General features: G+C 39.0%; 1 protein-coding gene across 2 annotated transcripts; it reads right to left on the bottom strand.

Moving 5' to 3' along the window:
* Positions 1-25,314: 25,314 nt before the first annotated feature.
* On the bottom strand, positions 25,315-91,175 carry LOC137502393 (gastrula zinc finger protein XlCGF7.1-like). 2 transcript variants are annotated; one of them, XM_068229454.1, is made up of 5 exons: positions 90,790-91,175; positions 82,283-82,408; positions 59,664-59,744; positions 41,207-41,289; positions 25,315-27,051 (listed from the first exon to the last, which is right to left on the bottom strand). In XM_068229454.1, exons 2-5 carry the CDS (start codon positions 82,346-82,348, stop codon positions 26,394-26,396), a joined length of 888 nt encoding a protein of 295 aa, XP_068085555.1. In that variant the 5' UTR covers positions 82,349-82,408; positions 90,790-91,175; the 3' UTR covers positions 25,315-26,393. The 2 variants fall into 2 exon arrangements, with proteins under 2 accessions (XP_068085555.1, XP_068085554.1); XM_068229453.1 differs by lacking the exon at positions 90,790-91,175 and adding an exon at positions 87,191-87,563.
* Positions 91,176-131,253: the final 40,078 nt, after the last annotated feature.

Below are 131,253 nucleotides of genomic sequence, written 5' to 3'. Positions count from 1 at the left end.
ATAACATGATGGCAAGTATAATTGACAGCCATATGAGTTTTAGTGAGTAATGGACGAGTTTGTGTAGGTACTTTAAGGCAGACACAAGTTCCAGGATGGACATTCCAGGGAAAATTAATGAACTAGGAGAGTGTATATGTGAGGACTTCCAGAAAGCATATGAATTCAGCTAGCAATATGCAAAGAGAGTTGGATGTAAGATTAATTTTCAGGGTGAGGAGGTGACTAATACAGGCAAAGTAGTGGAATTTACCTATGATAATAAAGACATTTGCAAAAAACATACAAAAGCTGAAAGCTAAAAGAAGCAGCTGGCTTTATTAAGAATTCAGGGTAATCAGTAGAAATATGCTGCCATATCTAAAATATTTGTTTACTGTTTGTAAGAAGGAGCTCTAGCCCCACTGTATAACGGAAAGTGTGATAAACATAAAGCAGATCATTACAGGCCAGTGTGCTTAACATGTGTTGCATATAAGCTCTGGTTTGATAGAAGGCTGTTCACAGGATTCCAACATGATATAGCAGATAATTTAGATTCAGGTCGAATGGACTATATGTATCCATCCATGGTGGTGGTGGTGATTATTGTTTTAAGAGGAACTGGGCAACCATCCTCTATTAACACTAATCAGAGGGAAGAGATTCGACACTTCAAAATAAGAAGATAGTGGCCAAAGAAAGGTGAGGGCCATGAAGACTGGTAAAGTGAAAGTCTTTCTAGACCTCAAAAGCCTAATACCACTGGGGTCAGATAAGAAAAAGAAATGACCAAGGGAGATCAGATAAGATAAATGAAAGTGAAGAACTTGGTGTGCAAGTAAAAGGAAGCAATGCCAGAACTCAGCCAAAGTCCCCACAGTCATCAATCCATGATTGCATGTTTAGAGTTCCTGGGCTCCTTTTAGTTTCATCTTATGGCAGGCAGGGGATGCCATGGGTGTATTCTATTGCCCCCACTCACAGGAGGTATCGATTCAAGGATTTTGAAAGGGTAGTTCCTGTCTTCAAGGGTGAGGATGGGAGGAATCCTAGTAACTATACGCCTATCTGTATTCTCTCCATGATCTCCAAAATATTAGAAACTATTGTTAAAAAGAGACTTCTCACTTTTTAAACAAAAATAATTTATTTTACAGTGCACAATACAGTTTTCGTGAGAACTCCAACATTAAAATAGCAACCGTAAATCTCATAAATCTGCTGCAAGAGTCAATAGATTTTAATAATTTTGCTGGTGGGTTGTTTACAGATCTAACGAAGGCCTTTGATACAGTGGACCATGAAAGACTGTTAGCTAAATTAGAGAGAGCAGGAGTTCGTGGTGTTGCTTTGAAGTGGTTTGATAATTATCTTTCTGACAGAAAACAGTATGTAATGTTGAGTAACTGTAGGAGCTCAGAAATTAGGGTAACCCATGGCTTTCCACAGGGGTTGGTATTAGGGTCGATACTCTTTCTAGTCTACATCAACGACATTGCAACTTGCCGTTTGAAAGAACGTATCACACTATGTGTCGACGACACAAACATGTTCTATACTGGTTGCAATATAGACTCAATTGTTATAAAGATATGCAGGAAGACCTCAATACTCTGTGCTTTTGGTTTCAAGCAAATAAATTAACAATTAATGTGCAAAAGACTAATTATGTGATAATGACAAAACAAGGTCATAATGAAATCCCATACAGTAAAATACAATGCAGAATACTGAAATAAAACTAGTTAGTACTGTCAAATATCTTGCGTTGGTGATTGATAGGAACTTGAACTGGGCAGACCATGTTGAATACATTACTAAAAAGATCACACCTGTTGCAGGAATTTTAAAGAAACATAGTTATCTTATCCCACAACATCTTCTAAAACAGATCTACTACTCTTTAGTTCATAGTCACCTACAATATTTGAATGTAATCTGGATGCGCTGTAAGAAGTCTGACTTGAATGAGCTAATGGTAGTACAAAATAGAGCTGTTAGAAATATACTTAATGTACCCTACTTAACGTCAATAAAATATCTATATCTAAGTGCTAAGCATGAGTACAGAATTCAATGCAGCTGTACTCATGTATAAAATAAAACATAAATATATACACTACATATACCGTACTCTGAATTCTGACAACCATCCATATAGTACTAGGCATCTAAATGACTTTGCCTTTTACAGTGTTCGTTCTTATAAATATGGTATAAACAGCTTGAAGTTCTCTGCGATCCAGTTATTTACTAACATCCCTGTGGAGGTAAAATCAGCACCAACTTTGGCAAAATTCAAACAAAGAGTCAAGCGTTATTTTTGGGAAATTTACAGTGCTGTTTAAATCAAAATATCGGTTGTCATTTAAGTCATTCTCCCAAACAATCTTGCAAACTGTCCGGAACTATTCTTGTACCTCTGCAGCTTTTGTTACGTAAATGTAAATACTCTGTAATCTGTTCTTGTACCTCTGCAACTCTTGTGTTATGTATGTGTACTGTAAATACTCTGTAATCAATTCTTGTATCTCTGCAACTCTTATGTTATGTAATTGTAAATACTCTGAAATCTATTATTGTACTTCTGCAACCCTTATGTAAATGAAAATACTCTGTAATATATTCTTGTAGGTACCTCTGCAAATATTATATTATGCAAATGTAAATGTGGTCAGAAATAATTCTCTGTAATCCTCATATTGATGATGTACATATTTTATATATTTTATGTGTCTATATGCTCAACCGTTTACTAATAATCTTATATACACAAACTATATTTTGATATGTAAGTGCCCGCCAGTATGTAACGTCCTGTACAATTCCTATGTATGAGCCTGCAGGCTCGTTGGAATTACCGGTAGGCCTAACTGAAATAAATGAATGAATGAATGAATGAATGAATGAATGAATGAATGAATGAATGAATGACATTTTTGCTGATGATTTTACACTGTATATATTTAAATAAGCTACAGGTTTGTAAGTGACTATAAAAAGAGATCAACAATGTTGTGAGACGGAGAGGAGACAAGGGCAAGTTGGTAAATGGGATGAAAAGTCTGGTCGTAATTTTCACAAAGAGGTGAAGTCCTCTCAGATTCAATTACTCCATTGATCGGGTGTCAGTACCTCATGGGGACCACGGTCTAGGTCTTAATATAAGGAAAGATCTTCATTCATGAATGAGATGGTACATAAAGTTACACATCACTTCATATGGTTATGAGGGTGTTCAGGGGTTGTAGTAAGGAGGTAAACCAAAGGGTGAGGCCCCTAATCAGAGGATGTTTCAGTGTGTGAGACTCCCACCAGAATTACTTGATACAAGAACTGGAGACGATCCAAAGGAAAGCAGTATAATTTCTTCTGGTGGTTTCCGACAAAGGAGAAGTTTTTTGAATATGTTGCAAAGAAAAGACCTGGGAGTAAGGAGACGAGGTGCTCGACTAAGCGGGATGCTCTGTGCTCTCAGCGGAGAGATGGCGTGTAACGGGCGTAGCCGGGGGAGAGGGCTACTGGGGGTGAGAAACCCCCATGGAAATTTTAAAAAAGAATATAAACAGAAACTGACAATAAACAATGGGTTGGCTCTTTTGAACATTTACAGAGACATGATTGTAAAACCGAGAGATCTCTTGAATCTATCTTCTAAGAAGTCTTGAAAGTTGGATTCTAGATTAAAAACTGAACATACCATTCGCTGTAAAACTGCCGAGCTTGATCATATTGTTTTTCTGTATTTTAATGTAAGATTCTGTAGTGTACTGCAATCTGAATATCAAAGTAATTCATTTATATTAATGTCTTTATGATGGCACTCAAGCATGCCTGCGCTGCACACGCACCTTCATTATGTTCTATCATAATTCTGAAATTTTAAGCCCCTCCCGTAAGTTGATCCGCAACTGGCCTGTAATGGCATTAGTGGACAAATAAGCTTAGAGTGTAGCTTTTAAAGGTAGGATAGATCACAATATGAGGATAATGTTGGAATTCAAGAGGACAAATTAGGGCAAATATTTATTTATAAGAGGACGAGTTAGGGATTGGATCAATGTATCGTGGGAAATGTTTGATAGGTTTCCGAGTTCTTTGAAATCATTGAGGAAAAGAGTAGGTAAAATGATAGGGAAAATGCCAACTGGACGACAGCACAAAATGCAGATTAACGATCACTCACTTGATAGAATCCTTCATAATTCATCATTGAAATTAAGACACGTAAAGAAAACACCCCGAATCCTCATTATTTCTCCTAACCAAGCTTGAAAAGTCTAACAAATTGTACAAAACTACAGGTTATGCAATTGTAAATGTGAATAATGAAAGCACCGACACGAATTCCTCGAAGTATAGACAGTCCTAAATGCAGATCAATTGTTAGGTAAATTCAATCACTATAGTATACTTTGTCTTGTAGGTTGGCAGCTGTATAAAATGTGTACATTATTAAAAATACAAGATGTCGGAAAGCTTAGTTCACATTTATTTTCATGGTCCTCACAGCCCGGATGAACTCGCCTCAAGCTCCTACAATCCACTGTCCTATGTAAGGTAATTAACGCAACCATTGGATTACAGTCACTGAGTATAAAATTTCATGATTCTGATCGAATTCAAACGAATATTAGATGCTTGACCAAGTTAACCTAGCACAAACTTCGCCCAAAGTCACAACTTATCAAGGAACTTGCAGCTAGGTTATGGTACAACTAGCGCTACCTTTCGCCCAAAGTCATAACTTCTTGCAAGGTCCACAACCGTCCACTGCTACAACCAAGGTCTGTCTAGGGAGGTCTGGTCACGCTACCACAATCCTTTGCGGTGGCGGCCATACTGGGTCTCAAATATCGTTGTTATGTGGGCGTGCACGATGTAATGATGTGAGTTATTACTTGTATTTTGAAATAAAATGGGATACTGTGCCGCTCCAAATTGTCAAAATAAGACAACTAACGGAATTAGAGTGTTTCGCTTCCCGAAAGTTAAGCAAAGGAGAGCTCAGTGGGTACAAAACCGTAGGCATGACAAATGGTAATCTACAGATAATTCCGTCTTGTGCGCGGTTTTGTGAACTTATACACTCGTATTATTCCTGAATAATACAGTAATATGTTTGTATGAACGATGTTTTATATTAATAGGTCTTATTATGTATTTTCTTCTAGCAAAATTTTGAAGAATGTTTGTATGAACGATGTTTTATATTAATAGGTCTTATTATGTATTTTCTTCTAGCAAAATTTTGAAGAATCGCTATTTGAACTAAAGAGGGCAGATGCACGGAAACTACTCAAGTGGAATTCCATCCCAACAATTTTCAACGTCCCTAATCCACCCAAGTCTTTGACATGTGATAGGAAACCTCCCAAAGAAAGGGAACTGTCTTTCAAAACAAGCAAGGAAAGTAACAGGAAATGTGTAATAGTAGTATTGTTGTTTATGAAAATTTCATTTTCATGCGTTCGGCTCCATGGCTAAATTATTAGCGTGCTTGCCTTTTGGTCATAGCGGTCCCGGGTTCGATTCCCGGCAAGGTCAGGAATTTTAACCGTAATTGGTTAATTTCGCTGGCCTATCTCTTCAAACCAACAATTTGTGTCCAGCTTGTCACCATTACAACAATAATTGTTAATAGCAGTTTTTTACGGTACTGTAGTTATTATTTACAGCTATACTTCATTCACCGTAAATGCTCTATGGAGTACATTATCTGGCTGGACAAATACTTAAAGATCACAACACTCGCACTAACCAACTACTGTAATTTAACGTACCGTAGCCTAACATAATATCCTAATGTAATCCCTAAAATAGCCTAACCTAGGTTAACTCAACTTAATAGTGACTGAATTTCTATTTATTATTATTATTATTATTATTATTATTATTATTATTATTATTATTATTATTATATGCATGAACGTTAGGACTCAGTTGAGAGCCCCGTGGTCGCCAACCCACGCTCCCTAGTTAGGAGCTCCTGACGCCCCTTTCAGTCACCTCTTATGACGGGCAGGGGATACCGTGGGTGTTATTCTATTGCCCCCGCCCACAGGGGGAAATCAATCTGGGTTGTGACTACGAGGGCCTTAGCTGAGTCGTGACATTGCTTTCACTTGTGTTTGGCTCTCACCTATTCTATCCTATCCGACTTCCCCTGGTCAACACTTGTTCTTTTCCGACCGCGACGGCATTAGCGCATTCGAGGCCTAGGAAGTTTTTCATTTCCATGCACTTCGTGGCCTCCATCTTACTTTTGCCGATACCTTCATTTTTCGAAGTGTTGGACCCCTTCCATTTGTTTTCTTCTGATTAGTGTTTATAGATAACAACAGTTACCATACATCATTTAATGCACTCAACTCAAGAGGCATTCAGTGTTCGTCAACACACTGGGGTAACCCCTTAGAAACGCAGTATTGGTAATTACTTTCTTAATAAAGAAAACGCTGAAGGTAATTTATTACAACTGTCTCTTAGTACTTTAAGTATAGTACTTCAAGTTCAGTATTTCATGTACCGTTAATAATAATATGACACATGTACTGTACAGATTTCTATGTTTCTGTCAATAAGATTACGTATTTGAAAGATTATATTAATAGGAAACACAGTAAGACCAAGTTGTAAGGAAGTAAAAGAATAGGACATGAGCTTTCCTGTTGATTCTTGTTTCAAAAAAAAAAAATCAGGCTCTGCTAATTATCTTCCTATTCAAATAGCTGTGAATGTATTCATATCATTTAAGTGTTATACAGTTATGTATACATGAACAGTACATGCCCAGTTAAATTCTTTACGAAAAATAGCTGATGTTCTGTTATTATTTCAATGTACGGCACCGAAATCCTCTAAATTGCCTTTGGTTACGCTCGCTTAAAGACCCAATATGGCGGCTCCATAAGAAGCATTCGTGACTTGACCTCCCTAGACAGACCTTGGCTACAACTACCCTGGCCAGTACCATCTACTGACAAATTCACGAACTTTATAAAATCTAGTTATTAGTTCTCACTTACTCTTCCGTTCATCCAGAAAGTTACGTGTTACCTCAGAATAATTATTATCCAAATCTTACTCTTTTTATAGCACCACTATATTCTATAAATATGGAAGAGTTCAACAAACGAACATTAACCAAAAGGAGAACAACCTTGAAGGCTTGTGTATCTCGCATTCAACACTTCGTTGAGTCGGAAATAAATTCTGCCGATATCAACCTCATTCAGGTTAAATTAAACAGATTGCTCTCCACAAACGAAGAATTCAAGCAAATTCAAAGCCAACTAGAGCCGTATGATGAAGAAAATGAGGAATCTAACACGATCTACCGAGAAGAATTCGAAGACACAATCGACTTGCTGGAGGCTAAATTAAGGAAGGCCATCAATCTACAAAACATGTCAGGTAATGTTGAAGTGCTCACTCAGTCATCACATGATATGCCTAGAAATATCAAATTACTGAAAATAAATCTCCCTATCATTCGTGGGTCTCTAATTACCTGGCTGCATTTCAAAGACACGTTTGAAGGCCTGGTGGTCAACAATAATGACCTATTAAACATAGAGAAGTTCCACTATTTGCTCTCCTCTCTGAAAGGCGAAGCCAAGGACACCATAAGAAATATTAGCATTTCTGACGCCAACTTTCAAGTAGCCTACAACATTCTGGTCAATCGTTATCATTCACCCAAATTAATTGCAGCTGAACACATTAGGCAAATTACGGAAACTTCACATAAAATAGGTTCAACGGAGAGTGAAATACGCAAGCTGATCAATATATTCAAGGCTAGTATAGATACTCTTAATGCCCTAAACGCCCAACCAAGTATCCTAGATTTACTTCTTAATGAACTCCTACTCTCTCGACTAGACAAAAAAACTAAGGTTCTGCGGCCTCCTCCTCCCGCGGGAAATTTGAATTTTGGCGGGAAATTTGAATTTTGGCGAGAGATTTGAATTTTGGCGAGAGATTTGAATTTGTAAACAAAGCCACGTGCTTTTTGACAGCTGTCATCGACAACAACGCATCGCTAACCTCAGTACTGCCATCTTGACGGGCCTAAACCTCAGTGGTACCAACTTAACCTAACTAGCGCGAGGTAAACAAATCCACGTGTTTTTTGACAGCCACGTGCTTTTTGACAGACAACAACGCATCGATAACCTCACTGCTGCCATCTTGACGGGCCTAAACCTCAGTAGTACCAACTTAACCTCACAAGCGCGAGATAAACAAAGCCACGTGCTTTTTGACAGCCACGTGCTTTTTTGACAGCTGTCATCCGCCATCTTTAAACTACAGAGCACCGTGCTGCCCTCTTTATCGCAGTAGCTGCAAATTCGACACATGTCATCGGCAGTGCTGCCATCTTGGCGGGCCTAAACCTTAGTGCTACCAACTTAACCTCACTAGCGCGAGATAAACAAATCCACGTGTAGTTGTCATCCACCATCTTTAATCTATAGAACACAGTGCTGCCCTCTTTAGCTAGATACCTGTGGTGGCAGGCAATTCTACGTGACAACAGCCATCTTTGAGCACCGTGCTGCCATCTATGCGGTGGCGGCAAATTCTACATGCTCTTGTTTGGAAACAAAGCCACGCGCCTTTTTTACAGCCATCATCCGCCATCTTTAAGCAACAGAGTACAGGGCTGCCCTCTTTGTGGTGGCGGCAAATTCCACGTGCTCTTGTTTGGAAACAAAGCCACATGCTTTTTTGACAGCTGTCACCCGCCATCTTTAACCAACAGAGCACTATGCTACTATCATGCGGGCAATTTCGTTAGCTGTCATCCGCCATCTTTAATGAACAGAGCACCGTGCTGCCCTCATGCGGGGCAATTTCGTTAGCTATCATCCGCCATCTTTAATGAACAGAGCACCGTGCTGCCCTCATGCGGGGCAATTTCGTTAGCTGTCATCCGCTCGCATACCCGCAGTGATGCATGTTTAGACTTGAACACACATACTACTGTTCAAAACTTATTACAACTTGAACTGCATACTAGTGTTCGATGTTGTTGAACACTGCATTGTATGACTAGAATCGAGCATTGTTTAGAAATAAAAAATTATCTTCTCAACATACTTACTAAGCTTCTCTTCTTCCTCTGTCAAGGTACATCTCTATCGAACATGCATTGCAGAAGCAAGAGTATGCAAGTTTAGACTTGAACACATACTACCGTTTATAGTTCGATGTTGTTGAACACTGCATTGCAATCAAACACTGTTTAGAAAAAAGAAAAAAATTCTCTTCTCAACATGAGCTAGGCAATAACATATTTACGAATCTGCTCATCACCTTCTTTCTTGCTTTTCTTCTTTGAGTAATAAACGAAACTGTATCTTGCAAATAAGGAGCGAGAGGAAGGTAATACCTAACCTAAAATAAAAGAATATGCAAATTCTACATTATTTATTTACATCTAGTATGTACAAATTTTATCTCGAATCATTTTACCCTAGTGATGTTTGCGTACTTCTCCCATTCTCGACGCAATTCTTGTATGTACAAGTTTAAACTTGCCGTACTACGCTCTCAGCGTACCTCTCCCTATCTTTATACAATATGTACAGTAAATTGTGATGTAAGACAGCGTAACGTATATATTTTACAAAGTACACACCTCTAGCATAATGTTTACACACATCTGCTTTATGTAAAGTAGTACCGATCAATACTACTATGCCCCCAGGCTAGAGTGTTGGTAGAATTTGGAATGACAAACCGTTTGCAATCATCACTATTAAGGGCTACCTTACTAATTAAATGAGTGTACAACTGGTGCTTCTTGCTTCTAATGACAGACATTTGCTTATGCAAAACAGGTGGATTACTTTTAATGCAATTGTTATAGTTTTCAAAACTTAGCTGATTCTGAACGACATTCTTTTTAACCCCCTTCAATCTCTTTATTTGTAGTTCATTTAAGAGTTTTATGCAATATGACTTGGATTTAGTACCTACAAATGAATCGATAATATTCCCAGCACATTCATCTTTCATTTTACCTAGAACCTTTTTGTTCACTAGCGGTAGATGATAGTGATTATTTGCAGGATAGTTACTTGTATCAAACCTACCCAGGTCTGGCTTTATATCATTGTAATAATCATCAGTTTTGATTTGATAAATAAACGAATCGGTATCTGTGTAGAGCAATTGCGCATTATGCGCGTACTTCTTCATCATATAATCGTAATGGAATTCATACATGAATGTTTTAGCCAATTCAAGTACTGCAAAGCCGACATAGGTAGGTTTGTCATACTTAACCTTAACACGATTTATCTGTATAATAACTAAATTCTCATGTATGATGGTGCAGCTGTGGAAATTTGGTTTACTTATTAAATAGTTAGCACCATACCTTTTCTTAATATTATCCCAGTTTGTAATCAATTTTACATCAACGCATTTGTCAACATTCTCCATAGTCTTACCAAACACACTGTTATTCATGTGCTTGTAGAAATCTTTTTCAAACTCGTTAACCGCATTCGTTCTTAAACTATTGTTCAGATCGATATATGGCTTTAGCCACGGTGACTGATTAAATTCTAGTACGCGATGAATTTTGGATAACTTCAAACCATGCTGCAAACACTGTTTTAAATTTCGGTAATGAATGATATACTTAGATTTATCGCACAAATTAGCAATGAGCATTTTCGTCGTTGATGCAATGTACGGGGGCTTCATATTTTCAGGGCAGAACGGTAGGTCATTATGAGAAGTGTGTAACTCTTTAGGATACTGTAAGTCAACTTCGAGGAAATAGCCTTTATCAGCTTCATCACCTAGGGCGTGTAGCTGTAAAGCATCAATTTCGCACTGCGTTAGCCAGCGGAAACCACTCACCGGTAGATGCTGACTCATCGCCCACCCATACTGATTATTAGCATCGAGGTAAACGATATACCGAGATTCCTGACTAGAATCGAAACTCGGCATGTACTTATTATTCGCCTTCGAATACCGCCCGCTGCACTGACTTAGACCGCCTCGAATAGATGATTTTATAAAGTGCACCATACCAATATCAGTCAGCAGTTCCAAATTCACCTGTGTGTGTTTTAACATAGCATCCCAACTTAACCCAGGTGCTGTAAAATACTGACATGGGTCAAGGCTGTAGGTGTTCATGCAAACACAGCGAAAATTTTCAAAAACATCAGCTAACAAAAGTACATCTGTCTTTAAATATAAATCGGAGTATTCACCCAGCGTTTGAATGTGGAACTGCTCCCAGATATGTTGTGTATGTAAATAGTCATCATCACTAATATCTGCTGAATTCAGCGAGCTGTAAAAGGATTGTTTCGATGGTAAGGCGCGTTCTTCGAGGCGGTCTAAGCAGTCGAGATATTCATAACAAAAGACACCCTTACGCCGAAGTAAATTAAACTGCGCTTCTTCGGGAAAAACGCGTCGAATTTCCGTAAATTGTTCAGGCTGTAAATGACTAGAAAGTTCATCGAGGCTACTCGCCATAAAGCGAAACGAGTCAAGGAATCTCAGTTTTATAGAATGCTCAGCATCTACTTTTACAGACTTTGCAAACGCAATGTACCGCTCTTTATTCTGAGGGATTATATCTACTTTTTCATCTGAAGCTCCAAATTGTGAAATGATGAAATGAGAGTCGTAACCAGATAAGTTATGAAAAATTACAGGGATAAATTTAGGAACTCTATACTTAAGATTACAGCTATAATGAGCGGCACATCTGTAGAAACCAGTTAAATGATCATGATCAAAAACTTTAGGGTCATTTTCGGAAAATTCCCCATCACAAATGCTACACTTTGTAGCACGTTCATGATCATTTAACTGAATTTCGGTGAGTGGCTTCATAGGAATATTACTATTTAGAATACGACCAAGACGAACTGCATCACTTTCAAGTCTTTCTAAAAATACTTTAGCAGCACCATGTCCTCGATACAGCTCTAACTTGTTAAGCGTACTATCGTAACTACACTTGATGTAATACGCGAAGCTATACGGGACATGCATGTGCGTAGTATTAGTGAAAGAGTTGTCAGGATTAGGTGAGCATGTGTTGCATGGCGTGAGGATGGCTTCAAAGTCTGCATAAATCACGAACGGTACCCACATCTGCTTGTGAAAATTTGTAAATTTTAAAACATTATTGCCTGTAGTAGGTATCTCTGTACGTACATGATTGCAGTCATTCTTGGAATGCTTCGTTAACTGATCTTCAGTTCTAAAATACTGCAAGCATCCACCACATAGCCACTTTTTACACTTATCTTTTGACAACTGACTGCTAACAAGTCTACTCAGATTTTTAATCCAGCAAAAGTGGCTATTTTCACTGTTTTCAATATAGAGTAAATTAGCATGAGTACTCTTCTTATAACATGTATAATACAGAGGACCTACTACAGACTTTTTCTCTACACCATACACATTAATGCTAATGTTATTTAGTTCCTCAAAGCGCTTAATATCTTTTAACTGCACAGGAAATTCTATACTATCGAAATTTAGCTGCGTTGAATAGTGTGGATAAGATGATGTTCTCTTAGCTGCGTCTGATTTCGCAGGATTTAAAGCTGACATCACCGCCCATGCAAAACATGCTTCGTCATTGTTTTGGATGTTTACAACAGCTTTTCTTTGCTGAATCCATGTCGGCAGCTCGATGTACGATGAACCTCGCATGGGATTGTACTTATTGATGTTAACTTCTAGATACATTATCTCAACTAAAGCCCACCCTGATTCCTTTTCCTGAAATTCCTCGCTCTTAGTTGAAATAATGTTAGAGACATCCCTAAGTACATCACCAAAATTAGTCGACTGACTTATGACAAAATTCTTCGTATTAAATGATTTAATGTCCGTTATTTCGGATTCATCCGTGCTTTTAATGTACAAGGCGAAAAGTTCAAAATTAACTTTAAATAAATTATGATTGGACAAAGATTTAGCAAGAAGCTGTTGTACATCCGGTTGAACGCAATTTAAAAAGTTTGAAGTGCTCTGAAACTTTTGACTGGTGCGAATTCTGTAACTAGCAATCCTACTTTTAAATGCTGTATTAATTTCCTCGATGTTTGCGTTACTACCACTTCTACATGCATTATTTTTATGTGCATTACTCCGTAAGTGTCTCTGAAAATGCGAAGATGGTACATCAGTGTTACAGTGCTCGCAGTGAATAGTTTGAAGTTCATGATTTTTTCTAGGTTTTTTACTACTAGTACTTTCTACAGCTACATCAGTAGCTGCACGCTTTTTACCTACTACTACCTGAGGGCAAGTAGATATTTGATGTACCTCTGTTAAGTGAGCCTCGTATCGCACTACGTTAGCGAAATACACACTACAAACTTTACATAAAGCAGATGTTATGCTAGGGTGTTTTGATTTCATATGGCGCATGAAGTTATCACGCCTTGCAAACGTTACATTACATTCCTCGCAGCAGGGGAACATCTGAAAAGAGAACGACCGATAGAGATTAGGTGAAAGTTACGGAAGAAACCAAGTTTCAAGGTATAGAGGTTGAACATGGCTGTGAGTTTGAAATTATAAAATTAACTAGGCCTATAGCATGAGGATTGAAGAGAACGACTATTTATCAATAGACTAAAGTTACGATGTTCGGAAGAAACCAAGTTTCAGCCTGTTGAGGTCAGACATGGCTATGTGTGCGTGTTTGAAATTATACCACGTCTATAGTATGAGGATTAAAGAGAACAACTATTTATCAATAGACTAAAGTTACGATGTTTTAGAAGAAACCAAGTTTCAGCCTGTTGAGGATAGACATAGCTACGTGTGCGTGTTTGAAATTATACCACGTCTATAGTATGCGGGTTGAAGAGAACAACTATTTATGATTAGCTTAAAGTTACGATGTTTTAGAAGAAACCAAGTTTCAGCCCGTTGAGGACAGACATAGCTATGTGTGCGTGTTTGATATTAACCACGTCTATAGTATGAGGATTGAAGAGAACAACTATTTATGATTAGCTTCAAGTTACGATGTTTTAGAAGAAACCAAGTTTCAGCCCGTTGAGGGCAGACATAGCTATGTGCGCGTGTTTGAAATTATACCTCGTCTATAGCGTGAGGATTAAAGAGAACAACTATTTATCAATAGACTAAAGTTACGATGTTTTAGAAGAAACCAATTTTCAGCCTGTTGAGGACAGACAGAGCTATGTGCGCGTGTTTGAAATTATACCTCGTCTATAGTATGCGGGTTGAAGAGAACAACTATTTATCAATAGACTAAAGTTACGATGTTTTAGAAGACACCAAGTTTCAGCCCGTTGAGGACAGACATAGCTATGTGCGCGTGTTTGAAATTATACCTCGTCTATAGTATGCGGGTTGAAGAGAACAACTATTTATGATTAGCTTAAAGCTACGATGTTTTTAGAAGAAACCAAGTTTCAGCCCGTTGAGGGCAGACATAGCTATGTGCGCGTGTTTGAAATTATACCTCGTCTATAGCGTGAGGATTAAAGAGAACAACTATTTATCAATAGCTTAAAGTTACGATGTTTTAGAAGAAACCAAGTTTCAGCCCGTTGAGGATAGACATAGCTATGTGTGTGTGTTTGAAATTATACCACGTCTATAGTATGAGGATTAAAGAGAACAACTATTTATCAATAGACTAAAGTTACGATGTTTTAGAAGAAACCAAGTTTCAGCCTGTTGAGGATAGACATAGCTATGTGTGCGTGTCTGAAATTATACCACGTCTATAGTATGCGGGTTGAAGAGAACAACTATTTATGATTATCTTAAAGTTACGATGTTTTAGAAGAAACCAAGTTTCAGCCCGTTGAGGATAGACATAGCTATGTGTGCGTGTTTGAAATTATACCTCGTCTATAGCGTGAGGATTAAAGAGAACAACTATTTATCAATAGACTAAAGTTACGATGTTTTAGAAGAAACCAAGTTTCAACGAATAGAGGTCATACATACCTTAAAATCTTCGCGCTGCAAACTGTTACTCGGATGAATAAAATGCGTGCGTTCAAGCCTGAAACTCGAATGATAATATTCTGGTCGTACCTAAAAAGAAGAAACATCAATGAATGTAGTGTAGGGTACATCATCTAACCTAGTTATCTTTACAACTCAAAGTTCGAAAATATACCTTTAAAAAAATGCACGTGCTGCAGACTGTTACTCGGATGAATAAAATGCGTACTTTCAAGTCTGTAACTCGAACGGTACCTAAAAAAGAACAAACATGTATGAATGTAGATGTCTAGCGTAGAAGTTGCTTTGCAAAAAAAAAGTAACTAACAGTTCTACCTTACCTTAAGATAAAGGCTGAAGAATAATATTCACAGCAGACGGGAGATGTGTGTACGTAATAAACGCATACAGAGAACTGTGAGCACTTCGCGCAGACTGCAGCGAGTAAATATACTGCTTGTTACCAAGCGGATGTGAAAAATCGCTGACAACTGTAGTACAGTCGGAACGAAGTGTTTATGCAACAAGAGCTTTCCTGTAGTCCCGCAGGCTGACGTATTTAGGCCGGAATCGAACCTCCTGTTGATGCCGAGGTGTCAGAATTTAAGAGTTCTGCAGCGGATCGAGCCTTGGAAAGTTAGCGCGTGATCCTCGACTTCTCGAGGGTACTAAGCTACATACGCGGTATTCCTTACCTGTAGGCACTTAAAGGTATTGAGCTAAAGCTAGATCATGTAATGACGATCGCGCAGGCCCCTCGCCTAGCATTTGCTATTTTTTACGGCTTCTAGTTCGAACCCGCTATCTTCCGAAGTAGCGAGAATGATTGAAGAGTGTTGAGGGTGATTCATTTGTCGGATGGAGGCGTTAAGCTATGTGCAGGCTTCTTCGGTAGGAGTAGGCTGTCGGGACATCTAGTTATCGATTTAAAATCCTAGTCAGGAAGGGCAACCGGTCGTATAAAACTATGGTGTATGATCTAAGAGGCGGGGTGTGCAAAAAAGCCAGCAATAAGTAAGGGCTGTTGATAGGGGGTGTTAAACCTTGTGTAGACTCCTTCGAAAATGATTTTTGAGTACAAGACGTTGATGGTGATTCATTTGTCGGATGGAGGCAATAAGCCTTGTGCTGGCTTCTTCAGTAGGAGTAGGCTATGTCGGGATATCTAGTTATCGATTTAAAATCCTAGTCAGGAAGGGCAACCGGTCGTAAAACTATGGTATATGATCTAAGAGGGGTGTGTGCAAAAAAGCGAGCATTAAGTAAGGGTTGTTGAGGGGGGCGTTAAACTTTGTGCAGGCTCCTTCGAAAATGATTTTTGAGTACAAGAGTGTTGATGGTGATTCATCTGTCGGATGGAGGTAATAAGCCTTATGCAGGCTTCTTCGGTAGGAGTAGGCTATGTCGGGATATCTAGTTATCGATTTAAAATCCTAGTCAGGAAGGGTAACCGGTCGTAAAACTATGGTGTATGATCTAAGAGGCGGGGTGTGCAAAAAAAGCCAGCAATAAGTAAGGGCTGTTGATAGGGGGCGTTAAACATTGTGCAGACTCCTTCGAAAATGATTTTTGAGTACAAGACGTTGAGGGTGATTCATCTGTCGGATGGAGGCATTAAGCCTTGTGCAGGCCTCCTCGGTAGGAGTAGGCTATGTGCCAGTACCGGGATATCTAGTTATAAAACCCGCTATAACAAATTTATCGCGTATACTGTGATTTAAAATCCTAGTCAGGAAGGGCAACCGGTCGTATAAAACTATGGTGTATGATCTAAGAGGCGGGGTGTGCAAAAAAAAAGCCAGTATTAAGTAAGGGCTGTTGATGGGGACGTTAAACCTTGTGCAGACTCCTTCGAAAATGATTTTTGAGTACAAGACGTTGAGGGCGATTCATTTGTCGGATGGAGGCAATAAGCCTTGTGCAGGCTTCTTCGGTAGGAGTAGGCTATGTCGGGATATCTAGTTATCGATTTAAAATCCTAGACAGGAAGGGCAACCGGTCGTAAACCTATGGTATATGATCTAAGAGGCGGGGTGTGCAAAAAGCCAGCATTAAGTAAGGGCTGTTGATAGGAGGCGTTAAACTTTGTGCAGGCTCCTTCATCAGGAGAAGCCTACATGCCGGTACCGTGCAGGTTCTTTCGATAGGAGTAGGCACTGTGTGTGTTTTAACCTCAACGTACAATCATGATATTTTACGTTAGGAACTTACATAGGCTAAATGCTACACATTCCGTAGCAGAGCCGGGAATCGAACTCGGACCTCCGGGGGTAGCAGCTAACTATTACACCACAGAGGAGGTCTATTTCAGAATATTTTACAACCTTAATTAGTACTGTGTTTTAACCTCTCCGTACAGAGCTTACATGGCTGAATGCTACTCAGCTAAGAAGACGTTCGTGAGTTACAAGTCGCTTATCAGCACACCGTGTCTTCGTTCAAGGTTACTACTACAGCCGGAAGATACGTGTACAATTTCAGCTAACACATTCATTCCACAACTCGCTCAGAATGACTACGTTGATACAACTTCAAAGACTGTAGAACAAACCCATAGCCTACAGTTTAGTATGCCTCTCACCTGGTAGTCTCGGGTTCGATTCTCTTGGGAATAAAAATGTGTTTTACAGAGTTTAAATCGCAAGAATTTGTTGAGTTGTCCTTCCTGACGCAAAACTAGCAGTATCTAACCTCTTACACTATAGTTTTCAACCGGTTGCCCTTCCTGACATCAAAGAACTCGGATTAAGAATCTGTTTTGTTTTAAGGCTAGTTGTCCTTCCTGACGCAAAACTGGTAGTATCTAAGCTCTTACATCATACACTATTGTTTTTGACCGGTTGCCCTTCTTGACGTCAAAGAACTCGGATTAAGAATCTGTCGAGAATCGGGGGTTTTACAGCTAGATGCTCTTCTTGGATTTTAAATCACGAACTATTGTTTTAGAGCCGGATGCCCTTCCTGACTAAGGTTTTAAATCGCAAGAATTTGTTGAGTTGTCCTTCCTGACGCAAAACTCGCAGTATCTAGCCTCTTACATCATACACTATTGTTTTCGACCGGTTGCCCTTCCTGACGTCAAAGAACACGGATTAAGAATCTGTCGAGAATCGGGGATTTACAGCTAGATGCTCTTCTTAGATTTTAAATCGCTGTAACACGAACTATTGTTTTACAGCCGGATGCCCTTCCTGACGCAGAACTTGACGTCAAAGAACTCGGATTAAGAATCTGTTTTACAACTTCTAACACGAGAATCGGGGATTTACAGCTAGATGCTCTTCTTAAATTTTAAATCATGAACTATTGTTTTACAGCCGGATGCCCTTCCTGACTAAGATTTTAAATCGCAAGAATTTGTTGAGTTGCCCTTCCTGACGCAAAACTAGCAGTATCTAGCCTCTTACATCATACACTATAGTTTTCGACCGGTTGCCCTTCCTGACGTCAAAGAACTCGGATTAAGAATCTGTCGAGAATCGGGGGTTTACAGCTAGATGCTCTTCTTAGATTTTAAATCGCTGTATCACTACAGCCGGATGCCCTTCCTGACTAAGACTTTAAATCGCAAGAATTTGTTGAGTTGCCCTTCCTGACGCAAAACTGGTAGTATCTAGCCTCTTACATCATACACTATTGTTTTCGACCGGTTGCCCTTCCTGACGTCAAAGAACTGGGATTAAGAATCTGTCGAGAATCAGGGTTTTACAGCTAGATGATCAAAGCAGTATCTAGCCTCTTACATCATTCACTGTTTCACGGTATGGCTGGTTGCCCTTCCTGACGCTGAAAGACCGGGATTTAGCCTGTTACCCTTCCTGATACAACAAGACTAGGATTTATTTTTTTAGACTGCACTTGGCTAGAAATAGTCACACGGAATTATTATATAGAAAGAGAATTGCTGGGCAGATCACAGCTGACGCAAGAGTGCGGCACGGTGATTAAAGATGGCGGATGACAGCTGTCAAAAAAAAAGCATGTTGATTTGTAAAGCACGTGGAATTTGCCGCCACCGGGCAGCACTGTGATTAAAGATGGCGGATGACAGCTGTCAGAAAAGCATATAGGTTTGTAAAGCACGTGGAATTTGCCGCCACCGGGCGGCACGGTGCTCAAAGATGGCTGCTATCAAAAAGCATTTTTCAAATTATCCGCCACCACAAAGAGGGCAGCACTGTGATTGAAGATGGCGGATGACAGCTGCACGTGGATTTGCTTATCTCGCGCTAGTAAGGTTAAGTTGGTAGCACTAAGGTTTAGGCCCGTTAAGATGGCAGCACTGCGGATGACAGCTGTGACGTACCACATTTCAAAGGTAAGTAGCTAAAGAGGGCAGCACTGTGCTCTGTTGATTAAAGATGGCGGATGACAGGTGTCAAAAAAAAGCACATGGCCTTGTTTCCAAACAAGCACTGTGCTCTGTGGTTTAAAGATGGCGGATGACAGCTGCACGTGGCTTTGTTTACCACGCGCTAGTTAGGTTAATTTGGTACCACTAAGGTTTAGGCCCGTCAAGATGGCAGTACTGAGGTTAGCGATGCGTTGTTGTCTGTCAAAAAGCACGTGGCTGTCAAAAAACACGTGGCTTTGTTTCCCTCACACTAGTTAGGTTAAGTGACAGCTGTCAAAAGAGCACGTGGCTGTCAAAAAACACGTGGCTTTGTTTATCTCGCGCTAGTTAGGTTAAGTTGGTACTACTGAGGTTTAGGCCCGTCAAGATGGCAGTACTGAGGTTAGCGATGCATTGTTGTCTGTCAAAAAGCACGTGGCTTTGTTTACCTCACGCTAGTTAGGTTAAGTTGGCACTACTGAGGTTTAGGCCCGTCAAGATGGCAGCAGTGAGGTTAGCGATGCGTTGTTGTCGATGACAGCTGTCAAAAAGCACGTGGCTTTGTTTACAAATTCAAATCTCCCGCCAAAATTCAAATTTTCCGCGCCGCGGGCGGAGGAGGAGGCCGCCGAATCCCCCTATTATACTACTAAGTATGTGTGGTCGTTGGGCCTGTTGGCAACTTATTGTTTTTAGAAAAATAATTTGGATATTCAAATACTTAGTAAGTTGTGTAACTAAGTACTAATTTGTTAATTAGATAATTAATATAGTGACGGCCTTACCTAGGAATTGTGCACATTTTTATAAATTTTGAGACTACTCATTTTTCTAAATTTTCTTTTAATACCGAGCTCGGAAGGTAACATAATAGGCATGTTGGTTTTTAAATTACAACCTTGTTTGAATTTTATAAATTCTTTAAGCCCTGTTTATTTCCAGTGTGTTGGGGACATTTAAGTTAATGGTCATGCATTTGAGCAGGTTCTTGGAAAACTACTTCGTAGAAAGGTATTTAATTCCTTCTCAATTGTGAATTCAGCTGTAAATGTTAGTCCACCCACCCTCTTCCTTCTTCTTAATTTATATTAAAATTGGTCCTTAAAAGTGTGATCGTAAATTGATATTGTAATTGTATTGCTCTATCCTTTGTTTTCTTGATCCATCCTCTGTTATGGTCGTAGGCACTTGGTTTTTCCCAGATTACATCGCTTCCCGGACCTGTGTCTTCTTTTTTATCGAGACCTTCCCTAAGTAGTCGGCGTTATTTTGCGTTGTGTTGGCCTCTTGTCTCTTTGGTGGTTGGGCTAGCACTCGAAGACCTGGGCTGCGGTGTTGTGTCGCCAGTCGTTTGATTGCCCTTTTCTTCGGTTGTTAGTACGCCACACTAAATAGCCCAATGTTTTATGTAGCAGTGACGCATTTTCCAACCCATCAAGAATAAAGCCTCACTATTATGGTAGTCGATATCACAAGCGGACCCATAAACTTCCCTGAGATCAATATTCTCGCCATGAAGCACTAATCACCAATGAAGGACATTACGAAGCCCTTGTTCATCACAAAATGGAGACCAGGAAAGTACTAATAATTATTATTTTATTTGAGAGTGTATTAACAGCACACGGTCATCTACATAGATTTGTAAATATCGATGACTGATGATTCATTGTGCCGATTTTAAGTTTCCTAATTACCAAACATATACTTGGTTTAATGCATGTCCTCTTTTGGTTGATGGATTGCCTGAGTGAATATTAGTTAATACGGCGTAAATGATAGTAATCATGAGTGTACAGATGTATTAGCTTAATGTTCAGTCAACACGAAATGAATTTAGTTTAGAAAATATTATAAGTAATGAAGAAACATTTATTTATATGTTGTCCTAGACAATTCACTGCCTGATCATAAATGTCTCAGGCTTCAAGTATCACGGGAAAACTGTCATCAAGGTAACATTAACCATTTCAAACATTCCATGATGATCAGGCAGAAAAATATAATCTCAGTGGAAGAAGGAAACTCAGAAACACACTCATATTTTAAGACAAATATTTTAACTTCATTTAAGCTCTTCCCCAAAGGAAAACTACCCAGAAAATCTAAGGTATTACAAAAACCCATAGCACTACAATTAGAAAGCCTACCATTAAAAGCTGCATTCCTCATCCTGCAAGTAATCAGAGAAGAAACTGTTTTATTGCATTCCTAAGCAGGGTATTTCTGAACCAAAAAGGGCGGTGGAAATCTGACAAAATATTATATGGAATGGTAATATAAAAATAATTGTCAACGACAAAATTATTCGAGATTCTAAAATTAATGTAACACTGCTTGGGAAATAATAAATTATGAAACTGGTAGGAGGTAATAAAAGGGTCAACAGCCATTGCACCACATATCCTGATTTACTTCTTTATAAACAAGTACAAACCAGAACATAAGTTTGATATCCTTGAGGAGAATTACAATTTACCTCCTGATATTCTCAGTTACCACCAATTACAGATGTAATGATGAAAATTTTTAGACATGACATTACATTTGAAAGGTCTGTCCGCGGTAACTGGTAGTATACATGCATTGTGTACATCTAGTAGCAAGTAAATAATAATATCCTTTTGTATAATTTCTATTGCTCATGTATCTCTAGTTGCCATCGCATTTGTGTTGCTTTCCTGCACATGAATTCCAATTCTCTAATATATCATATTCTCGTTTACTGCAGTACGAGGGCATTTACTACTCGTATGTTGTTTCTTAAAATAACATTTTAAACCAGAATTAACTTATTGTGCCCCTGTGCCGCCCCTCATGTTATTTTTATATCACAATTACAAACAATGCAGGTGACTACACATTTAATAGATTTCAGACAACTTAACATTTTGTAGACTACAGAACGGAGCACCATTACAGAGTAAATACACATGCATAATAGTATTTTTGAGTGTCATCTAGCTCGAAGTGTGGAACTATAGGTTGCTGAACGGCAACAATATTATTCTATTCATACAAGAAAACAAAGATCTATTTCCACTGTTGTTTTCACACAATTACACTTTTCAAGATATTTCCACAAATCAAACATCTAATCAGCCATACTCCAAGGTAAGTAGATAGTAGGGCATTAAGGGGAACTTATTGGACAAACAAACATTCAGGCACAGCAAAACTCCACGACACTTCTCCAGAGAGAGGTAAGAATGTTATGTAATAATAATAATAATAAATAATAATAAAAATAATAATGTTACTGAGCCACACATCCCGGCTGTTGTTTAAGGAAATACCTGTTAGAAAAACGTAGCACTGTACACTTGAGAGAAGTGCGGACAGAATCGTGTGTTAGTGGACTGGTAACGTCGACTATTTTGCCACTGAGAAAATTTACTATTGTATACATTGCTATGGATGGGCGTTAGCCCAAACCATGTTAACCCTAGAACAATAGCGTGAAAATCGTAACATGAACGGTCGGGCTAGGTATGATAGACACATTATCAAAACAATTAGGTAAACCATTTCAGTGATTAATATTGCCCCGAAAATATTTTACATTAAAATGGCATGTCAATACCCAGAAAACATACTTAGATTAGTCGACTCATTAAATTATGTAAAATGTTCACTGACAAATCAGCATAACATTTAGGGTTCAAAATACACACGGATATGAAAATTTGTGGCAAGCAATACGCACTTAATACATCTATCTGTTAAGAATATTGTCAAAAAATGAACACAATGATTCTCAATATGGCAAGCAAAATGTAACATGTATATGACACTTAGAGAAGTTCCAACTGGATCACATTCGTTGGTTTCTTCTGCCTTTATCAACAAAATAATGAGGAGAGCCATTTGCGTTCAGATTCTTTATATTCACCGTAAAACTGGAATTAGCTATAGTTGCATTTCCAATGTCTTCATCTTCTTCTCCTTGAATAAATTAGCTGCTGGATTCAATATTACTTGTTACCACAAAATCTGGGTCAGGATTTGAATCATCATTCTAGTGTTAAACAGTCATCAACCAAGATGAGACTTCAGACATACACATATCTGCACGTTGAATTAAGGGTGTAGCCGTTCTATAAAACTATTCTCAGATTAAGAATTCCAGAAAATAACGTTGAAACGTACCATATACCTACGTGGGCGTTACTGATAGGGTCTAAATGTGTGTTCCGTGCGAATGTACTTGCAAAAAGAACGAACGACCAATGATACATAACACCAGTGTATATGTTCACTAAGGTGAGCTACCAGGTCAGTCCGAAAATGAGTCTTGTGGGAAAACGTTTTTAATTCATTCTTCAAATGGCTTGATCTTTGTGCAGTGTTAGCGGGCGAGTTCATCTTAAGATAAAACTTCTACATCTGTCCGAAAATGAGTCTTGTGGGGAAACATTTTTAATTCATTAGTTAAAATGGCTTCATCGTTCTGCAGTATACGCGGGTGAGTTCTTCTTAAGATAAAACTTCTATGAAACCTACTACCGAACTTATAACTTAGAAGCATCTATTCTGGAGGCTGAGTGAGCAGGTGTTTACAAAAATTACCACACTCGTTACTAGAGTGAGAGAGATTCCACCAAATTCTTCAGAAGAACTTCTCCATTCCAAACCACAAATCAGCATATGTAGTGTTACTGCACGCTTGAAAAAAATTACCATCACACTGACATCAACAGTGTGACCGTAGCTTGGGATTTGATTTATCAATTTTGTTTATCATTATTTCATATGTATATTTATTCCTAATATTTCAAACTGAAAGGTATGCATAAGTGATATGTGTAATTTATTTTGTACAAACAGATGGGAAACTGCGCTAATTACAACTCGGAAATCTGTATGAGTCTTGCGGACATCCCAGAGTCCAATGAGGTGACCTTGTTGATGTACCGAGATCCGGAAGAGGTTCGGGGTGTGGTCTTGACAAGATCTTCTACACGTGATTAGATGGCCAGGATCAATCTAGACGTATCATGTAAGAGGTCTATATAGGCATGTGATGAAATGGCGAGAAGCATACTAGACGTGACTTCATACTGGACTGGACTACAAACTTTGGTGGAGAAAACTTGCCTTCAAACAGCGGGAGAGAGGAGACGTAACTTGTAGGAACCTGGGTTTGTTGTGTTTGTGAAGTGTGGTAATAACCTATAACTGTGGAGTGCTTAGGCAATTGGTATTGTACCACTTAAGGCAGCTTTGTGTTATATGTTGGTGAGAGGTAAGGGTTGCTGTATTTCAGACTTTCCACAATTTATGTTCCGGAACAACAAGCGTAGGTTGCTCGAGTGATGTATCTTTAAACCAAGTGTTAAAGTCAGTGAACACAGAATTATAAAGGTACAGTATCTGTGTGATATAACAATTGCCAATAATGAGAATATGCAAGTTGTGCCGATACACAATGACAGGGAATGGTACTTATCTGCATATGTGCTTTGTTCAGTGAGTTGACTGCAAGTGATGACTTGGTCCTCCATTTTGTTTTCCACTGTTTTTGTTGTCGATTACTGTGTAAACATGGAGTTTTCCAGCGATACATTCTGAGTGTATTTTATGTATATTTTGGCATATCGAAGAGGTGTTCATAACAGACATTTTTCAAAATTTAGTTAGTTATTTTAGAATCAGTGGAGTTATTGATGAAGATAGCTGAAGTCCATACCTATTAAGTCGCTTTCAGAAGCCCAGGTAAGGCCTGAAGGAGATTCACTAGTACACAGCCTTAAGTTGTACAACCCCTGGGAGAGAAAGGATTATAATCCTCTATTAAAATTCGAGGGATCCATTCTGGTGAACTCTGGCACCTATTCTACGGACATTTCGAAATATTATTTTATTAATTTATTTTAATTGTGTTATTCAGATAAATTTCATTTGACGGCCAAGTGTGGGTCAATTAAGTATTTTATTATCATCTGATTTCATTTTCATCATATTGCAAAGGTTAATTATTAACATTAGGCTATATTACAAATGGCGCCCAGCATGAGGCGCTTAAGAATTTTATTTGATTAGTTTAGTCATATGGCAATGATTATTCATTATTTTTAATTGTTATTCACATATACAACACTGTGTGTGTAAGATACTGTATATCCAGTTGGCACTCTTCGAGAAACGTCTTACCACATCCATTACGATAATGCGGGCGCATTCCATTATTCGTAAAAAAGTGTTGTCGAATATTAGATTAGGTTGAAATATTACCACTTTGAACACAATGATCTGGACGTGTCTTATAACCGCTGTCTTTTTTCACGCAACTAAGATGTATATAAGCAAGTGAATATTCAACTCAGACCTTTGACCAGAAATGTTACACCAATTGATCAAAACAAAATGGAGAACTGCACTATATCTTTTGTTTTCGAAGGCTGGACTTGGTAATAAAACTAATTTTCGCACTGATTTCAGGAATGTCGACGCTCCCCAGTATGGGTGGCGTATGTTGTCGATGAACTTCCTTTTCAGAAATCTTCGTCACAGTCATGACCATAACGTGGGCTGACATTAGGAGACATAAGTAGGTGTCGCTGAATACTTGTCATGTCTGGACGCTAACCAGTATGCGCACGTAAATGTACCCGAAGTACTAACATTTTAGAAAACTTATTACCACATTCAAGACAACAATTGGATGCTCCTCAGCACTCGTAACCAGGTGTTGCCGATGACCTGCCTTAGGAGTAAACATAGATCAACGCTGATCACCGGAACATGGACGCTAACCAGTATGTTGCCGAAGTCAATACTTCCGAGAAAACTTCTACCCACATTGTCCACAAGTATAAGATGCACAACAGTATGTGTGCCTAAATGTTGCGGAAGACTTGATTTTTGAGTAAATTTAGAACCACACTGAGCACAGGTATTTGGCCGCACACTGGTGTGCGTTAGTAGGTGACGCTGAAGATGACCATTCTGGTAAAATTTCTTACCACATCTTTTACAGGAATGTGGAATCGCTCCAGTAACTGTAACCAGATGCTGGTGAAGATGACACTTCCGAGATAAGCTTACACCGAATTCATCACATCAATGTGGACGCTTATCAGTATGTGTAACGAAGAGCTGACTTCCTACACACGTTCTTACCATACTGCTTACAGTTATTCCAACGCTCCCCGGAATGTATAAGTTTGTGTTGCTGAAGACTTGACTTTTGAGTAAATTTAGAACCACAATAATCGCAAGAATGGGGCCGACAACCAGTATGTCCAACCAGGTGTTCCCGTCGATGAGACTTGTGAGAAAACTTTTTACCACATTGCTCACAGGAATTCTGACGCTCGCCAGTATGTAATAATAGGTGTTGCCGAAGATGAGACTTCTGAGAAAACGTCCGACCACATAGCGCACACGAATAGGGACGCTCACCGGTATGCGTAAGCAGGTGACGCCGAAGATTACCATTTTGAGAAAAATTCTTACCACATTGTTTACAAGAATGTGGTCTCTCACCAGTATGTGTAACCATGTGTTGCCGAAGATGCGACTTCCGAGAAAACTTAGAACCACATTCATTACACCAAAGTGCCCACTGGCTAATGGGATGGATTGACCCTTGATCAGAATCACAGAACATGTCTAGGTTAAATTCATTACGAGTGTGCGAAATGCACATTACTTCACTTCCTTCTTTCAATATCTTGCACCTACTGTTGCATGTACTCACTGGACCTCCAGTCAATAATGCAACGTTCTCGAATCTAGAAAACATAAAACAAGAAGTTATTACATTTTACGATTAAGATAAAATAAAATTCAATATCCAGATGCATACACAATATATGTACAAAGACTGCTTCTTTTCCCATTACATAGCACTCCAACTCTCAATAATCTCAGATAAAGGATCTAATAGGTAAGCCCATATAATTTCCAATTCCCAAATAGAATATATGATAAATTTGTATTTAACCACAGGACATCCTAACAACTGAAGACGGTCCAATATGGTAGCAATTATTGAGAGAATGTTTCCCTTAATGATTTCGTTACGTGCATTCTTCAACTTTATTTTAACTGAAACTCATCACATTTAGGATGCCAAATAATAACTAATGTATTAATAGCTGTATCCATAGTGAGGTTACATGTTGACAAGATTTCTCTATCATCTACAGGGATATTGGCAAGGACTTCTGGCCAATTTCACATCCAATTTCTGAGATACACATTTGTACTACAAAGCCAGGAAGAATTTGTAACAGTAGTAAGGTGGTAGTCCTTGATCTCTTCATCAGAGGATTCATGCCACATAATATTCTGAAGACTCCTGTGGTCGGGATGTGTAAACACACATTTGTATCTCTTAGGAATATCAGCTGAATGAGTAACAAAATCAGTTATGAACCATAAAATAATAGACAAGAAGTCAGGCGGAATTTCAGGGTCAACCATTTACAAAGAGTTCGAAGCTATCCCATTTCAAGTTTCACAACATCTGTCAAACTCAACTCTTGGCTTCGTTGTTGTGCTAGAATCTTTGAGCACACAATGATGAGGCATATGAAAGCTTAATGAGTTACAAATCACAAGGGGTACATTTTCCATGTGTCCCGTTTCACTGTTTTCACGGAGGAAAATTACATACAGCTGTTTCAAATCTGGAAATGTGGCAAACTTATTTTCAAGGTGTTTGAGCATTTTAACAGCATTATGCTTAGACAGAGCTACAGGTGATACTTCAGGACAAACAGGAAATTTGCCATTAAACCTGCCAGAATCATCCATTTGATCATTATTCATGAAAATTTTCTTCACATGCCCTTTCTTCAGGAGTAAGGAATGGCTGATGGAGTTCTTCAAGTTTCCAAAACCTTTGCAATTTTTATGTAAAGACCATCAAGATTTATAAGCCTGGCACACCGAACCTTAGCATTATTCTTAACACAAAACTCAGGGATGGTGCCTGACAATCCCCAACCAAATTTGGTCATCTAACAAGGTGAGATAACCTTTCTAATGCAAGGTATTAGAAGATAAAATATCATAATAGACTTCAGTTATAAATAGAAGAACGCTGCTTAAATATACTAACACTTAAAATGACATCACGAGCAATATACCAACTGGAACAATCAATTAGCTGTGCAGGAAGTTGGCTTGTGGTTGTATTCACAACTCCACAGTTCAACTTCAATGTATAATCTCGCACATTACAGAACAAAACAAAGTTGCATGTGGATAATCCAGGCGATACACCAGTATTGCCTATCCCAAATATAGGTAGCCAACAAATCTTAGTACAAATGCCGAGCTTCGCGACAAGACAACAAGACGCTAAGGATAAATGACTCCCCAAGCCCAAAAATATATTTAACTAGTACAACCTCTCCTGAACTGTTCTTCACTGCTACATGCGTAACTAAATATTTGAGTGAGTAGCACAATTGCAGAACTTCTAACATTTATATCTTTATTGGGAATTATTTGTTCTTTACCAACCAATAAGGTGTGGGGTCCATTGTGCCGGGGCACTTGTGTCGCTTACACTGTTTAGATACATGAGAAGCAAAAAATATGGATACCAAAGGTTATTTTCTGTCACAAATTTGCTGCGATAATCAATGTTTGTTTGAACTTCTACGGTGAGAATTGCTTACAATTGCTTACATTTAACACGCGAGAGGTCGCGCGCGTCTTAGAATGCGAGAGGTAAACCTCAGATTTATCTTTCAGACTTCTAAACAGACAATCAAACTTTCAACTTTATCGAATAGACCTAAATGAATTGCTGTTAAAATTGATACTTCGTGCATTCAGATTAAAATAAATGCCTTCCTCATCACGACCATTAAGAAAAAATGCTGAATCTCTGAGTTCAAGATAGAGATTTGAACTCCAAAAACAACACGCATATTCACTTAGCAAACTGGTATTGATATAATCTTTTCACAGAGAATCGGTTCATCATCAGATTCAACTATTGAGTAGTATCACTATTATAATTAAGCTTATTCTTTAATGGTCCACCTTTTCAATCCCACATATGCAATGTGAATAGACTATACAGTATTGGAAAGGTGAGTAGTTTGGCAAAGCAACAATGAGCTGCGACATTACAACTTCAACAGAAACAAATAGAGAGAGCAACATCAGTAAGAAATATACTACCTGCGGTAAAAGCGTCTGCCGGTCCCGTGGTGTAGGGGTAGTGTGCATGCCTCTCGCCCCGAGGCCCGGAGTTCGATTGCCGGCCAGTTCGGGGATTTTTCTCTCGACCTGAGAGCTGGTTCGAGGTCCACTCAGCCTACGTGATTAGAATTGAGGAGATATCTGATGGTGAGATGGCGGCCCCGGTCTCGAAAACCGAGAAGATGAGTCGTGCTGACAACACGATCCGTCATAATCTGCAGGCCTTCGGGCTGAGCAGCGGTCGCTTGGCAGTCCAAGGCCCTTTCAGGGGCGTTGAATGCCGTGGGGGAAAGCTTCTTCCATGGTGTCTGAAAATTCTAACCATCATCACCACCGTAAGGACAACAAATTGCGATGGAGGAGAATGCAGGGAAGCAGGCTAGGAGCCTGGAAGACAGTGATTCTCCAAGCCTAAATAGCTGCACATTGCTTGCTATTGCTCCAGAGGAATATATCCCAATTGCATTGATGGGCAGGACACACACTCCACTCTCAATCAGGCGGCACATCACATCTCAACATCAGAGTGATATTCTAGCACAGTTCCATTTACCAGCTGCGAACCGCTAATTGGTATTTATGCCATTAAATATCAGGAGCTAAGCAGAGGCAGGAAAATAGACAGCACTGCTCACACAAAGTACAACGCAGTGGCACAACAACAAACACTGGTCTTCCTGTCCCATTCTGCATAGTGAAGATGAGAAATCTGAACCCGGATATCAACCACTTGTTCCAAATCTACAATATAATCACCAAGCTTCTGCCCAATGCCACACGAGATTAACTCCTAGAAATTCAGCACACCAAAAATGGCCACCCTATCAAAACTCCTAGAAATTTTTACGCAGTCCTAGTCAACAAAATAGGACTGGCACATTTAGGACACATGCTGCAGCACAGAACCTGGCTGAACAATGCGGCGAAACTAACCGCCTTTGCGTCCAGCCTCCACCTGGTCAGTGGTGGCACATGGGGATGATAGCAGCTACACGAAGGACGTTATCACTGGCCATCTTCAGAAACAGGAACTTCAAACATTCAGGGCCATTCGGACCCGGAATTCTAACGGACACACCTTGCTGATGCGTATCCTGTTCCAGATTATGGCAACAATGAACCCGCTTCTGAGGGATGGTTTGCATATTTACGTGAAGCGACATCATGTGGAGGCCTCTTGGTCATCTTGGCCATAGCACAGACACTGCGACCGCTGCCAATTCTATGATCATCCTACTATTGCTTCCTTCAAAAATGCATGTGCGATTTGTAGGGGTTAACGCACCTCAAGTGCTTGCACGAGAAAGGGATCACTCAAACGCAACATTTGCAGTGAGGATCATCCACCTTTCTCGGTTAAACGTAAGGGTAAACGTCAACATTCTCCCACTCAGCCAGAAAGTGTTACCTATCACACCAACTGACATCACTGCATGACCCTCCCCTTCCACAATTCCCCTCCATCCACTGAGGCTATTCTGAAAATCATCACTATGGAATTCCAGAATATTGTCCCATTACAACGTCCTGATGTTCTGTATCAGATACAGCTAGCGGCGCAATTGATCTTCCAGACTCACATTGACTGAACTTTCTCTGGGACGTGAATGCACTGTGCATTATTTCTCCTTGATCCTAGTCCACTGTTGTAGTAAATGAATGTTTATTACATTAATGTGTGTTCTTTAAGGGTCAAGTGACTGCTGCCCCAAGAAATGTCACGGAGGGGTAGCAATTAGTATTCATAAATCCATCTCTTCAGAACAACATTATCATTCTTTAAATGAATATCTATCTGAAAACTTAAGAATAGAAATCATAATTGGAAATCAAATAATAGCTTTAGCTACAATTTATATATCTCTTGGATATTCCCCAACTCGTAAATTTGTAGAAAATACTGTTCGTTAATCCAGTACTTACATCACGATCAAAGATTTTAAAATTACTTCATATACACAAAAACAACAAGCTATTTACGACTAACTATTACATGATATCCAGAGTGTGGACTTACCCTCCCCTTCCCCCAACACGCCCTACATCAAAAACGAGACATGAATTTCTGATCCTCAGCCCTAACCTAGCAATGAACTGTGACATCACATTGCCCCTGCCTTACTAACCATAAAAATGTACTAACAAACCCATAGCAACATAACCAACGTCCCCAAACAGTCATACGTTATACACGAACCTTCTGGGTAGCACAGAGACAAACAATATCAGACATAATATGCAATACTGAACAACCTACTTCACAGGATGAATTACAAGATAATGTTAATGACTATTGTCAACTGACTCCACATTCTTCACCACACATCCCATCTATACAAACCTCCCCTCAAGCACTCCAAATATTACAATATTCCCATGAACATTACAAGGCATACCTTCGAACCTGTGACCCAAATATTCAGGAAGAGTTCGAACCTTTTTCTACCCTTCCTTCTGCGTTTGTAATTCCAACATGACTAATATGGCTTTCATAATTTTTCATATTTTCATCAGGTTTCCATGGTCCCGTATCGAACTGGGAAACAAGCATGGTTTCAAAATAAGATCTTCATATGACCATACTATTTTTTCTGGAACCACCTGAGTTAAGACCATCGAATGCCCAAAGCTTATACAAACAAAAGTCATTCTTCACATGAATGAAATTTTTTTCCAATTTTCTTTTAACAAGACAAAGATATAAACATTTTATGACTTATATGCTTCAGGTTGGGTCATTTCTCATGTGTGTATGGACTTAACAACCGAGTTTCTCCCGTTAGATATTAAGAAATTTTACTTCATGGTCTGACGCACCATAATCTCATTCCATATTTTTGTACCATAATTTTCACTTTTTGAAATCACTATTGTGTGTGTGCAATGTGTTTTACACTGTTTTTTGGATGTTTGTAATTTTTTAATTGTATCACTGGCTGATGATGACATGTAATTAGTGCTGTAACTAGTACCAACCTTTTATGAATGGCATGTGATACAATTCACATCAATAAATTAGTATTAACAAGGTGGACCAAGAATACCTTTAATTCACTGACAAATATAAAGCAATCCTACCCCTAGTATCTAATAATGCATAACAAATCTGCACTCAGTGATAATAAAACAATGACTGACATTTTTGCAGGCCATTATGAAGTTATTTTCTTACCATCTTCCGGTCCCAATATCCACCACTCTAACCACGATGCAATATCGGAATATTCAGGTATCACACAAAATCCTCTTTGCCTTATCTTTGAATCCCCTCCAGCTCTCGACTCCCAACATCCCCTAAATGCTTCTATTACAGTCTAAGATATAAAAGGTGCACTCAGGAATAAAAAGAACACTGCCCCTGGACTAGATCATATTACTTACCGACAGATAAATGAAGCTCCACATCCCCTCATATAACTCCCAAATGAAGTATACACCATAATTCCCCATACGGGAATCTTCCCAACCACTCCCCCAAATTGGGTACATGCCAAAATTTTGTCATTTTGAAAACTCCAAAAATTACAATCCCAATTAACTTCATATTGTCCCATAAATCTTGTAACAGAGTGTTCTAAAATCTTAGAAATCATCTTAGCTCACTGTATATACACCTATCTAACTACCTCATCTCATACCTCAGTAATAGCTGCCTCTGTGGATCAGTGGTAGAGTGTCGGCCTCCGGATCCCAAGATAGCGGGTTCAAACCCGGCAGAGGTAGTCGGATTTTTGAAGGGCGGAAAAAAGTCCATTCGACACTCCATGTCGTACGATGTCGGCATGTAAAAGATCTCTGGTAACACATTTGGTGTTCACCCGACAAAATTAATTAAATCTCAGCCATAGACGCCCAAGAGAGTTTCGGTTTACTCGGTCTGCCATCTAGTGGGCCTAGAGTAAGACGGAACGTCGAAATTGACGACCAGACAGCCAGATGGCGTCAACTTGAAATGTCTGCACACGGTAGCTGAGGCCATACGATTATTATTATTATTATACCTCAGTAACACGCCAGTTTCTGTCCTTAGCACTCCATACATAACCACGTCTTTCATATCTCTGTATCCATCAGAAAATTTTTACCTACAAAAATATGTGCAGCCCTTACCAGTTTTGATGTTGAGAATGCCTTTCAATGGACTGATATATAAATTCCATCATCTTCCAGTTCCAATGACAATCACCAATTTCCTAGCCAAAATCAGTATCCATTACACATTTACCTAAACCTCTCCAATTATAGCAGGAGTACCACAAGGTATTCCACTGTCACCACTTTTGTATGTCCTGTTTTGTATCAATATTACCCAAGCTATACCCCCACTTTCATTTTGCCAGTTTGCTCAAAACACAGCAATACTAGCTGTGGAATCCAAAAACTGATCTTTACAATCCCATCACCAAAGCAATTTAAATGAACTCAAAGGCTCAAACTCTGACAAATTGTCAGCAAAAAAAATGTATAAATTTTTCCTAATCATAAATGTAGATGCCGCCCCACTATCAAACCCTTTCTAACCTTAAATAATCAATCCCTTGCTGTAACGACCACACTTACCTACCAAGGCATAACATTTCAAAATATTTTTCTATGGAATGTACATATGGACCAAATTTATAAAAAGGCATCCCACGGGATTCACCTCCTCCCCTGGCTGTTAGGACAAACCTGGGGATTACGATGATGCTTGTTGTTTTAAGGGGCCTAACATCAACGGTCATTGGCCCAAACAAACCAGGGGATTATAAGCCGCACAAATCACACCTCCTACCAAACACCACTTCCAACTTCTGAGTCAGACCATAGATAAATTTAAACTCAAAATGGAATTATGGACAAATACAGATTGCACATCACTGGGCGAGGTTCTCCCTGTTATTTTTTTCCTCAGAAATTATGACAACTTGGCTTATTCACATAGAGAAGAATTAGTAACTAATTTTATGTCATAGACTGTATACTGAAATTTAAAATACATATAAATGTAACTAAGTCAAAATGTAAAATTAATATATTTAACATTGTTTCACATCAAGAAAAACAATGTCTTCCGTTCTGTTATTATATTTGTAGTATTCAATACTTTAACAAGAAAATTATTTTTATTTCTGACAACGTGTTTAACAAAATCAGAAGATTTTTTTAAAATTTACTTCCACAAAACATGTGAAATTAGCATGCAACCATAACTGAAACAAATATCTGTAAATGTAATTAGCCAAAGAGTCCATTTGTTAGACTGACAGTTCGCTCCCGTAGTGCGGAGAATTAAATAACTATTAAACTAAAAAGATAGGTTCATTTCTCTTTGCCTCTCTCTGTCTTTACGAAAATATCTACAATGAAACAACCTACCCCGGGTTATATTTGCAAAGATTGTGGAAGAACCTTCCTCTGGAGGTACAATAAGAGTGCCATAAGATGGCATGAAAGACGCTCTGACGACAGCCGTTCAGCTAAAGTGGAAATGGGGAGGACACGTAGCGAGACTGGAGCAAAATCGATGGACCTACAAAATGACAATGTGGGATCCCAGACAAGGAAGATGGAACGTGGGAAGGCAAAGAACTAGATGGGCAGACTGGTTTGTGAAATGGGGAGGAAAACAATGGACAAGAACAGCAAAGATAAGGCAAGAGTGGAAAGAGCTGGGAAAAACTGTGTGCAGAGATCACCGACCTAACGGTATACACCTTTGCTCAAGCCCTGTGATAACATAGGTCGATCAAGACACATATTATAGATATTGTGTAGCAGTGAAATATGCAACAGTGCGTTTCCGCAAAGAGACCTGGAGATCACCTCTCTGATCACTACGGCATAATACAGTATGAACCATGCTTATCGCATGTTCCACGATTTGACATTTAATTATGTGAATGGCTTCCTTCAGTTTTGTCTTTCAATGTTTACATGGGTCAGTCTAATGACGTCCAGTAGGGAGCAGCACACGCTATGTTTTTATCTGTGAGGTCGTTCGTTTTGCTGAGCGATAATTTTTACTCTGTGGAGTTCTTTTGCTGTTCTGCTGTTCTGCTGTTCTGTACTAACAATGGCTGCCGCTATGTTCGGTGTGGCATTTTTATGCCTCAAATATTCATTTAATGTGTTCAAGCCTGGACCTTTCACGCTAACTGCTATTCGATTTTACCATTGATAATCACAGGTACGTGATAGTTGGTTTATATTTAAATTTGGTGACGTTTTATTCCCGTATGTTACGGTCGATGGCATACATCTTTCCGCTCCGTCATACGATGTGTTTTGAATGAATGTATTTGTGGTCTTGTTGTTATGATTGAAAAAGGGTCTCTGTGGTTATGATTTGGTGCGCTGCGTGCTTTAATACTGCGTGATCCTCATGATGTGCCCCTTGTCTCGACCGCAGGAGAGACCAATCCAGGTTGTACAAGGCGCAACATGCCAGTGATGTGAATAAAGTAATGTCCAATTCTGACCTTATGTGTAATTGCACGCCGCACGCAAACATTTGAGTACGTGAGACCCACTGATAATGACCGTGGAGTCACAATATATGGTTTGTATTTGACCACGAAATCTGAACGGCCGTTCGTGTTTTATTTTCCCGATACCCTCATTGTGTGTGCGTGAATGTGGTATGCATGTGAGTTCGAATGTGTGGGAGAGGAAAGGTTGATATGCCGGTTGACCTGTTGTATTTGTCTTTCAAATTCTGCGCCTTGTTTGGTTTTCAGCGCAGAGCTATAGGTATTTATTATTCATGGCTGATGCTCAGCTTGAGTAACCGCCACGTTGGTTTCATATTTGCGCATGGGCGTACCTATTGTATTCTTTGGGTCTTGTCTTGGCTTTGATTGGTCCATGGAGGCTGTGCCCAGTCTCATCTGTCGTTATTCTTATCTGCCTTTTGTTCTCCGGCACGGCTTATTGTTATGCGAACTTTTCGCATTGTTAGTTGCCTAATGAATACATGATGCAGTGCCTTGGATATTTGAATCTTGGTAAAACGGGCGACCTAGTTGAATAGTTTATGATGAAAGGAAGCTGCTGGTATTGTAATAGCGATGTGTCGAGGAGCAGTGAGCATTTTAAATTACGTATCATTTTTTTTTTTTTGAAGAGTATTAGTGAGTTTTCACGCCATGTTTCAACTATGTGAGAAAGAACAAGGTATGTCCATCAGTATTACGATGAATTTCCCTATTTATTTTGTGTGATTTTCTTTTCTTGCTTTAATTTTTCTCTCATATTTATTTAATAAATCCCCTGGTTTAAACCATTTCTTCTTTTATTTCAATTAGATGTAGTCTTGCCCTTGTTGCCTGATTACAAGGGGGGGTTTTCAGCTCAGGGTTATGTATGCGCCTTGCCCAGTCGACACGATCCGGGCCTCAAATATTGTTCCCCGTGAATATTTCACTAAGTTATTGCTTGAATCGCTGATTTATGTAGTGATAGATGGGGAGGGTGTGGCTCAAGTAAAATTGATAAAAAGAGGTTTTTATTAAGTGGTGAATATAAATTATCATCCTCGCGTTCACTGCGGAAAGAAGCCGAGCAAGTGTAAAATATGTTGAAGTACGCTCTCAGGACAGAGGCGAAGAAAACATCATACAACTGTACGCTTCGACGAAGAGGATACAGTGATGGTCATCTTCTGTGCACTCGGGAGAATAGCAACACGAATGTCACACAGACAGACGTTTGCATGCAGTAGTGATTTGATAACACATCACGTAAAACATAGTAGAAGGAGGATATGCACCTGCAATGTCTGTTAGGAGAATTTCAGCGGAGAATAAGGTCAAGAAATTGCAATAAACGTCTACTACATTCGGAGAAGAAGCTATGCAAGAACGAAGAGTGCAAGTTTACGCTTTTATCTAGAAACAACCTGAACCCTCCCTGGGATGAAAGGGTACACGTGTCATTAATGCAACAGTGCGTTTTCGCGAATTGTTGTTCCAGAAAAACACGGTAAACATCTTGAAGAAGCTTGTAGTGTAGCTTCATCGAGAAAAAAGTTTCAAGAGCTCAAACTATTCTACCAGGTAATTATTTATTTATGAATAGTTAACCTTTACAAATTATTTCAAACTCTGCTTCATTGTCTAGATTTACAACAAGTTATGTTCCTATGCTCACATCTCAAGAGGAAGAGGAGCAAGATAAACAAGAGGAAGAAAAAGGTGATCTCAATGGTATTTACCATCAGAGTTTTTAATTTTATTTCCTTGCCTAAGCCTACTACATGTACATCGCAGTGCAAACATCTAAAAGAGAGCAGCAGGATGAGGTAGAAAATGAAGAAGGCTATGAAAGAGAAGATGACCAAGAAGGTCTCAACGCGTTTTTACCAACAAAGCAAGTTAAATTCAGTTTTCTACATATCAACTGTCTGCACGTAATCTGAAAAGTTTACAACAAGCCTCTGTTACCGTATGTAGATGTAAGATCCCAACCTACTCGTAGAATGCTTGTAACAGATAAGAGCCGATCAAGATTGTCAGTACACAAAATATGAAACAGAGATTCTAGAAATAGGGCAAGAATTACATTGTGTGGGTATTACAGAGTAACAGATTTTACAGTAGAGTCAGAACAGTACTTTTCTTTTTTTCTGTACCATACAGTACACTATAATGTTGCAGACTCATCAATAACCTACATCTCTTAGGGTGTTATCTCCAACTCTATCTGTAGAGCAGGTCTCAATCCTGGATAAAGCAGGAGTGACACCCAAATAGTAGGGTATCTAAAATGGCAGTTTAGGGGAAGTATAAAATGTAATTCTTGTATAACAGCATTAGAAGGCATTCTATCAAAAACCAGGCGAGTTGGCCGTGCGGTCAGGGGCACGCGGCTGTGAGCCTGCATCCGGGAGATAGTGAGTTAGAATCCCATTGTCGGAAGCCCTGAAGATGGTTTTCCGTGGTTTCCCATTTTCACACCAGGAAGCCACGGCCGCTTCCTTCCAAATCCTAGGCCTTTCCTATCCCATCGTCGCCATAATACCTATCTGTGTTGGTGCGACATAAAACAACTAGCAAAAACATTATATCAAAAAACATAACATTTCTAATCACTTTTGGCCGAACTTGTGCTTTCAAGTTTTTGTACAGGCTATATTAACACAGATATTAATGAATATAAACTTAACTGAGTTGTAAGGAGACAGTTGCATAAAATGTAAAAAAAACTTGTAATGCACACCTCATTAATCCGCACTTTTTAGTCACTGCTCATAAGCCGCACTCGTTGGTAATTGTAAATACGCTCTTGCTAATTGAACAATTTAACATTGTGGGGTATACAAGGTACAACCTCCTACTTATATGTCATAGATTAACAAATTCAGCCAGGATTTACTAACGCACACAATTGGTGGGTCTAAAGCAGCAAGAGTGGCCAGAACTGCCTGTCTACACTTCACATATTTCAAGCTGTAGAACACAGTAACTGTCCTGTTATGTGCAGTCCAATATTCTGAGCTGATAACATCATTTATTTGCACTGCTTGATATCATGTTAAAAAAAGATTCTGAGACTGAGGAGAACTACATATCAAACATGACCATGTCTGCACCACTAAGTTAATCTTCTACAGTAGAAAAGTCGAAGGCCGAAGACCTAGAGGACGTGCGCCGTTACGATGGATGGACCAGATCAAGAACTTAACCAGGATGAGCTTACAGCAAGCAAGTCACCATGCCCAAAGCAGAGACTCCTGGAGGAAGATCACCAAAAGGATTGTTGCGTGATGCCACTACACCCTTACGAAGGGTTGGACTAAGAGAGAGATGTTCTCTGGACTGGTGAGTAAAAAAATGTACACGTTACAAATAGCTGATTCACACTATGTTTAGAATTACACATGTTACAGAGGCATATGAATGAGATTTCTGAGTATGGTCCTGGGTTCAATTCCACATCTCCACTAAGAGCAATTGAACACATCATAAGGTGGGGAAATGACACGGGCGGTTTGGCAACTTTGAACCCTCCGGCAACCCTCCAAACCCCGCAGACGTCCGATACCCATTCCTATAGTGGACTGTAGACCTTCATGTCTACAAAATGCCCAAGAATTAATCCCACATTTAGATACTACCAATAAGTGCTTATTAATTTCTAAATCTGTATATAATTCTCTGTTTTTCAAGGAGTACTTTGATACTACTTTTGCAGATGTTATTACAATTTATCCCATTAAAATCACGACACAAACTCGGAGAACTCGTATCATTACCGAGCCGCATGCCACCATCTTGAACTATTTTCTGGTAATTTTCTTGTGATGAGCTGCAGATTTAAATATTCAAGAATAGCATTCTTGCAAAACTAAACATTTGAATCCTTCACTTTCATCCAATACAGCCAGAGAAGAGGCAGTGTTGCCAACATTCCTATCACAGAATATACTACTTTCAACCTGCCTGAACACTGAGGATAACAAAGCCAACCTCTCGCTCTGAATCAACCCCACTTTTGCTTTTGTTTACTCACTTAATTTAACCGTACCAGGATGCATTTCTCAAATAGGTTGCTTACCTGTTACCCATGACCATATTTCAGTTTCATTGATTTGATAGTTCTTGGAAAATTGTGACGAGTGGGCGAGTGGTGTTTCGCATTTCTACCACGCATTGCCCATAATTCTGCAGAAATAAGCTACTACTTACACTGTCAGATGTAAGAATAAAGACTGTGAAAGAGCAACAGTAGGCCAAGTTAAATGTTGGAGAGCAATAAAGACTTGACATTTAGACACTTAAATATCTCCAAACGGCATGGAGCAGTGTTTACAATGAGGTGATAGAGGTGAAGAAGAGTAAACAAAATACAGATGATGGAATATAACACACCAGCCATTGTGGATCATTGCTGAATTTTCAGCCACTGGATCCCAAGATCAAATTTTCTAAGGGCAGAATAAATTCTGAGCATGGAAAGCAAATTGAGTACATCAGAACATGCTCATCCAACTTCAAATAATCAGGCCCTGAAATATGAGAAAGATTCCAGGCAAGTTGTTGATGTTATTCTTCCACCTGAAACAACATTAAAAAATATGTACCTAAGATAAAAATCTACTATGCCATCATACGAGCCATTATATTTAAAGGCTTTGAAACTTAACAAGCCACAGAAGGCGACGGTAAATATATCGATATCACAGTAAGAAGGTATTTGCGTAGTGTCACTACTGAAAGAAATAGGGGTTTTGAAAGGAGAATCATAAAGATGTACAGAGGTGTGAAAGGAGGCAGAATCAAGGGCAGAATATACAGCAGGTTGATTCTCTGGACTGGTCATGTTGCAAGAACGGCCAACAGCAAAGTCATGATCAACCAGACACCCCAAGTACACCTATTACAATATGGAGAAAAGAACTGGGATGGTAATATTAATAATCATTGTACTGGCTCAGATACCGAGTGGTGCCAACTAGGCAGCCTGAAGATCACTAGATACTACAGGCTGACTTACTTTAATTTTGCGGAATTTTCTCCCGAGCCATGATCAAACCAACAAGTTCGAACCATGAGTGAAGTGCAGGAGACAGAATTCGAGAATGATCTGGATAGACCTGTGCTTGCCTTGAACCCAAGATATTGGGAAATGGAGGACTTCACACCACCTTCTGTTAGCAGAGGGAGCTACTCAACATATAAATAGCAAATTCCATAATGTCAAGGGTTAGGGGTGTAAAATGTAATTAAGCCAATCAGTACTTACTTGTCTTCTTCTTTGACACAAGCGACCAACTGATTTACTGTGTGTTCATCTACAGTTATTTCATTCTTAATATCGCTGGAAGGCTGTAAGGAACAAATATGCAAAACAAAGTAAAAATGTACAGTAAAGAGACAACTAGAGTAAAGTTTATAAATAGACTTGGCATAGCTGAAAAAATAAACCGTATAGTTGCACAATAAAAATATCAATTTATTCTCCCAATGACAACTGTCAAGTCAAAATCATAGAAGAACAGGAACAAGAAAAGGAACTGATAATAAGACAAAGAGGACAGCACTGGAAGAGGGAGAAAAAAAAGAACTTGAAGGACAACAATAACCTCTGCAAATTTTTCTTCTCTTCCTACAACTTCCTGCCATCATGTTCATCCTATTATGTGTTCTTAGATGACTGGTCACTTATTTGTTTCTCATGTTCCCACAGATGACTCTGATTGTCAGAGAGACATGCATTGGATCTTAACCACGTTCAAGTTCGTACAACAAATAGTCAGTTGTTGGACATTTCATTGACTCTAGACAATCTGAAGGCTTCAGTAATTTAGACTTACAAAATTTATATTCAGATTTTAAAGGACAGTGCTCGGCAAGTCAGAGATTTTCACAGGAATCTGATGGTTAGTTGCTGGTCCAGTCAGGCTATATGAGAACAAAGAAGTTGTTAACTGATAGAGAGGTAGAATCCTTAGTCTATAAAGCCAAGAATAATGGCCATGAGAATTTGTTTTGCTCACCACACACCGACTTATAAACTGCAGGCCCGCAGGCTGAGCAGGGGTCGCACGACAGGGTAACGCTCATCAGGGCTGTAGAGCCACAAGTTTTGGCTTGGACTTAAAGGACTCTGTTCAGAGAGTTTAAAACTACCTAGTATGATTCCTAGACATGACCAGAACAGCCTAAACTTTTCAAAATTATAATTCTTCTGAAGTAGTCTACACTTGACTTTGTATGCAATATTAGATTAATGTTATCTCTCGGGTTTTTTGAAAGAGAGATACCTGACAATTTTCTTCCTCACAACTGAACCATCCACTGTTCTAACAAAGGTGAAAGGATTCAATTTAGTTAAACGTCATTGATTATTTCATAAATAGAGCAATATTCAAATGAATTCATCAATCTAAACCTTACTAACAACAGTTGAAGGATCATAACTAATGTTGTATGTTTTCAAACAAACAACCAGCAAAAGAGAAGAACATCCCATTTTTCTGTGTAGCTGCAAAAAAATCAAAGATCCAAAGCACATGGATAATAGATCCCTGGAAAATCTCAAGGCTCAATTCTTCACAGATGAGTCTCTTCAGGATCGGCTGCATCTATGCATATGCCATGAAGCACATATAGAATTATATTGACTTTAATGTAAAATTTTATACTTGATAGGCAACCCCATTTGTTCAAAACAAAGCTTTAAACAACAATCTATATTAACTTCATGAGAAGAAACATGCTTGAAACAGGCGTTTCTCCAGATATATCTATAAAATATTTCCAATGGACTGGTCATATGAAGGTTAAGTAGGCCACGGGTGGATGAAAACAGAAATTATGCTTATTTAGCTCTAGAAAATGAAGGCGAAGTACGGGAGATAAGATGGTTGGAACTTTAAGAGTGACAAGACTGATGATGAGACGCCATGCAATGGAACCTAATAATATCACTGACAGCACACGTTAGTTGTATACCTACCTTACCTCAGAGCATACCTTCTCACGTTACACGCATGCAAACTGGCATAATGAATACAGCCTCGGGTTAGCTGGCAATCTAAGTCAGTGTTGTCACGATGTTTTTGAAAGAGGAACAATGGAAATGGATCAAGATTGATTCTGCCAGAGGTCGTAGAGAACGAGAGTGTCCTCAAGGTCTTCAAGAAGCTTTTAGCGAAACTGCATAGCATTACAGGACAGTGCACGGTGGGTAAAAGCCTTTAACGAGGGACGCCAATAAGTGGCAGACGTGTGTGGGCCAGGTCATCCTAGTGTCAGTGAAGGAGAAGTGCATGTTCTTGCCGTGTTAATGGACACTAGTTGATGTCATGTGATATGTGAGCTGGCCCGAGACACGAGTTTAGCGAATACGACTGTGCTTCATATTAGAAGGAACACCTGGGCATGAGAAAACTTTCATCAAAATGGGTTCATCATGATTCAATGGAAATGCAGAAATGATTACGATACAATGCTGCTCGTAACCATTTGGAGTACTGTAAGTACAAAGAAGAGGCGTTCTTATGCAATATCGTTACGCTGGATGAGACATGGGCTAAACTGTATGAGCCACAGCTGAAATGCTAATCAAAATAATGGCATCATTATGGAAAATCTCAAATTTTGAGAGTTCGTGAGAACCGCAGCCATGTGAAAGTTACTGTTATATTCATGTACTAGCTGATATACATGTGCTTCGCCACGGGATTCTCATAAAGGCTAACTTTGTGGTTTTCCTAACTGTAGTCAACATAGGTCATAACAAAAACGTCAGTAAGAATGTAGCAATTAAAAGCAATGTTATCATATAAAATACTCGATCAAATGAAAATCCGCACATTTTCTCACTTTTAACGAACAGTACTATGATTCCGATCCAACAGCCCAAAGTTCTAGATACGGAATGACCAGCCCATAGACAGCCGTGAACACTCCTCTGCCCTTATTGCGTTAAATATGCACACTGCTCATTCCAATCAGTACCTCAGAGTACAAAATGAATAGCTCGAATACTATGATGAACCAATGTGTTACGTACCAGTAGTATCAGAACATTTCTGAACCTAAGGAATGGCATGCTAAAGGAGAAAGTTATGTAACTCCCCAGCTACTTCCACCAATATTCAGGCAGGCTGTTACACTCGGTACGACCAGGTGAGTTGGCCATGTGGTTACGGGCACACAGCTGTGAGCTTGCATCCGGGAGATAGAGGATTCGAACCCCACTATCGGCAGCCCTGAAGATGGTATTCCATGGTTTCCCATTTTCACACCAGGAAAATTCTGGGGCTGTACCTTCACACTCCTGAAACTTTCCTATCCCATAGTCGCCATAAGACCTATTTGTGTCGGTGCGACGTAAAGCAAATTTTTTTAAAAATACTCGGTACGCAGCAGTAGTCTTTCTCAGAGATGAGTGGCAACAGAAGACATAAAGCATATCACAACAAACAATGGTCAATGTAATGTTATTGTTGATCAATTTTATGAGTTTTCTATATTGTAGGCCTTCACATTTAGTTTTCATTCGACTCTTCAATACGTCTTATAAAATTATTTATAGCGTAGACTGTAGTTCCTTATTCTCTGACTTTACATAACGATTTTCATTCAAATCTGTTTACTCATTTTCTCGTGACTCGGCGCTGATATGGACTTAGTAACAAACATCCAAATTCATGAATATCTCTGTGATCATAGCCGGTACGGTAAAAATTTATAAGACATACATGATCGGAAATTTAATACTATATAACTTTCATCGATACGACCACTAATACATATTTGAGAATTAAATTTTAGTCCTTCCCCTAAACTACCATTTCACTCAGCGTGAATAAAATTATTTATGGCCTAGATTATAGCGACTTATTTCGTGACTTCTCATGCCGATTTTCATTAAGAAAAGGCCACTAATAACATAGATATTTGAGAATTAAATTTTAAGCCTCCCCTAAAGTACCATTATATTTAGCGTGAATTTATAGGCTCGATTGTGGCGACTTATTCCCTGACTTTGGCTACCGTTTTGCATTAACATACGGCCACTAATAACAAATATTTGAGAATTAAATTTTAGGCCTTCCCCTAAACTACCATTTCACTCAGCGTGAATAAAATTATTTCTTTTGCTACGGGCACCGACAGAGATAGGTCTCATGGCGACGATGGGATAGGAAAGGCCTAGGAGTTGGAAGGAAGCAGCTGCGGCCTTAATTAAGGTACAGCCCAGCATTTGCCTGGTGTGAAAATGGGAAACCACGGAAAACCATCTTCAGGGCTGCCGATAGTGGGATTCGAACCTACTATCTCCCGGATGCAAGCTCACAGCCGCGCGCCTCTACGCGCACGGCCAACTCGCCCGGTAATAAAATTATTTGTATCCTAGATTGTAGCGACTTATTTCCCGACATTGCACACCAATTTTTATTTAGATAGGACCACTAATAACATGAATATTTGAAAATTAAAATTTAGGCCTTCCCCTAAACTACCATTTCCATCAGCCTGAATAAAATTATTTATGGCCTAGATTGTTGCGACTTATTCCCCGACTTTGTACACCGATTTTCATTAAATTCTCTTTAGCCGTATTCTAGTGATGCGTGTACATACATACATACAGACAGAGAGACAGACAGAAATTACGGAAAAGTAAAAAGTGCATTTTCTGGTTACTGTGGACATGACCGATACAGAAATAACATTCTTTTCGAATTCTGAGCAATGTACAGACAAAACTCTTATTTTATATATATGGATTGTTATTCAAGACCAGTGCATACTACTACTACTACTACTACTACTACTACTTCTCTACTAAGTGAGCCTCTGCCTTAAGAAGCTATGCCCACTGCTCATTCAAAACAGCGCGTCAGAGTAGGGATCGAACAGCTGGAATACTATGATGAATCAGTATGCTACCTACCAGCTGTATCAGAAAATGTATGAACCAAAGGAACAGCATGCTAAAGAAGAAAGTTTTCTAACTCCCTGGCTATTTCCCGCCAATATTCAGTCAGGCTACTATACTCGCTACGCAGCAGTAATCCCATCTATCGGAGTTGAGAGGCCGCATAAGAGACAAAGAACATCACAACAAACAATGGTCAATGTAAAGTTATTGTTGATCAATGTTATGAACTTTCGATATTGGAGCCCTTCACATTTAGTTTTCTTTCGATTCTGAAATACCACTCTTATCATAGTCAGTACGTTAAAACTAACTAAAACATAAATGATAGGAAATTGTATTCTCTATAACCTTTGTTATGTAGTACTTTTCGATAGAACCAATAACATAGGTATTTAACAATTACATTTTAAGCGCCTCCCCCTAAACTACAGTTTCATCTAGGGTGAATAAAATTCTTTATAGCTTAGACTGTAGTTTCTTATTCCCTGACTCTATATACCGATTTACATTAAACTATGTTAACCCATTTTCCCTTGACTCGGCGTTGATATGGACTTCGCAACAAAAATACATATTCATGAATATCTGTGTTACCATAGCCGGTATGGTAAAAATGTATAAGACATAAATGGTTGGAAATTTAATTCTATATAACTTTGGTTACGTAGCATTTATCTTATTTTATTTTTTTTGCTAGTTGCTTTACGTCGCACCGACACAGATAGGTCTTATGGCGATGATGGGACAGGGAAGGGCTAAGAGTGGAAAGGAAGCGGCCGTGGCCTTAATTAAGGTACAGCCCCAGCATTTGCCTGGTGTGAAAATGGGAAACCACGGAAAACCATTTTCTGGGCTGCCGACAGTTGGGTTTGAACCTACTATCTCCCGAACACTGGATACTGGCCGCACTTAAGCGACTGCAACTATCGAGCTCGGTAGTATTTATCGATACGATCACTAATAATTAAATATTTGAGAATTACATTTTAGGCCTTCCACTAAACTACCATTTCACTCAGGGTGAATTAAATGCTTTATAGTCTAGATCTGTGAACACTCTTCGGCTTTCTTAGGCGGGGAGAGGTTCGAATAGTGGAGACTCCCAAGGCAAAAACTATGCCCAATTACTATTCTACTCCCTAGGAGTACCCGATAAGTCGGAAAATATCAATTCACTACACTGGTGGCGGAAAAATCTATCTGACTAAGGAAAATTTTTCCTCCAGGCCAGAAGAGAAAGCCCCTCTTCACTGCTAGGTGGGAATAAATTGAATGTAGAATTTAATAAAAGTTAGGGAAAGAAGTTTTTCTTAAGAAACAGCTCTTTTCAGAGTTGAATTTTGAGTTATTTAGTGAATATTGTGGTGCTATAATTCGGAAAATGCCTAAAGTGTTATTCTAGACCAAGTCATACTACTACTACTAACGTAAGTGAGGCTCTGCCTTAAGTATGCACACTGCTCAAAGAAACAGCGCGTCGGAGTAGGGATCGAATAGCTTAAATACTATGATGATCCAGTGTGTATCAGAAAATGTATGGACCTGAGGATTGGCATGCTAAAAATGAAAGTTTTCTAACTCCCCGCCTATTTCCCGCCAATATTTAATCAGGCTGTTATACTCGGAGTTGAGAGGCAGCATAAGAGACAATGAACATCACAATAAACAATAGTCAATGTAATGTTATTAATGATCAATGTTATGCACTTTCGATATTATACGCCTTCACATTTCGTTTTCTTCCGACTCTGAAATACCACTTTTATCATAGTCGATACGGTAAAACTGGATAAAAGATAAATGATCGGAAATTTTATTCTCTATAACCTTTTTATATAGTACTTTTCGATAGGACCAATAACATTGGTATTTAAAAATTACACTTTACGCACCTTCTCCTAAACTACAATTTCATTCAGGATGAATAAAATTTGTTTAGAGCTTAGACTGTAGTTTCTTATTACCCGACTCTATAAACTGATTTTCATTAAAATCTGTCAACCCATTTTCTCATGGCTCGGCGTTGATATGGACTTAGCAACAAAGTACCAATTCATGAATATCCTTGTTATCATTGCCGGTACGGTAAAAATGTATATATACCGAGCTCGATAGCTGCAGTCGCTTAAGTGCGGCCAGTATCCAGTATTCGGGAGATAGTAGGTTCGAACCCCACTGTCGGCAGCCCTGAAAATGGTTTTCCGTGGTTTCCCATTTTCACACAAGGCAAATGCTGGGGCTGTACATTAATTAAGGCCACGGCCACTTCCTTCCCACTCCTAGCCCTTCCCTGTCCCATCGTTGCCATAAGACCTATCTGTGTCGGTGCGACGTAAAGCAACTAGCAAAAAAAAAAAAAATGTATGACATGAATGGTCGGAAATTTAATTCTCTATAACTTTGGTTATGTAGTATTTATCGATACGACAACTAATAATATAAATATTTGAGAATTACATTTAGGCCTTCCTCTAAACTACCATTTTACTCAGAGTAAATAAAATTACTTATTACTTAAATTGTAGTGGCTAATTCTCCGATTTTGCATACCAGTTTTCAATGAAATAGTACCACTAATAACGTAAATAGTTGAAAATTAAATGTTAGGCCTTCCCCTAAACTACCATTTCACTCAGCGTGAATAAAATTATTCATACGCTATATCGTTGCGACGTATTCTTCGACTATGCATACCAATTTTTATGAAGATAGGACTACTAAAAACATAAATACTTGAAAATTAAATTTAAGGCCTTCCCCTAAACTACCATTTCTATCAGGGCGAATAAAATTATTTATGGCCTAGATTGTAGCGACTTATTCCCCGACTTTGCATACCGATCTTCATTAAATTCTCTGTGGCCGTTTTCTAGTGATGCGTGTACATACATACATACAGACAGACAGACAGACAGACAGACAGACAGACAGACAGACAGAAATTATGGAAAAGTAAAAAGTGCATTTTCCAGTTACTGTGGACATGACTGATATAGAAATTCCATTCTTTTCAAATTCTCAGCAATATACAGACAAAACTCTTATTTTATATATACAGATGGCTGTGATGGTTTTATCCTAATGCACTATGTTCCCCCACAACATACCGTCAATGCATATTACCCATTATTTTCCACGACAACGCACGGCTGCATACAGTGCAAACGTGGCTGATTTGTTAGGTCGATGGGGCTGGGAATTGCTGTACCATATACTATAGTCCACAGATTTAAACCGTTGTGACTCTGACTTCATTCACAAGATGAAGGAACCACTTCGGGGCCTTTGGTCCAGAACTGTTTCAGAGATTGGTCAGGCAGTAAACTGTTCCATTCGAACTATCAACATAACAGGTGCTCCGATAGATATCCTATGATGTCCACATCATTGGTAATAAGATGTACACAATGCTGGTGACTACTGTGAAGGACAGTAAATCATGGTATAACATTCACATCTTTTGTATGAGTTGTAATTGAATATTTGCTACTATTAAAGTTCCAACCCAATAAGTTTCTATTTTCAAACTTGCTTCATAGTGCTGCGGCACAGATAGTTTTTATGGTAATGATGGAATAGGAAAGGGCTAGGAGTGGGAAGGAAGCAACCTTGGCATTAACTCATTGGCGCCGAATTACGGAACTGTTTCTTATTACAAGTAACTAATCTCATTTTGTTCCGTATTGAAGATACAATAAGTAAACTCTTTCAAGATTAAAAATATTGTGTCCACTTATTCAATACAAATATTTGTATGTTTCTTATGCCGCCAAATTGGACCGAACATCGTCATACGGAACTGTTCCTTTTTTTGCAACTTGCTTTACGTCGCACCGACACAGATAGGTCTTATGGCGACGATGGGACAGGAAAGGTCTAGGAGTGGGAAGGAAGCGACCGTGGCCTTAATTAAGGTACAGCCCCAGCATTTGCCTGGTGTGAAAATGGGAAACCACGGGAAACCATCTTCAGGGCTGTCGAGAGTAGGGTCAACGGAACTGTTCTGTACAAAGCTATAAATGTTTGTAGTTTTAGTTACTAGCATGTGATAAGTCTTGAGCCGCATGTAGATTACCCCTTGAAGTTCAGTGTAACTTCTACACCAGTGTCCAAAATTTAAGCATAATCATTAAATGAGGCTATACCCGCCTGATAGGAATGTCAGACAGATTGCTGAACAAACGGAAGCTGAATCAGACACCATGTCACACAACTTGTCCAAAAAAACAGTTTCAGAAAGGTTCTGATAGGGAAGGTGCACATTTGCCAACAACTAACAAAACTTAGCAATGTCTTCCACAAAAAAATATGCTGTTAATCGGGTGTATGGTTACCCCTAACGGCCACACATGCTACGCAGAGACGTGGCTTGCTCTCTATCAGATGGTCCAAGAGCTCTTGTGGAAGTTGATTCCATTCCTCCGAAAGGGCAATGAGAAGGTTTTGGAGGGTCCTTAGCGGAGGCTGATAGGATGCAATTCGCCTCCCCAATGCAACCCCACCCATGTACTATAGGTTTCAGATCTGCAGACCTTGCTGGCCAGTCCATGTGATGAATGTCTTCCCCAGCCAGAAATTCATCCACCAGAGCAACCCGGTGCGGTCGAGCATTATCGTCCATTAAAGGAAGTCTGGACCAACCGCACTCCTGAAGAGTTAAACATGTGGTCTCACTACGTCATCCTTGTCTCTTCGAGCGTTAACAGTGTTCCCTGGACCACCCATGAAGATCTGCAGGTCCATGTGGCCATTCAACATGATGCCGCCCCCCACCATGACGCCACCACCACCATACAAGACCTGTTCCACGATGTTCCTGTGGTTGTATCGCCTACCCGGTTCTTTCCAGATTAATGTGCGACGGGAATCGTTCTGCAAACTTAAGTGGGATTCATCTGTGAAGAGCACTTGCCTCCATTCAATCATAGTCCAGTTTCGATGTTGACGGCTCAACAGTAAACGGGCCCGTCTCTGTGCTGGAGTGAGCAGGACGTACACTGCTGGGAATCGGGAAAACAACCCTGCTGTTTTGAGCCCCCGGTACACAGATTGCCGGGAAACGGCAACCCCTGACACAGCTGAAATCTCCGGCCGCAATTGCCTTGCAGACGCATTCCGATTTTGTCAGGCGATTAAGGCCCGATATTGGTCCTGCTGTGGGTTGGTTACGCTTGGTCGGCCTGGTACTGGCCTACGACTAACATCTCCTGTGTCACGAAATTGTCTCCAAAGCCTGGAAATGACACATTTTGGCATATTCAAGGATACGGTGACTTCGGTCCATGTCTGGCCTGCTTCCAGGTGACCGAGTATTCTAGCCTGCCAAACGGGGTCCAAAAAAATTGCATCATTGTGCCATTATGTTGTCACGTTCACCACATGACTACACTCCGCACATTATAACAGGGGAAACACGACTGAGGGAATATGGGGCGTGGGCACTGGCTATGTTTACATTGCGGTTATGCCGCTAGTCAAAACTGGGAACACTCCTTTCCCTTATAGAGTGAACACGTAAGGACGGCAGGTGCATATCACAGAGTCTATTTTTTTAAGGTTCAACCTCTTCAATACAAATTACCAGTTGAATAAGATATTATTTACAATATTTATTTAATAATGGCACCTGTTTCGACATTTAAATGTCACCATTAGCCATAAAATACATTAATCACACAATTGAGGAAGGACATGATAATTAAATTTGATGTTATGATATATAAATACATACATAGTTTTTTAAGAATAAAAGATTACAGAGTTCTGACATGTTATCGACGTATAAAAGTCTCTTGAAACGCTTATTTTAATGTGTGCTGAATAAAATAGTAAAACACTTATAGCAATCACTTGATAAACTGTTTTTGTCGATCTGTTTATTTGCTAATACTCAAATCATCACATATCATATTTACTGTTGCCTTTGAATCTTTGCCGATAATTTGTCCGTCAATTAAGACAATTGTTATTCAAATGTTGTCAAAGTGAAAACGTAATGTTAGTTGATAACACCTTGTTCATGAAAAGAACTTGTAGAAATATGCGTTAGTATATCTCATTACACTCGTTGCCTCGAAAGATTTGTTTTGGTCCTTAAAATTATACAATGATGTATTAATAAAATTATAAAGTAAGAAATGGTTAATGGTAATTGGTTGTCCTACCGTCTTCTCTTCCGATGTAATACAGGTCAACTAAAATTTCCCAGTTCAATCGGAAGGATTTGAATCAGCCTGTAGCGAAATCAAAACAAAGGAATTATAAGTATTAAAATATAATGGGGCTGGAAAAGCGTGTGTGTAATATACAGTATATATGGCTCACCTTGGACAGCGTGTTGGGCAGCTACAGTTTATGAGAAGGTACGAACTAATACTGACGGGTGGAGTGTAGTGTAGGTTATACCTGGTGGGGAGAGGAGTAGGGTGAGGAGCGGGTTGGGGGACGATAGGAGGAGGGGTTTAAGGCAGGTCCTGTGAACGGTCTGATAGGAGTTTGTTACGTGATAGGGCATTGTTTATCGCGCTAAAAATTGACCACCTATTGGGAAGATCGACACATCTAAAGACTTTAATTGAAAAATCAAAGAGAATGTTAGTTTTTTCCTGAGATTTTGTTCAGGTTCGAAATGGAGTTAAAGAACTGATCCAAGTGAATCAAGCCTTCCTATGTGACGTTGAGAACAGGGCCTTTGCTCACATTCATAAGAACCTATAAATCCTGTTTCATGTTACTGAAGCTATGCTTGAAATCTTGAATGTGTTGTCTGACTGCCGAGTATCTATTATGTTTTATGGCATTTACATGCTCCATGTATCTGATTTTGAAGCTCCTCCCGGTCTGTCCGATATACGAGGACTCACAGCTTTTATATTGGGATCTGCAGACACCTTTTTTTTTTTTATAAATGTCAGTTTTATTAATTGAGCTGGTATTATATATGATGTCCGTATTTCTATTATCAGTTCGATATGTGATTTTAGTATTGTGTTTCTTTAAGATATTTTTTATGCTGTAAATATCTTCATTGAAAGTAAAGGTTGAATAATGATCAGGTTAAGTTTTCTCTGTATCTAAAGTTCAATTTAAGCAATATCTGCGTTTATTGACAATGCGCTCTATGCGCAAATTATATTTAATTCATTACTTAAATTTTCTTAATTTAGAGGTATACTTAATGCCCGGTCTACCATACTGCTGTAGGTGGCACATTTGTGTGCTTTGGGATGGAAAAAACCTTTCTTGATGGTAGTATCTGTCTGTGTCAGTTTCATGCAAATATTGCATTCTATCGAAGAAGGAAGTCTATTTAACGTGAGATCTAGAAAATGTATGCTTCCATTTGACTCAGATTCCAGAGTGAACTTTATCTGCGGATCAATATTGTTTAAATTGCTAATGGTGGAGCCTGCATCAGTAATTCTTTCGTCAAGGATAACGTGAGTGTCATCTACAAACCTGGCCCAAAATTTTATGTTCGCAAAGTCACTATTGTTATTTATTGCCATATGCTCTAAATGGTCAATGTATATTTCTGCTAATATCCCTGAGACCGGTGACTCATAGTCAAACCGTCCTGCAGATATATGCAAATATTAAAAAAGATGAAATTATTTTAACTACTAGTTTCAAAATTACCATGAAATCTTGGATCTCGAATTTACTGAGGTTACTATACTTATTTTAATTATACTGGATAATAGGAAAAAGTTTCTTAGTATTGATACTCGGATATATATTTGTTATGTTGAAAGAATGCAACAAGTGGAAAGGCTGTATTTCAAAGCTACCTAGTTTTTTAATTAACTCAACTGTATTTTTCACACATATTTTCAACAGAAAATTATAATTCTTTCTTAGAAATTTCTGGATAAAGTGTGTTAATTTATACAATGCGCTTGGCCTATGATTGATGATGGGGCGTATGGGGACGCCAGCCTTATGGATCTTAGGTAAAGCTTTCATTACTGGCAGTCCGGGGTTCATAGTTATTAGTTTTGTCTTCTCTTGTTCTCTAAAAAAACGATGTATTTTTAGGGTTGATTTTAGGAGACATTGTATCTGTTGGGTCGGATCTTGTTTAGTCATAGGAAAAGATCTCTTCTTGAAAAATACTTTGGTTTTTCGGCATAATCTGTTTTTCCATTATTACTGTCATGTTCCCTTTATGTGCCCTAGAGATAATGAGGAACTTTAATTTTTCTTTTTGAGGTTTATTACCTGTTGCCGTTCTAAAAAATGTTCTTGGTTTCTATTGTTACTAGTAGGTAATGTTCTTTTTGATACATGGATTTTGTTCAGTTTTCTCCTAATATCGAACCTGACCTCATCTTGTATTTCCGGGATGCATCTTATTAACAGCTACTTCCGACTCAATCATTTTGGCAGTGGCATTGATTATATTCGTGTTCGCCAATTGTGTTTCAGACCTTTTTCTAGTATCGTATTTTCCTGTTCTGTTAGTACTGTTTTTGACAAATTTATAATGGGAGGGTGAAATTTCTCAATCAAGGTATTGAAATGGTTATGATTTTCCCTTTCCCTTTTTGTACTGGTTTTTCGTCACATTAGCCTTAAGTGTGTTGAGATTTTTGTCTGATACGAGCTGTTTTTCTAATATTTTCTGCTCTCTTCTTGAAAATTTCTCCTTTCCTCTCAAGAAGAGAGCAGAAAATACATTACGTTCAACATAGCGACTAACTTAATAGGTGTTATTTATTTATTTATTTATGAATCGAAAATTATTCTATTTCAAATGTTTTATTAAATGACAATGAAAATGTAAATTTTGACACAAAGAAACATTTTATTCTTTTTTAGATGTAATTAAGGATTAAGTTCCAAGAGCAGAGCAGAATTAAAATTTCAGCATATAGTGACAAATTTAATAGAATTATGCATTTATGATTGGAAAATTACTATTATAAAGTCTGTAATGAATGGCATAGTAAGTACCATAAGTCAAGTAGAAACACAAAGAAATATTTCAAAAATTTCAAGATTTATATATAGCCTAACTGTCCTGTTTATTAGTATATTTGTACCAATGTACCAATTCCAAAGATAACTGAAGTTTTGGCACTGCTGAAGAACAGAGTAGTTAGCTCTCGAGACATGCATGGTAATTAAGTATAATAAAATGTGTAAAGTATTGACAAGGTGGGAAAGTGTTCTATAGAAATTTGAATATAAGTCAATACGGACAGGATTAATCAACATGGTGAAAATAATCAATGCTAACAATATTCTCACCATAAAATGGAAAGACAGAAAGGATGTGCATTTGCTTTCAACTGTTGATAAGGACTTTGACTTTGATGTAAAATTCAAAGAAAATGAGGTGGAGGAGAGGAGGTAGTGAAAAACCCCAAGGGTATTGCAAGATACAAGTGGAAAATGAATGCAGTATATCGTCAAGACCAAGTCCTTACATGTTTCCTCACAACGCAATGGACTATCAAAGGTTTTAAAAAGATAATGCTGTATCTATTGGATATGGCTATCTTCAATTCATACATTGTGTTCATGAAGGTTACTGGCAGGTGGCTGCATTATACAGATTTTTCACAGCATTTGCCAAGCGATTGTTGCAGAGTGTTGCTCTCCTGCCCAGAACAACAAAAGGTAGAATGCCCAGTCAACACAGCCACCTGAGGCTTCAGGCAAATGTATGGGGACAATTTCCAGTGCCTATTCCTCCAACAGAAAGGAAGAAACATACTTCTAGGCCCTGCAAAGTTGTCAAGGGTCATAAAATAACATCTGAAGTGAGGTGGCTATATGAAAAACGTGGAATTCCACTTCATCTGGACAGCTGCTCCAAAAAATATCACATGATGATTCACTACTGAAGACTGAGAAACAGTTGATGAACAGTTAGGCATTGACCTGTGATGTATATAGATTTGAAAAAATGCCACTTTTGGCGAATCCTCAATATACAAAATTAAAACATAATTTTCAAAAATAAATAGTTTTCTGTCCCTGCAAGGTTAGAATATTAGTCAGGTTCCAATGGGTTAATTAAAGTATAGTTTCAGAATTTGCCTGGTTTAAATGTGAGAAACCACAGCCATCTTTGGAAGAATGGCTGAAAGAGAAGTGCATGGATGCTCAAGGTTTTATGATCCTAGGAAAGGTACAAACAGCATGCAGGAAAATCAAGGAAGCCTTTGGAGAAAGCAAAACTAGGTAAGAAAGAGTAGTGATGGGAGATACAACAGTGCCGATGGATTGGATATGGAGGAACATAATTAACAGTTTGCTGATAATCCTATGAAACTGCAGTCCAATGACTAGGCTCATTTCGTATGTGCTTCTTTCTCACTGTACCCAAGAAAATCCCCTCAACAAGAGCTCAGATGGAAAAAACTTCTAGCAAAAAAGACAAAGCAGAAATATCGCAAAAACATATCCAACACCAGTATCAAGGTAAAGAAGTAGATGATAGGGTTCTGGAAATATAACAAGGTTGTTGATGCTGATGAAATGGGAGTCCCAATTTTGAGGTCAGAATTCGAGAAGTTTTGAAAGACATAAGTATAAACAAGGCACCAGGAATTGACGACATACTCTCAAAATAACTGACTGTCGTAAGAGAAACCAGAATGGTGAGGTTATTCCATTTTTTGTGCAAGATACATGGAAAAGGAGAATTGGCATACAATTTTTGGTTGAATAATGTTATATCTATTCAAATGAAGGCCGGTGCTGACAAGTGTGAAAACTGTCGCACCATTAGTTTAGTATGGAAAGACAATTTAACACTGAGTTGGAGAACATACAATTTGGCTACAGAAGGAATGTAAGAACACATGAAGCAATCCTGAGTTTACGTCTGATCTTATAGGGTTGAATTAAGAAGGACAAGCTCACATACATAGTGTCAGTAGAACAACAAAAGGCATTCATTATCAGATACCGAGAAAGAAGAATAATTTACAATCTGCAAAAAAACAGTCTGCTGTGATAAGAATCAAAGACTTTGAGAAAGCAGCAGTATTCCATAAGGGAGTGAGGCAGGACTGGATGTCCCCCCTCCTTCACAACATTCATATATAAGAAAGAGGCAGTAAAGAAAATCAAAGAGCAATTTGGAAAGGATATCGCAATCAAAGGAGAGGAAATCAAATCTCTGTAATTTTCTCATGATAATGTTATTTTATCTCAGTCTGCAGAAGATCTGGAGAAATTGCTGAATGATACAGACAGAGTCTTGGGGAAGGAGTACAAGACCAAAATAAATGAATCCGAAACGAAAGTAATGAAGTGCGGTAGAACGAAGTCAGCTGACGCAGGAATAATTAGATTAGGAAATGAACTTCTAAAGGTAGGAGATGAATATTGTTACTTGGGTAGTAAATAAACTAACGACAGCAGAAATGATGAGGACATAAAATGCAGACTGCAGTCTAGCACATGCAAGGAAGGACTTTCTCCAGAAAACAAATTTGCACCTTTCAAACACATTTTTCTGGAGCATGGTGTTGTATGGAAGAAAAACATCGACAATAACTAGCTCAGAAAGAAAAGAGGGTAGAAGTTCCTGAAACATAGTGTTAAAGATGAATGCTGAAGGTGAGCTGGGTAGATCGAATCACGAATGAAGAGATATGGAATTAAACTGGTAAGAGATCAATTTGGCTAAATTTGAAAAGAAGAGATAGAATGATAGGACGTATCATAAGACATCCAGGACTTAGTCAGTTGGTTTTTGAGGGAAGTGTAGTCAGTAAGAACAGTAGGGGTAGACCAAGATATGAATATGACAAGCAGATCAGAGCAGATGTATGATGTAGTAGTTATCAAGAGATGAAAAGGACAGCACACGATAGGGGCACATGAAAAGTTGCATCAAACCAGTCTTTGGACTGACGACTCTCAAATAATAACAAGTGAGAAATTGTGCCCTGGTTAACAGAGACTGCAATTTGTTTCCAAGAGGACATGCAGAGAACCCGGTTATATTCATTAATCTAGATGAATAAGCCAGTCCAGTGCACTTATAAAGTAGAATGTATTTAAGCCAACATGGTTATACTGTATTACATGTTTCTCCATATCACCCAGAACAGAATCCCATTAAGCTGATATGGGCAAGTGTCAAGAATGGCATTTCTGAACAAATGTGATCTTCACAATGGAAGCATTTCTATAATTTATGGCAAACAAATTGCTTCTAGTAAAAACGAGGACTGGAAGTAAAATTTGTGAGCATGTAAATAAATTTGAAGATCAGTAATTTCAACTGAAGGTTTATTGGACCATTGTAAACACACACGTTGGAAGTGAAATGGACAGAAATAGTGACAGTGATGGAAGCAATACTGAAACCGCAAGAGAAAGTGGTAATAAAACCACAGACACTGCCTGCGGAAGTGAAAAGGGCACGGATACAGAATATGATGAAACAGTGGCAGGGGCATTCCCTAAGAGATTTAGTATGATTAGATATAGGGACAGTGAATGATCCATAGTCTTCTATCAAGTGATTAACATACTCAGTTATATGTAATGTGCAGTTGTGTGTAAATATTGGAAGGATTTGTGAAAGGCTTCTTAACAGGAATACTATAATTTACAATAAGATTGTATGTTTCATAAGGCATGCATTGTACAATATCCTCACTTATACTCTCCTATGTATGCTCGAACTTAGTCCTTGTCAGCTTCCACTACAGCGCACTCCCTGTCCTGCACTTAAACGAGTGATCTCCACAATTTGCAAAAGGTGTACCCAAAGATTGTGACTTTGTACTCAACACCACAAAAGCAATGTAAAACAGAAACCTAAACTGCCAGAAATTGCTCTGATGTACAACATAGAGGCAGACAGGGTAAAAAAAATGGTATATCTGGGGAGTAACATAGGACCATTGTGCTGAAATCAAATGCTGAACAGAGAAACTAGTCTATCTTCATTAGCATGTGGTAACTCCTATCCTGAAACAATCTCAGAACAAAGCTCAAAAAGAGAATAACAAAGTGCTGTGGCCTATCCACCCTACCCACAGAAAAGAGAATCCAAACTTTCAAGATGTGGATATATAATGTCAAATTGTATAATTCCTGTGGGTTATTTTCATATTGCACCAACAGAGAAAGGTCTTAAACCGACAACAGGATAGGAAAGGGCTAGAAGTAAAAAGGAAGCAGCCGTGGCCTTAATTAAGGTACAGCCCCAGCATATTAAAGATATGAAAATGGGAAACCATGAAAACCACCTTCAGGGCAGCCGACAGTGGGGTACATCACACAACGAGCTGTCGACCTCAGCTTATTAAGACAATTTAACTCAAGAGATTGAAACACGTGTATCACATTGTGCGGACTCCGATAAAGGACAGTCTGTTACAAATAACATTTTGAGGAAAACCATTAGGCAAAAGAGGACTTAGAAGAAGAAGAAGAAGAAGACAGGACATCTCTGATCAACATTTTGAAGAAATGGGTTGGAGCTCTTTGGCACATGACAAAAGGAAGATAGCCATGCTCGTAGCCTAAATCTGGTTAGGATAAGGTAGCAGTAACAGTGAAGAAACCAGCCACCAGATGCCATGCAGTGGAGGGACTTTGAACAATAACAGTTGCTATATATTACCTAGCATGAACTTTCGAACTACATGACAAAAATATGAAAATCATCTCAAAATGTTGGAAATCTCACTATACATATTTCCAAGGATCTTCAAAATGCCTGCTTTAAAATGAGGAGTTGCTTAATGAAGTCTATTCAGCAGTTAGTTGCAATATCCATTATCAGAAAAATGTCTTCAAGATATTAGATTACTTCAAATGTGTTCACCTGTGTTTCTCTTGGCACTGCCAACTCTGATTTTGGTTCTTCTTTCAAATGCATCTCTTCTGATATAATTTTGTAGTTGTCCTGTGGAAAAGTTAATATATTAGGCAAATTTTGCAGACACATCTGGATATATATTTATATAGAAGTGGGCTTAACAATTCATCATTTCCTAGTAAATAAGACAGTTTCAGTTTCCAATCTTCATTTTCTTTTGTCAGAAAATCTCCATCTCGAGTACCGGTATCCGTAAAAGCATGACAACTAAGAGACCTTCAGGAGTGGAGGAATGACCTGTTTGAATGCTCAGAATTATTTTTGAAGAGTAGAAAAATTATATAATATAAAACTTGAAAATAATCTGCTCATTATAAACAACCCAGTTCTGAAAGATTAACAACTTCAAAATTTATCACTGTTATCTTTCACATCCTGTACCAGCAAATAGAACTTAGCAGAAACATGTATCTTCCATATTTCCTCTTGTATATAAAGTGTTCAGCCTGAAGGCAGGGAGGACCCTTAACAGCTCTACAATCAGCTGCCATAGATAGCTAGGTGTCACTGAGGAGGCAAACTAAGGAAATGAAGAGTAAGGTAGTTTTCCATTGCTTTCCTCTTCCAGCCAGACAGTGCTGTTACATACGAATCTCTCATGTTCACTGAACTGTACACACAGACCAGCTATCCTATAGGATAAGGCCATATTAGGAGTGGTGTTACCCATACTGCTCACGTCTCAGTCACTTTTATATCGTAAGAGACAAGGATGAGACTGAGACCCAAAATACAAGTGACAAACTTGTCCTGGGCAAATCCAGAAGACAACAGGCATTGAGCACACAGTATCTCACCAGAGATGGATTAGGGCAGGCCACCTCATGTGGAAGCCATAAGCCCAAAACAACATGAACCATAACCTACAGTGAAGGCACGAGTACGTATGGTCAGCTGACAGGGATATTGCAATTTGCTTTACACTGCACTGACACAGATAGGTCTTTTGGTGACGATGGGATAGGAAAGGGCTAGGAGTGGAAAGGAAGTGACTGAGGCCTTAATTAAGGTACAGACCCAGCATTTGCCTGGCATGAAAACAGGAAACCACAGAAAACCATCCCTAGGGCTGCCAACAGTAGGTTCGAACCACTACTTCCTGAATACACGCTAACAGCTGTATGACCCTAACCACATGGCCACTTGCTCAATATAGATATATTGTGCATTGTGACAGGACTTCATACGTATTGAGAAGCAAAAGGTCAGATTGTTGTCTCGAGAATGCCAGCCCTATGTTCAGCATATGGCTGCACTAATCAGTGTAGTTAATCCAAGGATACATTTTGTTTTAACTAAGTTTACTGAATTATAACTGACATTCCTTTTGCAAATCCTGTTTGATATCAAACCATTTTAATGTTTAAACAGAGGAAGTACTGTGAGACAGAGTTATTATTCATTTGATCATGTTTCTGATTTACTTTCTAAAGACCAAGGAATTAACTCAACAATGGGTTGTGAGGATGAAAAGAGACAAATTGTATCCCACCCAATACAGTCATTTATGCGCAGCACACTTCGAAGTTAAGTACATGTATCAAATGACCAGTGGCTATTTCTGCCAAACATGACATGGTTCTAAGCATTTTATTTTCCCTCGTATTTGCAAACGAAGAAAATAAGAGTGCTCACTGCCAATAAAACATAACCAAGAAAACCAACCAGACAACCTGTTAAAAGTTAAGCATATAAAGTAGGGACTATTAAATAGTTTTAAATTATCTTTTACTAACCATTCGCTGCTCCTATTTATGATGCAATTTAAAACTGTAGTGATCTGGTGACATTCTTTTAAAATTTTATTCTTTAAATCACCAAACCTGTGACCAAAACTACAGCTTATGTCCCATCCCTAAGAAATTAAAGCAGCAATTGGTGCAGGCTACCAGGAAAATAAAACGGTTGAAATCATAGCAAAGCAAACAAAGAGGAACAGTAGGAAAGTCTTCCATCAGCAATAAATCATTGAAGGTCTTCACGAGAAACATAATGATTCATGTTCTGGGTGGCTATTTCCAAGAGGTGATCCAAGACCTTATCAGGCTTCAGGCCAACCCAACCATGCATCGATATCCCCAGCATCCCGATTGTTACCAGTACCTCAGGAAATTTTTACACCACCACATCTCCAAAATCTTTGTCACTGGGCAACATCTATTGATGGCAGTCCAGTTTTTACAGAGGAGAGTAGTACGTGAGGCACTATATAATTTTAGAAATAAGCACTGCGTGTTGATAGTTCCAAAATCATGAAAAAGTCGCAGATCAAATATGTAAATGTAGTACGGAGCAAGTTTTTGAAGAGTAGCAAGACATATGTGTGGATCGGCACTTTGCTTAATGAACTACAACTAAAAATACACATTTGATCCTAGACTTCTTCATACCATTGAATTTCCAACACACTGTGCTCCCTAGACTGTTATGGTGCTTCTTAGACAGCATCTGATGGAATTTTTTAAACTTCACATTTTGTTCATCTGTGCATGGCCTTTTATACTGATTTTCAATTGGCTGAAATTTCAACACACAGTGCTCTCTAAAGTGTTTTAGTGCTTCACAAACAGCAACTGATGGAATAATTTACACTTCACATTTTATTTACCTGTCTTTTATACTTATTTGTGATCGGCTGATGATGACCAAGAATAATGGTCAAAACCGGTACAATTATAATAGGAATGTAAAAATTACATTTCTTATTTTAATAGAATTGGAAGGTTGAACCATCATAAATCATCTTTTAACTTAATAGTGTGTAAAACATACCTCTAAATCAATTAAATATGTGCAGTATTTGCATCTTTTGCAGTGTTACATAATATCAGCTTCATATCCGTACTGGCAGTACTGAATTATACACCTACAAGGCTTAATTTCATCCTCCTAATCAACACAAACTTCTGGGTAACTTCACTGATAACTTCAGGGCATGCTGACAATGGAAGAAAACATTAACACTGCACTAAAGCAATTCATATCTTGTATTGAATATGAGGATCCAATAGAGTCCTATAAAGGTATAATTCCTTTGTAGTGCACAAGCACTGACATGTGGATTGGTGCAGTGTAATGAGTCTACATTTAACACATCCTTTTCTTATCATCGTGGTTGAGATGCACAGTATGGAAGATATGACACATTCATTGTTCTTTGCCACACTGCTTAGACATTCATGATGATGATGATGATGATGCTTTTTGTTTTAAGGGGCCTAACATCGAAGGTCATCGGCCCCTAATGGTACGAAACGAAATAACAAAAATTTCAAAGGCATCCACTGACCAAAATAAAAATAAAATATGTCATGAAGAATGAATGGATGGACAGGAACCCAACAAAAACAAACAAACAAACAAACAAACAAGAAAACAGTGGATCAGACTCAAAAAGATCGAAAATAACATTATTACCGACCAGGAACCACTTATAAAGCACAATGATGCTTGGTGTCTAAAGGGGTGCAAAATCGACGTCTAAGGCCCCACAGAATGGTACATGTCGTGAGTAAAATAGAACCATGGTATATGTCATGTTGGGGTACTAATCAGGAGTAGCGAAGACTCACGGTGTTCCACAAAAGATGGTACTACTCACAAGTATTGCAATTCGTACAAGTAACGCAGACCTATGGTGTGTCTCACACAATGGCGCAACTCACAGCCAACGCAAACCGAGAAGGTTCCCCACCTAGGTGTACTAAACACGGGCGCCTGTATTCCCGTGGTGTTCCTCACATAGTGGGTACTAATCACTGGCAACGCAGACCCATAGTGCTGCTCATATAGTGGTGCAACTCACAGGCTACACCCAGACCCGCGGTGTTGCCCACATGGGTACAACGCACGGGTACTGGAATCCACCAGGCCAGGCTTCTTACTGCAACTAATCACAAACCTATTTCGTACCAATTTAGTGATACTACTCGCAAGTACATGCAACCCATGGTGTTCCCCGCATGATGGTACGAATCAAGAGTAGTTCCATGGTTCTAATCTAATCATCCCTTGGTCGCCCCTTGTAGTCGCCTCTTACGACAGGCACGGGATACCGCGGCTGTATTCTACATGTGCGTCCCCCACCCGCAGGGGGTGCTTAGACATTCATGTTTTTCTATAGGTGTCAGTTCAGAAAATCTGCAACAGGCCACAATTTGTAGTGGTATAATTTAAGGACTATGTGAAATCACCACTACACCAGAAATTTGATCATGTGGAATTCATAAGAAGAAGGGGAATGGAAACTATTGTTTAATTTTGCCCAAAAATAGGGAACTCTGCGATAACTAATTATTGTACAGTTGGGATTCTTATTGGTGCAAATTGTAATATAACTGTGGACAATTGCTTCGCCATTGGACTTTTATTTGAACGTGGTTGTCTATGAGTTTGTTATTGGGTAGCTCCACTGCTCGATAGTCAACTGTTCTGCATGGCGCGCCCTAGCGGCCATTATTCCAAACGAGCACTTCTGTTCCAGCGCTTGGCTAGTGCAGGCGTCATGTCGCTTGGCTTGCTGCCAGTCGCTATGGCAGGCAAGAATGTTGTGAAACCACCGTAAGGTGATTGTGAAGGAAGGCGTAGGCCTGTGTTGACATTTATATGTGGTGGTGTAATTTTAACTTTTAAGTAAGTGTGGAATGCAACCTTATTCATGACTACGAGTGCCTGCAGCTGATTATAATATGTTTCTTGGGAATATTTTGAACCAAACTGTATAAGTGAGTACTTAAAAAATGTCTTCAACAATCCGGTATGTGATCGTCTGGCATCATATTTACCCCAACAGACCTTCCATGTCATCTTCAGGGAATTATTCTGCAGTGTGTAAGATGCCAACATGGCTACCTTCAACGATGTTTTGAATTAATAATAATTTATTTGGGAGACTTCTTGTGAATCACAACCTCGACATATTACTTGCAGGAGAGCAATGTGTATTCACGAAATTATGTTCTGAGAAGATTCCCATGTGAAACCCCTTTGATATGCTGATTTTTATATGTGGCACTAATAATAATAATAATAATAATAACTGCTTTCAGTGAAGAACTCATAAAATCTAGTCGTGAGCAATGTGCTTGTTTCGTAAGCAGTCTTGTGGGTTTCTTCTCCCAAATCTGCTTGGGTTAATATTATATTGTGCCACATCTTCGTGATGTGATAAGGATGGGTTCCAGGCCGTAATAAATGCAATGTTTTTGAAACTACTTGGTAAAAATATTAGCTGCCGGACACTGTCGCAAATTTATATTTGTTAATTTGAGATTTTAGGTAGATTCATTATATTTTCTTCCTTCTGAAGTATACGGAAATTGCTAATGTTCATACTATTATTGTAATATCGATCTTGTGACCGTTAGGTTGAGTTATCTTGATCTTATTTGTGATTCTCGGTCGCATCTCCCATTATTGAATTCCGCTAATCTAAATATGCCCTACCAATTATGTTATACTTAAACAAGTGAATAATTTTTATTCATGCACATACTTATGTGTCACCGGAACAGTGTGGTTTAAAATGATCTGCTCTTTATGCTGTGACAAGTGAAGGTGTGTGTAGTATCTTGTATCATTAGCCTCATAAAGGCGACTGAATATTTAATATTATTTTAAACCCTAATGAATACTGAAGAGTGCTTTGGATCGAAGTGAATTTAATTTAATATTCCCTTTCAAAATTAATTTTTATTATTATTGTTATTATTATTATTATTATTATTATTATTATTATTATTATTATTATTATTATTATTATTATTATTATTATTTGAGAAATCACCTTTTCCCTGAATTTCGATTAATATTATTGATCTGGAGCTTCACTCCATTTCTATTCCATTGTTGTTGGTATGCATTCATTTGTTTTTCTGATAACGGTGTGATAAGCTGGCATTGTAGCGGTGTGTGTGTTTTACAATACCTGTGAAGTGCAGACGTTCGTTGTTGCATGGTGTATCTGTGTTGGTGATGTGATGAACTGGTCAAAAGATGGAGTTTTAATTGTTTCTACATTATTGTGCTACCTTATTATTATTATTATTATTGATTTCCTTCCGTAATTCTTTCTTTTTCTTTTGATGTTGGCTCTTTACTAATTTTAATTCTTTGCTTTCCTTAATGTTTCTTGAGGACATTGTTAGTCTGTTAGGGGATGCGGTTGATGGTTTTAATTTGAAACGCTTCCATGTTCACTGAGGAATTTCAAAAATGTAATAAGTTATCATTTTGGGAAAATTTATTGGAACGCGCGTTCCCACAACTGGTGCACCTAAGTTATTTATGACTTCCCTTAAGGAAAGATGGGTTCGAGCTCGAACAAGTAACTTATAATAAACAAGTAAATTGTCACAAACTAGCTAATTGTAATGAAGCTTTTCAATCTACTGAAGTTAATTGTGTCTGGGAAATATTGTTAAATTTCTTCAAAAAAAATTAGTTGTAACTATTGGTATGGTGACTACGATTGGTGGTTTTTCTGTATACGAGCCTTGTCATCAGTTTTCTCTTTTCTTAAAGGATAATGTTTTGTTTTTATTTTCTTATATTTTAAATTGCACCACCCACCCTTATTATTCTTTTAAATCAAATTATATTTTGGTCTTTTTAAGTGTGACTGAGTGTGTCATTATTATGAATTGCTCTACCTCATATTCCTTCCACCCTCTGTTATGGTTGTTAACCTATTGGCTTCGCCCGTATTCCCATCGCTTCCCATTTCCTGTGTTTGTGTTCTATTGAGGCCCTTCTCTAATTAGCTGGCGTGATCACGCTGGGAAGAGCCTCTTATCTCTTTGGTGGTTGCGCTAGCAATCGTGGAATCGGGCTGCGGTGTTGTGCCACCTGTTGTTTGTTTGCCATCTCCCGCGGTTGTTGGTGTGCCACAAATTATTATTGTTATTATTATTATTATCAAGATTCTGAATGGCTAAATTGAGATGGGAAAGACCATTCCTTGTAAATTTTGTTTCATTCTTATTCTAATAGCAAGACTCTTCCTTAATTGGTCTGACTGATCAAAAATCACCATCAAGGAGGTGAACTAAAAGTGAACCAACACTCAAATCAGATAGCATTTTAGTATATCATGTAATAAGGCAATAAACTGATGATTGTATATAAGAATGCATTTAGTATTTTGTACTGCATAAAGAACAGAGGAATCTTCCGGGTAACTTCAGACCATGCTGCAAATAGTGGCAAACACGTACACTGCGCTAATAGGATAGATACATACTGTAACCGTTCATCCCCATGCCATAGGCATGTTAGGAGGTTTTGTCAACCATATACACCGTTTTCCGCAACATTCTGAGACATATAGTGTCGTAGTTAGCAATTCACGCCCCAAACCGGGACACGAGTTGCGATACGCAAGCTCGAAGGGAGCAGCCCTCTCTGCTGTATCGACAAAAGGATAGCGTATTAGCGTGGAACCTTGAAATCGCGCTCTCACTCGGAGCGAGAAAGAAGAAGAGATGATGCTACGCGTAAAAGTGTATTCTGTCAGAGAGTGGGGTAAATTAAGGTGTGTTAACCCTAGAAATAAAATTCCTTACTAATTCAACACCGCATTCATTGGTGCCAATTCACCATATCTAACTAATAAGCAGAAGAAGAATACTTTTTTGATATAACCTATGGAAATTTATACGTCAGAACTCATTCGAAAGGGCGTATTTTATGCAACTTGTTGATGCACATAAACGGAATACTTTAATAGTGGATCGGTAATGACGCACGTCATATAGCAGTGCGCAGACTGAAGCCGAGTGCTAAGATTTGGCAATGTGAGGAAAAAAGTGGGTGTTGTTACGAGAGAAACCAATACGCGTGAATTTATAAAAGGACGCTTTCGAGATTGTGAACGACCCGCTGATCGGATAGACATAAAATGAGATCAGTATGAAACAGGGGTCAAGAGCTATAATTTGATTACTCTCACGTCGCTGAAAGATTACGTTTAGCAGAGCCGAATTTCGACTAGGTGCTTGGTTTACCACCTCTCCGACTACTCGGCCAAAATACTATAAATGGAACCTGGACCTAGATGCAGGAACCCATTGTAATTTGTGCAGTTGTAGTACATACGTGTCAGTGATGAACTATGCAAAAATGGATTACAGTGTGTGAAGTGCTGTGTCCAATACGGCTGATGATGACCCCTAGATGGGTCGAAACTAGTACCGTATAATTTTGTAATCTTGTGAATATATTATATTGAAAAGGTGGAAACATTTAAGTTATTATTATTATTACTTATATAAGTGCGGTGTAAATATCACGAAACAAGCCGAGTGGCACGAGATAAAGTACAGTAAAGATTAAAAGAGGTGTTATTTCAACATTTATACCTTTAAATATTTGTGACTTCAATGACGGCTTATGATGCAATTATCAAAAAACGGGCAAACGCATCAGGTTGCTTAGAATTAGTGAGACAGTCGATTACGTTCAGTAATTAATAGTGGCCGATTTTAAGGCATTTAAATAGTTAGTGACGCTCAGTAAATTAAAAGAACGGTGTTCGTGTTAGGAAAACGTTGCATACTACCTGGTCACTCGTGGTAACAATTAGTCAGGCAGTGTAATAAAAGGGAAAATGAATAGTGATTTATACAAACTTACGGCGATTCGGATTATACCATTAGAATTAATAAGTGGATCTAATCACCAGTAGGTTCTTTGAAAATACCTAAAGAGTGTTCATAAACCAATTTCCCATTTTTGCCTGTATGTTCATGAGTGATCGTCGAACCCAGGATTGGAATCAACGAGAGTCGCGCCTAGTGCCAGGGTTCATCTCTTCAGGGAACATCTAGAGATTCCAACAGTGAAAGACCACAATTCAAGACATGGACGGTACCAAAAGGGAAAGGAACCAAGGACTATTTAAGAGTGAAGCTGTCGTCAAGAAGGTCTAAAACCACATGCAGTATCGATAAGTACATTTTCTTAAATATACTAAAGCATGAGAATTGCACGTACATATCGACATATTTGTAAATAAAAGACTTGTTTATTTTATGTAATTAATAATATTAAATGTAGGGAACACTATACGCGTGTGACTGGGAAAGATTATTTTATTAATTTAATTAGGATTTTCTTCTGTGATTTAAGGATAATCACTAATATTTCAGCGGTCTTATTTGCATGAATTAGTACATAAGATGCCATTCAATTTAGTGTGTGTGAAGCATATGTTTTAAGCGAGAATGGCACTTCAGCTAAATTTATAATTTCTTCTTAATGTTACTAACCGCTATGGATCTTCATAATAATCTGAATATACATTATGTATTTGCCTTTGCTGGCAGGACCTAGTGTTTACAGTGCACTGTGTCTTCTGGTATGGGCTGGAGCAATTTTGTTACTTTAATTGATCTGTCTCAGCTTTATCCTTGGCTTCGACAAAATGAAAGTGACCGAGATATGAGTGATGCTAGTAATGCCATTCCTTATGCAGCGAGTCCCTGCTATGAATGGTGTGAAAATGTAGCTGATAGGGTCAGTTGGTTCAGGCATTTCAGTGGGCTTGGCAGACTGATATGTAATAGCAATTTCTGGCTCGTTGAGGAAAGCAAAAGAAAAATACCTCACTCCTCATTTCCCTAGTATGCTTCTTCAGTGATGCCTAGGCCATCTATGACAGATGATGGCAGAGGTGCTGAGGATCCAACCAGCCTTCGGACTGATGACTAAACATACAGATTATGTATTCGCGTCACATGGTAATGCATGTATTATATAAATCCCATAATAGTAATTAAAAATATGATCACTGAAGATGTTCAAACCCGAGGTGCAACTTGTGAATTATATAGATACGCGAGTGAGATGGAATTAGTTCAATTACTTGTGGAAAAAGTGTCTTCTACGTAATTGAATAAGGTGGATTTGAGATGCAGTAGCATGACAATGCGGAAGATGAGACTTGTGAAATGTTTGAGATGACAGAATGACAAAGAATTAGAATAATGATGGTTATCGCGACGTATTGAATTAGGCTGTATATGGCCGGAATAATAAGAAATAAGAATTGGCAGCCCTTAAATAAATGTGTACTTGGAAACGAGCAAAAATGAGAAGAAAGAAAGAAAGAAAATAGAAAGTATCTTTGTGGCCGCAAGGCAGAGCATTGACCACAACAAGAGAGACATATTTATGATGTAAGGGATTTGACCGGTCCATGTACGGACCTAGTCGTTCCTAAGAATCTTCAGAACATTCACCAAGTTTCCTTTCACTCGCTGCGGCATTGACAATCCCATGCCAATAAAATATTATGACTAGCGTTGATAATTGTATGATCCTGTGAAGGACGTATTCCTCCCCATTTTCATTTATTGAATTACCTCGCGAGAGGAGTTTCAGATTTTTGCACCTTGGAAGCTGGAGAATGTGGGTTCGACCAGCGTCAGAACGATGGATTTAACCTGACACCATATGGCTTGACCGGGCCATATTTACAAGATGTATTGTTTGCAAATGTGTTTAATATTTCTCTGTGTAATGTATTTATGTATTTCTGCTGTTTTTAAGTGTTTATGGTGGTGGGTAGGAAACCCTCGTTGTGTTCATCCGCTTCGAATGTAACAGGGTCAGGTAAACCCAGAATACGTGTATGTGTTGAGTATAATCAGGAACTGATTTGGTGAAATAGACCATGTGTTCGATATGCGACGATATGATCTCATGGGTGATAAAGGATACTGACTGATCTGCCTAAATTCCATAACCATGACAGCCAACTAATAGAATGACTTAATGAGATAAGGTCATCTTGAACTTTTAACCAATCCATTCAAATAATAGATACCATCGAGTATCACTGCTCAGAGATAAGTAACACTTACGTTAGTATAAAGTGTATACAGTATTAGTGAGCGCTAATAAGATTATTCAAAGTATGCCAATCGATAGCCAAAACAATGTATGAACTAACAAAGACTTTGAGGCATACTGCATACAAATGATTTCTTCGTTATTATTTTATCTTTTTATGTGTAATAAATGGCATTACCTTGTGTATTTTATCATGCGGTTTTATCAGTTTAATAAAAATCTTAGTAAATATTGGGAACAAGACTCTCCTCACTTTACAAAGGTGAAAAATGAGAGTATCCTCCTAATTCAATACAATAAATCTTGTAATAAACTCTCCTCATTTAATAATATTAATGTATTCCTCTTACATTATAGAGAATCCTACTTTCGTTATATTTAATGTAGTGCCCATTTTTCTTTTACGAACATTCCATTAACCGAATGCTCCTGAGGTTAAGCCGTTGACGCAATGAAAGTAGGAGGATGAGACTTTGAGCCTGGGAAGTTATTTCCGAAGGTTCTCATCCATGAACTCCATTTATACATTTATTTGTGAAGCCAAATTATTTAATTGATGGCCCGATATGCCCGGGATGGGTACAATACATACAGAGTCATTATTGACTGTTATTCCTTTTGATGTTCAGTCTGCAAGCCTCTGTGAATGTACTAATCACCACAACAATCCCCTATTTCTAACTAGTTCTATATCTCTTATCTTTAAACCATTAGAAACTGAGTCTAATCATCATCGCCTTGGTCTCCCTGTACTCCTCTTGCCCTCCATGACCGACTCCATCATTCTTCTCCTAGGTAAACTATCCTGCTCCATTCACCTCACATGACCCCACCTCGATTCGCTCCATGACTACAGCTCTATCCCTTGAGTTCAATCCTAACTTAGCCTTTATCTCTTCATAACAAGTACCCTCCTGCCATTGTTCCCACCTGTTATTATCAGCAATCATTCTTGCTAATTTCAGGTATGTTACTTCTAAGTTGTGAATAAATTATCCTGCACCCACCAAGGTTTCACTCCCGTATAGCAAAGTTGGTCTGAAAAAACACCTATGTAAAGATAGATTCGTCCAGGAGTTGACTTCATTCTTCCAGAATAATGTTGATTGCAACTGTGAGCAGACTGCATTAGTTTGATTCAAGTTCACTTACTATATTACGAACCTGGGAGTGCACACATCCTAAATATTTGAAATTATCTACCTATTCCAACTTCGTATCCCCAATCTGTCATTCATTTATTTTGGATGTCTTACCTACTGAAATCAATTTAGTCTTAGAAGGGCTAATTTTCATACTATACTCATTGTACCTCTTTTCAAGTTCCAAGACAGTAGACTGCAAGCTTTAGGCCAAAACTGCTGTTAAGATAAAGTTGTCAGCATACGCCAGATTGCTTACTAAATTTTCACCTTACTTAATCCCTTCCTGCTGCTTTATATGTTTTAGCAGATGATCTATGTAAACTACGAACAACAAATATTTTTCAAAATTCTGGCGAATACAGAAAATCCTATCCTGACAGCCCCTTTATGGGCTGAAACCACACTGGTTTTCATCCTACTTCCTCTTAACCACTGACCTCACCTCGCTTCCAAGGTGCCAGTGAACACCTTGCCTGATATACCGATGATTAAGATACCTTGATAATTGTTGCAATCCTTCCTCTTTGCTTGCAAATAGGTAGGTGGAAATATAGCTTTCAGCCAATCTGAAGGTACCTTACTAACAATCCATGATAATCTTATTTTATGAAGCCATTTCCACCCTTCCTTCTCACTATACTAAACCATTTCAGGTCTAATTTAATTTATTCCTGTGGCTTTATGACAATGGAGTATATCTACCATCCTTCTCAATTCCTTAAGAGTAAATTCACCAACATCATAGCCCTCTTAACACAAGAGTTGAGAAACAATAGGGATTGCAAGTAATATATGACACAGCAATGTTGCAGAAAAAAGACTGCATTCCATGAGTGAGAAAATTATTCATGAGAATTAATTTGATGAGTATGATGCTGCACTGCAAGATTGGGCTAAAGATGGTATTGTTGAAAGAGACATTACAAAGGGACTAGAGGTAAAGGATACATTCTACCTCATCGGGGTGTATTTAAGGACAGTGCAACGATGTGAATTAGGCCCATATTCGACGTATCCAGTAAAAGGAAGAGGGAGTTGTCACTGAATGACTGTATGACAAAGGTCCAAACTTAATTGAACTTATTCCCTCTGTTCTGTTCAGGTTTAGAGAGAGGCCAGTGGGTGTTGGAATATTACACGTTGGCACTCCCATGTTACTGTTGCACTTGCGTGAAAGATTTTTGGTTATACAAGGACGAAGGATAGGCCAGACCATGCTGTCAAGATGTGTGAGATGAAAAACGGCACAAAGCTAAGAAGGTGGATGCCGATTTTGGAACTCTATCTGAAAACAGAATAAAAGATGCCGTGGTATTTGAGGTGACAGGTGTAGACCTTGCTGGACTCGTGATAAAGTAAAAAGGAAGGGACGAATTACGCTCTTTACATTTGCTGTGTATAGAGCAGTGCACTTGGAACGGGTCAGCAATTTCATAACGAATGGATTTTTACTGAGTTTTCGACGGTTCATCACTCCATAAGAAAGACCAAAAGTGTCTAGAAGAGCAATGGAACAAATTTCACTGGTACAATAATTTGTTTTGAACTGTTGACTAAAACCACACAGAAAGAGAGTCCACAATGCAGCAAATACAGTAGAGGATTAACCCTCCCACAGCAGGCTGATGGGGTGGTTGGTGGCAAAGTCTGATTCAGATAGTAAAGAGAAATTTGAGGTATGTCCTCGGGAGAGCTTCACTGTGTTGCATAGAGATGACGATACTACTGTGCGAGTGCGAAGCCGTCGTTAATTCCCGTCCTCTTACCTACTTGCCTGAGAAGCCTGAAGATCTCAACCGACATTCACCTTCCAAGTATTCAGCATGGGAATACTAGATTTAGTTCAACTGGATTCTGTGAACTTCTCAAGGAGATTTTGATTTCTACTGCAGTTGCAACAAGATTTTGAGAAGAGTACCTAAGTCAGTTGATCCAGAACAGAATAAGAGGTCTATAAACACTGGAGAAGGGGATGTGGTGCTGGTTGCAGCTGATGGGAAGAACTGGATCGAATGGCCATTAACACGGGTGCTGGAAGTGTATCATGGGAAAGAGTTGGAAGATTTGTGAGGTTGAAAACATTGTCAGGTGAGGTTACTAGTCCACATCAGTGAGTTCTGAAACTGTGAAGGAGGATGCTGACAACTGCCCCAGTAGCCTTCACTCTCATTAACAGTCTGACTCATCACTCCTCAAAGTGGTATTATGACAGCACGTCTACTGTTTCATGTGAATACAAAAACTGATTAATTCTGAGTGATTTACAATAAATGTGAAGTTCCTCTCAGGTAGAAAGGCAGTTTCTCACAGGCAATGTGCTTTCGGAATTAAGACTGTACGGCATTCTGAAAAGATTTCAAATAAGGTTGGCCACGTATATTTTTTTTGGGAGAGTAAAATCCCTGTTTCAGCTTCAATTAATTCCTCAGTCAATTCATTGATGCTGAAATGATATTGAACCTAAAAACTATCCATGGATAAGAGGATTCTAAATGTGGGTTCAAATACATCCAGTAGCTTTTCAGTTACAAGAACTCAAACAACAACAAAAAGAAAGGTGTACCGAGCTCGATAGCTGCAGTCACTTAATTGCGGCCAGTATCCAGTATTCGGGAGATAGTGGGTTCGAACCCCACTGTCGGCAGCCCTGAAAATGGTTTTCCGTGGTTTCCCATTTTCACCAGGCAAATGCTGGGGCTGTACCTTAATTAAGGCCACGGCTGCTTCCTTCCCACTCCTAGCCCTTTCCTGTCCCATCGTCGCCGTAAGACCTATCTGTGTCGGTGCGACGTAAAGCAACTAGCAAAAAAAAAAAAAAAAAAAAAAAGAAAGGTAAGACCCCTAAGCTAAAAATATTTAGGTATCATTATTACATCTGAAATGGATAATTATTATAAGAAAATGCTGCCAAAATAATCAATATATAGATACACAGTTGTTACAATTTTTTTCATACAGATTACATTACTAATATGCGTGGCTTATCAGTCCATGGACTACAATGATGCAGCATTCCATGTCAATTTATCCTGTCCTATCAGCTTCTTCTCTAAGTAGTGCAGTGTTTTCCCACAAATTTTGCCAGCCGGGTATCAGGAATGAGTGGCTAAGTGGGGAATACTACGCACTAAAATGGATATGAAAAAATTTCAATTTACTCCCCTCATGACATTTGTATTAACAGACGGGTAACAGTAACTGCAAAATTGAACTATTTTTGAATGTTTACACTGAATAAGACAACAGAGGATTTTGAACTTCTAGTGTTCTACTGCTCATTCATAATCATTCAATACCGGGGAATACTATTCCATTGCTGTGGAGTGCCATACGGGTTTGTGACATCATTCGAAACCTCTAAACATTTAAGCTCTGATGTAATCATGCTGAAGATAATGATTGATCATTTAACTCAACAGTTTTACAGTGTGTAATTAGTGCATATCTAGGTTATGTTAGCTGGGCGGTTTGTAAACAGGGCACTACACCCATTAGGAAGTCTTAGGGATAGCACTCTAGTTGAACTAATATTTACTACAATTCTTTTATCACATTAACATCATGGCCTGGCTTATTGCTCTAAACCACTAGACTTGCTCATAAACTAAATTAATGAAATCCTGCAGGAAATTTTTTCTAAAAAGACAACTATAATAATGTTGTTATAACATTCCTTCAGTTGTGGTGGATTTCATCGAACATTAATAAAGCTGGCCCCGCAGTGTAGGGGGCAATGCGCTCCCTGTCAACCGGCGGCCCCAGGTTTGATTCCTGGTTGGGTCAGGGTTTTTTTAATTGTATATGATTAATATCCCTAGCCTAGGGACTGGGTGTTTGTGTCATCCTTAATGTTCCTTTCCTGTCATTCAACACTCTACTCTTCCTCCATTCAATTACACGCAGGTTCATATTCGATGGTGCAAGTAGCGGCAAAATATCTTTATAGGTTGACGCACTGAACAAACAGCATTTTAAAAAATAATAAGTAAAGCTGTTGCAGTACCTACGGCTAAACAACCAGGTCAGGTGATACCAGTGTTGTAATATCATGGCAGAAAAACAGGTGGTCAACTATTTTGCCATTAACTGGTTTTTAAATACAGTATAAGGTGACTTTTCATTTCAATGGAGTACTTAACCATCTCACTATCTTCTTGAGCCCTGTAAATTCTTCACCCTAACATGGAATAAGTATAGTACTCCCCTAGATGTATCCCTCCGTGCAATCTCAAAAGCAGTGATAGTGGAAAATCCAATTATCAAAGCTGACCATCAATGTTATAAAACCATTTCAATCAGGAGAAAAAATGAGTAAAAATCAATAATGAGCAAGCTCCCCATATAAACGTTAATTTAAATCTGTTCGTGCCAAAGAGGATAATATAGAACTATCAATACTGCATTAATGGACTCAATCCTCTCATGATTTTAGGCGAAAAGGAAGCGACCAGTCACAATCAGTAATTTTATCATGAACAGTAACCTAAAGGTCACTGCAGTAGTCGCTAATGAAAAAAGTCCATAGCTCCAATAGGATCCAGAATCAGCACTAAGTTTCAGGTACTGATACCTCAAATTCATTGGAAATCTTACTGGGGACTTGTAGGTAAGATAAAGGTGCGCATTCTTCAAAAAATAGGGCCTGCTCAGTTAATTTACACTGAAAATAATTAGTGTTATGTAACCAATTGTGAAACTATCCATGGGGAAAAATAATTAATACAAGGTTCCAATGCCAACAACTATCCACTATTTCCAATAACAATGAATGACATCCAGCACATAATATACTACGGGTCTGCCCTGTCAATATATTATCAGTCATATTTCTATAGAATAATTTCCCGACTTGTCAATTTCCCGTATTGACAAGGCGGGAAATTATTCTATAGAAATTTGAATATAAGTCAATACGGACCAACATGGTGAAAATAATCAATATTATCAGTTTCTAATTTTGTAGAATTATTTCACACGAACATGTTTCGGGAGCCCCAACTCACTTCATCTAACATTATTCATCTATGCATAAGACATCATCAATATATACCATTATTTTTAACACATACACACATAATGACCATTTCTTTATAATTTTTGTTGTAATGGAACACTTTAAATCATTTATGAAAATTTCAACTGGTTATCTTATGTTATGTAACACATTAAAACATGTATTAAAATGTCACATTGCTTCCTTAGAAAAATCGATCACTGATAAAATGTTTCTTGCTACTGTTTGTTCTGTTGTAGCCCACTTTTAAGCGTAGACCTATTAAAAAGTGAACTAATATACTACCAAAGTTAATATTTTTTGCCTCGTTATTCTTAGAACACTTTCTAGAATGAACTGGTTTACCATTTAATTATTTGATTCCTTAAGACGTTAACGTGTAATTCATTATATCACGTCAGATGGAATCTTTCTATGTTGGTGTTGGACTGGAATTTCGACAGAGCAGGTCAAACCTCCCGTCATGTCCTTGAATTTGTGGCTATTATTTGCTCTTCTTATTGTAAATTATCAAAGCAGAGGAAGACTACCCGCTCACCATCCTAACACTTATTGATTCTATGTCATGCAAAATAGCTTTAAAACTTTTTGAAACACTAAGATGACAGAAATTGTTTCCACAAGAGGCTAAGATATTTGAGCACCTTTAATACCATCAGGGTGATAAAGGATTTAATATGCCAACTTGAAGCCAGAAGACAAGCCCTCCACAACCTGAACTACTCAGACTGCCATTTTTCCTGACAACAGCTACAAAGCAGACATGCTGTGCCAGATATGACACCTGTAGAGAAACTCTTTTAATGAATGTTTACTGTATGGTGTAGAATATTTTATTTGTATTCCCTTTATCTACCTAAGTAACTACTAGAGGGTAAATTATTATTGTTCTGTGATATCTTGCACCATCCCAAAAATTTTGTGACACGGATTTTGGAACAGGGTGTGTTGGCCCTGTCGATTCTAGAAGCATGTCTTTGCTAATTTTGGATGACGGAATGTTCGCAATTAGTGTCTGCCAATGTTCTGAAATATTGTGAAAACATCGTGACTTGATAAAGACTTTTGATTGGTGGATCTGGGTGGCGATAGGGAAGCTCCTGTACTCTGATTGGTCACTCGGTAATCACAACAAGCTCAGCTTTGCCTTTTTAAGAGAGTGAGGTGAGATTTTGTGGCTTTTCATTCTCTCGTCAGTCCAGCGATCAGATGCATGTCAGCAAATCCTTGCTCTTGAAATGGGCTACCTTGGTGTGAGCACTGTTGGTTTCAGTTCCACCTTAACTTTTACATTTAATGTTCGCTTGTACTTTCACATAGGAGTTTGCCCTACTCACCCAGACTCACCTCCCAATTTCTCAGATGCCTTACAAAGCACGTTTACTTTCATTTTTTATGGTATTTGTATCTTGTGTTTCCTCTTAGCCTCAAAATTGTATGGTAGAAGTAGCATTATGTTAAGATATCTCTAGTTAACCTCTTGACCTAATAGCAAAGCTCTTGGCAAAGTACATCTAATTTGTATTTTGGAAAAGGTGTAACTGGATTGTTTGGATAGATGAAGTTTGTTCGGAATTTTCTTTGTAATGTTTATTTTGGAAAATAATATCTTGAACCAAGGGATCACTGTTGATTTCTCTGGAAACCCACAACCTTCCTATTCCAATGGCCCTGGTGGGTTTCCCAGACCCGCTCCACACTCCTTTATTACAGTCGTCACATTGCCCAACCTGATGTTGTTTCTATTGGTGCAATTCATCTCATGTTTTATGGTGTGCTAAGGTTTTAATGGTGCCATGTAATTTGCTTGGTTTCCCCTTTTTTTAACTGTGTATCTTGTAACCACTGGAAACCAGTTACATATTGTCAGCCGACCAAGTGATTGGTTGCGGACGAAAGAAAAGTGAATGGTGATCGTACCTAACCTAAAACACTTTAAAATTCATAAATCACCTTGAAATTAGTTTCTGCCTGTCAGGATGGCACGTGCTGTTTCCATCTTGTATGGCTAATGCCAACACCACCATCTCATGCTTGAAAAAGATCTTTGCATCATTTGGACGCTGTCAATTTTTACCTCTGTCCAGTTCCAGAATTTCTGTTCTAATCTATCCATTGCTCATGTAACCACTACCCCGTATTACCTGAGGTCAAATTATGCTGAAAGAGTGAATCGTAACCTTCGATCTGCTCTCATCACGTATCACTCCGCTGACCACTCTAAGTGGGATTCATCACTAAATTGGTTGTCGTTTGCCTTTAACACTGCGTCCATGAAAGTCACAAGCAAACTGCTGCTTCCTTAATGTTGGCCTTTACACCAAATTCTCCACTGTCAAATCTGTGGTCAATCAATGATCTTCTGCCTGACGACGCCAGCCCAGAAAAGATCCGAGCTAATTGGCACCATGCGCGAAAAAACTTAAAAGTCTATTACGCTAAAGTTCAGCATAATTAGAACCACGGGCAAAGGCCGCACAATCTGTCTGTGGCTGACCAGGCATTTATTAAAATTCACCCCATCAGTAGTGGTGCAGACCATGTTATCAGTAAGTTGGCCTCCAGGTTTCGAGGTCCCTGCACCATCTTAAAGTTCCTTACCCCGGTGTCATTATTGGTGAGTGACCCCGAAAGGAAAAGGATCAGCAGAGTTCACCTCTCTCAGGTAAAAGTACCTTAGTTGCATAGTGAGGTGTCTATTCCATTGTTCGTGACCATGAAGATTTAGTTGTAAAATATTTGTAAGATTTTTTAGTTGTAAGGTATTTGTAAGATTTTTGGTAAGGTATTTGTAAGATTTTAAATGCTGGCTAGCAACTATTAATTATATCTATACCCTAATCATAAGTGATTTAAGTAACTGAGTCATAAAAATTGTAATTGTTATGTCTAAATCCATTAGGTATCCTCAAGCATTTATCTCCCTTACTGTAATGGGTTTGTATGATAAGTTAGGTAGGTTTTAGTTAAGGTCACTGATTGGAATTTATTCCCCTAACATTTTGGGCTGCAGGTAAACTCCTGTAGTTCTATTTTCTTTCACCCACCTTAATCTTCTCTAAAATGTATGGATACTGCTTGCCCCGGGGCTAGGTGCCCTAATGTCCCTGGTGTGGGAGGGGTCTCTCCATGAAATTCGTTGAGCCACCAGTTGGGTGACTCTATGCTAGTCAGTAAATTAAAGAAAGAACACTAACCCTCCTTTGAAAACAGTTTTGTCTCCAAGATCATCTAGTCCAGCAGGGTAGCTTTGCCTGGAGTATTCCTCTATCTGCTGCATATTGGTTTATGTTGCAGTGGCTGCAGGGACCGATTTTGCCTCACGGCAAAATAACGTAACAAGTTGAGAGGTACAGTGTATACTTGGGCGCTACCATCCGGCACCACTATCCAGTGGGCAAGTGTCCCGATTGAGGCAGTCTGGTTATACTGCACCTCACCCCTCTGCCCATTGCAAGTTGGTTCAAGATACGGCTGGGCTGCACTGCACTCACCTAGCGACCTGGTTTGGACTGAACTTGAATGGAGGCTGTTTGCAAACGGCCGTGTCGGCAGCCACATCATCAGCAATAACCTGTGGTCTAGTTGCGCAACTCCGATCCTATGATTTGTGTGAAAACTGATGAAAGATCTACTTATTCCAAAATTTTGCTAAGAAGGATGCCTTCTTACAAGAAAGTGAATGGGCTCTGGATTACTGACATTTGGTGGAAGGAATGAGTGTACAACCTTTTCTGTAGACAGAGTAAAAATGGTCGAAGCAATTTTGGAATGTTGGAAATGCATTTCTGCATTGTAGTAGGCTTATCACATTTTGACATTTATGTTGTGTTTATATGTAATCCTTAAAATACTGCAAGTTACTGAATGGACTCTTCGTGTAGTGACAGTTTGATTCTTTATTGGAAGTTCACCTTGAAGAAATTCATGTTTGTCAGTAAGGTGACCGTCGAATCGATTTTCGTGGGGAGGAAAGATGAGACTTGTGGAGAATGTCTTTTAATGAATGTTTACTGTAAGATGTAAAATGTTGTAGTAGAATATATTTGTATTCCCTTTATCTACCTAAGTAACCACTAAGGGTAAATTATTATTGTTCTGTGATATCTTGTAACGTCCCGGAAATTTTGTGATGCGGACATTTGGAACAGGGTGTGTTGGCCCCTGTCAATTCTACATGCATGTCTTTGCTAATTCTGGAGGACGGAATGTTCGCAATTAGTGTCTGCCAAAGTTCTGGAATATTGTGAAAATATTGTGACTTGATAAAGAGTTTTGATCGTTGGATCTGGGTGACAATAGGGAAGCTCCTGTGCTCTGGTAGGTCACTCGGTAATCACACCGGGGCCAGCTTTGCCTTTTTAAGAGAGTGAGGTGAGATTTCGTGGCTTTTTGTTCTCTCGTCAGTCCAGTGATCAGATGCATGTCGGCGAATCCTTGCTCCTGAAATGGGCTATCCTGGTGTAAGCACTGTTGGTTTCAGTTCCACCTTAACTTTTACATTTAATGTTCGCTTGTACTTTCACATAAGAGTTTGCCCTACTCACCCAGACTCACCACCCAATTTCTCAGATGCCTTACAAAGCACGTTTCTGTTCATTTAATATGGTATTTGTATCTTGTGTTTCCTCCTAGCCTCAAAATTGTATGGTAGAAGTTGCATTATGTTAAGATATCTCTAGTTAATCTCTTGACCTAATAGCAAAGCTCTTGGCATAGTACATCTAATTTGTATTTTGGAGATGGTGTAACTGGATTGTTTGGATAGACGAAGTTTGTTCGGAATTTTCTTTGTAATTTTTATTTTGGAAAATAATACCTTGAACCAAGGGATCATGGTTGATTTTTCTGGAAACCCGCAACCTTCATATTCCAATGGCCCTCGTCGGTTTTACAGATCCGCTCCATACTCCTTTATTATAGTCGTCACGTTGCCCAACCTGATGTTTCTATTGGCACAGTTCATCTGATGTTTTATGGTGTGCTAAGGTTTTAAAGGTGCTGTGTAATTTGTTTTGTTTCCCCTTTTCTTAACTGTGCATCGTGTAACCACTGGAAACCGGCTACAAAATAAAAGGTGCATACCTGTAAATTCTGCATTTGTGTAATCATAACAAATATACTTAGTCAATTTGAGATGAGTATAGGAATATATATTGCCTTAAGAATAGACACTGAGCTCAATAGCTGCAGTCGCTTAAGTGCAGCCAGTATCCAGTATTCGGGATATAGTAGGTTCGAACCCCACTGTCGGCAGCCCTGAATATGGTTTTCGGTGGTTTCCCATTTTCACACCAGGCAAATGCTGGGGCTGTACCTTAATTAAGGCCATGGCCGCTTCCTTCCCACTCCTAGCCCTTTCCTGTCCCATCGTTGCCATAAGACCTATTGTGTCGGTGCGACGTAAAGCAACTAGCAAAATAAAAAATAGACAGGAAGATACTCATATATCTCCTGAACATCAGATAAAAGTAGAGTTATATAACCCATCAAACTCAGATAACTGGTAAGGGTTTAATTGTAAACATTATAAAGTCACCTGGAATGATACTTACGCATGAAGTATTTGATGTTTCCTCAAAGCTGAGTGGTTCCTCTTTGATCTTTACTTCCAAGTCCATTTTAAATAGTGTACAGGTATAGACGGTTTTGGGATGTAGATTACTTCCACAGACCTTGCACTGAAACATGAGCAACAAGCACTATTATTGCTGTTTTGTAGTCAAGTCTGTAGTTTTAGCTGATTGTTGATATTGTGCTCATAGCCACAGGACCTCCAGTTTTACCTGGAAACTGAACTTCACGGATAAACATTTTCACTGAAAGAATATCCCACACCCACAGAATGGGATTAATTTGCACATCACTTGTGAGAAGCCTGTGACTTACATGTCGCCCACTACACTGGGAGTCTAATGACTCACACTGACTCAGATAGTACTTATGGCATTATGGCTAGGAGTTGGAAGCAAATGACTGTCGCCTTGAGTGAGGTAGAGTACCAGCATTTCTTTGGTGTAAAAATGGGAAAACACAGAAAACTGTCTCTAGGCCTGTGACTTCCTTCCCAATCCTAGCCCTTTTCTACCCCATCATTACCATAAGTCCTATCTGTGTCAGTGTAATGTAAAGCCATTTGTAACAAAAAAAAATAATTCTACAACCAAACCTTCGAAACTATTCATTTCATGCTCAACTAGCGGGGCAAATGATCCGCTTTTAGGCACTGTGAAGACACAATCCCCGCACCCTGTCCCTCTGCTAGCTCCACTGATCGTGTACATTTTGTACTGCTCAATATAAACCTCACTCTCTTTACACTAGAGTCCAGCAGTGATTCAGATACAATATAAAATTTGAAAGTCACTATTAGGAATGTTCTGATATAGTGCATTCAGTTTTGTTTTCAATCCACAAACTTTCAGATGGTAAGTGGTGAGCGCAGTCTTATTCATAACACTTACAAATTACATAAATCATCCTGGACATGACATGACAATTGTGGGTAAGGCCTGTGCCTTATGTATTTTAATAAGCCAGTTTCTTACACAGATATAGCCATAGTTCCTCTCTCGACGCACAGTACTCACCTGGGCTAGCAGCCCCTTTAAGAGCTAGCATATAATATGTTGAATTCAGTAGCAGTTTAGCCAGATTCCTTATTGATCAAACAAATTATTTGATAATGGATAGCCAGGAACTCATTCGCAACTTCCAAAACGTTGCAACCATTACTGATTAATATATAAGTAATAAAAATAACAACGTAAACGTTTCCACCTTTTCAATACTAAAATATATTCACAAAATTATAAATTACACGGTACTAGTTTTGACCCCTAGATTACGTTGTTATTATTATTACTTATATATTATTCTCAGTTCAATACGGACCAAAAACATGAAATTCATAACCATTACTGATTATGCTACAATATATACTGTATGTCCATTATAACAAATATTTTTGAACCGGCTACGAACTCCTTTGTTACAACGAACAGTTCTGAACTGGCTATAAACTACTTCGTTACTACAAACAGTTCCAAACTGGCTATGAACTCCTTGAAAATTATTTTAATGAGCATACATGGATCACAATGCTTCCACAACTGATCGTTAATAATGGTTTGTTGGAATTGGTAAACTGCATTTGTGAACCATATCAACGCCATCTACAAATTGTTACAAAACGTTAAACAATGGATGATGGAAGACCTCACTATTCCAGTGGGAAGTACTGCATGTAGTCGCACCATTTACTGCTCAAATCAAATGTGCATGCATACAACATGCAGTCCCTGGTATTGAACGCGCACTGCTGGCATGGGCTCTGAAATGGCTCTGAATGTAGTTAGAACAGCATGAATTCAGAACTGACAGTTCAGAAGAAGTTCTGAATTTCTGTTCTAACAGCATGTACACTGGCAACAAAAAGTATTGACACAGGCACCTTTTCACATAAATACTAGGAACATTATGTGTATACCATTATCACTTACTCAATAAAAAATAATTTGTATACTACACTATTTTCAAAACACAACAAACACATGTAATATATTAAATTAGGGTTTTCTCCTGCTCAAAAAAGGATTGGCACACTGTTGGTCGTTTGTTACTGAGCTTTACAGACAGAACCGTGTGTACCAGATTTGTTCAATCAGAGTTGACAAACAGTTCTGTCGCTTGCCTGACGCCAGTGTATGTGTCATTTACTTGTCACGATGAATCCGAAGGCGAAGGAGAATTCCATGTCATTCCGCACCAAGGTGGTATTCTTGCATTTGCAGGGTAAAAGTTACCGTGAAATTGGTTAAGAACTTTCTGTTACTTATTCAACAGTGCGGGCAATCATCAAGAAGTTCCAAGAGACTGGTACAACAGACAATAAACGCAAATATGGACATCCAAGAGTTCTTACATATAGGGAGCATCGAAGCATAGTTCGTCTTGCACTAAAAGAGTTCTTTAAAATGCAGGGTTGATTGTATCGGACATCCAGTCAACATACAACACAACAGATCGTCCTCAAACTATTACGAATGTTTTGATGCAGCTGATATTCATGGGTGATCTCCTAGAAAGAAACCATTTATTTTGGAAGTTAACCGAAGAAAACACTTTCAGTTCACCAAAAATTGTCAATAAATCAATTGAATTTTGAAATTCTGTGATATTTTCTGACGAGTCCAAGTTTGACTTGTTTGGATCTGATGGAAATGTACAAGTGTGGTGCAAACCAAATACAGAGCTCCAATCACTACATACCGTACCTACAGTGAAACATGGGGGAGAGAGCATAGTGGTTTGGGGATGCATGGGAACTTCCAGTGTTGGTGACTTGGCAATTATTGAAGATGTCATCGATCATCATAAATATACCGATGTGTTGCGAGGTCACTTATGTAGCAGTGCACAGAAACTGGGTCTTGATGGCATCTTTTACTTTCAACAAGACAACGACCAGAAACGTACGACTCTGCGAACGCGGCAGTGGTTAATATATAATGCACCAAGAATAGTTTTCACTTGACACAAAGCACTGATCTTAACCCAACAGAGCATCTTTGGAATTACTTGGAGACAAAAGTTTGAAAATGTTGTTCTGCAGGGAAGCGCGAATTTCAGACGGTGTTGTAGGAGGAATGGTCAAAGATCTCAGGAGAGATAACTCGCAACATGGTTCCCTCCATGCCAAGACGTCTACAAAATGTCATCAGTGCCAATGGTGGTATAAGTCCAGGATCCGCCGGCACGGGCGAGCACGGGCTCCGCGGCTGCTGCTCGTGCGTCTATATGACGTCATGTATGACGTGTTTAGCGAGTTGATGTTTGCAAACATGGCGGATAATTCGAAGGAACGTGTAGCAGCCGCTAAATGTATGAATTAATGGTCTGGTATATTTAGCTGTTTGAGACTGCATAACACAATTCACAGCCACTAGATTGGGTTAAAAATTGACTAGTTGGATAGTGAAATAGATATTAACGGCGCGATATAATGGGGCTGACTTGATTTCGCGAAAACTTTACGAATATTAAGTACGTCCGGCAAGTAGGAAATGCACTGATCTGGTTTGGTTAAGTCCGGCTAGTGGCAAAACCATTGGTCTAGAGACAAGCAAAAGGGGGTCGGTGGGCATAAGCCCCCATGTTAGGGCCGCGAAGCGGCCAACAGCCTCTAGCATCCTTTACGAAAGCAATTGTGATTCACCGAAAACCACTTTTATTTGCTAGTTGCTTTACTTCGCACTGACACAGATAGGAGGGAATGGGAAGGCAGTGGCCGTGGCCTTGATTAAGGTACAGTCCCAGCATTTGCCCGGTATGAAAATGGGGAACCACGGAAAACCATCTTCAGGGCTGCCAACAGCGTTACTAATTTAGCGCGGTGATCCACCGAAAACCACTGACAGTGACAGGTTAGGTTGTGATCCACCGAAAACCACTGGTAGTGACACGTTAGGTTAGGTTTGGTTAGGTGCGACAGCATTACTAATTTAGCACGGTGATCCACCGAAATCCACTGATAGTGACAGGTTAGGTTGTGATCCACCGAAAACCACTGATATTGACAGGTTAGGTTGTGATCCACCAAAAACCACTGGTAGTGACACGTTAGGTTAGGTTTGGTTAGGTGCGACAGCATTACTAATTTAGCGGGGTGATCCGCCGAAATCCACTGATTGTGACAGATTAGGTTGTGATCCACCGAAAACCACTGATAGTGACAGGTTAGGTTGCAATCCACCGAAAACCACTGATAGTGACAGGTTAGGTTGTGATCAACCGAAAACCACTGGTAGTGACACGTTAAGTTAGGTTTGGTTAGGTGCGACAGCATTACTAATTTAGCGGGGTGATCCACCAAAAACCACTAATAGTGACAGGTTAGGTTGTGATACACCAAAAACCACTGATAGTGACAGGTTAGGTTGTGATCCACCGAAAACCAAAGCTAGTGACAGGTTAGGTTAGGTTTGGTTAGGTGCGACAGCATTACTAATTTAGCGGGGTGATCCACCGAAAACCACTGATAGTGTCAGGTTAGGTTGTGATCCACCGAAAACCAAAACTGGTGACACGTTAGGTTAGGTTTGGTTAGGTGCGACAGCATTACTAATTTAGCGGGGTGATCCACCGAAAACCACTGATAGTGACACGTTAGGTTAGGTTAGGTGCGACAGCATTACTAATTTAGCGGGGTGATCCACCGAAAACCACTGGTAGTGTCAGGTTAGGTTGTGATCAACCGAAAACCACTGATAGTGACAGGTTAGGTTGTGATCCACCGAAAACCACTGGTAGTGACACGTTAGGTTAGGTGCGACAGCATTGCTAATTGAGCGACTGTTGTTGGAAGTACACTTTTGGTGATGACATCACGAATAGGAAAGCAACACTATACACATGAGTATATTGCAACCACTGAGACAGGACATGAAATTATGGGTACTCACCAAAAGTTGGCACAGGAGTAGACAGAAGATGGACTTCTTGTGTTTACGTAGATGTACTCCCTCTTAAAATAATTACTAGTATGGATGCAGCACTGAACGGGAGTTATAATTGTTTTGGCTAGTTCTACTTCGTCTTAAAACAATCATCACGACTATCACAGAACTGAACACACGACTCGACTGTTTATCTCTAGTTATACTTCCTCTTAAAACTATAATCACGACTATGACAGAGCTGGACACACAACTCGATTGTTTTCGTCTAGTTGTAGGCCTACTTCCTCTTAAGATAGCAATCAAGACTATAACATAGCTGGACACACGACTGGTTTGTTTTCGTCTACTTGTACTCCCTCTTCAAACAATAATCACACTGCTGGTAATGAAATGTAATAGACAAGAAAAATGTTCCACCGATCAATACATTTATTGTGGATGAATTATTACACTAGTACCGGTTTCGACCTATCTTGGCCATCATCAGCTAGTACACAAATTTACAGTCATAGGACAAAATTACAAAGATGTTAGGTAAAGGCATCCGGATGTCTGATAAAAAATGGAAGTAAAATATTGCAGTATGTTGCGTTAAAATAGGTCTGATTAAAAGTGGTGATGGTTAGAATAAACTAAAACCTATTGATTAAGCATAGACATGAGTATATAAACACATTAAAATATATATGCCAAATCATAAGACACTAAAAAATATATAGCACATTAAACACATTAAAACATGGTATATTCTAAAAACGTCTATTAAGATTTGAGTTCATGTTGCGTTGCATTCATTCTTCAATCCTCTTGTAGTTCTTGTGTTGATTAAGTTGAATATCGAGAATGTTCTATGGCTGATATACTTTGTATTGGTATGTTATAAGAACTCTTGTCAGTAAAATTTGAAAATTAAGTTGATGTAGCAAGATAGGGTTTAATATCAGAGTAGTTGGTGGTGACACTTCTCTCGTCTATGCACGTTATATGGTTTTTATCTGTAAAGAAAAACTAATATGAGTATTGCGTATGTATGAAGGAATGCCTGGATGTATGTGTGAAATGAAAAGAGCACTTACTGTTGTTGCTGTGGAGGTTGTGTACCGATATGTTTGGATATTTGTTGTGTTCTGCTGCGAGTACGTCTGGGGCTCATGTGAGCTGTGTGGATGGATGTTGGTGGAGGGGATGGAGGAGTGGCTATTGTGAAGGTAGGAGCGGGGTTAGGTTTGTGATTCGTCGGTTTGTTATGACGTGTGTTTACTAATTTGAGATAGTCGTTTTTTATTGCAGGAATGACTTTGTCAAAAATAATACTGGTTTTCTCTGCAATGTCGTTAATGTTATGATTGGGGTTAGCGTATTGATCCAAAGAAATATAGAAATCTTCGGTTATGTTGAGCAGGGGGCCCTTAGAGTTTATGTTTAATATCATCATGTCATTATTGATGTCTGTGAAGTTGTGCTTAGATTCTTCTACATGTTGGCCTATTGATGAGAAATTGTTGTGCTTTACTGCATTCACAGACATCAATAATGACATGATGATATTAAACATAAACTCTAAGGGCCCCCTGCTCAACATAACCGAAGATTTCTATATTTCTTTGGATCAATACGCTAACCCCAATCATAACATTAACGACATTACAGAGAAAACCAGTATTATTTTTGACAAAGTCATTCCTGCAATAAAAAACGACTATCTCAAATTAGTAAACACACGTCATAACAAACCGACGAATCACAAACCTAACCCCGCCCCTACCTTCACAATAGCCACTCCTCCATCCCCTCCACCAACATCCATCCACACAGCTCACATGAGCCCCAGACGTACTCGCAGCAGAACACAACAAATATCCAAACATATCGGTACACAACCTCCACAGCAACAACAGTAAGTACTCTTTTCATTTCACACATACATCCAGGCATTCCTTCATACACACGCAATACTCATATTAGTTTTTCTTTACAGATAAAAACCATATAACGTGCATAGACGAGAGAAGTGTCACCACCAACTACTCTGATATTAAACCCTATCTTGCTACATCAACTTAATTTTCAAATTTTACTGACAAGAGTTCTTATAACATACCAATACAAAGTATATCAGCCATAGAACATTCTCGATATTCAACTTAATCAACACAAGAACTAAAAGAGGATTGAAGAATGAATGCAACGCAACATGAACTCAAATCTTAATAGACGTTTTTAGAATATACCATGTTTTAATGTGTTTAATGTGCTATATATTTTTTAGTGTCTTATGATTTGGCATATATATTTTAATGTGTTTATATACTCATGTCTATGCTTAATCAATAGGTTTTAGTTTATTCTAACCATCACCACTTTTAATCAGACCTATTTTAACGCAACATACCGCAATATTTTACTTCCATTTTTTATCAGACATCCGGATGCCTTTACCTAACATCTTTGTAATTTTGTCCTATGACTGTAAATTTGTGTACTAGCTGATGATGGCCAAGATAGGTCGAAACCGGTACTAGTGTAATAATTCATCCACAATAAATGTATTGATCGGTGGAACATTTTTCTTGTCTATTACATTGAATCCAATCAATAGGGAATATGAAACTTATAAATAATAAAGCTGGTAATGAAACTCGTTATTTGAGTTTGATGTATTTTTGTTCCTCGTAAAAGTTAAGTTGGCGACAGTTCAGAGAGAGACGACAGAGTCATCTTTTGGGGTAAATATTAATTACATTGCAATGCCATCTCTATTACTGGTAATGTACTACATGTATCTATATATACATCGTTTACGCTTCAAATTATCAAGTAACATGTTAGCTGAGTGGATAAGCTGATGGACTACGGAGTTGAAGATCGCTGGTTCAAGACGGCCTGCCGCCAGGAATTGATAACAGGTAAGTTAAATTAGATTAGTATGCGAATATATAAGTGAAATAATTACGTATAAAATTAGGTTAAATGGATGCCGGTGGAATACAGGCGGGGGCTGAAAAAAAGTGAAGGGAGAGGAAATACAAGTTGAAAGTTCTTCAGTATCTTTTAAGTTCTCCCCACCCGAAACCCCTCCTACCCAGGAGGTCCCGTAAGTATGTCGTCATAGCTGTGCCGGCGAATTCTGGCCTTGTTCCCCAATGGTATCCACACAGGCAACTAGACATGGGTTACGTGAATTACAGAGACTTTAATTTCATTCGTGTATAGGTGTGTCAATACTTTTTGATGTGTAGAGCAACTGATTTTGTTTTGTAAACATTTATTTTGGTTGTGAGAAACCAATTATTCTCGAAGAACATTATATTTAATACTGTACATTTCAATAAATATATCGGTGCCTTAGCATCACCTTTATTTGTGTGGAATTTGTATATAATGGTAAGTATGCCAATACTTTTTGGTGCAAGTGTATACTACTGCGCATGAGCAGGCTATTTAGAATCAATTCGGTACCATGTTTGAAAAAAGTGCATGTATTATCACTAAGAATGGTAGCTGAGTTATATTTAATGTAGACAGCTTACAGTAGGCTGGAAAACAGAATTATCTGCCGCTGATCTTTAATGTTTAAATACGAACTGAACAATAAAGCTTACCTTATTTCCTATCACGTAAAGTACGATATTAATTTCCTTATGAAGATGTACAAGATTGAGACTCCTTTCGACACGGTGTAAAACGTAAGGAACTGCAATTACCTGATGTAGATAATCTTAAGAGAAACAGTACAATTCACAGAATAAACCTGCACAAGCTACCGCAATATGTCAGAGATGCACAGTACAAAACAAAATAACTCCTGCATTAAATAACGACAAGGTAACCACTACGAAAGTAAACCGGAAATAGCGAATAGGGCTCCTCACAATTTTATAACCAGTGCGTCGTTCCTCGATCGTATACATTCACACCCGGTATAATTCCCTTATCTCCAGGTAACTACTGCACATGAATAGAAGTCAAAAGTCATCTGGGGCAACCACTATCAACCATTACACTCAGACCACAAGACAGAAAATACAACAAACGTCTCGGTATAATGTTCCGTTCGTGAAGTTGGTATGGGCTCGTTATTTCACCCAGACACAATACTGTATTATATTTGTACTAGTTCTACACACGCACACAATTGCAATAAAGTAGTACACCAATGTAGTTGACAATGGTTTCTGAGTACGAAGTACTTGAAGATTGAGGGAAGTAGACCATGCAGCAAACTCACAAAATGGGTTCAAAGCACTTGAAGTAGTTCAGGAAAAGACATATAACCTAGACAATTAAGGGTGAGGAAATACGTATACAAGACTAGGAGATATAGGAAAAGCACAGGGACACAAGGTATACTAATCTTCACGCTAGAGTGGCCGTCTCAGCGACTTCTACAAAACATACACACCGGGCCAACATATAAGGGACAAGCAGGAGAGGGCAGGGGAACGACGGAGGGGTGGATATATGTGAGAGTGTAGGACTTTGGACAGATGGAAAGAAATATCTGAGCAACGTATATGGGGAATGTAGGGAGGGCAAAGTGTCAGTGAAATCGTAAACAAAAGATGAAGAGGGGCGACAATGTGTTGATATGAAGATCAATGAAAATGTACATGCGATCGGTGGAGGAGGAGATGAGAATAAACGGTAGCTATGTGTCTTGGTTGAAGAGGAGGCGTTAGGGAGGGCAGGAGGCAAATGAGAATATGATGAAATATGTAAGTAGTGTCAATGTATTGTGGGAAAGTGGGGTTAGAGTTGTAAATTAGAGTGATCTAAGAACTGATTTAAGATACGTATGATTGTGGGAGAGGGCTTGTAGACAAGACATGCAATTGACGAGGGGAGTGGATAATTGTATTGTATTAAGTTGGAGTACAGGCATCGGCGTGGAGAGTCGTACAATGGGCATTGAAAAAAGAGATGATTGATATCAGCATCGGCAGATCCACAATGGCATAGGGGATGCGGTTGTAAGCGAAAGCGAAATTTATAGAGAGGTGTAAGGGAATGATTAAAACGAAGACGTATGATATTGATGATATGACGACGAGTGTAGGTGGCAACGTCTCGGTATAACACTGTGATAATCTTGTCTTGTCTTGTCTTGCGGATATTTATTTGGGATTCAAAAGACTTTTTCCCAGTCACAAGATCATTAATATGTTACACTTATATCACAAAAACACACGTTTACAACACGAATGTCCAATTTTAGCATGATCACACGAAGATAGGTGCACTTAAGGAAGTAAGATTATATCGGGTATGAGGAGGGTTATGGAGGTAGTACATTCGGGACTGAGCAAAGACACAAAGAACTTAGTAAGCTGGAATAGGAGTAACGTGTGACGCTGTACGAGATCGAAAAATAATAAGAACCTTGAAACAGTATCTACTCACCAGGGACATTGAGAAGTGCCACCTCATAAACATGTCGGAACAAAACCAACTGCAAAACTAAATCGTGATTACAATTTTATGCGAGTGTTATCAAGGTACTCATTTAAAATAGTAATGATCGTAGGCGAAGGTTGGTGCAACAAAACTGAAAGTCGTGTAGGGAAAGATACTTGAACTTTAAGTAATTTCTGCATCAAAATGGTCTGGTGATGTGCATATTGGGGGCAATGAAAAAACAGGTGGTCACTATCGCACTCAGATTCTCCACAGGAACAAGTTGGGTCGTTCGTAATGTGAAATCGAGTTAAATATACTGGGGTTAAGGCATGATTAAATCGTAGTCGGATGATATTAGTAATGTGACGTCGTGTATACGTACCAGTTGCAAACCACGGTAGTGTGGGAATACTCGGTTGAAGTTGGTAGTAATATTGTCCTTTCGTACGAGCAGATAATCGCCATTGTGTGCACCATGTGTGTTGAGCTGCAGCTTTGATATTTGGAAAGAAATCGGGAATCGGAATTTTGATTTGTACTATATTCGCGGTATCTGCACTAGCGTCTTTCGCTGCTATATCGGCCATATCGTTGTCTACGTGCCGATTATGCCCTTTAATCCATATTAGCGTTATAACAAAACCGGATGTTTCAAGTCGAAATAGGAGAGACTTGACTTCGTAGACATATGAATTTGTATGAGGGGCGAGTGAATGCAGAGCTTGTAAAACACTTTGGGAATCGCTGAATATATTTATTTTTTTGGATTGCAACTGTTGAGCATATACAAGGGCTTGGTATATGGCATATAATTCTGCTGTAAAAATCGTTAAATTATTAGGTAACGGATATTTAAAGCTAATGAGTAGTTGGGGGTCGTAAAAAGCTGCTCCGACTCCAGTATTGGATTTTGACCCATCGGTAAATAGGTGGTAATCTGGTGTAGTTATGGGACTTTTAAATTTCTTATGAGCATATAATGTGTGATAAGGTGCAGACATAGATTGGATTGATGCATCAGAAGGGGCAATGATAATAGAAGGACGGAATGTTTGAATATCATAGTGGTATGAATACGTATTAATACGTGGTGTACGAAATATAGTCTCAGTAAGATGATGGATTTCAGCATAAGCCATATATATGGCAGGATACCGATGATTGGGAGGAGGACGCTGTTGATAATATTCATATAATAATTGTAATTTAGGGGCAATAAGGGAGTTCGTTCTACTAATATGTTTAAGTAGGAATTTTTGGGAAAGTTTTATCCTGCGGATGTACAGTGGTTCTTCCGTAGTTTCGACTAATAAAGCGTTAGTTGGTGTTGTGCGGAGGGCACCCACACTGATACGTAGTGCTGAAAATTGGAGACGATCCAACGCTAATAAACTATGTTTAGAGGTTAAATCAATAATATGGGCGCTATAATCAAGTATGGACCGAATGGTTGCATGATATAGCTGTAGTGCTGACAAAGGGTCAGCACCCCATGCACGTTTCGTTACCGTTCGTAAAATGGTGATATAACGATCAGATTTCCTAATCAGGTGTCGTATATGAGGTTGCCATGTGAGTTTTTGATCGAAATATATTCCTAAATATAAGTGTTGTGAAACCAAGGGAATGCTATAGGTATCAAAGTTAATAGGGGTTTTATCAAAGGTCCGTTTATGTGTAAAGATCATTGCTGCACATTTAGGTATAGAAAGGGAAAGTCCATGGGCCGTTAGCCACTGAAAGACTAAACTTAGAACCTGAGATATTTTGTCTCTACAAACGTCAATGTGGGAGTCAGCACAATAAATAACATAATCATCCGCGTAAGCTAGAATACGGGCGTGTGGTAGCACAAGAGATTCGAGCTCTTTTATGTAAAGGGCAAACAAAATTCCACTGAGTATGGATCCCTGTGGTAAACCTTGTGATGTGTAACGGCTATCAATGGTGTGTTGATGAGATTTAATAGTTAACCGGCGGTTAGTAAATAGTTGATTTAAAATAGAAATGAATTGGAAGGGGATTCCAGCACTAAATAATTTCTCCCAGAGGATATGCAGTAATACAGCATCATAGGCACCTTTAATATCCAAAAACACTGCTACGAGAGATTGTTTCCGCCATTTTGCTAGTAAGATGTCGAGTAAAAAAATAATGATAGGGTCTTGTGTACTAATACCCCGTCTAAAGGCAAACTGGTACTTGGGTAATAACGAGTGATGTTCCAATACCCACGCCATGCGTTTCATAAGGATTTTACAAAAAACTTTGCGTATACACGATCCCAGAACTATGCCTCGGAAATTATCAGGTTCGGTAGGTCGTTTTGTTGGTTTCAGGATGGGGGTGATGAAAAACTCGTTCCAAGATGCTGGTATATGTAATGTCTCTAAAATATTATTATAATATTTGAGTAAGTAAATTTGAACGTGGGGGGGTAAGGCCTTGAGCATTTGATAAGTAATTGCATCAGGTCCTGGTGATGAGCTATTGACGGTACATAATACAGAGCGTAATTCATTATATGTAATTGGATTCAAAAGGGAAAGAAAAGAACAAGAGTTATTCTGTGAGGTGGGTAGAGAGAGGGGATTTACGGTAACAGGGGCAAGGGTGTATAAAAAATCTTCTAGAACTTGTCGCGGATAAGCAGAAGAAGTTTGGTATTGGAAAGTTCTCGTGATCATGCGGATCGCGTTCCAAAATTTCGTTGCTGGTAGCTGTGGAGTTAATTGAGAAATAAAAGATTGCCAAGCTTTTCGCTTTTTTGCATTAAAGACGAGTTTTGTTTTCGCGATATGATTTCGCAATTGAAAATAATGCTGCTGCGTCATCGATTGGCGATATTGTTTGAATAATTGTTTGCGCTTATGAATAAGATCATGACATTCTTTATCCCACCATTTTAGTTCGTATTGCTGTGGATGGGTCGTCACTTTTAATGGTCGACACGGATGAAACATGTTTAAATATTGGGTTAAATAAGGGAGTAAAAGGGAAAAGGAAAGAGGGGACTTATGTTTCTGCTGCAAGATATAATTGAGGTATGATTGGTAAGTAGAGACATTGAAGTTTTTATAAGATCGGACGTTACTTATACAGGAGGGTGGAAGAAATTGGGAATGTGGTGGGTGAACACCATATGTGATGATAATGGGGAAATGGTCACTAGTGTGCGTATCAGATAATGTATGCCAGGTGGTAACAGGGGCCATAGTGGTGCGGCAGAAAGTAAGGTCTACTGCGCTAGGTGGAGATCCAGGCGGAGTTAAACGGGTCGGGGAGCCGTCATTTAAGAGAAACAAATTCTGATGAGTTGAAATAGTAAGTAAGTTGGAACCTTTGATTGTATCTACCATACATCCCCATTCAGTATGGTGGCAATTAAAATCTCCGAGAAGAAAAAGATGTGGAAATGTGTCAAATTGTTGAATAAAATGCGTCCATTGGTTCTGAGTAATGTAAATGTGGGGAGGGCAATAGATGTTGATAAAACAGGTGTTATGGTGTACTATTCCTACAGCATAAGTGTGCGGGATGATGTATTGTAAAGATAATTGTGTAACTGAGAAGGAAGTATGTACACATGTGGCAACTCCATCAAAGCCGTTACCATCATGTCGGAAAACTTGATAACCTCGTAAACGAAAAGGGATATGCGGTTGAAACCACGTTTCTTGTAAACAGATAAAATGAGCTCGTGTTTCATTCAACAAAATTTGTAACTCATGTCTTTTAGAGGCGGCACTTCTACAATTCCATTGAAGTAAAGTAATCATGCTAGGATATTCATGATAGAGTCTCGTAGCTTGTATAAGACATGGTGAAGTTGAGGCTCGTGACCCATACTTTGAATTAACATTACCAGCAATTGCTGGATTTCTTGTTGTAGGCGTTCTTTGGAAGGAGGATAGTGTGTATCTTGAGGGGTTGCAGAGGGTGGCTGCCTAGCAGATGAGGGCGCACTGGAGGGATATGCTATTGACAGGGGTTGTTGCATGGCACTCGTGGATGGAATCGAATGTACTGGAACTGACGGTTCGTTTCGCAGAATGTCCATGTATCCTTGACGATCGAAACCGGGTTCAGGTATAGGAGGGGGAGATTGCATGATTACTTGGGTGAATTTGCGCTTACGCGGATTGGGAGTCGAAGGGGATGGGGGATTTGACGGTAGAGGAGGGAACTGAAGGTCTTGTTGCTCAGAATGATAAATGGGGAGGGCGATTCGGGCTTTGGCTTCGGGAAAGGATATGTGCTCAGTACTCATTAATTTTTTAATGGTGACCTGATATTTATGTTCTGGACAAATTGATGAACCTGTGACATGATTTTTTTTACAGTACGCACATTGCGTAAATTGTTCCGTACATGCTTGGGTTTCATGTTGTTGAGCACATTTCCCACAACGAGCAGTTTTCGCTTGACATTGTCGAATGGTGTGGCCATATCGCTGACATTTGCGGCAGCGAAGAGGTGAAAAGATGTAGGGTTCCACTTCCATGTACACCTTATATAAGGCGACATGGGAGGGTAATGTCTGTGATCTGAAAACAATTTTGACTGAACCCGTAGGCAGGTATTGGGTTTCCCCATCTTGGACGGCACGGCGATTAAGTCGTTGCACACTTTTCACGGGTGCCTCGGATTCCAAGTACTGTAATATGTCGTCATTCGATAAACCCTTTTCAACGCCGCGAATAATGCCAACTCTTAACACTTGTGATGATGGGATGTACGCCTTAATTTTGAGGGTTTCAAGCATGGGATTACTTAGAAATGCGTTTGCTTGAGAAGCCGTATGAAAGGTAACTTGTAGTCGATTACGTCCTTTACGTTGAATCGACTTGACATTGAGTTTGGTTTCATAAAAACGGCGACCAAGTTCCATAGGATGCAAATTGCCAATGTTTTGCTCGTTTAGGGATTCAACAAAGACAAAGAAAGGTCCATGATGAAATCGATTATAATATTCCGGTGTAGGAGCCACTTGGGGCGTCTCGGATTGGTTATTAGATTGTTCAGAATTAGACCGGTCTACCACTTCGGTATTACTTCCCTGAACGTCAGACGCAGTGGACTGAGAATCTTGCTGTCTTGTCGTATTACTGGATGAATTGGTTATGGGTTCTTCTTCCATAGGTACTACGATTTCACGCTCCACTCGTAAGGAATTCCCATTTACCACCGACGTTCCTCCACTGTCGGTCTCCATTGCTTGGCACTCCCGCACCACACGCGAACGAACACACAAGTGATTACCACTACCTTGCACCTCTAACTTGCACAAGTAGAGTAGTGTACCGTACCACTGTCACTGCGTGACGAACACTGTGATAATACGACCTGGCCAATCAGCATGCATTCTTGAAAAGTATGGCCGCTGATGCCCTCAGCCTTTTACGAAAGTGCTGCTATCTGGTATGATTCGTTGTAAATGTGACAATTGATTAGCAATTGTTTTTGCGTTAGTGGAGGGAAAAATTGTTGTTCGAATTGTGTTTAACATGTGGTCAATACGTTCGTGTGAATAATTTTTAATATATGTTTGAATTGCGTCAACACATGGTCAATAAGTTAATTTGCATCATTTCTAGTGTGGCCAATACGTTCATTTGGATAATTTCTGCTATCTACACGATGGAAAATTATATTTAGGAATCATGAAAACCTGTGAAATCTGCGATGTGTGTTTTGCCATGAGATATCTGGTAAAGAGACGTAAATCACAAGTACACAAGTTGTCATCTGAATCACTAAAGCGTGGGCGGCCCAATGGAACTGGATTTACTTGTAAATTTTGTAGCTGGGACACATCCAGCGAACGAGAGTTGCGGGGATATATAAGCGTCGTACATTCAGTCAGAAGATTCAAAATTCATATAGACTGTCCTGGTAAGTGCTGCTGATTTCCATATTAGGAGTCTAATAGGTTAGAGGTAATGGATTTTTATGTTCTTATTCAAAAGTCTGTCTTTTTCATTTCAGTGGTGATTTGTCCATATATCACTGTGAATCACCAAGAGTTGAGTCAGCATGTGTTGCGTGATCACAGTGAATTAATTCTTGAAGGATGTACTATCACAGAAATGTGTTTCGGTAACATGAAAGGTAGGAAGAATGTTCAAACATTGTATCATAATAATTGTTCTTTAAATGTCCATTAAAGTTTAAGGGTATTCCTTGAAATATCACAACCTGCTACAAGCTCTTCACAAAATGTTATGACATTTTCCTCATATGTTCATTAAATACCGGTACCAATATTCTTTTAATCAGTATAAATTTCTGTTCCTGTTAATAGCTCCATTAGGCCTAATGATGCTTGAAATGTACGCGCCACCAGAAGTCATGCTAACAGAAAGATTTTCCTTAATATTTTCAGTATTTATTTCAGATTTGGCAGTGGTAAAGAAGTAGGGGACTGGAAATAATAATGATATTGCATTGAAAATTACTCACATGAGTTTAGGACTCCATTTTGAATATTATTAGGTCCCAAAATGTAGCATTATTAGTGATTTTGTGCGTAATATTGGTCATATTTGCACACAAGAAGTAGGAGGATATATTTATGATAGCCATTTTTTTTCCAGAGATGTTGTAGTATAGACTGGTTACTTTGACCAAATACAGTAGAGAAAATACACGACACGTACGGATTTCGCCTTGCTAAAATGGGAGACAATTCGACGGTGGCGCTCCTAGTGACTTGACCTGAACAAATCGCGCTAAATTCAAATATCAATGGAAATGTATATACGGAAATGGATAAATAAATTACGTCTAGAAAGAAAGTGGTATTGAGATATTAACTTTGAAGTTGCTAAAGCAATTCTGGATAAATGAATGAAGAATTATTTAAAAGGTTATTATTTAAAGACTGAAATTAGACATATGAACAAGGTGTGAAATGGACTGCTGTGAAATGGCTTGATCTTTCATTTATGCATTACTTTTTTTAGCTTTAGCATACCTGCCTGAAATCTTACGGTTGGATTTGTCTTTTTCCTCATTTAAAAACATTGTATTATCACATTAAGACATTTGTCAATAAAAATATCGGCACATTCCTTACACATATGATGCAATGAATTAACATTTAATAGCTGGACAATTTTCCTCTTAACATGAAGCCTACTAACAGAAAGAAAATCTATAAAATCCCGGCTTTAATCTGAGAAGAGGGATAAAAGAAAGAAAAGTTTGAAAATGTTGTCGGTAGTGATGCTTTGAGGAATATTTACGTACAATTAGAGTAAAAATGTAACATACCCTTCGCTGTATAGTCGAGGATTTTTAAAGTCCCTGGCCTGGAAATGATCTGAACAGATCTTATAATTCTTATATAAGCGTAACGTCCCTTCTTTCTTGTACACTTTATCCAAATCGCTTCTGTGACATTTCAAAACCCACAGATCACACCTACAACAGCACATCGGAATTGAAGGTTAACTGCTGCACTATACAATAAAATATGCGTATTGTATTTTAAGCCCGTTAAAACATGGGTCGAGCAGGTCAGAAGATTATGAAGTACTATAAAAATCTCTGTCACTGGAAGAATATATATGCAAACACAATATTACTTACATGTTCTTGTCACGAGGGAACCTGAAGAACGACCGCTCATTTTTCTCTACTTCGTAATTACTACAGCCAAACACAGCACATACCTTTCCCCTCATGTTGAGAGGAGATATCAAGGAATGACACACGCTACTATTTAATTATGTCAACTCACTGAGAACGCATAAATAACACCAAAAACTTCACACAAAAATGCACGTGCTCTTATGACAGAATCAGTACCGTTCAGGTCTATCCGCTAGAGTGAGCTCCAATAGCTGTCCCTCGATATCTCGCTCAGTGTCGTGTATTGTCTCTACTGTATTTGCTTTGACTGTACTACAAAGCAAGGTATTTCAGAAAGGTGAGGAGAAGCATGGAAGTTACAATGCAAAGCATGGATGTTACAACATAAAGCATGGATGTTACAACTCCTCTAATTTAGTAGCTGTAATTATCTTTGCAAATTCAGACCAACCTCTGTCATAAGGGGACCACACTCCCTTCGAGAGGCTCTAAACTATCGCCGCGGCGCATACTGCCCGCACGGCAAGAAAAAAAAAGTATAATTTAGTGGCTGTAACCTATCTTTGCAAAATCCAGGCCAAGGTCTGTCATGACAATAACATATTTGCATTGTAACTACCATGCTTTATGTTGCAACATCCATGCTTTGCATTGTAACTTCCATGCTACCATGCGTTCCAATGTCAAAGAAACCAGTCTATTCCATAACATCCCCGCATGGAGATGGCGGCTTCAAGACTTACACCTGTTTACGGTGGCGCAAACCGTCGGATGGAGGCACCTTTTGACGAACCTGTTGCCACGAGTAGCGCATCCATGGCGCAGCCACTTTCGTCATTTCATAGGCAAAGAGAACATCTTCAAAGTGGTCTTTATCAATCTATTCAGCAATTAGTACAATTATTGGGTGATCACCCCGCGTTAGCGCATAATGTATTCCAGTTAAGGGACAGGATTTGTAATTTTATTCAATTCTATGATCAGAATCACTCAATGGAATGCTAGAAGTCTCATGAACAAGCGTCATGAGCTATATAAATTAATACAGGAAACAGTACCTCACTTCGTAGCTATACAAGAAACTTGGTTTCATCTAGAGACTCGCATCAAGTATCCAAATTACACAGTTTTACGTAATGATGGACCCGGTTACGGGGGGGTTGCCTTTTTGGTCCACTCATCCGTGACATATAGCATCCATTTGAACATTCAGGCCATACCCCATACATATGTTATAGGATTATATTATATGCATTTTTTACTTGTGAATATCTACTGTCCTCCTGAATTTTCCATTACTGAGAGACAATGGAACCAATTCTTTCAACAATTTACTACCGAACCATATGTTTTTATCTTTGGGGACTTTAATCTTCATCACACCCTGTGGGGAGGACATTTGGATACCCTTCAAGGTACACAGTTCCTTAATGAAGTAAATAACCATGCTTTCGCTATTTTGAATGATGGCTCTCCTACGCGTTTGACTGCGCCTTCTGCCCCTCCTAGCGCAGTAGATTTAACATTGTGTAAGCGAAATATGGTGTCTATCGCTACATGGCATACTTTGAGTGATACTTATTCCAGTGATCATTTCCCTATTGTTATTACTTATGGAGTAGGCAGACCTTTTTCTCCACCCCCCCACACTGTTTCACATAACATGATTCGATCTTTAAGGAGTTTTAAACCACAAATATATACCGCCTACATTGAGGACGCGTTACAAAAAATACCGGTAAATACTTTTTCATATCAAACTTTAATGCAGATTTTAACAGCTTATATTAACCTTCATCACCCCATCAGCGCTTCACCTCCTTTATCTTCTAGAAAACCTGTGCATGTTAAGTGGTGGGATGAAGAATGCCATTTGATGATTCAAACTCGTAAAGTACTGTTTCGACAATATAGGCAGCACGCAACACCTGAGCATTACTTCCGGCTCAAACGACACATGGCACAAACCCGCCGACTTTTCCATCAAAAACGGCGTGACGCTTGGAGGGAGTTTATATCGTCCTTCACGCGCCAGGTTCCGATTGCAGACTTGTGGAATGCCATCAGGGCAATCACAAGAGTGACGCAGCACTCCCCTGCCAAGACCATCCCAGGTCAAGTATTATCAGATTTTCTTGTTAGAGAAGCGCCAGATTTTGTAGTGCCACAGTATGTTCCTTACCAAGATCCACTAGACACACGTTTTTCCGTATTGCTACAACCCTGCGACTATCAGGAATTAGAAGCAGTACTCCGCTCATGCTCAAATTCTTCCCCAGGTCCAGATAATGTTTCCTATCAAATGCTCCAATTACTACCTATTCGCGCAAAGAAGGTATTACTAAATAGGTATAATGATATTTTTCGCAATCACAGTACACCTGTTAGTTGGAATGAATTTTTCCTAATCCCCATTCTTAAAAACAAGCAGTTACCCACAGAGGTCAGTAATTATCGCGGTATAGTCCTCGGTTCGTGCATCCGTAAAGTGTTTCTAAAGATCTTACTTCGAAGAATCCTATGGGTATTAGAATACTATAACTTGACGCCTCGATATCAATATGCCTTTTTTAAGGGACGCAGTACATCTGATGCATTTAATAGTTTTGTTATCGATTTACTTTTAGCTCGTCATAGAAAACATAGTACCATAGCGGTTTTTCTTGATATTCAACGGGCTTATGATTCCGTACCTTTGCACATCTTATGGGAAAAACTTGCAACTCTTAAGATTCCTGAGGGATTTATTAGCATTCTCCGACAACTTCTGACTTATCGAACACTACGATTTAAATCGACGCCTTGTACACTCCAGCCCCGGCAGGTAAGTAATGGGTTGCCTCAGGGCGATATTCTGAGTGGTATTCTTTTCGCTCTTTTTATGAAAGATTTTGAAACGGTCATTTTACGTCATGCTCGCATACAGGCGTATGCTGATGATTTTTTGATTTATTGTACACACGAAGATTTACAGCTCTGTAGACAACATATTAGTCTCGCGCTTTATGAAGCTAGAACATGGTTAGAGGCCCATGGGTTAAATCTTTCCATAGCGAAATGTCGAGCAATGATATTTACACATCGCAGAACCTATGACCGATCGCCACTTGCCTTTGATCAGTATGAAATACCAGTGGTTAGCCACCATAAATATCTTGGGTTATTTATCGATCAAAAACTTACATGGAAACATCATTTTTTATATTTGCGTTCGAAGAGTGAACGGTATATTCAGGTTATACAGGCCGTAACCCGTAGGCAATGGGGGGCAGATCCCGTTGTGGTGCTATCTCTGTACAAAACCACTATTCGGACGATATTGGATTACGGATCACATATTTTCGACGTAGCATCTTCTACTAACTTACATATTCTTAACACTTGTCAATATCAAGCAATACGATCCTGTATTGGAGCTTTAAAATCCACACCTACCAATGCCCTCCTCGTTGAAGCCTGCGAAGCTCCCTTACAAGTACGTAGGAAAATACTTGCAACGAAATATTTACTTAAAAAGTTTTCATTCACAAGTCATCCTCTAATTCCGAAGTTACAGTTACTCTCGGAGTATTATTCAGTTAGGCGCCAGGGTTTAAGCAGATTGCCTGCATTGTTTCATGCATTTAATACATTAAAGTCGAAGCAGTGTACCTTAATACACAGTGCTACTTTACTACCCTATACTTTACCCTATCCGGTTTCTCATTTTAAGCCTCAAATCATTTGGCCTATGCGTAATGGCTCTACTACATTTCCTTGTCTGCAGGGGATCGAGATATGTCCAGTTAAACGAGTGAAATTTTCTCATATTCCACGAAGCATAAACATTTTTACAGATGGGGCAAAGAACATTAATGGAGTCGGTTCCGCTTATTATATACCTTCTCTAAATTTTAGTGAACAATATGGTTTGCCTAGTGACTGTTCGATTTTTACGGCGGAGCTATTTGCCATACAGCAAGCCTTACTTTTTGTTCAGAGAAAGGGATATACGCGAGCTACAATCTATACGGATTCGCTGAGTGCATTACAATCTTTGGTTTCTGATGAGTTATCCTATAATTGGTATATTTACAATGTCAAGAGTATCCTTTATATGCTTGACAATGTCGGTATTTCCATAACTTTAGTATGGGTACCAGGTCACGTGGGTATCGCCGGTAATGAAAAAGCAGACTGTTTTGCAAAACAAGCTTCTCGTCTTCCTGTTCCGAATACTAACAATATGGTTCCAGCTTCTGATTATGTAGTTATTTTTCGACAGGAGGGACGTTCAGACTGGCAGAATTTCTTCCGACAAACTGCACACGTCAAAGGTAAATTTTATTATCATTTACAACCAAGCCTTTTAGTTAAACCTTGGTTTATACGAGGATCTTATACTAGACGACATATTATTAACATCATTCGGTTACGGTTTAATCATGCCCTCACACCACAATATCGATCACGGTTCCATTTAACGCAAGATACCAACTGTTTGTGTGGTACAGATATCCGTAATGGCGATTCTAATCACATCCTCTTTGAATGTTCTTTGTATGCTAACCAACGTAAAAAACTTATGGCTAACCTCCAGCGACTTAAGCAGGTTTTTCCTACCAGTGTTTCTTGTTTGCTCTGTAATCCTACAGAAGAGATTATTAGAGTGCTAAATTTGTTTCTAGATGAAGCCAAGATCGTGTTATAATTTTGTCTATAATATCCAGTGAGAATTACTAATGCTTTCTCAGGTTCCATTTGAGTGATTCCTCATATCATTAGTGTATTACTTGTGAGTGCTATTTTGGATTCTTCGTGTGGGTGACGTTTTAAACGCAGTGTGATTGCAAGATTGGAAGTTTCCCGTATGACAACAGTCTATACTAGCAAAATGGGGTAGTTATGTGATATAATGAAGTTTCGTGTTTTGTGTTTTTCTACTTGCAAGTTCAGGCATCAATTATTGAATTGAAGTGTTTTCATTTAGACTAGTGTGTTTACATGCGTAAGCGAGTATTGACTGGGTGAAATGTCGTAGACACAGCCCAATAAGCATCAGCAAGCAAGCAAGTATTCCATAACATCTCTGGAAACAAACAAAGATGACTATCATGAACACATCTTTATACTTAATATGTGCAATTATTACCAATATTACCCACAAAATCACTAAGAATGCCACATTTCGGGACCTAATAATATTAAAAATGGAGTCCTGAACACAAGTGAGTAATTTTCAATGCAATATTATTATTATTTCCAGTCCCCCACTTCTTTACCGGAGCCTCAGATTTAATTAATGTGTCATCTAAAATTGTTATTCTGGTACTAGGCCTAACTACATTATATCATTCTTTGAAATCTCAAGAAGGGTGCCTCTGGTTCTTGCTAAATTCATTAAAGTATTATTTTAAGAAATTCTGTTAAGACTTATCCAGTTTTACAGCATTATATCCATGGAAAGAATGTGCACAAAATTCCCAACATATTAGTCCATAATGCAACCTTACATTTTAAATTATATGTCTGTTTTGATTATAGGATGATTACTTCCCCCTGTGAAAAATAATTGTTGCAAGGCTGAAGTGGCCGGAGTGAATTCTGATTTCCATTTTAGAATTAGCATAGGAAGTCAGTGTGTTGATGTCACACCGACTGATCTAGCATAAACCTGCATTTTATGCAATATTTCATCATTATTTTCATTCTCAGATCAAATAATTATTTTGATTTTCAGGAATAACTTAGAGATGGTAATGTTTGCATAGTAAGATTGAATACCTACTTTCTTTAATCTTGTCTATAATCTGTCCTTATTTGCTCCATTCCACAGTTTATGACAAACTGGATATTTAGACAACCTCTTCTATAATCTATTTTGTCCACAAATATAGTTCCTGTGGGAGTTAAAGATCTGTTTTATCAACTTGTAGGTTCAAAGAAATCATTGACAGCACCACCAACACCATTAAATTATCTTTGTCTTTCTGAAGTGGCAAGAAAATGCTCATTTCTTTGCCTAAATCTTCCAGGTATTTACATAAATTTATGAAGTAATATTTGTTACATCCTCATGTAATTCATCAACTTTCTCTGAAAAAATATACACTTTAATATCTTTTGAGGTAACTGGTAAGGAAATACTAAGTTGTCATTCAGTAAGCCTACTTGAAACTCTGGGAAAGGAAATTAAATAGTGAATGGTTTATTCCAGATATAAAGAATTGCATTTTGAAGAATAGAAGTATAGTTTTCGAGAAAATAATTTATAACCACTACTTTCTTCCAAATAGCTTGTTTCCAAAGAAATAAACCTGTTGTTGGATCAAGTTACACAAGTCCTGGTGAGTGATTAATTGAGTCAATAGTAGCACTTGAAGAGTGATTTCCAGCCTCTTTGGCTCAGGCGGCAGCACGCCAGCCTCTCACCGCTGGGTTCTTTGTTTCTAATCCCAGTCACTCCATGGGAGATTTGTGCTGGACAAAAAGGAGGCAGGAGAGGTTTTTCTCCAGGTACTCCAGTTTTCCCTGTCATCTTTAATTCCAGCAACACGCTCCAGTATCATTTCATTTTACAGTTATTAATCATTGCCCCAGAGGAGTGCAACAGGCTTCGGCAGCCAGCACGGATCCTATCCTCACCAGTAGATGGGGCTTCATGTGTTCCATTCCTGACCCGGTTGAATGACAACAATAAAAATTAGATCACCAAAACAGTACTCTACAAACAATGTTTTGTTTTGTTTTGTATGTCCAAACCTTGTCCCATTTAATCTACGGGCTCGGGAATGCAGTGAGATGAATCAGTCATGGTGGGTTTTTATGACCGGATGCCCTTCCTGATGTCAACGTCATCAGAGGAGTTAATGAGATGAAATCAATGACGTGATATATGATAGTAGGAAGGGAGAGGTTGAAACCCGGTGCCGGCACATAGCCTACTCCTGTCAAATAGCACCAAGGGGTCTACTCAAGGCTTAACGTCCCCATCTGACGGACGAATCACCATCAACAGCATCATATGCCCTCACTCCATATGAGCACTGCAGAGAGGTTTGGAATTTAATCCAGGCTTTTCGCACGCAATCTAGTGATTAGAAATTGTAAACCACCACCTCCTCTACCCTGGTGGCCAAAGATTCTGATGGCCAAAATGTTTTCGGCCAACTGGACTCGTACTAGCTAACCACGGTGTTAGACCGTGTAGACTTCAACGCCTTAACAATTATGGCCACCAGGTCTCTACAAACAAGTTTAGTAAAAAAAAGTAAATGTCTAATTCGTTGTAGTTTGTGAGTTTTTATGGAATGACCCTTACCATAACACAAGTTGAGCTGTGCAATGAGTTTATTATTATCTTAATGTTAATAACTAGTAATTCAAATTTTTCTATTCTTTTCAAGAATGTAAGGTAGAGAAATCAAAGGAAGAAAAAGACACTCAATCCAGATATATTCTAACTCGTCCATCAAGACATAAGAGGACATCGTCAACTGTATCTACTTATTTCTGTCATCGCAGTGGATTGGTCAAAAGAAGAGGAAAGGGAATATGGCATATGAAAATTCAGGGTTCATGTAAAATTAAAAAAATCGAGTGTGCATGTTATTTACAATAATGTACATTTTGGACATCGCAGAGAAGTTGGGCATATCCTGCTGTCAAAAGAAGAGAGAGAGCAGATTGCTGGCCAGTTGGCTCAGAATGTTCCCTTTGACACTGTTCTGAAAAATATCAGAGACAATTGATATACTAAACAGATTACCAGGCTACACCTTCTGCAAAGACATAACCTGAGTAATATTGTTCATGACTTTAGATTAGATAGTGATAAACAGAGTCAGAAAGATGTAGAAAGTATGTGCATTTGGATAGATAGGTTAAAAGAACAAGGTAATTAGTATGTCCAGTTTGGTAAATTCCAAGAGATTTCCAACCTAGAATACGGATTGACAGAGAATGATTTTGTATTAATACTTATAACTGATGTGCGGAAAGAATTGCTTGTGGAGTTAGGGAAAAAAATCATTTGTGTGGACAGTACTCATGGGACAAATGCTTGTGAATTCTCTCTTACAACATTATTGATGTTAGATGAATACAACAAGAAATACTAAGTTTCAGTCGGTTACTCTAATCAACCAGACTGCAATGTGCTGAAATGTTTTTTTAAAATGTTGGCAAATAATCAATATCTGCACTTGATTTCCTATGCAGATACTGATAACTGAAGACTGATAATTAGGCTTCATTCTCTAATGCATGGCTGGAAGTCCCGGGCGCCCCTTTAAAGAAACTTCTATGGATGTGGCATGTGGATAGGGCTTCGAAAAAAAAAACATTTCCTTTAAAATTTATGGTAGCCAGGAATTCAAAGCAACTGTGTACCATCTCCTAAGGATATTGTTGCAGTGTGAAGATGTAGTTGAATTCCACAGTGAGCTCAACAACTTCCTAGATGCTTGGGAAAATGATGACACATGTAGAGAGTTTGGTGCGTACTTCAAAAAGGAATATGCTAGTAGGTGTGATCAGTGGGCCTATTGTTACCGACTGTCAGTAGGATGGATAAGAGCATAAATGCTGTGATGTCAGTGGTAAAACACAAAGTGTTTGATAGGTTGCTAAAATTAAATAAAGGAAAATTTAGCAAAGCTGTGCAACATATAAGGTATAGACACAAAATCAGTTCAGAAATGTGTATTGATGATGTGACAGTGGAAAGTTTCACTTCATGTAAGGTTGAAAGCAGGAGGACAGATCAGCTTTACAGTGTCAGGAAAGAATGTGTAACAGGTCATTCTGCTGCCCATTGATTTGCTCGGAATATAAAATATCCATTCATGAGTATCCATATACATGCTATGACTACTGTATTCTTTGCATTCTACAATTTGGTTTTGAAGAGAGCCCATTGTACTCATCTGTCCTGGAGTTCCGGAGTTCTTTAACTATTTTGAAAATTTTTCCCTAGGTGCAACTTCATGCCATGTATATTTTATTTCACTTGTTCATGGTAGTTTATATTTTACTCAGCATATCTGTAAATGTATCTTCATTCTCCTTGAGTATGTACGTTCAGTCCATCAGCAATTCCGCTGGTGGGATCCTCAACAGCTCTGCCATCAGCTCTCATAGATGGCCTAGACATCACTGAAGAGGCGTACTAGGGAAATAAGGAGTGAGGTAGTTTCCTGTTGCTTTCCTCACTGAGCCAGAGTTGCTATTACATATCAGTCTGCCAAGCCCACTGAAATTCATACACCAACTGACCCTATGAGCAACATTTTCACCTATTCATAGCAGGGACTGGCTGCATAAGGATTGGCATTACTAGCATCACTCATACCTCAGTCACTTTCACATTGTCAAGCCAAGGATAAGACAGAGACAGATCTATGAAAGTAACAAAATTGCTCTAGCCAATACCAGAAGACATAGTGCACTGTAAACACTAGGTCCTGCCAGCAAAGGCATTCTCCTTGAGTGAGTCAAGATTATTTTCCAGTTTAGACATGCTTTTTTACAGTATTTTCAAATGAATCATTCAGTATATTTGGCACAATGGCTACGGGCTCCTTTGTTACCTTCCTACCAGTTTTATTATTTCAGCACAAAATGCCATGCATTTATTTTTGTAACTAATGAATTTTTCATTGGCAATTATTTTTCATTTTTCAATGTGTCTTCTACATAATTATTTAATAGCATTGTACCTTTCTTTGCCTTCCAAAATACCCGGATTAGCTTTAATGTAAAACAATACCAATGAGTTCGTAATGGCTACAAGATGAGGAGTGTATCGTTTTGACATGTTTTCTCATGTACTATTGTATTAATATTTTAATAAATGAATTTACCTAAGAATAATTAGTTGACATTTATTGAAAAGCATTTCTACATGTTACTGTAAAATGCAGTTGGTGATTCAATGCTGATAGGCATCCTGCAATCATTAAGAGACAAATTCCTCAAGGCAGTATTATTGGACCTTAAATAATATGAGCAAAGAACTTAGACAATGTTGCAAGATGGACAGCAGGCAATGATATGATGATAAACGGTGTTAAGTCAGGTTGTGAGTTTCACTAATAGGAAAAGTCCACTCAGTTTTCATTACCGCATTGATGGGAAGAAAGTTCCTGATGGGGATCATTGTAAGTATGTACACGTTGATATAAGTAAAGATCTTCATTGGGTATTCACACAGCTGTGATTGTAAATAAAGGGTACAGATTTCTGCACATGCTTGTGAGGGTATTTAGGGGTTGCAGTAAGGATGTAAACGAGAGGGCATATAAGTCTCTGGTAATACCCCAATTAAGAGTAAGTTTCCAGTGTATGGGACCTTCATCGGGATTACTCAACTCGAGAACTGGAAGAAATCCAAAGAAAAGCAGCTTGATTTCTTCTGAGTGATTTCTGATAGAAGAGAAGCATTACAAAAGTGTTACAGAATTCAGGTTGGGAAGACTTGGGTGTAAGGGGACTACGTGGTACATTCTGAGCTGTCAGTGGAGAGATAGTGTGGAATGACATTGGTAATTGAATAAGTTTGAGATCACAATATGAAGATAAAGTTGAAATTCAAGAGGACAAGTGGGGACAAATATTTTATAAGAAGAGGAGTTAATGATTGGAATAATTTACCATGGCAGATGTTTAATAAATTTAAAAATTCTTTTCAATTCTTGAAGAGAAGATGAGTAAACAAGAGACTGGGTATCTGCCACCTGGGCAACTGCCGTAAATGCAGATCAGTGGTGACTAATGCGAATGACAAAAAACATGACCGACAAATGGTGTATAAGTTAATCTGGGAAGGACAGCTGAATCAGAAAGTGATGGAACAAACAATATAGAGGGAAAAATATTCTAGACATGGTGCTAATAGAACCAGACAAGCACTATAGAAAAATTGAAGTGTTCATGAAGATCTTTTCCGTTGTAATTGAAAATAAATGTGAGAGAATAGAATGCTGTAACTATTAGGCAATATCATAAGGTCGATAAGAGAGACATAAGGGAGTTTTTAAAAATGAATTATGATTAGTTAAAAATGGTGAGTGAAAATAGAAACAGGCTATGGGATGGGTTTAATGAAATTGTTGAGGAGTTTTAAAATAGGTATGGTATTTTTCTAAAGTGGTAAGTAATGGTAAAGACCCACTGTAATATAACAGAAGCGAAGGTTAGAAGGAAACAGGAATTTATGAGGAAGTACGGAGAGACTGAAAGAACTTACTAGGAAATTTAGTTTAGCAAAAATGTCAGCTAAGGATAACATGATGGCAAGCATAATTGACAGCCATATGAATTTTAGTGAGTAATGGACGAGTTTGTGTAGGTACTTTAAGGCAGACACAAGTTCCAGGATGGACATTCCAGGGAAAATTAATGAACTAGGAGAGTGTATATGTGAGGACTTCCAGAAAGCATATGAATTCAGCTAGCAATATGCAAAGATAGTTGGATGTAAGATTAATTTTCAGGGTGAGGAGGTGACTAATACAGGCAAAGTAGTGGAATTTACCTATGATAATAAAGACATTTGCAAAAAACATACAAAAGCTAAAAGCTAAAAGAAGCAGCTGGCTTTATTAAGAATTCAGGATAATAAGTAGAAATATGCTGCCATATCTGAAATATTTATTTGTTTACTGTTTGTAAGAAGGAGCTCTAGCCCCACTGTATAAAGGAAAGTGTGATAAACATAAAGGAGATCATTACAGGCCAGTGTGCTTAACATGTGTTGCATATCAGCTCTGGTTTGATAGAAGGCTGTTCACGTTTAGGAAAAGTAGGATTCCAACATGATATAGCAGATAATTTAGATTCAGGTCGAATGGACTATATGTATCCATCCATGGTGGTGGTGGTGATTATTGTTTTAAGAGGAACTGGGCAACCATCCTCTATTAACACTAATCAGAGGGAAGAGATCCGACACTTCAAAAAAAGAAGATAGTGGCCAAAGGAAGGTGAGGGCCATGAAGACTGGTAAAGTGAAAGTCTTTCTAGACCTCAAAAACCTAATACCACTGGGGTCAGAAAAGAACAAGAAATGACCAAGGGAGATCGGATAAGATAAATGAAAGTGAAGAACTTGGTGTGCAAGTAAAAGGAAGCAATGCCAGAACTCAGCCAAAGTTCCCACAGTCATCAATACGTGCTTGCATGTTTAGAGTTCCTGGGCTCCTTTTAGTTGCATCTTATGGCAGGCAGGGGATGCCATTAGTGTATTCTATTGCCCCCACTCACAGGAGGTATCGATTCAAGGATTTTGAAAGGGTAGTTCCTGTCTTCAAGGGTGAGGATGGGAGGAATCCTAGTAACTATACGCCTATCTGTATTCTCTCCATGATCTCTTAAATATTAGAAACGATTGTTAAAAAGAGACTTCTCACTTTTTAAACAAAAATAATTTATTTTACAGTGCACAATATAGTTTTCGTGAGAACTCTAACACTAAAATAGCAACCGTAAATCTCATAAATCTGCTGCAAGAGCCAATAGATTTTAATAATTTTGCTGGTGGGTTGTTTATAGATCTAAAGAAGGCCTTTGATACAGTGGACCATGAAAGACTGTTAGCTAAATTAGAGAGAGCAGGAGTTCGTGGTGTTGCTTTGAAGTGGTTTGATAATTATCTTTCTGACAGAAAACAGTATGTAATGCTGAATAACTGTAGGAGCTCAGAAATTAGGGTAACCCATGGCGTTCCACAGGGGTCGGTATTAGGGTCGATACTCTTTCTAGTCTACATCAACGACATTGCAACTTGCCGTTTAAAAGAACGTATCACACTATATGCCGACGACACAAACATGTTCTATACTGGTTGCAATATAGACTAAATTGTTATAAAGATATGCAGGAAGACCTCAGTAATCTGTGTGTTTGGTTTTAAGCAAATAAATTAACAATTAATGTGCAAAAGACTAATTATATGATAATGACAAAACAAGGTCGGAATGAAATCCCACACAGTAAAATACAATGCAGAATACTGAAATAAAACAAGTTAGGAACTTGAACTGGGCAGATCATGTTGAATACATTACTAAAAAGATCACACCTGTTGCAGGAATTTTAAAGAAACTTAGTTATCTTATCCCACAACATCTTCTAAAACAGATCTACTACTCTTTATTTCATAGTCACCTATAATATTTGAATGTAATCTGGATGCGCTGTAAGAAGTCTGACTTGAATGAGCTAATGGTAGTACAAAATAGAGCTGTCAGAAATATACTTAATGTTCCCTACTTAACGTCAATAAAATATTTATATCTAAGTGCTAAGCATGAGTACAGAATTCAATGCAGCTGTACTCATGTATAAAATAAAACATAAATATATACACCATAACACTACATATACTCTGAATTCTGACAACCATCCATATAGTACTAAGCATGTAAATGACTTTGCCTTTTACAGTGTTCGTTCTTATAAATATGGTATAAACAGCTTGAAGTTCTCCACGATCCAGTTATTTACAAACATCCCTGTGGAGGTAAAATCAGCACCAACTTTGGCAAAATTCAAACAAAAAGTCAAGCGTTATTTTTGGGAAATTTACAGTGCTGTTTAAATCAAAATATCGGTTGTCATTTAAGTCATTCTCGCAAACAATCTTGCAAACTGTCCGGAACTATTCTTGTAACTCTGCAGCTTTTGTTACGTAAATGTAAATACTCTGTAATCTGTTCTTGTACCTCTGCAACTCTTGTGTTATGTATGTGTACTGTAAATACTCTGTAATCAATTCTTGTATCTCTGCAACTCTTATGTTATGTAATTGTAAATACTCTGAAATCTATTATTGTACTTCTGCAACCCGTATGTAAATGAAAATACTCTGTAATATATTCTTGTACCTCTGCAAATATTATATTATGCAAAATAAATATGGTCAGAAATAATTCTCTGTAATCCTCATATTGATGATGTACATATTTTATATATTTTATGTGTCTATATGCTCAACCATTTACTAATAATCTTATATACACAAACTATATTTTGATATGTAAGTGCCCGCCAGTATGTAATGTCTTGTACAATTCCTATGTATGAGCCTGCAGGCTCGTTGGAATTACCGGTAACTGAAATAAATGAATGAATGAATGAATGAATGAATGAATGAATGAATGAATGAATGAATGACATTTTTGCTGATGATTTTACACTGTATATATTTAAATAAGCTACAGGTTTGTAAGTGACTACAAAAAGAGATCAACAATGTTGTGAGATGGAGAGGAGACAAGGGTATGTTGGTAAATGGGATGAAAAGTCTGGTCGTAATTTTCACAAAGAGGTAAAGTCCTCTCAGATTCAATTACTCCATTGATCGGGTGACAGTACCTCATGGGGATCACGGTCTAAACCAAACGGTGAGGCCCCTAATCAGAGGATGTTTCAGTGTGTGAGACTCCCACCAGAATTACTTGATACAAGAACTGGAGACGATCCAAAGGAAAGCAGTATAATTTCTTCTGGTGATTTCCGACAAAGGAGTAGTTTTTTTAATATGTTGCAAAGAAAAGACCTGGGAGTAAGGAGACGAGATGCTCGACTAAGCGGGATGCTCTGTGCTCTCAGCGGAGAGATGGCGTGTAACGGGCGTAGCCGGGGGAGAGGGCTACTGGGGGTGAGAAACCCCCATGGAAATTTTTCAAAAGATTATAAACAGAAACTGACAATAAACAATGGGTTGGCTCTTTTGAACATTTACAAAGACATGATTGTAAAACCGAGAGATCTCTTGAATCTATCTTCTAAGAAGTCTTGAAAGTTGGATTCTAGATTAAAAACTGAACATACCATTCGCTGTAAAACTGCTGAGCTTTATCATATTGTTTTTCTGTATTTTAATATAAGATTCTGTAGTGTACTGCAATCTGAATATCAAAGTAATTCATTTGTATTAATGTCTTTATGATGGCACTCAAGCATGCACAAGTACCTTCATTATGTTCTATCATAATTCTGTAACTTTAAGCCCCTCCCATAAGTTGATCCGCAACTGGCCTGTGATGGCATTAGTGGACGAATAAGCTTGGAGTGGAGCTTTTAAAGGTAGAATAGATCACAATATGAGGATAATGTTGGAATTCGAGAGGACAAATATTTACTTACAAGAAGACGAGTTAGGGACTGGATCAATGTATCGTGGGAAATGTTTGATAGGTTTCCGAGTTCTTTGAAATCATTGAGGAAAAGAGTAGGTAAAATGATAGGGAAAATGCCAACTGGACGACAGCACTAAATGCAGATCAATGATCACTCACTTGATAGAATCCTTCATAATTCATCACTGAAATTAAGACACGTAAAGAAAACACCCCGAATCCTCATTATTTCTGCTAACCAAGCTTGAAAAGTCTAACAAATTGTACAAAACCACAGGTTATGCAATTGTAAATGTGAATAATGAAAGCACCGACACGAATTCCTCGAAGTATAGACAGTCCTAAATGCAGATCAATGATGATTGATTTCATAGAATCCTTCATAATTCATCAGTTATATTATCATGTATAAAGAACACCCCTAATCCTCGTTTTTTTCTGCTAACATAAATTGAAATGTCGAATACCTTATGCAGAACTATCGGTTACGTAATTCTAAACGTAGACAAATAACAGTACCTACTCGGTTTTCTGAGCAACTTAACCTGAAATCAATCATAGTAAAACGAAAAAAATCGTACCCTTTCGTATTCGAGTTTTAATTATTTCTTTCATAAATTTAATTTTTCTATTTTCGGTTATCAGACAAACGTATATAGTGGCATAAATGGGCTGGAATCGATCACTGATGCCTTCATCAGCTGATCATCGTAAACAAACTAATCGCGAAGTCGCCACTCGCTATCACCAAAGCAAGGGAATTACGGGAACAAAAGCGGCCACGGCCACAGCACTGCGAGAATGCGCTGTGATAGGCCAGGTCGTATTATCGCAGTGTTATACCGAGACGCTTGTAAAATACATGGCGTGCGTACCTACAGAGAGACGGGAGACGAATGGGAATCAGAAGCGTACACCACCAATTACCACTATACTCATAGGCTGTCTAGCATACAAGTTGGCCGTTACGCTTCCTCATTGTTGTCAAACTCGTGTTTGCAGTTTCGATACGTAGATTGTCAATCAATTAATCATCCAATCACTACTGATCTGCAGTTAGGGCAGTCGTCCAAGTGGCACATTCCCTATCTGTAGTTTGCAAAGAAATTGGAAATTTATTGAACATCTAACTTGATAAGTTATTCCAAACCCTGACTCCGTTTGCTATAAACGAATATTTGCCCCAATTCGTCCTCTTGCCTTCCAAATTTATCTTTCCTACCTTTAAAGACACCACTCAAATATATTCGTCTACTAATGTCATAACACACCACTCTCCACTGACACCTCGGAACACACCACATAATCGAGCAGCTCGTCTCCCTTCTCCCAAGTCTTCTCAGCCCAAACTTTGCAACATTGTATATTAAGTTTGATATTATGTTTTTGCCATTGTTGCATTCACGGTCCGTAGACCTACTTATAGACTTGATATAGGCTTTTGGGCTTATGCCGTAATTTCTTGACACGTCATAACCCCAAAGTCTATATCAAGTTAATACGATAATTGATGGTCTTTGAAAGACTTATTTCTTTGAAGAACCTTATCTTCCTTCCATCTGATACGAGACTTACAAACCATAGGCAGCAGTGTCGCATAGTTGCGTATCGGAAGCCTGTGTGCTACATTCGTGCCCATTGCTGCGCCCAGTGATGTGATGGCATCATCAATATCTCCATCTTTCACTTGACGAATGTAGTAGTAGTGGTAAAGCTAAGTACGGTATGTTCTAAATCACTGGCGTCAGCATTATTTTCTGCTGAGTCAGCACACGAGGTCATTGACCCCGACCAGCGTCATTCACCCTATGACGTCATGACCACGTGACCGTGAGGTCACGAGCACGTGGCCTTGGTTGAAAACAAAAGCACGTTCTTTTGATAGCTGTCATCTTGACAGACCCTAACTTTTGGACAAGAGAACGTCGCTAACCTCACTGCTGCCATCTTGACAGGTCCTAACCTTACTTTTTTGTGAACAAGTGAACATGGCTAACCTCACTGCTGCCATCTTAACTACGTGGGATGCGGAATTTAAACAGCTATCAAGATGACAGCTAACATCTTGAACGGTCCTAACCACGTGCACTTGTTTGGTGCGGATTTTGAACTAGTGAACATGGCTAACCTCACTGCAGCCATCTTGACAGACTCTAACCACACTGCTGCCATCTTTACTACGTGGGGCGCGGAATTTAAACAGCTGCCAAGATGACAGCTAACATCTTGAAAGGTCCTAACCACGTGCACTTTTTTGGCGCGGATTTGAACAAGTGAACATCGCTAACCTCAATGCTGCCATGTCGACAGGTCCTAACCTCACTGCTGCCATCTTAATCGCGTGGGCGTGGAATTTGAATCAGTAACAGTGGTCAATATGACAGCTGCCGCTTTGACAAGTCTTAACCACGTGCACTTGTTTGGTGCGGATTTTGAACTTGCGCCCTTCGCGACATCCCCCTACCCCGACACTGTCTTAGAGGGGACGTAACCTCAGAGGATTATAGTTTGAAGGCTAGCTGCCCTTCTCTTTATACGACCTTCCCGACACCATCTTGGAGGGAACCTAAGATTTTGACCTCAAGGCATTATGTCTCCATCCGACAGTAACGAACAAGTCTAAACATGTATAACCATGACGACGTGATCATATGCTTAAGGTTTTACGTCCCCTCATCCGACAGACTGTCTCCGACGGGAATTAGCACGTGCGATACTAAGATTATTCTGCTTTCAACATGCAGCGATGACGTCGACATGGTTATGCATGTTAAGACTTGTTCGTTATCAAGGTCACCCTCTAGTAAACTCAAGCCTTTATAGATAGCATGGGTGTGAATTTTTCTTTAGTCTCTGAGATACTGTGATAGAAGGTACAGTACTTTATTCCATCGTGACAAGAACATTAATAGTTGATGTACAAGACTTCAAAGTAAACGTCAACAAATATGTGTTTAAAGAAGTACATACATACATACATACATACATACATACATACATACATACATACATACATATCTTTATTGCCCACCCTAGTGTACACCATCGGCTTACAGGCAATAAAGACAGACAGAGCGAAACAAAGGAAAACAAGCAATAATAGCAACTACATCTCTCTTAAAACTACTTAACTACATTAACTACCTCTACATCTACTCAGTATCATCCCACACGTACGCGGATAGCCAGCACACATGCAGGACGATACCGCACTACTAACTACCCTAAGCCCAACCCCTGACTACCACCTAAAAAATAAAAAAATAATTAGACTGGTCGCTGCAACAGCCCTGGTATGGAACACACGCCCACCAACCCGTCTACAGCAGCCACCAGGCTTGCCACGTGAGAACTGGTATCGTATCTCACCGACCCTCGCTGACAAACACTGTGTTCCTTTCCTTATCATGTGTTACAAGCCACCCTGGCTGAAACCAGACCCAACAGGTGGCCTGCAACACACTTCCGCTATGTACGTCACACATACTCTTGTCCATTGTCAGCACACTACCTACCCTATCCTTTTCCTTTCCGTGCAGACATGCTCAAGTCTAACTTCTTTGGAGTGGGGTCAAGTCCCCACCCCTCCCTCTTCCCTTGATACGTCACCCTCACCTCTCACGCACTACTCCCGCTCTCTACATCTCACCTTATAAAACTTAAGACTTAAACATCAGCTAACAATCATTTAACATCCCCCATCAACGCACCTAAAACAATTAACACTGTTTTTTTCACACAGACAAACTTTTTTCATTCGAAGTCCATTAGTTCACTCAGTCTTCTCCATCTACCGCACCACACTTCACATATCAAACCGTCTCACCTCATTAAGCTTCAGACTTAAACATCAACTAACAATCATTTTACATCCCTCATCATCGCACTTAAAACAATGTGACCTTTTTTTAACATTTCACTTACACACAAACAAACAGTTTCCATTCCAAATCCATTAGTTCACTCCATCTTCTCAGTCTACAACACCTCAATTACATCAAACTGTTAGACTTATCCCATTTCTTCCATCCTATTAAACTTAATACATAAACATCAAGAATCCCTCAATTTTACACCCCTCATCAAGGCATCTACACCATTTAACTTTTTTTTCATATGACCTACTTTCATAATTTCCATACTGCCAACATTTTCTCCTTAACTACATTCCCACTTAATCTATCTCAATTCTATCACATATACCTTCTTTATACTCCCTCCTCACACAAATACACTTAAACAATCCATTTTTTTCACTCCTCATTTACACACCAACAGACAGTACTCCATTCCAAGTCCATTAGTTCACTCAGTCAACTCGCTTTTTTTGTTTTATTTATTATTTTTTTTACTTCCACCTAAGATTTACACTACCCTCAAACCTACTCAACCTCCCCTTTTCTCAACGCTTACCTGATTTTCTCAGGCTTTACCTTTGCCCCAGGCGGATCACCTTTCCACAGGGCAAGGTGCTCACCCCCTTTCCCCTAACAATACAGCCCCCTCTTCTGATATCATGATTACCATGATACCTTTCCCGCATTCGCTCAGGGCGGATATCCATTCCTCTGAGCAGAATGCCTTCCCCCTTTCTCCCTCGGCACGAACCACATTATCTGCACTACCCCTGTTACTCCCTCAATTTCTTTATAAATATAGCTCTGGCCACATTTAAGAATTTCGCTATATTCGTTCCTTTCTCCCACTCTCTACATAACCAAGATGTTATCTTATAGCTTTCCCCTACCATATGCAGCTCCTTCTTACTTAGTAGTTTGATCTTTATCTCCGCCAAAGGTCGGCATTGATTAAAAATATACAGGTCCTCCCACTTCTCTCCACATAACACACATCTATCCCTATTCTCACTACTTACCCATCCCCTATTCCTCGGAACACACAATACCCACCAATACAAACCTCTCTTATCTCTTCTACCCTCAAACTCCGTTTTCGGGTTTATTACTTCCACCAATTTATTTAATACTGATAAAGAGACTCTCTCTCTACATTCCCCTATTAAGCTCTGTCTTTCAATATCTAGTAGTCTTCCCTTTATCCTTTCCCATACCCATTTATTCCTACCATCCCCCCAGACCTCTCCATATACCCCCAAATCCAATCTTTTGTAACCATTTTTTGCACTTATTCACCCAGTAACCTTCATTCGTCATACCTTTCTGAAAACTAAACGTTTCTTGTACTAACGCTCCACCCTTCCCTTCCTCCAATCTAATCCAGTACTTGAACACCCTCTTAGCTATTTCAACCTCTATCGATTCTTTACAGACTAATCTGGCCCCGGCATTGGCTGTACAATTCGGTAGGACCATCATGATCTTGCTAAATTTCGCCACCACCTGGTTTAGTTCACTCCTGTCCTACTCCATTCCCCATACTTCGACCCCAAATAGCATTTTGCCCATTACCAGTGATTTAAACACCGTTTTCTGAATTTTGTATTTAACGTCTGGAAATTTCTTTTCTAATACCCCTACTACCGCAAGCGCTCCTCTTCCTTTAAGTTTTGCCTTCTTACACTGATTTTTCCAAGAAGCATTCTTACTAATTATTAAACCTAGGTACTCAATTTTTCCCTCTGGTTTAATTTCTTCCTGCTCCAGCCTCCAGACTTCCTTATTCTTTCTCCCACCCCTTTTCCTACACGCCATTATCTGAGTCTTTCTTACATTTACTCTGAGAGACCATTTCCTAGTATATTCAACTACCTTGTCCAACCCTTTTTGCAACCCACTTGCCGTCAAAGCCAAAATCAATAGGTCATCCGCGAATAGCAACCCCGGAACCTCAATTTTCCCTACCCAAGGGCATTGCCATGCGTCTCCACCATGACCCTCTAAAATATTATTTATAAATAATATAAATAATATCGGGGATAGCTTACATCCCTGTCTCACCCCGCTTTTCGATTCAAAACACTTACTCAACCTTCCATCCTGCAATTTAATCACCACAAACACTTCCTCATAAATAGTTTCAATTGCCACCCTCATTTTGTTCGACATTCCAACCTCCCATAATCTCAAAAATAGCGCCTCCCTACTGACCGTATCAAAGGCTTTTTCTAAGTCAATCGCTGCTATAAATAATTTACGCCCTGCTATCCTCACATACTTTGTAATCAAAGTGTCCAGAATCCAAACGTTATCAACTGTATTACGTCCTTTCCTAAATCCATTTTGGAACTCAGATATCCTACCGTACTGTTCCGCCCAATTTGTTATCCTATTCACCAAAACCCCTGTGTACACCTTTGACAGCGAGTCTAGGAGTGTAATTCCTCTATAGTTGTTTGGATCACTACTAGCTCCTTTATTTTTATAAATAGGGCATAATACCCCCTTCCTCCATTCTCTAGGAAATTTCTCCGTTTCCAGCAACCTATTAAAGAATTTTACAATCCCTCTCAACATCGGTTCATTTGCCCCTACCTCTTTCCATACACTATTGGAAATACCATTCACACCTCCTGCAGCCTTGGGTCTAGCATTTTTTAATACTGTAATTACCTCCTGCCTTGTTATCTCCCCATCCAATATTGTAATGCCTACTTCCAGTTCCCTTCCAATTTGTGACTTGTCTATTTCTCTACCCAATTTCCTCTCCCCTTCTAAAAGCCTTTTAAAATGCCTAACCCACTCGTTTTCTCCTATTTTATCCCCCTTCCCCTCCGGTTTCGTTCTTCTGATCTTGTTTATTGACTCCCAAATCCTCTCAAATTTCTTCTCTCTACAATATATATTTATTTTTTCAGCTTCTGCCTCCTTCCATCCTCTTTTCTTCTCATTCAATACCTCCTTATATTCCCTTCTCAATTTACAATATTCCTTCCTTTTTTCTTGCACACCCTCCTTCCTAAACTCCGCTACGGCTCTCATTACAACCTCACGTTTTCTCCTACAGTCTTCATCAAACCATCCATTCATTTTATTCTTTTTTCGCTCTACCCTTCTCCTCACTTTCTTCCCCACCCTCCATACAGGGAGTTCAATTAATTTTAGCACGTTATCTATATCATTCCCTTCTACCGCCCTTTCAATTCCTACTCTTAATATATCTCCCTCCTCCTTCAAATGCCGTCTTAATTTCTCTTTAGTATTACCATCCCATACATACTTCCATCCTCCATTCCTATACCTCTCCTTACTTTCTTCCATCTTTCCCTTCTCATCAGCAACCAAAGTTCTCAATTTTATTTTGATAGGCATATGTTCTGTCAACCCACATTCTAACACCTCAAAACTTATTATTCTCCTTAACGCTATCTCTGAGCTTATTCCTATATCCACCACACTCCCTCCATTTGTTGTAATATACGTCAAATCTCCCACACTATCCCCCTTCATCCATCCATTTAAAATAAATAAATGTTCAATAGCACATAACTCTAATAACCTTTCTCCATAACTATTTACAACATTATCCTAACTCTTCCTTTGCAGTACCCCGTCTACTTTTACTTCTTTCCCGTATACCGGTGCTCTATTGCTCACTCTCGCATTCCAATCCCCCAATAAAATCATCCCATCTTCTACATACATTCCTTTAATTGTGTTTATTTCTTCAATCAGTTCGTCAAAAAATGTTTATTTGCATAAACTGAATCGCTCGGATGGTTATAAAGCAGTGCCAGACAAATTGCTTCCGCTGCCTCCTTCCCCATTTTTACTCTCAACCACACTACCCCTTCTACCCTAGTCTGTAACGTCTCCACCCATTCAGCTATCTCATTTCTTATTAAAACTACTATGCCCCCTGGGTTTCGGCCCCTCTTCCCTATTTTTTTCCTTAACACGTTAACTACTCTATAACCGTCCCATGTAATTTCAACCCCCTTCCCTAACCACGTCTCTACTAGAGCAATAATCTCAAAATCTTTCACTAAATCCACAATTTCCTTATTCCTTAACTTCCCCATCAACCCCTCAATATTCAGCATCCCTATCACCATATCTAGTTATTTATTTCCTCCCCCTCCCTATACTTCTGCATTTCACCACTTCCCCCCTTACTTCTCGTGATTCTTCCTTTTGGCTCCACCCCATCCCTCTCTTTATTCTCCCCCCCCCATCCTCCCCCTTTTCCGTGCCAGAACCTTTTTTCCCACCCCATAGATCTTTTAAACTTAACGATCTCGCCTTATTTAACGCCTGCTTTCTCTCCAGGTTTATTTCTGCATTACTCCTATTCGGGGAGGTTGAGTCACTACCCTGACTCCTTTCCCTTCCCGTCACCTCTTCACTACCTGTATCCACTGCACTTCGGTCTAGTGTCCTACTTGTTGATTCACTCCTTCCTGGGCTGTTCTGACTCACCAAGGACTCTGCTGTCTTCGCTACCTGCCCGCTGACAGCGCAGTCCCATCTTCTCTCTTCCTTCTCCGTACTGATGTCGCCCTGCTCTCGATTTCTGCAACTCATTTCCTCCTCACATTTTTCCATCCTCAGCAGTTCCTCATGTGTCCACGATCGCGACCAATTTCTGCCTGAAGTTACCAGACACCTCCCCACTATCTTGACTGGCAATCTCTGCGCTCTAGCACGCCACATATGCCGCTTATAGACATCCAACCGCATCCTGTCTTCTTTCTCTACCTCAGCCTTCAAATAAATGTTCGATCCTTTCAAATTTCCAGCATTCCTCAGAATTATATCAGCCATCAGGGTTGATATTAATCTTAACTTCACCGGCCTATGTCCCTTGTTCCTTCCCACTCTATAAATATCATCTATATCAACTTCAGAAAAGTTTATCTTCATTTTGTTCGAAACTATGTCCACCACATTCAAATACTAATTCCACTTTTGATTCTGTTCCTTCCTCAGGTACACCATACACAAACACATTTTTTCTTGCTGATTCATTCCTCGCTAACCTCACTTCTCTCTTTATTGCTGTTAATTCCTCTTCCAGTACCACCACCTTCTTTTTCAAGCTCCCTACCTCATCTTCTATCTCCGCTAACTTGTCATTTACACCTCCAATTTCTTCTTTTATAAAACTTTTTTTAAGTCCTTCATCTCCTTCATTTGGGTTGCCTGGTGTTCCTGCATCATTTCCTTAATTTCTTCTCCTTTGCTTGCTTCCTTCACCACTCTCTTGATCTCTTCAAGCTCCTCCCAGCCGAACGGTCCCTGGTTAGGACCCGGGTTCTTTTCTATACCTCCTACCACCAGCAGTGTCGCAATAACCATCGCACACAACATAATCTCCAACAGTCCTTTATAACCACTAATTTCTCTTCCTCTCTCAACTCCACCTTCCTTCCAACACTGCCTTGCACCATGCCATCTTCCAATTCTTAGCTTATATTGCTGTAGCGTTATTCCCATATTGCGCACCTCAGCTCATTCACACGTCCGCACTTCCCGATGTCTCGCTCGTGACTGATGTGTTTAAAGAAGTAGCTGTGTTGGATTGCACTGTGTTGTGTGCGCCAAAACTCGTCAGTTTTGTATTTAGGCCACCTTTCCTTCCTGTTTGCAAACAGGTGAAGGCAAAAAGTAGACTCAATGGATTGAAAAAAATTAGGTATGCAGTTGGAAGAAAAAGGAATAACTTATTGCTTTCTATCTTTGATCATGAAGCCTTATTAGTCAAGAGCAGATCTTGTTTTTTAAAAGGTTGTGAAAAGAAGGAATGGTTGCGTGATTATCTACCATCAACGAGTGAAATTATCGACATGCATGAATCAGGATGTCCGTCATTTAAAACAGTCTTTACGACATGTGTGCATGCTCTTTGATAGGTTATGTTGCAGTTCATGTTGGGAGGTGAACAACATATGTAAATTGCAGTGTCGAAATGACGTCAGTGAGAAAGAAACATTTGTAGAGAAATGACATCATGTCATTTATATCCGATACTAAGTGTAACGCAGTTGAATAGGCAATCGTAAAGTTATATGCATGCAAAAAGGAATTAACACTTTTACTAAAGAAGGCTTGAATGCATTACAAAAAAAAATTGGTTAATATAGCCGCGAATGCACTAAAGGAGATCTAGGATAAGGTGCCTCGTGAGTAGACTCAAGACCCTGTTTTGTCTGAGCTTCAAACGTGTAGTTTACATCATGAACAAGTGAGTTTTGAGCCACAAATCTCACGCACATAATCCTGCTCACCGTGCATATTATAACATCATTAGCTAAAACCTAAGGTCCGGATCGCGACTGGGAAAGGGCACAAGCTACAAGCCTTGAGCTGGAGATGAGACTCTCGGCAGGAAGTACCAAGAGACTAATTTTCAAAACAAAATATTAAGAAATTCAACAAATAACAAGGAAACATTTATTGAATTAATAAAAAGAAAATGGAGAAAGTAAATGAATTTGAAAATAGGGAAAGATAATCAATATGAAAATTATACATACGTAATTCACCTTTTACAGAGATGTAAAAACAATGTATCTGTGACGGTATACCATCATTCCGAATCGAATTATATTACAATCAGCTGAATCGCTTATAAACGTGCGATTACTTTCAGATTATCCCCACACAAACACGACGAAATCCACACAGTTCATTAAAAGGTGGTCCAAATTTCCAACAGTTATTAATTTCACCTGCTCAACTTATCTCCACTCCCGTATATCACACCTCCCTTCTTTTAAAACTGTTATTTTTACAACAATCCTTCACCCCCAAAAACCTATACTCCTGCGCATCAAAGAGCAGACTAAAGGAAATAATTATTCGTAGAACCTCCGGAGTAGATTTAAAAGGAGCACGAATACGAACTACAAAAATACTGGTAAGGGCCAAAAACATGCGCAGTGCATACAATAAAGAAAGATAAAACATGTCGACCCGAAACGATACAAGAGGCTAAGATGAGTGTAAAGGCCGAAATAAAAATGCACCAACAATCAGGTAGAAAAATAAAATTAAAACCGAGAACAAAATAAAATTCAAAGTTATTCCTTCTTGATACCCCACCTTTTACTCTCACGTCCGTACACACATACAGACAGGCAACAAAACAATAAGAGCGAAGAGCGGTCCTGAGTGCCCAACAAGGATTCAAATTCTTCAATAACACGACCCCAAGGTCGGTAGAAGACGGTTGACAATTATTAGGGTCACGTGTATACATGAACATAATTTTGGCAATGGGATAAGCAGGGCCCGTATTCACATCAAAACCCATCCAGATTGCGATTCGTACAGAGCGAGTGAAGCCTCGCGGTGACAAATAACCATACAGGGTAGGTGGGAGGTAGACACAAAAGACTTCACCCACGTAGAAATTTGAGAACCATAAAGTTCAGAATAAACCTAAACACATTAAGCACAGAGAATCATGTTTCATTCATACCGTGGGGTGAACAAGGGATAACATCAACAATGATCACATAAAGAAAAAGGCGGATAAACGCTATCGTTAGCTGAAGTAATATCAACGTGCAATGAAAGGAGGCGAATGGTAGTAGAATATCCAACTGAAACGTTTAAAAACATTTGGGTACATTAAAAATGCAGTTTCTAGATACACGGAGTCCTTCTTATGTCTTATTAAAACCCGACACATGTTCCCCAACTCAAGGAGATAAGAAGAATATATTCGGGTAGAATGTTAGACCACCCGTGACAGAAAACACAAGGACTGCCATCTTTCGTACAATTACGAAAGTTACGGGATCGTCCCACGTAAAGCAGTAACGAGCCATTTTGCCAAATACACCCAGCTCGGGACGAAACCGAACTGACACAAGAATCAAAAATGGCCCAACTTATCCCTACCCGCTATTCCTAAAATATGCCTTTACTTGTTGATTAGACATTTTTAAAAGGGGCCCCAAAAATATTACTAAAAGTTCGCCAACTGACCAAATCTACGGTTCTTTTATATAAACAAAGTATTAATATATAGGATTATACTTGGTTACGATAATTGGTTGCACTAAAGGAGAAGAGATACACAGTCCACTCAAATTGCGGTCAGTACACTGTCCTAATTCTCCAGGTATACATAAACGGTCCTTATCTTTTTGTTATTTAGTACGTAAGTCATCTACCATTCTGATATTCCTCAATAGCATTATGTCATTTTCTTGCAAGGTCTTTCCTCGTCTTATACGATCAATACGAGGTCGCTTTTAAAACTTCTTTCCTTTTTAGTATATATATATACGGTATGCGCTAAAATATACAGTACTCATTTTCGCGCAGTGCGCATGCGCACGTCTGAGCGTCTGCGTGTTGTTACATTGCCATGATGTATTGTTAGTTGTGTAAAGAACGTTGTGCTCTGTGATTGGAAGTGACAATGGGTCTCGCGGCGGAGGAGAAAGAGGTTATATTTGAGTAATTTTCGCTCGTACGGAAACGGTTATCAAGGTGGGCCGAGTTTAAAGGTAGTGGCGAAACAATATCGTGAACACGTCAATAAGCCAGCACCTAGCAACACAGTTATGCTATATATTGTTAAATAATTTCGTCGTACGGGTAGTGTACTGTGTCAACGCAAGGGAAGGTCTGGTAGGCCAGTAACTGTGTCCACAAATGAAAATCATGGACTTGTTCTCAATCAGGTGTTGCAGTCTCAAAAGCTATGTCTTCGGCGAACAGCCCTTAAATTAAACATCAGCCCTACGTCACTTCGACAATTGTTTAAAGATTTCCGTATCGAGTACAGGTTGGGCAACGATTGACGGAGCACGATAGGCATGTCAGGGTGGAATATTGCGCACGATTTTTGGCCATGGTGTACGAGGATCCAGATTTCTTGTTCAACGTGTGGTTCTCCGACGAAAGTCACATTCACTTGGACGGTTTTATCAATCGCCAAACAACTCGCTTTCTGGGTTTCGAGAGGCCAGACACTGCAGTCCAGAAACCGCTACATAGTGTGCGTGTGATGATTTGGTGTGCAGTGTCAGGAAACGGTGTGCTAGGTCCGTATTTCATAGAGAATGATGATGGTGCACCTCTTACAGTTAACCAGGAACGCTATAGGAACATGGTGATCAGGCCATTTATTCAGGATCTAAGAAGGTTTTGTCGTGCCAGGAACATGCAGATGAATAGACAGTGGGGAATGTTAAAGGAGCAAATTTTCAATTGTACAGATCCACCAAAAACTGTGCCCGCATAACGTCAGAAGATTGTCTCGTTCTTCGGGACTCTGCAGCAAGCTATGTTCCAGAATATGTTGGAAAATCTGCGTGATCGTTATGAACACTGCCTACATTTACACTACCATCTCGATAAGTAAGGTAATGACAATAAGACTAACACAAGTTCCAGTACTGTATATTTTGGCGCATACTGTATATCCAGAGAAGTAAAGTACTTCATTTGTTCCCGGAAAATAAAATGACTTATAATTCTAGTATTACACGAACAGGAGGAAAAAATAATCTTGCAACAGCTAAAGATTAAATAAAATGGGTATAAGGTTTTACATTTTCTTAGATAGTAAGGTTTTAGTAAACTTACGTGGGATTTGGATACCCTCTGACTTTTTATGTCTTCTAGCTTAACTGTTGCAGGTCCAAGAAATTCAATAATTTTCTCGTGGCCGAACCATTTCTGGCAAAGGTTAGAGGCGATGTGGTCCGCTGCTGAACTGACAGGAAAAGATTTCACGACGACCAGATCTCCAGCTTTGAAGCTGACGGCTTTCCTTCTTTGGTTGAACTTATTTGCCACACGGTTGCGGGATTTGATCAGTTGTTCGACGGCTTCTTTCCATTTTATCTTAACATCCAGGTTCCTCGATGACTCAGACAGGTATTCGATGTTCCATTTTAATTGAAGTGGATCTGCGATACTTCTACCCAGGCATAAATCAGCTGGCGTATGGCGGTGAGATTCATGCACAGCTTTGTTGAAAGCTGGAAAAAAAGCTAGATTATCGTCCCAACTGCGTTGATCAGCGCTGTGGAAGGCGCTCAGGCAAGATTTTAGATTTCTGTGGAATCTTTCCACGTTAGATGACTTGGGTTAATGTGGACTTAGAAAAATATGTTTGATTCCCCACCAGAAGCAGAGGTGAGAAGGAATTTATTACAGTTGAAAGTAGAGGCATTATTGGAATCTGAAGCATTGGGAGGCCCAAAAACTCTAAAAATGTGCCGGGACAGCACATAGACGGCAGCATTCGAATTTATTTTACAAACCGGGAACAACCACACAACCACAACTAGCACACAGTAAAGGCATCGATAGCAGAAAGTATTCTGACATTATTGGTCATCGATTTCATTAGAGGACCGAAATAATCAATGATAATTTTTCCATAGGGTAAGAAGCTACATCAGCAGAATGAAGCCCGATTTGCGAACTTTGTGCAGGCTTACACCGTTGGCAGATATCGCAGCTCTTTGCGTACTCTAAGACATCATTTTTGAGGTTAGGCCAGAAGTAATCCCGCGAAACTCGTTGAAAGGCATTGTATTGACCTAGAACGGTGCCCAGGTAAGAACAATGAAAGTAATGCAGCATCATGTATCTTAATTCAACAGGAACAAATTTTTGTCCCTCCTATTCTTGCGGTTGCGACGAACCAACAATCCCCTTTTGATTAAAAATGCGCTGTTACGAACGGACCCATCGGCGATGCCTTTGATCAATCAGAACACTCTTTGTCTTCCTTTTGGTGCACAGAAATATCGGTGAAATACCAAGGATAGTTTCGAAGAATATGGACCCCATCAAGCGAGTCGCAGTTTAGTAGGGCAGCTGTGAGAGTTCTAAATCAATGGGAGTTGCGTCAGCATTTTCCCACGAGGTCACTGACCCCGACCGTGACGTCATATTGTATGTAAACAAAGCCACGTGCTTGGCCACGTGCTTTATGACAGCTATCATCTTGACGGACCCTAACCTCACTTTTTCGGACGAGTGAGCATCGCTAACCTCAGTGCTGCTACCTTAACAGGACCTAACCTCATTGTTGCTACCTTATGCACGTGGTGGTGGACGGGCAATTTAAAACCCTCGTGCTTTTGACAGGTGTCAAGATGACAGGTCCAAACCACGTGAACCCGGGATTTTTAACAAGTATACGTAGCTAACCTCAGTGCTTCCATCTAAGAGGGCAAAACCTCATTGATGTCACCTCATGCGTGTAGGGCGCGGAATTTAAAATGATTTTGACAGTTGCCATCCTGTGTTCCTAACCACGTGGGCATGGATTTCAAACAGGTAAACGTGGCTAATCTCAGTGCTGCCATCTTAACAGGTCATAACCTCACTGTTGCCATCTTAACCACGTGGAGGGCGCGGAATATAAAATCCGCATGCTTTTTGACAGCTGACAGGTCCTATTTACGTGCACTCCTTTTGAACGTGGCTAACCTCACTACTGCCATATTGATACGACCTATCCTCACTGCTGCTACCTAGGAGCGCTGAATTTAAATTTACCTTGACGGGACTTAACCACGGTACGAAATTTCTTTTTAACGATCCTAAAGCCAGGGGCCTAACCACCGTGGATTAAGGCAAGCTGCCCTTCTCGACATGCCCCTTGCCGTTACTATCTTGGAGGGGGCCTAAGGACTATACTTTAAGGCAAGCTGCCCTTCTCGACATGTCCCTCTCCGTTACCATTTGGAAGGAGTCTAACCTCAGAGATTTCAGGCAAGCTGCATTTCTCGACATGACCCTTCCCGTCATAGTTTTCGTGCAAGCTGCCCTTCTCGACAAGACCCTTCCCGACATAGTTTTCAAGCTACTTAGGCGACACACGTTTTAGTCAACAATTACAACAGGTGTTTTGTGTTAGAACACTGAATTTTTTATTGAAACGTTTTAATCTTATAGAATTGAACAATAGAGACATTTAATTATTTACTGTAATGTTGACATTACCTGGTAAAAAATCCGCATTATCACATGCACAGGTGTTTAAAACACTGAATGCTTCATTGTAAACGAATCATCTATGTGCAACCCTCATACAATGGCTTTCTGCAGTTTT

This window comes from Anabrus simplex, chromosome 10 (genome assembly GCF_040414725.1).
Source record: "Anabrus simplex isolate iqAnaSimp1 chromosome 10, ASM4041472v1, whole genome shotgun sequence".
NCBI classification, from domain to species: domain Eukaryota; kingdom Metazoa; phylum Arthropoda; class Insecta; order Orthoptera; family Tettigoniidae; genus Anabrus; species Anabrus simplex.
Note: the sequence above shows the minus strand (reverse complement) of the source record. Positions and strands in the feature narration are given on the sequence as shown.

Bases quoted from the DNA above. Each gene is read 5' to 3' on its own strand.
- LOC137502393 (XM_068229454.1), bottom strand. From the start codon at position 82,348: ATGGACTTGGAAGTAAAGATCAAAGAGGAACCACTCAGCTTTGAGGAA. The intron at 59,745-82,282 runs GTAAGTATCATT...ACTTTTCCACAG, and splicing joins AAACATCAAATACTTCATGC to GACAACTACAAAATTATATC. The intron at 41,290-59,663 runs GTGAACACATTT...TGTTCCTTACAG, and splicing joins CAGTGCCAAGAGAAACACAG to CCTTCCAGCGATATTAAGAA.